General features: G+C 46.1%; 3 protein-coding genes and 1 long non-coding RNA gene across 5 annotated transcripts; 2 read left to right on the top strand and 2 right to left on the bottom strand.

The window, feature by feature from the left end:
* Window positions 1-5,539: 5,539 nt before the first annotated feature.
* On the bottom strand, window positions 5,540-17,306 carry LOC136794922 (uncharacterized). Its single transcript, XR_010842387.1, has 3 exons — window positions 17,209-17,306; window positions 12,681-12,814; window positions 5,540-5,584 (listed from the first exon to the last, which is right to left on the bottom strand). It is a non-coding gene; the product is annotated as an uncharacterized lncRNA (long non-coding RNA).
* A 648-nt stretch (window positions 17,307-17,954) lies between these two features.
* ETV7 (ETS variant transcription factor 7) lies at window positions 17,955-48,232 on the top strand. The gene is given in 8 exon segments (XM_067043208.1): window positions 17,955-18,226; window positions 18,432-18,474; window positions 18,476-18,557; window positions 19,974-20,208; window positions 21,971-22,115; window positions 25,155-25,255; window positions 25,368-25,469; window positions 47,866-48,232. Coding segments are annotated over 8 exon segments (1,347 nt in total).
* Window positions 48,233-52,006: 3,774 nt separating this feature from the next.
* BNIP5 (BCL2 interacting protein 5) lies at window positions 52,007-75,468 on the top strand. Of its 2 annotated transcripts, XM_059076369.2 has the most exons (12): window positions 52,018-52,183; window positions 60,088-60,716; window positions 62,035-62,154; window positions 64,282-64,346; window positions 64,582-64,822; window positions 65,828-65,959; window positions 67,144-67,202; window positions 67,528-67,759; window positions 68,622-68,753; window positions 69,644-69,708; window positions 71,115-71,357; window positions 73,433-75,466. In XM_059076369.2, the coding sequence occupies exons 1-12, from the start codon at window positions 52,113-52,115 to the stop codon at window positions 73,466-73,468; spliced, it is 2,025 nt and encodes a 674-aa protein (XP_058932352.1). In that variant the 5' UTR covers window positions 52,018-52,112; the 3' UTR covers window positions 73,469-75,466. The 2 variants fall into 2 exon arrangements, with proteins under 2 accessions (XP_066899235.1, XP_058932352.1); XM_067043134.1 differs by lacking the exon at window positions 71,115-71,357 and having other exon boundaries at window positions 52,007-52,183; window positions 73,433-75,468.
* A 3,550-nt stretch (window positions 75,469-79,018) lies between these two features.
* On the bottom strand, window positions 79,019-117,774 carry PNPLA1 (patatin like phospholipase domain containing 1). Its single transcript, XM_059077162.2, is given in 10 exon segments — window positions 79,019-79,148; window positions 80,757-80,835; window positions 83,624-84,199; window positions 92,184-92,244; window positions 93,120-93,184; window positions 93,187-93,328; window positions 94,261-94,326; window positions 117,140-117,159; window positions 117,413-117,500; window positions 117,502-117,774. Coding segments are annotated over 10 exon segments (1,344 nt in total). The 5' UTR covers window positions 117,619-117,774.
* Between the last annotated feature and the right edge of the window lie 961 nt (window positions 117,775-118,735).

Genomic DNA, 118,735 nt, shown 5'->3' with positions numbered 1-118,735 from the left:
CCTTCCCCCCACCAGCGTGCGTGTGCACACACTCATACACACACACTTACACTAACACCAGCCCAGGGAGACAGCCCAGGCACTGACTCTGAGGTCACAATGAACAGGATCCAAAAAGCAATCACACTACACAGGCATTGTGCTAATACAATGACTGAAATTGCTAGTTGAAGAGTTAATGCAATAATTAAGACAGACTGACCTAAAAGCTGATTTTAAATTAACCTGGCATGTGCATACCATCCACGTGCATACTCTCTCCTATGATCTAGTCTCTCATTAAAGTCAAATTTCTTTGGGAGAAATTCTACATTTTGCACCATACTTGGAAAGAAGAAGCCACACTCACTCACCTGCTGATGAAAGTGGAGGGTTATCAGCGGAGCTAAAGGGGAAATGAGCGTCCTGCCTTCCCAGGTGCTGAGAGATCCGTCTCGGCAACAAACCACCCTCCTTCCCACTTTTCCCTCAAGAAATGATGGAAGCCTATTAAAATTGTATCAGCTGAGGACCCCAAATCACTAGGTGCCTGAGTGGGAGGGAGGTGCCTGTAGGGCTGGGGGCTCGCAGATATACCACAAACTCAGAGGAAACTCAGTAAGCTGTCATCAAACTCATTTCTCCACAGGTGAGAAAAACCAGGCCAAGCAGGGAAGAGGCTTGTTGGAGGCCAAACACCAAGCCGGTGGCAGGGGTGGAAACAGAAACGATTTTCAGCTGAAAGCTCCCCCCACCCCCCCGGCAAACACCTTTCCTTTCTTTATTTATTTTTGAATTTTTGAATTTTATTTATTTTTTTATACAGCAGGTTCTTATTAGTTATCTATTTTATGCATATTAGTGTATACATGTCAATCCCAATCTCCCAATTCATCACACCACCACCCTCCACCCCCGCTGCTTTCCCCCCTTGGTCTCCATACGTCTGTTCTCTACATCTGTGTCTCTATTTCTGCCCTGAAAACAGGTTCATCTGTGCCATTTTTCTAGATTCCACATATATACGTTAATATATGATATTTTTCTCTTTCTGACTTACTTCACTCTGTATGACAGTCTCTATCTAGATCCATCCACGTCTCTACAAATGACCCAATTTCATTCCTTTTTATGGCTAAGTAATATTCCATTGTATATATGTACCACATCTTCTTTATCCATTCGTCTGTTGATGGGCAATTAGGTTGCTTCCATGACCTGGCTATTGTAAATAGTGCTGCAATGAACATTGGGGTACATGTGTCTTTTTGAATTATGGTTTTCTTTGGGTATATGCCCAGTAGTGGGATTGCTGGGTCATATGGTAATTCTATTTTTAGTTTTTTAAGGACCCTCCATACTGTTCTCCATAGCGGCTGTACCAATTTACATTCCCACAAACAGTGCAAGAGGGTTCCCTTTTCTCCACACCCTCTCCAGCATTTGCTGTTTGTAGATTTTCTGATGATGCCCATTCTAACTGGTGTGAGGTGATACCTCATTATAGTTTTGATTTGCATTTCTCTAATAATTAGTGACGTTGAGCAGCTTTTCCTGTGCTTCTTGCCCATCTGTATGTCTTCTTTGGAGAAATGTCTATTTAGGTCTTCTGCCCATTTTTTGATTGGGTTGTTTGTTTTTTTAATATTGAGCTGTATGAGCTATTTATATATTTTGGAGATTAATCCTTTGTCCATTGATTCCTTTGCAAATATTTCCTCCCATTCTGAGGGTCGTCTTTTCGTCTTGTTTGTAATTTCCTTTGCTTTGCAAAAGATTTTAAATTTCATTAGGTCCCATTTGTTTATTTTTGGTTTTATTTCCATTTCTCTAGGAGGTGGATCAAAAAAGATCTTGCTGTGATTTATGTCAAAGAGTTCTTCCTATGTTTTCCTCTAAGAGTTTTATAGTGTCCGGTCTTACATTTAGGTCTCTAATCCATTTTGAGTTAATTTTTGCGTATGGTGTTAGGGAGTGTTCTAATTTCATTCTTTTACATGTAGCTGTCCAGTTTTCCCAGCACCACTTATTGAAGAGACTGTCTTTTCTCCATTGTATATCCTTGCCTCCTTTGTCATAGATTAGTTGACCATAGGTGCATGGGTTTATCTCTGGGCTTTCTATCCTGTTCCATTGATCTATATTACTGTTTTTGTGCCAGTACCATATTGTCTTGATTACTGTAGTTTTGTAGTATAGTCTGAAGTCAGGGAGTCTGATTCCTCCAGCTCCGTATTTTTCCCTCAAGACTGCTTTGGCTATTAGGGGTCTTTCGTGTCTCCATACAAATTTTAAGATTTTTTGTTCTAGTTCTGTAAAACATGCCACTGGTGGGCCTCCCTGGTGGTGCAGTGGTTAAGAATCTGCCGGCCAATGCAGGAGACATGGGTTCAAGCCCTGCTCTGGAAAGATCCCACATGCCGCGGAGCAACTAAGCCCGTGCACCACAACTACTGAGCCTGCGCTCTAGAGCCGACGAGCCACAACTACTGAGCTGACGCACCACATCTACTGAAGCCCGTGCACTCTAGAGCCTGTGCTCAGCAACAAGAGAAGCCCACACACTGCAACAAAGAGTAGCCCCTGCTCGCTGCAACTAGAGAAAGCCTGTGTGCAGCAACGAAGACCCAACACAGCCAAAAATAATAAATAAAAATAAATAAATTTATAAATAAATTTATAAAAAATACTATACTAATATCAATAAAAATGATAATATGTTAAAAAATGCCACTGGTAATTTGATAGGGATTACATTGAATGTGTAGATTGCTTTGGGTAGTATAGTCATCTTCACAATATTGATTCTTCCAATCCAAGAACATGGTATATCTCTCAATCTGTTGGTATCATCTTTAATTTCTTTCATCAGTGTCTTACAGTTTACTGCATACAGGTCTTTTGTCTCCCTAGGTAGGTTTATTCCTAGGTGTTTCATTCTTTTTGTTGCAATGGTGAATGGAATTGTTTCCTTAATTTCTCTTTCTGATCTTTTGTTGTTAGTATATAGGAATGCAAGATATTTCTGTGCATTAATTTTGTATCCTTCAACTTTACCAAATTCATTGATTAGCTCTAGAAGTTTTCTGGTGGCATCTTTAGGATTCTCTATGTATAGTATCATGTCATCTGCAAACAGTGACAGTTTTACTTCTTCTTTTCCAATTTGTATTCCTTTTATTTCTTTTTTTTCTCTGATTGCCATGGCTAGGACTTCCAACACTATGTTGAATAATAGTAGTGAGAGTGGACATCCTTGTCTTGTTCCTGATCTTGGAGAAAATGCTTTCAGGTTTTCACCATTGAGAATGATGTTTGCTGTGGGTTTGTCGTATATGGCCTTTATTATGTTGAGGTAGGTTCCCTCTATGCCCACTTTCTGGAGAGTTTTTATCATAAATGGGTGTTGAATTTTGTCAAAAGCTTTCTCTGCATCTATTGAGATGATCATATGGTTTTTCTTCTTCAATTTGTTAATATGGTGTATCACTGATTTGCATGTATTGATGAATCCTTGCACCCCTGGGATAAATCCCACTTGATCATGGTGTATGATCCTTTTAATGTGTTGTTGGATTCTGTTTGCTAGTATTTTGTTGAGGATTTTTGCATCTATATTCATCAGTGATATTGGCCTGTAATATTCTTTTTTTGTAGTATCTTTGTCCGGTCTTGGTATCAAGGTGATGGTGGCCTCATAGAATGAGTTTGGGAGTGTTCCTTCCTCTGCAATTTTTTGGAAGAGTTTGAGAAGGATGGGTGTTAGCTCTTCTCTAAATGTTTAATAGAATTCACCTGTGAAGCCATCTGGTCCTGGACTTTTGTTTGGTGGAAGATTGTTAATCACAATTTCAATTTCATTACTTGTGATTGGTCTGTTCATATTTTCTATTTCTTCCTGGTTCAGTCTTGGAAGGTTATACCTTTCTAAGAATTTGTCCATTTCTACCAGGTTGTCCATTTTATTGCCATAGAGTTGCCCGTAGTAGTCTTTTACGATGCTTTGTATTTCTGCGATGACTGTTGTAACCTCTCCTTTTTCATTTCTAATTTTATTGATTTGAGTCCTCTCCCTCTTTTTCTTGATGAGTCTGGCTAAAGGTTTATCAATTTTGTTCATCTTCTCAAAGAACCAGCTTTCAGTTTTATTATCTTTGCTATTATTTTCTTTGTTTCTATTTCATTTATTTCTGCTCTGATCTTTATGACTTCTTTCCTTCTGCTAACTTTGGGTTTTGTTTGTTCTTCTTCCTCTAGTTCCTTTAGGTGTAAGGTTAGATTGTTTATTTGAGATTTTTCTTGTTTTTTGAGGTAGGCTTGTATTGCTATAAACTTCCCTCTTAGAACCGCTTTTGCTGCATCCCATAGGTTTTGAATTGTCGTGTTTTCATTGTAATTTGTCTCTAGTTATTTTTTGATTTCCTCTTTGATTTCTTCAGTGATCTCTTGTTTATTTAGTAACGTATTGTTTAGCCTCCATGTGTTTGTGTTTTTTACGATTTTTCCCCTGTAATTGATTTCTAATCTCATAGCATTGTGGTCAGAAAAGATGCTTGATATGATTTCAATTTTCTTAAATTTACTGAGGCTTGATTTGTGAGCCAAGATGTGATCTATCCTGGAGAACGTTCCATGCACACTTGAGAAGAAAGTGTAATCTGCTGTTTTTGGATGGATTGAAATCTAAACATTTCTTGCATCTTCTCGATCTTTGCCTCCATTCTTTTTCCGAGGTCATGGATCATCTTCACTATTATTATTCTGAATTCTTTTTCTGGAAGGGTGCCTAGCTCCACTTCATTTAGTTATTTTTCTGGGGTTTTATCTTGTTCCTTCATCTGGTACAAAGTCCTCTGCCTTTCATTTTGTCTATCTTTCTGTGAATGTGGTTTTCCTTCCCCAGGCTGCAGAACTGTAGTTCTTCTTGTTTCTGCTATCTTCCCTCTGGTGGATGAGGCTATCTCCTTCTCCTTTCAACTCATGGTTTCCTGCCTTATCGTAGACCAGAAGAGCTCTTGGCCTGGTGTGTGGCTCCGCAGAGGTGCTGTTGGGCTGGACCAGGGTCCTGAGGCCATGCCACAGGGTGGTCCCAGGCTGTTGGGCAGTTTTCTCTTGTCCGCATCTCTAGCCAGCTGCCTGCCACTGGCCAATCCAGGATTCTGTGATGGTGTTGGGCCCGTGTGCAGGATGCACTTGAGGAGGCCCACCTGTGGGAGGAGGGTCGTGGCCGCCCCGCCCTCCGAGGGGCGGAGGCTCCTGCCAGGAAGCTCTCAGCCAGTGTCTGAACAAAGGACGTTGTGTCCTCATTCTTTGTAAATCCTCAGAGTTACCTCAATAATGTTTTTTTAAATGGACTTCCCACTTGGCATATTTATGAGATAAAGAATTTCCCCCATTAAAATTCTGGAACAACATGTTATTAGAACGCAAATGATCTATTAGTTGGAGGACTTTAAAATTCTAACCAGAAAACACTCACTCTTCACGCTCTTGGGCATTTTTATTTGTCCCTTTGATTTCTCCAGAACCTTTCCTTCAAGGAGAAATCTCTGGGATCTGCAGGGACGGTGAGTGCCGACAGTCAGGTAATTCTGAGACTGAAAAGCTGGAGGAAAAGAGACAAGGTATATAAACGTCTGGATAGTTGGGGTAAAGGAGGTTTCTCCATGGAGAGGTGTAAACACAAGTATAAAGGCCTGGGTGTGGGGCTGACATGAAAGGTGGCCTGACGGCACGTGGATCACAGGCCCCGACTGGGGAGATGCCCTGAGTGGGGCTTCTGCCCAAGGTGAAGGGCAGTGGCTACGGTTTGGGCCGGGGAGGAGGGGAATGCGTGGGTCACCAGCTGTTGTTCTGACTGATCCTGGGAAGGAGCGCGTCATTTCCTGGCTGATGAGCCAGGGGAGGGACTGGGTCTGTGTGGCCTGGTCAGGAAAGGGGGGATTCTGAGTCTCAGCAGAGTCTTTGCGGGGAAGGGTGTTTGAGGGAAGCAGTTTCCCAGACACAGAGGGTAAGGGGATTTCTGGACTTTCAGGTCACCTTCAACATTGTCGAAAGGCAATGGGCTGTGACAGGAGGGAGGGGACACTCAGACCCTGGGCTGTGACAGGAGGGAGGGAATACGTATGCACCTCAAGGGTCAGAGAGGCAGGCTTGGCGCCACCTGCTGACCAGCTGGGAAGTGCAGGCCGCAACCTCTCAGTTCTGTGTAGCCCATGCTCCCAGCTGGCAAGCCTGCAGAAACTACTAAACTTGGAAATTCAAACTGAAATGGAGCCACATATCCCATGACTTCTCCAAAAATAGTTATAGAATAGTTAATTGGAAACCATATGCAATCAAAAGACTGTAGGCACAAACTTTACAACTTACACCAACATTCACTCAAAACTGTCCATAAGGCTTCCCTGGTGGCGCAGTGGTTGAGAATCCGCCTGCCGATGCAGGGGACATGGGTTCGTGACCCGGTCCGGGAAGATCCCACATGCCGCGGAGCGGCTGGGCCCGTAAGCCATGGCCACTGAGCCTGTGCGTCTGGAGCCTGTGCTCCGCAACGGGAGGGGCCACAACAGTGAGAGGCCCGCGTACCACACACACACACACAAAAACTGTCCATAGACAAATTTAAGATGCAAAACTATAAAAATTGTAGATGAAAACACAGAAGGAAATGTATATAACCTTGGACTTGGTGAATTTTAACACAAAACCTAAAAAGCCTATCCACAAAAGAAATAAAATTTTGAACACAGACTTTAAAATTTTAAAACTTTAAACTCTCAGAAAACCAAAAGACAAGCCACAAATTGGGAGAAAAAATATTTGCAAAATGCATATCTGATAAGAATTTGTACAACTATAAAGCAAACACCTTCATTACAGATGGATAAAGATCTGAACAGACACCTGACCAAGAAAGATATACAGATAATAAATAAGTGGACAAAAATATGATCAATGTCGTATATCATTAGGGAATTACAAATTAAAACAACAAGACAGGGACTTCCCTGGTGGCACAATAGTTAAGAACTCACCTGCCAATGCAGGGGACATGGGTTCGAGCCCTGGTCCGGGAAGATCCCACATGCCGCGGAGCAACTAAGCCAGTGAGCCACAACTACTGAAGCCCATGTGCCTAGAGCCCGTGCTCTTCAACAAGAGAAGCCACTGCAATGAGAAGCCCGTGCACCGCAACGAAGAGTAGTCCCCGCTCGCCGCAACTAGAGAGAAAGCCCACGCAGCAACAAAGACCCAACACAGCCAAAAATAAATAAATAAATAAATTTTAAAAATAAATAAACAAAACAACAAGGCGGCACCACACACCTATTAGAGCTGCTAACCTCCTCCCAAAATGACAATACCGATTACTGGAGAATGGTGAACAACAGCAACTCTTCTTCATTGCTGATGGAATGCATAGACAGCCTCTTGAGATACAGGTTGGCAGTATTTTCCAAAGCCAAACAGGTCTCACACCTTGAGACCCATCCATCATGCCTCCAGTATTCACACAACTGCTTTGGAAAACTGTATCCAAACAAAAACAAGGATGCTATTATGCACAGAACCTCTACTCATAATGTCTAAACCTTACAGGAATTAGGATGTCTTCAGTAGATGATGCATAAGCAAACTGGGGTACATCCATGTGAAAGGGAGCAGAATATGACACCCCGAAATGTGGAATTTCAAGAGAACCTAAAGAGCTAAAACAATTTTTAGAAAGAAAATCAACACAGCACACAGCAACATTAAATAAAACGCTGTGATACTGGCATGAAGATATACATACAGATGAATGCAACTGAATGGAGATCCTAGAAATAAACCCATTCATCTACGATGAACGGATCTCAGACTACAGTCAACAGCATTGAAATGTGGGGAAATGGTGTTTTCAACAAATGGTGCTATGTGACTGGTTAACCACATGCAGAGGAATGAAATTGGACCCTTACCTCATACCACATACAAAAAGCATCTCAAAATACATAAAAGGCTTAAATGTAAAAAGTAAAATTTTACTCAGCCCCTTGAATCCACGGGTTCCACATCAATGGATTCAACCAATGCCAGATCAAAAACTATTAGAAAAAAAATGCCAAAATGTTTCAAAAGGAAAAACTTGAATTTACCACATTCCAGCAACTATACATAACATTCACATTGTTTTTACAACATTTATATAGCATTTATATTGCATTAGTTCTTATACACAATCTAGGAATGATCTGAAGTATACAGGAAGATGTACCTAGGTTACTTGCAAATATTATATCATTTTATATATGAGATTTGAGCGTCCATGGATTTTGGTATCTGTGGGGTGTCCTGGAACCAATCCCTCATGGATACTGAGGGACGACTGTGTAAAATCTCCAATAAAACATAGGGATAAACCTTCATAACCAGCAACCAAAAGAAAAAAATTAGATTTCCTTAAATTAAAAACCTTTGTGCATCAAAAAAATGCAATTTAGAAAGTGAAATGACAGCCCACAGAATGGAAGAAAATAATTTCACATTATATTTATATCTGATAAGTGTTTATCCAGGTGTATCAAGAACTTTTACAACTCATCAACAAAGACAAATAACCCAATTTTAAATGTGGACAAAGGACTTAAATAGACCCTTCCCCAGACAAGACATGCAGATGGTCAACAAGCAGATGGTCAACAAGCAGCTGAAAAGATATGATGGAAATGCAACTTAAAACCACAATGCAATAATAATGCCTTCACACATGCTAAAATGGGTATAATCAAGAAAATTAAAAATAACAAATGTTGGCAACAATGCAGAGACACTGGAACTTTTAAACCTTATCGTGGAAATGGAAAATGGTGCAACCTCTGTTTACTCTATGAATATACAATTATCTATGGTTCAAAAACTCCACCCCTAGATATAGAACCCAAAGAATTGAAAACAGGTATACACATCTATTGATAGCAGCACTGTTCACGACAGCCAAAAGGTAGAAACAATGCTAATGTCCACTAATGGGTAAATGGATAAGTGACATGGAGGCTGATCCATATTATTCTGCCTTAAAAGGAATCAAGTGAAATGATGTAGTCTCTGTTGAAAACAGTATGGCAGTTCCTCAAAAACTTCAACACAGAATTAACACATGATTCATCAATTCCACATCAGGGTATACCCAAAAGATTGAAAGCAGGGACTGGAACAGATACGGGTACACTCATTTTCACAGCAATATTAATCACAATAGCAAAAGGTGGAAGCGACCCAAGTGTCAATGGATGAATGGATAAAGTAAATGTGGTATATAGAAAAAGCATTGAAAATTCATCCTTAAAAACTAAAGAAATTCTGACATGTGCTACAACATATATTAACCTTGATCCATTATGATAAGTGAAATAGCCCTGTCACAAAAGGACAAAAATGATATGATTCCACTTATGTGAGGTATCCAGAGAAGTCAAATTCAAAGGCTGAAAATAGAATGCAGTTGCTGAGGGGAATTAGTATTTAATGGCTACACAGTTTCACTAGTGAAAATGGAAAAGATCTGAACGTGGATGGTGAGGATATTTGTACAACAATACGAGTGTGGTTAATGCCATAGAACTGTGTACTTAAAATGGTCTAAATGGTAAATGTTATGTACATTTAATCACAATAAAATGAATGAAGTACTGATACATGTTACAATACAGAAAAGGTCACCCAGATCTTACTCATCCTGTGCACTTTCAATCTATCAGGTTGTGATAATGAGGGAAAGTATCACTCATGGTTTCAGAAGAACAAAACAGGATCAGAATGAAAAGAGACATTTCCCTAGAGTTGGGGCAGTTGGTGAAAGTTGAAGTGGGCCTGTGGATTGGATCATAATGTGGAAACCATAATATTTTCCTCATGTGGAGGTTTCATGCTGGTTCCCTGGAAGAGTGTCCCTATTTGGGGACACTGAAGTGTTTTGTGTACAGTGGCAAATGTGAGTACTTTGTACTGCTATTTTAAATTTTCTATACGTTTGAAATTACTGGTAAATAAATTACTTTTCAAAACAATCATGTCAATAAAAGGACAGAAATGTAGAGAAGACAACAACCTTTGCTATAGAGGCCAAGCCCTACCCAGATCCTGCTCACCCAAAATGATGATGCAATTCACGCTTGTAGGGCTTCACATGTTTTTAAGGGACACTGTGGGAAGATTATATTAGTAGCCACTATGTCTTGGGTGTTGTGGATGACCTGGATGTGGTAGAAACAGTGGGATTTCTAATTCCAGTTTTCTGTATTAAATCACCAAAAAACTGTTAGAACCAATAAATGAATTCAGTAAAGCTGCAGGATACAAAATCAATACACAAAAATCATTGTGTTTTTCTACACTAATAATGAACCATCAGAGAGAGAAATCAAGAAAACAATCCCATTTACAATAACATCAAAAGAACCAACTACCTAGGAATAAATTTAACCCAAGACGTGAAAGAGCTGCACACTGAAAACCTTAAGACATTCGATGAAGAAACTGAAGACACAAATAAATGGAAAGATATCCTGTGCTCATTAACGGAAAGAATTAGTAGTGCTAAAATGTCCATTCTACCCAAAACAGTGTGCACATTCAATATAATTCCTATCAAAATTCCAAAGGAATTTTTCACAGAGGCTGAAAAAACAATCCTGACATTTGCATGGAACCACAAAAGACCCCGAACAGCCAAGGGGATCCTGAGAAAGGAGAACAGCAGCTGGAGGAAACTCACTCACTGACTTGAAACCACATTACAAAGCTACAGTAACCAAACAGTGTAGAAATGGTACAAAAAGAAGCACACGGTCCAGAGGAATAGAACAGGGAGCCCAAGAAAAAACTACACATATGCAGTCAGTTAATTTATGACAAAGCTGCCAGGGATATACATCAGGGAAAGGACTGTCCCCTCAATAAATTGTGTGTGTGTGATACACAAAAGAAGAGAATTACTGTGTTGGTGTCTTGGGGACATTTGGAGGAGTTTCTGACAGTGGGGATGCAATCTGTCCATCTCTTCCCTCCTTGGCAGAAATCTCCATGATAGGAGCCTCTCTAAGAATCCTCCCTGAATTGGGGCCTGAAGAAATCAGAGCTGAGATTCCAACTGTCTTTACAGACAATATCGCAAGTATAACTATTACTTCAACAAGATAATTTAAAATGCTATTACTGGGAATTCCCTGGAAGTCCAGTGGTTAGGACTCCACGCTTTCACTGCTGCGGATGCAGGTTCAGTCCCTGGTCAGAGAACTAAGATCCCACAAGCCGCGTGGCATGGCCACACACACACACACATACAAAATGTTATTATTGCCCTTTATTCCAAATGTGTAAGAGGGGAAGTGTCAGCAGGAGCCTAGTGTTTAGAGCTGTCTGATTTGATTGGACCTGTTCATTCATCCCCGACTGGCTTCAAACCCATCTGAGTTACCGGTGATGACCAAGCCGAATCCAGAGACTCGCCAGCAGGGACACTGATGGAAACTTTCCTATTACCTGTCCTGTTGGTTTCTCTGCACCTTCTGGTCACTAGGTTGTGTCACTCCCTATGGTGCTGGGGTATCAAGTTTTTAATACGATTATCACCAATTATGAGACTAGAAAGAAGAGAAATTCAGGCTATCCCATGAAATCTCTCTGAAACTAGAGGACAGAGTCACTTTATTTTCCTGGTTTAACAGGTCAGTTAGTTGCTGCTCATTACTAACTAGCCCTCTTTTACCATCATGCCAGGCAGTCAACTGAGATTTACTCATATTTATATTTACACTAGTTCTCCCTCAAAGAGCCTTCTGGATCAAACGTGTGCACAACATCACCTCAGTCTGGAAATACTGGAAAGGCAGAATAAATCCAGTTTAATGTGACTTATGTAAATCATTTCTTACAGGGAATTCTACTGGTGGGAAAGGTCAATGTTTTTCACCAAGTAAAAATAAATATAACACTGATCTGATCTCAAAATCGTGTTTTCTATATGCACACATACAAACACACACACACTGGTATGGGCACACACACGTGCACGTGGGCAGACACACACCCTCTGCTAAAGTTACCAATAGCTTTTAAGGTCAGTGAAATCCATGATTATGAGCTTATGCTGTGGAATGAGCTGGATCTGGGTTTAAATCCTGCTTCTGGCTGTGCAACAGGGCACTTTACCTCCCTGCATGGTTTTCCTCTGCTGGTAAACAACACCCATGACAGAAGGGTTAATGTAAGGATCAGACAGAACGGTGCCCACTAAACTGGTGCTTCTCCAACTCCAAAGTGCACATGAATCATCTGGGAATCGTGTTACATTGGAGATGCTGATTCCGATTCTCAAGTGGGGCTTGACGTTCTAAGTTCCTAGGTGACCTTACACTGCTGGTCCATGCACCAAACTTTGCATAGCAAAGCACATACTGAAACCTTACAAAAGGGAAACCAAAATCGCTATCCAGTGGTTCTGCCAGCCAAGTAAGAGAAGAAAGCTAAGAGGATTTTTTTGGTGCCCACTGTGAGCTTGGTATAAACACAGTTTCTCTAGGTGTGGTGAAGATGACACGTCTGGGGCAAGGCTTTATTCTGTCCCCTCATGAGCCTCAGCAATGACTTAATTTCCATTCTTCTGCCCAGGGTCAGTCAGGGGCCATGGGAACCCACAGAGATAGGGAGTCTCATACCTGTCATAGTCCTGGCAAATCTCCTCCACAGCCACCAAGGCCTTCAGGTACTCGCTGGGCTGCTAGGGGTAGATGTAGTGCAGGAAACAGCTGTTCCTGGGGTCCCCATTTGAGGCAGTGGACACTATAGCTACCTGGAAGAGAACACAGGCGAATGGGTGGATTTAAAGTGAATGCATCTGTATGACAAAGGAGGCAAGACTATACAATGGTGAAAAGACAGTCTTTTCAACAAACGGTGCTGGGGAAACTGGTCAGCTACATGTAAAAAATGAAATTAGATCATTCTTTAACACCATACACAAAAATACGCTCAAAATGGATTAAAGACCTAAATGTGAGACTGGACACTATAAAACTCCTAGAGAAAAACATAGGCAGAACACTCTCTGACATAAATCACAGGAACATCTTTTTCGGTCCATCTCCGAGAATAATGGAAATAAAAACAAAAATAAACAAATGAGACCTAATTAAACTCAAAAGCTTTTGCACAGCAAAGGAAACCATAAACAAAATGAAAAGACAACACACAGATTGGGAGAAAATATTTGTAAATGATGTGACCAAAAAACAGCCCATGAGGCTTAATAACATCAAAACAAACAACCCAATCAAAAAATGGGCAGAAAACCTAAATAGACATTTCTCCAAAGAAGATATATAGATGGCCAAGAGGCACATGAAAAGATGTTCAACATCGCTAATTATTAGAGAAATGCAAATCAAAACGAAAATGAGATATTACCTCACACCAGTCAAAAGGGCTATCATCAAAAAATCCACAAACAATAAATGCTGGAGAGGGTGTGGAGAAAAGGGAACCCTCTTGCACTGTTGGTAGGAATGTAAATTGGTACAGCCACTATGGAGAACAGTTTGGAGGTGCCTTAAAAAACTGAAAATAGAGCTACCATATGACCCTGCAATCCCACTCCTGGGCATATATCCAGAGAAAAACATGGTCCGAAAGGATACATGCACCCCAATGTTCACTGCAGCACTGTTTACAATAGCCAAGACATGGAAACAACCTAAATGTCCATGCAACAGAGGAATGGTTAAAGGAAGATGTGGTACATGTACATAGTGGAATATTACTCAGCCATTAAAAAGAATGAAATAATGCCATTTGCAGCAACATGGATGGACCTAGAGATTGTCATATTGAGTGAAGTAAGTCAGACAGAGAAAGAAATATCACATGATATCCCTTATATGTGGAATCTAAAGAGAAATGATACAAAGGAACTCATTTACAAAACAGAAACAGACTCAGAAACTTAGAGAATGAATTTATGGTTACCAGGGGGGAAGGGTGGGGGGAAGGGATAGTCAGGGAGTTTGGGGTCGACATGTACACACTGCTATATTTAAGATGGATAACCAAAAAGGACCTAATGTATAGCACACAGAACTCTGCTCAATGTTATGTGGCAACCTGGATGGGAGGGGAGAATGGACACATGTATATGTATGGCTGAGTCGTTTTGCTGTGCATCTGAAATTATTACAACAGTGTTAATTGGCTATACGCCAATATAAAATAAAAAGTTTAAAAAATAAAATAAAATGAACGCATCTTGTAGGAATTGCAATCAGCCCTGAGAGAGACACAGCCTGAGGGGGTGGGGGGAAAGCATCACTGTATACACACTGCTGATAAGTGATAAGCAGGGTTAAAGAAGAATTCATTAGCTTTAAAAACTAGTTACTAGGGAACTCCCTGGTGGTCCAGTGGTTAGTACTAGGCGCTTTCACTGCCGAGGGCCTGGGTTCAATCCCTGGTCGGAGAACTAAGATCCTGTAAGCCAAAGGATCTTTTTAAAAAATAATTAATTAATTAATTAAATTTATTTTTGGCTGCATAGATTCTTTGTTCCTGCGCGCAGGCTTTCTCTAGTCGTGGTGAGCGGGGGCTACTCTTCGTTGCAGTGCATGGGCTTCTCATTGCCGTGGCTTCTCTTGTTGTGGAGCATGGGTTCTAGGTGCACGGGCTTCAGTAGTTGTGGCACACGGGCTCAGGAGCTGTGTCTCGCGGGCTCTAGAGAGCAGGCTCAGTAGTTGTGGTGCACAGGCTTAGTTGCTCTGCGGCATGTGGGATCTTCCCAGGCCAGGGCTTGAACCCATGTCCCCTGCCTTGGCAGGTGGATTCTTAACCACTGTGCCAGCAGGAAAGCCCGGAAGGTCAGTTCTAATGCACTATAGGATGGTCTTTAAAAATGTGACATTTTATTGGAAGTGTATTTTATGTTTTTGTTTTTTTGGCCGAGCCATGCAGCATGTGGGATCTTAGTTTCCCAACTAGGGATGGAACCTGTGCCCCCTGTAGTGGAAGCACAGAGTCTTAACCACTAGACCACCAGGGAAGTCCCTGGAAGTGCATTTAAAATTTTCTGTCTTGATATTTGGAGACTCCAGTGGACTAGCTACTGTTGCCAAGGCAGTATGACTTTGGGCTATTGCAGGGATCCAAATGGGTTTTTGTTGGTTTTTTAAAAAAATATTAACATGAGAAAAGTGGAAAAAGTAAATATAGAAGCCAAATTTAGCCTTTTTCTCTTCAAAATGCATAAGATACAGATTCTCTGGTTATATCTCTGATTAAAAAATACAAAGACTCATGAAGTGACTTTCCCAACTGGCAGAGAGACTTTCTCCCAGTCAGTGGAGCTGGTACCATCAGAGTCCTCTTCTCATTCTTTGTTCTGGATTGAGGCCCCTCTGAAAACGTGGGACATTGATTCTACACAATATTAACTCCTCACCTCCTAACATGTTTACCTCCAAATGGAAAAATCCTTTATGTGAATAAAGGTGGCCATCAAGGTTCAGAGTGTTCTCTTTGAGGGAACTCGTGAAGAGAAGACAGAGAAACGCATGGTGCAAACCATACAAATACATTCAGTTGGGTTCCAAAAGATTCAAATGCAGATGAGAATAAAGATCCCACCACCAACCCATTTTTTTTTTCTCTGTGATTATTCCTTCTAGTCAGTATAATGTAAAAGTGTTTGGTCACGAAGGTGGGCTCAAATCATCTGATGATGGGAAGAATCAAAGCCTGTATTTCCTGGAATACTACATAAAACTTCTGTAGAAACAGATAATATCTTAGTTTCCTACTAACTGGAATGTGGTATTTTAAAATCAGAAGTCCAACTGCAGATAAAGAAACCCTGTAGTACAAGGCACTTTTTAATCCAAACCTCCCAAACCAGGGTCTCCTTAAGACAAACCAAGGGTTCAAACAAAATGGTACGTTGCTACCAGAGACCCGGAGATAAACAGGAAGTCTTTGAAGTGCAAGGAAAATACAACTCAACAAACCTCAGAGTAACGATTTTTAAAGAACTATTTGGAAGCTCTAGGAAAGTTCTTGTCTCATGCTGGGAAGCTCGCTGGACCCCAACGGCTCCTGCTCCCAATAAATGATGCTGGGAGTGTGTCTGGAAGAATAAACATGAGACTGAGCATTCATAGGAACGGTATAGGTTTGATGTCCATGTGTGTCTTCACACGGGAACACGTGAGCAGATCTTTGGTTCCATTCTAGGCAAGTTCCTCTCATGACCATTCAAAACTGCCCAGCCACTCCTACCATGGACAGGTAACTTCCTTTCACTGAATGCTCAGGCGAAATCACCTGGTTTGGATGCGGTTTGAGTTTGATCCTGTGACACCATCAGAACTTCCCACCAGAGATAAATGAGGAGATTCTGGCCTTTATTAGTATGCTATGAACACAGGTGTCCTGGCTGTACTTGCCAATCCTCCTTCTATTTTTATTCACCTCCCTATCTGTTGAGTGCCTTTGACCTACTCTGAGCTCAGACCCCTGATCTATTAGAGTAACTCTGTCAGTCTTTCTTTAAAAATGAACAGGCAATAAAATGAATTTAACCCAGAAGCAGCTGCTCAGCAAGGGAAATGAAAACATCAGAAGCACCTTTTCGGCCGAGGCCAGAGCTTCAGGGGTCCCTCCAGTCCCCTCCCCCGCCCCCTCCTCCCTGGTACTTTAACTAATAGAGGAAGGAGCGTGGAGGGAACTTGGCTGAATCAAGGGACCTGAGAGACTATGAATGAGTTTTAAGCCCAAAACGCAATTAAATATTATTGGAACCTACTGTAAGGGGGGCGAGGAGGGGAGGTTAGGAGGCTGAGAGACTGAGTCCCAACGCAGCGGGTCCAGCCCCGGGTCCCAGCACAGACGACCACCCCCTGCGCCGCGCCCCCTCGATTCCCAGCAGTCAGGAGGAGGAGCGCTGCGACTCCAGCCCGGACTCTGCGCCTCCTCCTCCCCGAGTCCCCTCAGGACGCGCAAGTAGGGCCCCTTGCTCACCCCAGCCGGCCCGAGCAAGCCGGGCGGTGGGCAGGGGCGAGATGAGGGACCGAAGTTCCCCTGGACGAAGATGCTGCGCGCAGCTCTTCCTAAAGAGCAGGGGCGGCTCGAAGCGAACCCCTGTGTTTCAAAAGTTGTTCTCGTCGGGAGGCCCGCGGACGCGGCGCCGAGGCCGGGCCAACTTACCTGGCGCGCGGTCCGGAGGGCGGACGGGGCTTAGCCGGCAGGGTCAGTGCAGCCCGCGGTGGCAGTTTGGCCATGGGCGCGGCCGGGCCTCGTGCCGCCCTCCCCTCGGGCTCTGGGCACTCTGCCACGGTGGAGGGAAGAGATGCCGAGCCGGGAGTACAAGCTCCGCGAGACCCGGGCTCCATTCTGGACGGCGGGGGCGGGGCCGCTTGGCCCTCTGTCACGTGCCCGGCCCTATTTCAGGCGCCCTAGCTTTAGGGCAGGTGCCCAGCCTTCAAATCATGTAAACCGGCTCCTCGTCTCTGAAAGGGCTCCAGGTCACTGTTTGCCCCTCCAGCCTGCAACTTCAAAAGTTGTAACTTCCCCGCTGATCCCAGCACCTAACATAGCTTTTGGCAGAAAGGCTGAGATCAGTGATTGTTCAACAGTCGGATAAGTGAGACCCTTCTCTTGGGGGAGGGGTGTGGGGACAGGAGGAAGAGGCTCAGCTGGAAAGGGAAGAAGGAAGTTTGGGGAGAACTCAAGAGAAAGGGCAGGGATGAACACAGCCCGCCCACCCAAATACTGCCGCTTTTACACGCTCCACTGTTCTCGACCACCAGACCCGTTTTCCAGATGCCAACACCCACGCAGGCCTGCGGCTTGCAAACTGCAAGCCCAAGAGTCAAGCCAGGTAGTTCTGCCTCTGGAGAAACAAAGGGCAGTCAGACTGCAGACAGCCTGTGAGGCTGGAAGTGCCTCGTCGGATGCTGAAGGCTGAACTCTGTCTCCTCTGTGAGGTGAGGCGATTTGAGCCAGAGAGTCACAGGCACCCCGTAGCCAAGCCCTCCTCTCTGGGCACCTCCTTGGGGTTCCGTCAACCCCATCCAGCCCATGCTCTCGCAAGAAGGACGAGCTGCGCTGGCTGCGCCTGGCTTAGCAGGAGTATTCTCTGCAGCACACCAGGGAGCAGGACTTTGGGCCGAGCCCTTTGCATCCTCACCAAGGATGACTTCCCACTCCACTCCCTGGGTTCAGGTCAGGGTCACTCACTGGCTTCTCTGATGCAAACCCCCCGGGGAGCGGGGGGGTGTGTGGGGGAGAGCTGTCCTGCTCCCTCCCTCTCCCCTCCCCATTTCCATCCTACAGCCTCTGCCTAGCATCTCCATCAGCAGCAATCTTGTGACGGGACATGCCAGCTGTCACCTGGTCAGCAGCCTGCCCTCCCGCCCCACTGTCCAGGCTGATGTTCTGTATGAGTTGCTCCAGTACATCAAGACCCAGCGGCTTGGCCGTGGCATGTGGGCCCTTTTTCGGAAGGGCTTTCAGGCAGAGGGTGCCCACTCAGCCCTTCCCCTGCTGCCTGGAAGGTGAGGAGGCTCTCTTTGGACCTCTGAGACCCTCCCCCAGATTGCCCTCATCAGAGGGCAGAGCTTCTCCCAGGCAAAATGATGAAAGAGGCAGCAGTGCGGGCCAAGCTCCCCATCTCCCCCTGCCCTGCCTCCCCAACTCTCACCCCTGTCCTCTGGGACTGTCCTCTAGCTGAGGGGCCTTGCCTCTCATCTCCCCCTTTCTCTGCTCTCCTCTCCAGCAGAGGGTTGTTTATGTGGCATCCCTCTCTTCTCCTCCTGATCTCTCCATGGAAATTGCTCTCCTCAGGGTCTCCAGGGACCTGCACACAGGGCTGTTCATGTCACTCCCAGTCCTTACTCACTGCTGCAACCTTCCAATTGCTCAGGCCAAAACGCTGGATGTCGTTTTTGATTACTTTCTTTCTCTCTCATCCTCATCCCAACTGTCAACAACTCCTGCTGGCTCTACCTTCAAGATCTACCCAGAATCCAACCACTTCACACACCTGTAGTGCTGCCCAGGGTCCAGCCCCTGCCTCCTCTGGAGAACCTCCTCACTGGTCTCCTTACTTCTGCCCTTGATCTCCTATGATCTATTCTCAACAGAGCAGCCAGAGATTCATAAGTCAGGTCACGTCACTTCTTTGCTCAAAATCTTCCAGTGGCTCTCATCTCACTCGTCAAAGCCCCAGTCCATACAACGACCTCCCTGCCCTCTGATGTCCTCTCCCACTCCTCTCCCTCTTGCTCATGCTTCTGCAGCCACACCAGCCTCCCTGCTCATTGAACAAGCCAGAGACACCCCTGCCTCAGGGCCTTTGCACTTACGGTTCCCTCTGCCGTGCAGTCTCTTCTCTATATGCCCACATAGTTCACTCGTCTACCTCCTCAGGTGTCTGTTCAAACTTTATCATGTCTGTGAGGCATTTCCCAAATTCCCTATTTGCCTTGTACAATAGTGCTTTATCCCTTCCCCCCATATTGTATACTACTTCTATTTCCTTTTTTATTTTAATCATCTCTCTTCCTCCCCCCCACTACCCCACTAGAATATAAAGCTCCATGAGGGCAGAAGTTCTTTTCAGTTTAGTGATGTGTCCCCAACATTCTTAGAACAATGCCTGTCTCATTGAAGGTTCTCCATCAATAGTTATTGGGTGGATGAATAGGGCACCTGGGTTCTGGACCTGGCTCTGTCACCTCTTGGCATTGTGAACAATTTTACAGATGAGGGAGCAGGTTTGAGAAACTAAGTTACTTGTCTGGGAGCCAGGGTTAGCACCTGGGCTGTCTGGCCCTCACCCACACCCTCCAGTGCTTCCCTGACCTTCTAACCAGGGGCTGGGTGTGGGGAGAGCACTAGGAGTGCAGCCCCACGGGCTCCCGGGCATGTCACTGAGGGGGTCTGGGTTGGGGGAGGCTCTGGGCCCAAAGAATTGATGGTGCTCCTCTGCTTGCAGAGGGGATTGGGGCCTCCGCAGCAGCCACCAGCCCTGGGACTTGCCAGCTCCTTGAGCCATGTGGATGTCCCTGGCCTGGCCAGCTGGCCCCTCAGCCGGCAGGAGTCCCTCAGTTTATCTCACTGTGTGGAGCTCAGCTGCAGGGTTGAGGGAGTCTCCTCCTTACCCACGATGCCACAGGCCCCCATTGATGGCAGGATCACTGGTGAGTAGGAGGCTGTGCTCCCCTGGCACACAGGAGGGAGGTGTGCTCAGGCTGAGTCCCAGAGGGGGGTGGGTGACAAGGAGGAGGGTTATTTTGATCTGGGGAATGAGAGGGTCTGTGCTTGGCAGTGGTGTGTGGAGTGACTCTCCTGTGTGCTGGTCACAGCAGGCAGAAAGTGCTGCCCGGGATAGCCAAGCCCACCCTATGTCCAGGCCAGGGACGATTTACCAGTCATAGTTCAGACAGTCAGACTGGTCTAGAGTATGCCCCCTCCCCCTTTAAAACTTTATTTATTTTTATAATTAATTTTTTAAAATTAGTTTATTTTTGGCTGCTTTGCGTCTTTGTTGCTGCGTGTGGGCTTTCTCTAGTTGTGGTGAGCGGGAGCTACTCTTTGTTGCAGTGCGTAGGCTTCTCACTGCGGTGGCTTCTGTTGTTGTGGAGCATGGGCTCTAGGCATGTGAGCTTCAGTAGTTGTGGCTCGTGGGCTTAGTTGCTCTGTGGCATGTGGGATCTTCCTGGACCAGGGATCGAACTTGTGCCCCTTGCATTGGCAGGTGGATTCTTAACCACTGCATCACCAGGGAAGCCCCAAAACTTTATCTATTTTTAAATAGTTGAGTGTTTACTATGTGCCAGGCATGGTTCTAAGGCTTTTATTTAACTCCACAACAGCCCTCTGAGGTTGGTATTATTATTAGCCCCATTTTACAGATAAGGAAAATGAGGCACAGAGAGGTTAAGCAACCTTCCCATGGTCACACAGCAGTAAGTGGCAAAATTGAAGTGTGAATCCAGCCAGTCTGACTCTAGGGCCTGAGCTCTAATCAGGTGATATACTTCTCCACATTCATTGTTAAAGGACTAACAGACAGGTAACCAGATGGACTGACAGATAAGCTGACTGCCTTCCCAAAGTGTGTTTTCTAGTCATGGCGGGGCCACTACCTTTATCCTAAGACACCACAGAGGGGAGCAGAAGCTTAGCTCCTGGGTTGAAAGTGACTGGGACTCACTGAAACACAGTTATTTAATTTTAATATAATGCTTAACATTCTTTGAGCACTTACTCTGTACCAGGCACTGTGCTAAGGGTCTTTTGGTCGATTATGTTACTTAATCCTCACATCACCCAACAGGAGGAAACTGTGGCTCAGAAGAAGTCCGGTAACCTGCCCCCCATGCCCGAGCCAGGTGGCCCAGGTGGGACTTAAGAGCTTGTGCCCAGTTTCCCTCTGCCACTTGCCCTTCACGATAGCACATTTGATTTTCCAGAAACTCCTGCTAGGGTGCTGGCTGGATAGGATGGATGTTACAATCCTGATTTAATAGAGATCCAGGAGGTTGAGTGACTGGGCCAGGGGCAGAGAGGGACCTGGAGACAGGGTTCCAGCCGCCAGCCACTGGCCAGTGCCCCCGCCACCTGCCCCTGGGCGAAGGGCGTTGGCTTTGGTGTCTGAAGATCTGGGTTAGGCTCCTCATTCTGCCTGCTCCTTAGGAGCCTGGTGACTGGGATATGTCCATACCTCTCTGAGCCCATTTCCTCATCCCTTCCTGGGGGTAAAGGTCCCACCTGTTAGAGTCAGGATGATTAAATGAGCCGAGTAAGGAGGCCCCACGTGTGGCTGTTTCTGTTAGTACCATCGTCTTCACCATCCCACTGCACACCTGGGCCCCGGCTTCAAGACCCCCGAAGGACCTTTCTCATGCTTGTCCTCACAGCTCCATGAAGACGCCCCGTCTGCACGCTCTGTGCTCAACTGCAGACTCTGCCAGCTGCTGTGGGATTACAAGTATCAGCTGCTCTCTGACACCTGGTACGAGCCCTACATCAAGTGGGAAGACAATAATGCCAAGATCTTCTGAGTTGTGGATCCAAATGGGCTTGCCAGATTCTGGGGAAACCACAAGGTGAACCTCAGCCAGCGGGCAGGATGGTCTCAACACACATGACAGGGCAGGGGTCACAGTGGACCCGTCAGCACTAGGGGACAGGCCTCAACTGATGGGAGCTTCACCAGCAGCCCCAGACGTGTTGGGATCATTTATAAAAATTTTTTTTTTGAATTTTATTTATTTAGCTTTTATACAGAAGGTTCTTATTAGTTATCTGTTTTATACATATTAGTGTATATATGTCAATCCCAATCTCCCAATCCATCCCCCCACTCCCCACCCTTGCTTTCCCCCCTCGGTATGCATGCGTTTGTTCTCTACATCTATGTTTCAGAAGCCTTGCAAACTGGTTCATCTGTACCATTTTTCTAGGTTCCACATATATGCGTTAATATACAATATTTGTTTTTCCCTTCCTGACTTACTTCACTCTGTATGACAGTCTCTAGGTTCATCCACGTCTCTATAAATGACCCAATTTCGTTCCTTTTTATGGCTGACTAATATTCCATTGTATATATGTACCACATCTTCTTTATCCATTCATCTGTTGATGGGCATTTAAGTTGCTTCCATGACCTGGATATTGTAAATAGAGCTGCAATGAATATCGGGGTGCATGTGTCTTTTTGAATTATGGTTTTCTCTGGGTATATGCCCAGTAGTGGGATTGCTGGGTCATATGGTAATTCTATTTTTAGTTTTTTAAGGAACCTCCATATATTCTCCATAGTGGCTGTTGTTGGGATCATTTTATTTTGGGAGATTCTGAGGGACAGGCAGTTACTTCTTGAGGATGGGGACTGTCCCTGGAACTCAGAAATCTTGCCTTCTAATTGCTTAATTCCACCTTTGCTTAGCATTTGAGGCTTTCAAAGCACGCTTACATGAATTGTGCATCATTTGCTGCTAAGCCAGATGAGGAAGCTGGTACCCTGGAGGAAGCTGGGACAGAAACCCAGGTCTCAGGCCCCACAGGATCATCAGCTGTCAGGGCTGGAAAAGCCTGGGGATGACCAAGGCCAGCATTCCTAAGGTGAGGAGCGCCCATACCTAAATGGGTGTCTGCCAGGGGATTTTAGGTGGTTTACTCCAAATTCTACTAATTATTTATTTTAGTAAGCATTAGGATTACAAAATTTAAATACTTTGTTTTTTTCTTTTTATGTGGTACGCGGGACTCTCACTGTTGTGGCCTCTCCCGTTGTGGAGCACAGGCTCCGGTCGCACAGGCTCAGCGGCCACGGCTCACGGGCCCAGCCGCTCCGCGGCATGTGGGATCTTCCCAGACCGGGGCATGAACCCATGTCCCCTGCATCGGCAGGCGGACTCTCAACCACTGTGCCACCAGGGAAGCCTTAACTACTTTGTCAATCTCATGATTGACAGTGGTGATATAAAACCAGTGTGCTAGTCTATAAATTCATTTAGGTTAAAAAGAGTCTTTAGGGCTTCCCTGGTGGCGCAGTGGTTGAGAATCCGCCTGCCGACGCAGGGGACGCGGGTTCATGCCCCGGTCCGGGAAGATCCCACATGCCGCGGAGCGGCTGGGCCCGTGAGCCATGGCCGCTGAGCCTGCGCGTCCGGAGCCTGTGCTCTGCAACGGGAGAGGCCACAACAGTGAGAGGCCCGCGTACCACAAAAAACAACAACAACAACAACAACAACAACAACAACAAAAAGAGTCTTTAAAGAAAACTATTAACAATAATGATCAGACTTCCCTGGTGGCACAGTGGTTGAGAATCTACCTGCCAACGCAGGGGACACGGGTTCGAGCCCTGGTCCTGGAAGATCCCACCTGCTGTGGAGCAACTAAGCCCATGCGCCACAACTACTGAGCCTGTGCTCTAGAGCCCGCAAGACACAACTACTAAGTCCGCATGCTGCAACTACTGAAGCCCTCGTGCCTGGAGCCCGTGCTCTGCAACAAGAGAAGCCACCACAATGAGAAGCCCCGCGCACCACAGCGAAGAGTAGCCCCCGTTCGCCACCATTAGAGAAAGCCCGTGCGCAGCAACAAAGACCCAACACGGCCAAAAATAAATAAATAGGTTAAATAAATTAAAACAAACAAACAAAAAACCAATAATGATCACCTGCAATATATAGCATCTCCTAAAATGGCACAGCATTTGATTGCCAAGCGCTGCTCAGAGCGCTTTGCCTGTATTAACTCATTTAATCCTCACAACAACCTCATGGGGTGGATATTATCAGATGGGGAAACTGAGGCACAGAGAGGTGTATCAACTTGTCCCAGTGTTTGCAGCCAGTAGGTGGCAGAGCAGAGACCTGAATCCAGACCATGTAGCTCTGGGCCCCACCCTGTTTTGTGGCCTCTGGGTAGTGCTGGTGGCTGGAAGGATGCAAATGACTAAAGTTTGGGTGTGCTTATCTGGAGGGAGGGAAACTGAGGCTCCGAGAGCAGCAATTCCATTTAGTGAGCACAGACCACATGTTAAGCACTGTGCTAAGTGCTCTCATGGATTAGCTAATTTAATGCTCACAACAAATCTGTGAGATTGATGTTTTTATCTTCATTTTATAGCTGAGGCAACAGATGCAGAGAGGTAAAGAAACTTATCCAAGGTCACACAGCTGCCAAATGGTGGAGCTGGGGCTTAAACTGACACCAAAGCCCAGCCTCTTTGTCCCTACTCTGCACAGTCCACTCCCCAGAGGGAGGAAAAACTGACTTGGTCAAAGTCACACAGCTAGGTGGCAAGACCCTCATGCTACCCCACCATGCTGTCTCTCCTACTAACTATATATTTATTCGTTACTACTCGTGACATTTGCCATTTAAAAGCAACATGCAATTCACTCCTGCCCCATGGGTCTCAGTCAAGTAGGTGACAGAACCATCCCATTGTCTCTCGCCCTGGCCTTCCCCTGTCTTTCTCCTTCCCAACGCATGAGAACTTTCATATTCCCTAACAGACCCCTGGGCTGAGGGGATTAAGAAACTGTCCAGTCCAACTTGCTCCCTCCCAGGCCTGGAAGGAGCAGGGTGGGGAGTGGGGGGTGATGTAGGGCTGCTTTTCCTTCCAGAAGCAGGTGAACGTGACCTATGAGAAGATGTCACATGCCTTGTGCCCCTACCATAATCTGAACATCATTAAGAAGGAACCCGGGCAGAAACTCCTGTTCAGGTGAGTGGCGTAGGGGCCGAGATGCCAGGGGGAGTGGAGCTGGGGTGGGGTGGCCTGGAAGCCCTCTGAAGCTGGGGTAGGGGCTGATTTGCAGCTGGGGCCTGAATTCCAGATTTCTGAAGACACCCAGGAAGATCAATCAGGACAAGGGCAGCAGCAGGGAGCTTCTGGAGAGCCAGGAGCAGGACAGGGTGACTTCAAGGAGGAGATGCTGGTAGTCTCTCTGTGAAGGACATGTGGACTCCCGATACCGGGCACCAACGGGGCAGAGACTGAGTCTCCCACGAAGGCAGCTAGCTGTTCCTCCCTCCTCCCAGGGCAGCAGGGAACCCCAGCTGGGTTTTGCACTCTCGGATCAGAGCTGGTGTCTCAGACCTCAAAGCTGCCTGGGGACGTGGAACAGCTGAGAACCGGCAGGCCTCACCTCCAGGACACTGTGGGGGCATTCTTTGGGTAGGGCAGCCCTGGTTGCTAAGTGGGAGCACAGGGAGTGAACTTTCTCCCTACCCTGCCCCTTAGTACCTGCCCACCTCAGGAGAGGAAGCCAGTCACTGAGAGAACATCCAGCCCAATTCCTTCAATTTATGGAAGAAGGAAGCAGAAGTCCCTCACTGAGCCTCAGTTTTCCTCATCTGCAAAATGGGCACGCTCATGAAAACCATCCTCAGGGGGCTGGTGCATGAAATGGAAAAAAGAATTACTGCTTTGTCAACCTTAGTAATGATAACAATGATGATGCCTGACAGTTAAGTGCTTACCATGTGCCAGGCCTTGTGCCAAGGGTTCTACCTATATTTTATCTCATTCAATTCACATACCAACCACCATAGGTTTAAAGTTGGGGAAATGGAGGCAGAGGCTTGCAGAGCTGGGATGCTTCCCTTGAACCCAGTGCTGTGATCTGTTTTCTTTTAGTGCCTCTGAATGTAATGGGCACTTCTCAAGCAGAGGCCATAGCCCTACCTCTCTGCCCTCAGTATCTTCATAAAGTTTATTTCACCTGGCCCAACCCCCTTGTCCTCAGTTTTCAGTCCTTGGTGACTCTGCTCATGACCCAGTAAAGATCGCCCACTCTGCCCACATCCTGGCTCCCTATGCTCCTAAACCCGTATCTGCCAATTAACCTTGGGCAAGTTATTCTATCTCTTTGGAGCCTCATGTTTCTCATCTGCAAAATGGGGATGCTATTCCTAACCCGACCTCACAGGATTCCCAGAAAACTTGAATAACACCGTAGTTGTGAAGTATGTGACTGCCATATAAGGAGTTAAGAAAACTCTGCAAACCCAAAGCTGCTCTAAAGCATGAAAATGCCTTTGCTATTGGTTCAGCTTCTCCTCGCTGTTCCCCAGCCCCCCAGGTACCTCCCGATGAGATCAGAGCCTCTGCTCCCCCGGGGAAGCTGGGGGAGAAGGGGAAGGGAGTGTTTTCAGTTCATTGAAAACAGAACTTCCTGGATTCGCATCTTCTTTTCTGGAAGGAGGAAACCACCTCTGCCTCTTGCCTCCAGCAGGTCAGGAAAACACCCCACCGGCCACCCCCATCTGGCTGGGCCTGATCTGGCCTTGGGTCACTGTAGCCGAGAAGCTGATTTGGGACTCAAAGCTGTGACTGCTCATAAGCAGGGAAAATCCTGGCTTAGTCCCATCTTGGGCCCTGGACAGTTCCACACTAGAAGGGGCCAGGCAGGGGCCTCGGCCAAAAGGTTTAGCAGGAAAATCCTAGGCCCCTTTAATCTTCCTGAGACTGTTCCATCTCCTTGACTTTGCTCCAGGATGAACCCATGCCCCATAGCTTTTCTCATCATCCCCGGCCCAGAACTACGTAAGTGGACTGGGAGGGACCATTGAAATCAACTTGTCCAGCCTCTCCTCTTACAGACAAGGCAGCTGAGGCCGGAGAGCGGGAGTGACATGCCCAAGGACATACAGCCCAGCTCAGCATGCTGCCTCCTCACGGTGCTTCATTTCTAACTGTCTCTCATCTCATGGGTCCAAGACGTAGAGGTTTAAATGAGAGGATGGAGTCATAAGTCACTTCTTCCAGTTATGATGTTGGCATCTGCCTGCTGTTGTGTTAATGGTTGTCAACAGCTGCATATCCCAAAGACTACGTCTTCACAGTGGGGGCGGGGGGAGTGTTAAATCTCACCCAACACTGGGACTGTTGGGGCCAGGAGTGATCAGTGGGCTTGAGCAGAGTCCACCACCCCAGACCCCAGATCCCTGGACTCTCCACTCACCTCTGGGCTGAGCTGCACCCCGTTTCTCCAGGAACTTTAGGCCCTGGTCTGGGATGGATGCCTGTGTGCCAGGAATAAAGGGATTCATTCAGCCCTTCCTTCCATGAACATAATTGAGCACCTCCTGTGTACCTGGCACGAGAGGAAGCTCTGGGTTTATATCCATTTTTTACACAATTAAATTCCTGAAAAGTGGTGGGTCACTGAAAACAACATATACCAAGATGGACTTCCTCACAAATCATCTTAACAAGCAGGAAATAGAGTCCCATGGTTTGAAAAAGTAGCCAGCCACGTCCTTTTCTGCCAGATTACATTAATGTCAACAGTAAATAGAGTTTGAGAAAAAAGTGAGTATATTAAGAAGTTCATGATACAAGTCACTGCCTCCATCCAGTCAAGCCATTTACAGCACTAACCCAGGAGCATGGGCTCCATCATGTCCACCTTCTCCTTATGTGGATTCTTTTTTTTTTTTTTAAGATATTTTTTGATGTGGACCATTTTTAAAGTCTTTATTGAATTTGTTACAATACTGCTTCTGTTTTATGTTTTGGTTATTTGGCCACGAGGCACATGGGATCTTAGCTCCCCAACCAGGGATCGAACCTGCACCCCGTGCATTGGAAGGCAAAGTCTTAACCACTGGACCACCAGAGAAGTCCCTCCTTATGTGGATTCTTGCCAACAAAGTCTTTTTCTCTTGAAAGGAAGCTCCAGATCTAGCACTTCCCCCCAGCTTTACTGAGACATGATTGACGTATAATCTGTGAGTTTAAGGTGTACAACATCCAGCACTTTCTCCCATCCTAGTGGCCCTGTCACGTCTCAAGCTCTTACTGCAGGGAGCTTGGGCGGATGCTGGTGACCCAACGTCTTTCTCATGCAGGATCCTAGTTGTGACAGCCTTTCTTGGCTTCTTTCTCTGGTTCCTCCCTATGGTGTTAATCTACATTTTCTAGTCAAGTGTTCTCTTAAGTTTTATAGGGACACAGAAAACACACACACTTACAGAGCAAGGTCCTGATGCCTCCAAGCCATCCAGGGTCTGGTCATGAACGTGAAGGTGGTCCAGGCTCAGGAGGAGCCCTGTGCAATGCTGGTGTCAGGTCCCCTCGGTCCCCTCCTCCACACTGGCTTGACCACTCAGTTTGATGACCTCTGAACTAAGCCACTCCTGGGACAGCCCCAAAATTTGGGTGGGGAGTTTTGTTTTGTTTTTTTTTCCGGTACGTGGGCCTCTCACTGCTGTGGCCTCTCCCGTTGCGGAGCACAGGCTCCGGATGCGCAGGCTCAGCGGCCATGGCTCACGGGCCCAGCTGCTCCTCGGCATGTGGGGTCTTCCCGGACCGGGGCACGAACCCGTGTCCCCTGCATCGGCAGGCGGACTCTCAACCATTGTGTGGGTGGGGAGTTTTAAAGTGGGTTGTCCTGAAATCAGAATGTGCGTGTTTAAAAAATATTTTTATTTTTAAAAATTTATTTATTTAGGCTGCACCACTCAGCATGCAGGATCTTATTTCCCTGACCAGGGATCGAACCTCTGGCCCCTGCAGTGGAAGCTTGGAGTCCTAATCACCTGACTACTGGGGAAGTCCTCAAAATATTTTAATCATGATCTTAATTTTTAAAATTCCCTAATCCTTGTAAATTAACTGCTCCTATGGGGAGGGCTGGGGGTGATATACAAAGGAGAGTTGGGCCCTGGCCCTTGGGAAATTCACATATCATTGGGGGAAGCAGAAGTAGCTGATGAGAGGACTTTGTTGCAGTCCCCAGGGGGAGGTCACTGAGAGGTGAATGTGGAGAACATAGTGGCTCTGGTGAATTCTGCCTGGGGGGCAGGGAGAGTGTCCTAAGGAGATCACACAGGCTTCTGCTCTGTTTTTCTCCTTCCCTTTTGGAGGGGTAAAGTCTGGAGGTGCAGTGTGGAGGAGGGCCTTCTGATCATGAGGGGTCAGGGAGAATGTGGGGTGCAGGGCAAATGGGAGCAGGGAAGATCGCAGAGGCCCATCCCTGCGGGTGGGCAGAGGGGGTCCCTGAAGTTCATGCTGGGGTCAGCCTGGCTCACTCAGACAGGGAAGCAGACCAGGATTGGGGCTGAGACCCTGAGAGGGTGAGGAGAGAGCCTTTAGGAAGAGGGAGGGGGCTGTCCCGTGTCTGACCCATGAGGAATGCAGGGGGAAACTCCCAACAGCACCACCTGCGCATAATCTATTTCATGCGGCAGCTGATGCTTTGAGGATATAAAACATTGCTTGAAGCCCGTCCACAGGGAGACTTCAGTTGTTCACCCAACAGACTACTGGGAAGCACGGTCCCAGGTCCTGTGCTGGCCCTGTGCACCATGCCACGGGAGCCTGACTGGCCTCTGACACCCAGATCTAGGCTTGGGATGGACAGTTGATTAAAACTGTGCTCTTTTCTCAGGAATGAAGTGAAACTGGAAGGAGAAATGGTGAGAGGAGCAAATGGCCCGGGATGGGGGCACGTTCCCCACAGGGGCAGCTGAGCCCTGTGGTTCACCACCCAGAGCAGAGTCTGAGGTGGGAGCTGGGGCCCATTTCAGGGTTTTAGGAGGGATGAGCAGAATCCAACACTCACCTCCGATGGAGCTGCACTGGCCCACTGACACTCAGATGTTTTCACGTCTGTTCACATTAAATGAACTCCGTGTGGTAAGGCTAATGCATGGAGCTCATCATGGCTTCTACGGGCAGTTACAGAGCCCTTTGATGATAATAAATGATACAGTAAGATGATAAACAAATAATAGCGTAACAAACATAATGAAAATATGAACTTTGGCAGACAAAATCTTTCAGAATGTGATACACATGTAGCAAAAACATGGACTTTTTTTGTTTTGTTTTTTTTACTTCTAGGCAAAGACAATTCAGGGTCACTCCCAAATACAAAGATAAGTGGAATGAACAAATGAGCCTCCTCCTGCACCCTTCCCCTGCCCTCAGGTAGCCTCCCAGTTTGTCATCCCAGGAATCCGGAATAAAGTGTGGGAAAGACGCATTCCCTCCAAATCCAGGGATATGTCTCAGCAACTCCTGAGTCCTGTTAATAAGTTCTCCCTGTACTAGTGACCTCTCTGATGCCTGCTGGTGCCTGGCCCAGTGCAGGGCGCCCCCCTGAGTTCTCACAAACCCTGTGGTCCTCACGAAACCTTTAGAAATTCTATTCTGGTTTCACTGCTTAGGATTCTAGGGACACTCAGGCTGCAGGCTTCTCTCCATGGAAGGGCCTGCAGTTTAAAACCATGTTCACCAGGTGGCGCAAAGCCTCTTGCGTTGGTGTTCGGGTCACTTTCTGATGAGTGTTCTGTGACAGAGCATGCCTGCCCTCTCCCACTAAGATGTGAGTACAACTCTGCAGCTCAGGCATGCTCTGTAAGGAGAGATCCAGCCCCTGCTTGAATACAGGGATGGGGAGCTCACCACCTCTCTGGGCAGAGTTAGTTGCAGGAGTGAGGGTAGAATTGAAGGTACCAAAAAGCTACCTGTTCAGTGATGTCACCCACCCTTTCCCAACCAGCAGGGCAATGGTTTCTGAAATTCCTAGATTCCCAGTCTCTTTGTTGGGAATAACTTATCTGCTTTTCTTATCAACTTTTCCCTGAGTAGTTTACCAACTTTCTGAGCAGAGGCCAAGGGTGTGTCAAAAGTCTATCTACCCTCACCCCACACACTCACCCACTGATTAGGAATCAAAAGGACTGAGGCTCCCTCAGTTCCCTGGTGGCTTTAGTGAAGTCAGCCTCCTGGGCCTAAGTTTCTACATCTGTAAAATGAGTAACAGCATCTTCTGCCCTGCTTGCCACATTTTCTTGAGAAACTTCAAATGAAATAATGTATTCATTTACTTCACAAATACTTATTAAGCACGTACGATACACTAGGCACTTTTCTAGAAACTGGGGAATACAGTGGTAACCAAGACAGATGAGTAAGTGATAAACCCAGCATATGATGTCAGGTGGTGATAAGCACCATGAAGAAAAATAAGACAGAGTTAAGTGAAGGGGCCAGTTTTAAATTGAGCTGCCAGAGATGTGAAACGCTTGTGAAAGTAGAAGCAAGTCATCGTCACGTACATCAACTTTCCCCCTGCAGTCTGCTATTTATTTATTTTTGGTCTTCATTGCTGTGCATGGGCTTTCTCTAGTTGTGGTGAGTGGGGGCTACTCTTCGTAGTGGTGCGCGGGCTTCTCGTTGCGGTGGCTTCTTGCCGAGCACTGGCCCTAGGTGCGCATGCTAAGTAGTTGTGGCGCACGGGCTTAGTTGCTCTGCGGCATGTGGGATCCTCCCGGACCAGGGCAAGAACCCTTGTCCCCTGCAATGGCAGGCAGATTCTTAACCACTGCACCACCAGGGAAGTCCCTACCTGACCCCTTTTCTTTGGCCTATGGTTCCCACCATAAAAGTCACACCCGATATAGACAATGTTGTTAGTTTCTGTTATGTGCAACCAAACTCAATCCTAATGGGTATGAATAATGCAGATGGGAAGGCCGGGAGGAGAAGACCAACATGGCCCAGAGCTATCCCTCTCTATCCCACTCCTTTGCCCATGGGGGAGCCACAAGATAAGACCAATGAGATCATAAAGTCTCCTGAACAGACCTTAATGTTCCAGGTTACTCTAAACACTCCAACTCAAGGAAGCCCTGTGTATTATTCACAGTGCTCTGGCTGGAAAGCCCCAGGGTTCTAAATATGGCCCTTGAAATCCCAGTAATTCTGATCAGGAAGTGATTTCCCCTCAGTAATATGATTGCCCACTCCAGCCAGTGACATGCTTAGGTTCTCAACCTGTGGCATGGGATGGGGGTGGTGCATATCAGGTTCTCAGGGAGCATATGGTCACAGTATGCAAATCTCCAAGAGATTCTGAAGCACCTGAAGGGCACTTTTCTTCTCACCAGCCCTCCCAAGCATCAGGATCTGGCCCAGTTTTAGGGATGGGGAAACTGAAGATCGAAGATGTCGAGGGGAGCTTGAGGGTCCGGGAACTGGCTTTCACTCAGAGCCCCCTCCAAGCTTTGGAATAGACCACTCCAACTCTATCCCTCCACAAACACTAAAGTGATTTGCAAGTTTTAAAAAGTTTTGTTTCCCCAGCTGAACAGTGGATAAGTCACCAACACGGGTCTTGATCGGCATCAAAAAGAAAAAAGGGACTTTGACAAAGCAGGAGATCTGAACCAGAGCTGACAGCAGAAGGTCCTCAAAGAAATAACAGAAACAAAATTTGGTGGCTCAACCACATCTTATTTTGAGCAAGATGAAGTTCTTTTCTGATAATACAAATTAATTCATCTGACTCTAGAGCGAGGAAGACATGCCCAGATCAAAATCCAGCTCCCGTTCAAAGGGAGCCAGTCCTGATGATTCTGCACCTACTGTATTAGTTAAGGTATCTACTGTATCAGTTATAGCCTAGCATACAAACAGAAATCTCAGCAGCTTATTAGCATGACAGACATTTTGTTTTGTTTTGTTTTGTTTTTCTTCCAGTTTTATTGAGATATAGTTGACATACAGCACTGTATAAGTTTAAGGTGTACAGCATAATGATTTGACTTACATACACCATGAAATGATTAGCACAAGTTTAGTGAACATCCATAATCTCATATAGATATAAAATTAAAGAAATAGAGAAAAACTTTTTCCTTGTGATGAGACTCAGGATTTACTCTCAACAAGTTTCACATGTAACATACAGCAGTGTTAATTATATTTATCATGTACATTACATCCCTAATACTTATTTATCTTTTAACTGGAAGTTGGTACCTTTTTACTACCTTCCCCCACCTGACACACACTCCGCCTCTGGTAACCACAAGTCTGATCTCTTTTTCTATGGCTTTGTTTGTTTTTGAAGTATAATTGACCTACAACACTATGTTAGCTCCTAATACACAACATAGTGATTTGATATTTCTATACCTTTCAAAATGATCATAAAGATAAGTCTAGTTACCTTCCCATCACCAAAGATATTATGTAATTATTGACTATATTCCCCACACTGTACATTTCATACCCATGACTCATTTATTTTGTAACTTAAAGTTTGTACCTCTTAATCTCCCTCAACTATTTCTCTCCTCCTCCCATCCCCTTCCCCTCTGGCAACCACCTGTTTGTTCTCTGTATCTATGACTCTGTTTCTGCTTAGTTATATTTGTTCATTTGTTTTGTTTTTTAGATTCCACATATAAGTGAAATAATACAGTATTTGTCTTTTTCTGTCTGACTTAATTCACTTAGCGTAATACCCTCTAGGTCCATCCATGCTGTCACGAATGGCAAGATTTCATTCTTTTTTATAGCTGAGTAATATTCTGGTGTGTGTGTGTGTGTGTGTGTGTGTGTATCACGTCTTCTTTATCCATTCATCTATTGATGGGCACTTAGGCTGCATCCATATCTTGGCTACTATAAACAATGAATATCTTTTTCCATCCCCTTTCAGTCTGTGTGTCTTTAGATCTGAAGTGAGTCTGTTATAGGAAGCATATATATGGGTCTTGTTTTGTTTCCATTCACCCACTCTATGTCTTTTGAATGGAACATTTAGTCCATTTACATAAAGTAATTATTGATAGGCACCTACTTATTGCCATTTTAAAAATTGCATTTGGGTTGTTTTTGTAGTTCTTTTTCGTTCCTTTCTTCTTCTTTTGCTCTCTTCCCTTGTGATTTGATGACTATCTTTAGTGTTATGTTTGGATTCCTTTCTCTTTTTTTGTGTGTGTATCTATTATAGATTTTTGGTTTGTGGTTACCATGAAGTTTATATATAACTGTACAACACACACACACACACACACACACACACACACACACACACACACACACACACCCCTGCATAATCCGTGGCCTGCCATGTATCTTCTAACTTCCTCTTATAGATTGAACTGTATTCCCCCAAATACCTGTGTTGAAGCCCTAACCTTTAATACTTCAGAAATGACTATGTTTGGAGATAGGGTCTCTAAAGAGGTACTAAGTTAAAACAAGGCCATTACAGTGGGCCCTAATTCAATCAGACTGGTGTCTTATAAAAAATGGAGATTAGGAACTCAGAGGGATTCCAGGGATACGTATGCACACAGAGTAAAAAACATTTAAGGAAACAGAAGGTAGCTGTCTGCAAGCCAAGGAGAGAGGCCTCAGAAAAAAATAAACCCTGCTGGCACTTGCATCTTAGACTTCCAACCTCCAGAACTGTGATAAAGTAAATATCTATTATTTAAGCCACCCAGTCTGTGGTACTCTGTTCTGGCAGCCCTAGCAAACTAGTACCCGTTCTTCCTTTTGAGGATTCTGTGTGTTATGGTGCAGTACTTTGATAAATTAACCTGTGATGATGTTTTAATGGAGGTGATGGAGTCCCTCAAATTTCCCTCAGTAACATATCTAAACTTGAAACATGGATCTTCAATGCCTAACCGCTAAAAGAGATTGGCAGTGAGGTAATACAGGTATCAGCTCAGCACCCCTCTTGCCATCCTCCTTCTAATAATTGATTTTGCCTATGGAAGTGGCTCCTCTCCTACTCCATCACAGTCTCCTGGTCCTGGCAGTTGGGGAGGGCTCTGTAACCTAGGCAGGGCCACTGAGAGAAGCTCATTCCCCTGACCACAGTGATTGGTTCAGAGATGGCACATGACCCAGGACAGGCCAATCAGAGCTCTTCCCTGGGATTTTTCTAATTGGAGCTGGCAAGGAAGTTATCCCCATGCTGGTGGTGGCCATGTCCTCTGCCACGAGGGGACGCCAAGGAAGCAGATAGGTGATGTGGGGTCCCAACAAGGGTTGGTCTCTCACGTCCAGTTGGTGGGGTTTCTGAGCTGTCCGAATCCCTGTGGATCTCCCTTCAATTCTTTGAAAAACTCAATAGCTTTTTAATAAATCTCTCATTTAAAATGGTTTGAGCTGGGGTTCTGTCTTAGGCAAATAAGAAGAATCTGACTATATTTTGAGGAGAAGGTATAATTTTCAGTCAAACAATTGCCTGGAACCTTTCAAGTTCACTCCCAAGCCTGATACTTTTCTCTTTCCTAGGAGGTAAGTTCCCCATCATTACAGGTTTTCAAGCAGAAAAGGGATGCCCTTTGGGATGAAACAGAGGGAATTACTGCATTGGAGCTCAAGAGATTTAACTGGGTGGCAAGAACATTCTCAGTAATAATCACTGATCCCATTGTGTACAGTGTCCTCCTGCTAGGGATTAGAGGCCTAGTATTTGAATATGGTCCTAGTATTCTCTCAAACCATGGACCTAGAGTTTATGATCATCAGTGTAATACACCATATTAGTAAAATGAAAAACAAAACCCACATGATCATCTCAAGGGACAAAAGAAGCAGTTGACAAAGTCCAAATGCTTTTATGATAAAAATACTCAACAAACTAATACTATAAGAAAACGTCTTCAACCTGATAAAGGCCATTTACGAAAACCCCACTGCTACCATCATAGATGCTTTCCCCCAATATCAGGAGGTTCTAGCCAGGGGAATTAGGCAAGAAAAAAAAGGCATCCAGATTGAAAAGGAAGAAGTAAAACTACATCTGTTCACAGATGACATGATATTGTATATAAAAACCTTAAGGGAAAAAAATTTATTAGAACTATTAAATGAGTTCAGCAAGGTTGCAGGATACAAGATCAATCTACAAAAGTTAACTGTATTTTTATAAACTAACAATGAACATCTGAAAATGAAATTTTAAAGCAATTCTATTTACAGTAGTATCAAGCAGAATAAAATATTTAGGAATAAACTTAAACAAAGTGCTAGAGATATACTCTGAAAACCACAAAGCATTGTTGAAAGAAATTAAGGAAAACCAAAATAAATGGGCAGGGACTTCCCTGGTGTCCAATAGTTAAGACTCTGCACTCCCAATGCAAGGGACCGGGGTTGGATCCCTGGTCGGGGAACTAGATCCTGCATACATGCCGCAACTAAGAAGTCCACATACTGCAACAAAGAAGTCCGCATGCTACAACTAAAAAAGATCCTACATGCCGCAACTAAGATCTGTTGCAGCCAAAATAAATAAATAAATAAAATGAATTTTTTAAAATGGGCAAACATCCCATGTTCATGGATGGGAAGATTTAATATTGTTAAGATGGCAGAACTCCTCAAATTGACCTATAGATCCAGTACAATCCCTATCAAAATTCCAACCTTTTTTTTTTAGAGAAATGGAGACGTTGATACTAATAGTCATATGGAATTGCAAGTGATCCCCCAATAGCCAAAACAATCTTGAAAAGAAAAACAAAGTTGGAGGACCCACATTTCCTGATTTCAAAACTTACTGCAAAGCTACAGTAATCACAACAGTGTGGTACTGGCATACTGATAGACATATAGGTCAATGGAATAGAATTGAGAGTCCTGAAAAAAAAAATAAAAGAATTGAGAGTCCTGAAATAAACCCATACATCTATGGCAACTGACTTTCAATAAGGGTGCCAAAAGCATTCAGTGGGGAAAGAATAGTCTCTTCAACAAATGGTGTTGAGAGAACTGGATATCCATATGCAAAAGAATGAAGTTGTACCCTTACTTCACACTATATACAAAAATTAACTCAGAATGTATCAAAGACATAAATATAAGAGCTCAAACCATAATATTCAGAAGAAAATTAGGAGTAAATCTTCATTACCTTGGATTAAGTAAGAGTTCCTTAAATATGACAGTAAAAGCACAAGCAACAAAAGAAAAAAACTGACAAATTAGACTTCATTAAAATTTAAAACTTTTGTGCTTCAAAGGATACCACCAAGAAACTAAAAAGGCAACACAAAAATTGGAGAAAACATCTCCAAATCATGAATCTGACAAGGGACTTGTATCCAGGATAAAGGAAGAATTCTTACAACCTAATAAAAAAAAAAGACAAATAGCTCAATTAAAAATTGGGCAAAAGACTTAAATAGATGTTTCTCCAAAGAAGATATAAAAATGGCCAATAAGCACATGAAAAGATCCTCAACATCATTAATCATAAGGAAAATGTAATCAAACCACAATGAGATACTACTTCACATATACTAGGATGGCTGTAATAAAAAAAATGGACAATAACAAGTGTTGGAGAGGATGTGAAGTTGGAACCCTCATATATTGCAGATATGCAGCTGCTATGAAAAAACAGTTTAGCATTTTCTCAAAAAGCTAAAGTAGATTTACCATACGGTCCAGGAATCTCATTCCTAAGCATATAGCCAAGAGAATTGAAAATTTATGAATATATATATACACACACAAATGTTCATAGCAGCATTATTCATAAAGCCCCTCCCCCCCCAAACCCAACCCAAAGAAACAAACAACTGAAGAATGGATAAACAAACATGGCATATCCACACAATGGAATATTATTTGGCCATGAAAAGGAATAAAGTTCTGATACATGCTATAACATGGATGACCTTGAAAACATTATGCTAAGTGAAAGAAGGCAAATACAAAAGGCTACCTATTGTATGATTCCATTTATATGAAATGTCCAGAAGAGGCAAATTCATAGAAATAGACAGTAGATTGGTGCCTGCCAGGGGCAGGAGGGAGGAGGAAACAGCAAGTGACAGCTAATGGGTATGGGATTTCTTTTCAGAGTGATGAAAACGTTCTGGAATTAGACAGTGGCAATTGACACACAACTGTATGAATATACTAAAAACCACTGAATTGTACACTTTAAAATGGTGAACTTTATGGCATCTGAATTAGAGCTCAATAAAGGTGTTACTAAAGAGAAAAAGAGTTTATGAGCAAATAGAGCCCCTGTGCAGAGTGTCAGTTTCCTCTAAGAGAGCAGCAGGTCAGGGGCACTTTCCTAGGGATACGGGAATGGGACACAGCATAAAGGTTAAAACCCAGACTTTGAATCCTGATTGTTGTGAGTTTGAATCCTGCTTCCACCTCTTCTGAACTGTGAAATGTTAGGAAATTGACTGTGAGCCTCTCATCTGTAAAATGAAAATAATCTCTACTTTGTAGGGTTCTTATAAGGATTAACTTCATGGTAGCTTAGAGTATTCAATAAATGATAGCTATTTTTATTATTATTTTCTCTTGGACACAGAGGAAGGAGGTCTCTGGAAGGAAACTCTGGCCTTGGATGAAAAATGGGAAGAGGCCCAGTTTCAATAAGTAGACAAACAGACTTCAGGTTAGCTTGGGCTAAAGGCATATGAAGGGCCCTCTCCAGGCATGGGGAGTGGTCACTGTGGGTCCAGGGAGGATGATTGAAGAGGGAAAGAGTACAGATACTCAGCCTCCCACTACTGCTGCCAGGTCTATGGGTTAGAACTAGGAGACAAATTGGATAAGTTATTATCCATTCTGCTGCTACAACTTTTCTTCCTTATTATTGGGAAGTGGCTGGGAGCTGCTCTGCATTCTCAAATTAGATGTGAGCAACAAAATCAGCCCAAGTTCCCCTTGGCTGAACTGGTCATTCTGCATTCAAATAAACAGCAGCAGCTGATTAGGACCAGCATTTTAGAGGGGCTGAATGTTTTCTTCTCATCAATATTCGATTCTTGTGTAATAACAGATGGTTTTTATTTCATTCTTTGCATGCTTTATGTACTTCTCAAATTTCCTACAGGGACGAGGTATCTGATTAAAGTGCTATTAGGAAAATCATAATAAGCATGATTCATGCCCGCACTGCCATTTGTCTAGACTTTTCTTTCTCGTATCTCACATGGCTCCATCAAGATAAGTATTTGTGAGCTGTATCAGTCAGGGTTCAACTGGAGGAAAACAGAAACTATGTCAGCTAATTTTAGCAGAAAATGAATCAGAGGTTTACAAAGTCATTGGAAGGGCTGGAGGGGTGGGTTCCGGGTAGGACCTCCATCAATGTTCCAGAACACCACCACCAGACAGCAACATACTGGAATCCTGCTGCTAAAAAGTACACAGCTTCTCTTAATCTTGCTTGTTCCAGCAGCAGCTAAATCCACAGAAAGATCTGGGAAATGTACTTTTCAGTTTTCCAGCCTATGAGGTAGAGGAAGAGACCCTTGGAGGAGCTTGAGATGAATGTGAATGGGGTCAATCCATCAGGACAATCAAGATTTTAATATTTAATAAAATTTAAATAAAATTAACATTTAATACATTAAAGTACATTTAACTTTGCTCAATACTTACTTGAGGTAAACAACTGATGGTCCTTTTTTTGTGTGTCTGTGTAAAATTTGTATCTGCAGTGAGAAATGACTTTTTCCCATCTGTGAAGTCTATAAATTTACCCCTGAAGCCCTATCTGTGACACAAGCCCTTGAAATGTGAAGTGGTTTCCTTTGAGAAGTGCTCATATCTGACTCTGCGTGCTTTGCATTTGGCTGACACTGAAGTGAATAATTGCTTTCTTTACAGGAAGTGAGAAACTCCTGCACATTATGGGAAGCAAGAGCTTCCTTATATTCTCTTGAGAATAATGAGCACTTCCTGGAGGAAACAATATAACTTGATAAGTTGAATATTTTTTTTCAATTAAAGAACCAGCTGCTCAAGAATAAACTCAGAGTCCAAGAAGCATCTGAGAAGATGCTTAGCTTCACTAATAATGGAATAATTCAAACGAGAGTGAGTGACTCATGGATTGACAGCAATGAACAGGCTCAGTGGTGTCGTAAGTGGGAAGAAGCAGCCACACTCACAAACCACAGCTGGAGGTGTGAAGATGTGCAGTTTTGCAAGGGGATTCGGTAGAGTCCCCTAAAGATTTAAACGTGTCTCCCTTTTAACCCAGCCATTCTATTTCTAAGAATACCTTTCAGAAATGTTCTCACATAACACAAAAATATATTTAAAGAGAGATTCTCCGAAGCACTGGGTTACAATCACAAAAGCTTGGGAAAAATCCAAATGACTAGCAATGGGGTTTGGATAAATACAATGAAATACTATGCAGCTAATGTAAAGAAAAGCAGATTTGTAAGTAGTGACGTGGAATGGACATGTGGACCCCAGGTGCAGGTTTGGGGGTCTCTTGGTCATTTGCCAAATGTTGATGCTATCCTTGTCCACGAATGTTTGGAATTGGTAAAACCGTGATTCAGAGAACATGGCACAGTGGGGCTTAGGTTTTGTTATATAAGATAATTTATATAAACTGTATCAAGGAATTAAACTAAAAGCATGGGATATTCTCTAGTCTTCATGTCTTCCACTAAGTCATGAGAATTTTACTTACCTCTCAGTGCTTCAAGTGAAAAAGGAAAAGTTGAACTTGGATGTCCTAATTGTCAACCACCTTGGGTTTAAAAGAGGGAGGCGTGTTACCTTGGGGAGGGAGGTAGTGACCTAGCTGTGGACAAGCTGATTTGGGCCCACCTTCTTGTCCCCTCCCCTCCCCCCTGCTTGCCTAAGTTTGAGTTGGGAGTGGGGGCTGGAAGTTCCGCTCTGCTCTCAGCAAAGTTCGCCCAACAGGCTTGCCTGCCTGTCAATAAGGCTCTTGCTTTGATAAGATATGACTTTCAAAGTCTGTCCTGAATAGCTCATTTTCTGGTTCCCCGGTGGAAGTAGAGTGATCTTACTTATCAATTGAGAGCACAGTCACCTGCTACTGCGAAGGTTCACGTATTCCTTGAAACACAGCTCCTTCTGGGTTGGATCCTAGTGCCTGAAATTCCACCATCTGATAAGGTTCCCCAGGGAATTTCAGGACAGTCAGAAGAGACTGGCCCTCAAGTCTCACCTTGTGGGCAACCTCTGCAGATGGAAACCTGGTCCTACCCCGTACTTCAGTGGAAGGTCAGTGCTGACTAAGAATGAAAGTCACTAAGGGCAGAAAAAAGCTGTAACACTCTAGGGATCAAATTTGGCTTTAGTTTCCTCAATACTGGTTTCACATGTTTTATTTCAAGATGAATTATTTTCTCTTTTATTTCATTTTATTTGCTTTTTTTTTTTTTTGCTGTATGCGGGCCTCTCACTGTTGTGGCCTCTCCCGTTGCGGAGCACAGGCTCCGGATGCGCAGGCTCAGCAGCCATGGCTCATGGGCCCAGCCACTCCGCGGCATGTGGGATCTTCCCAGACCGGGGCACGGACCCGTGTCCCCTGCATCAGCAGGCTGACTCAACCACTGCGCCACCAGGGAAGCCCTATTGGCTTATTTTTTAGAACCCATAAAGGGAACACTTTGAAAGTAGCAGGATGGCACTGTCATCCGTCTGTCATGCACCCCTTCTGCTGGACAGGCAATTAAAGTGAATGCCCCTAAGTGCTTTCTCCAGCAGGAAGAGGACTATCCCAGTGGGTTCCTGACTCAAAGGAGATGGGCAGCTGAATCGTGAACCTGGATCAGAGTTAGCTGTGTAGGAGTGCTGGCACCTGGAGACCCTGGAGACTGCTGAATGGCCATCTGTGAAAGAGTGTATATTAGTTTGCTGTAGCTACCGTAACAAATTGCACAAATTTGGGGGCTTAAAATAACCAACTTATTCTTTCACAGGAGACCAGAGGTCCAAAATCAAGGTTTCAACAGGGTTGGTTCCCTCTGGAGGCTCTGAGAGAAAATCTATTCCATGCCTTTCTCCTAGATTCTAACGGTAATCCTTGGCATCCGTTGGTTTGTAGATGCTTCATGCCAATCTCTGCCTCCATCTTTACGTGGCCATCTTCCCTCTGTGTATCTAAAATAGCCTTCTGCTTTCCTCTTGTAAGAACACCTGTCATTGGATTTAGGGCCCACTCTAAATCCGGGATCTCTCATCTTGAGGTCCTTAACTTAATTACATCCACAAACATTTTTTCCCATAAGGTCACATTCACAGATTCCAGGGGTTAGGACTTGGACATATCCTTTTGGGGGTCATTGCTCAACCCACTAAAGAGAGGGATCCACTGGGACTGAGGACAGTTGCTGCTCTCATTGCCCTTCGAGCTACTGCAATTTCCTGGCATGTTGCAAATCTCTCTTTGCCTAATAGTTTGCATAACTTCCTATCTGTAAAAGAGGTCCCAGCTCCTGGAGACTAAACTGCATCATTTCAGTCTAGACCTGGCAGGAAGATGGGTGTAATGAAGCCCATTTGCAAAGGAAACTGGGATGCTGAACGGAAGGAGAAATAGACAGGCATCTGGGGTCAGGCGGCCAGCTCCTGAGGAACAGGGCCTTCTTGAAACTCCTCTCTTCCCCTCTGCTTATTGTCACTCCCAGGCCTTGTCCTTCCCACGAACCCTCCCAGATGGGAAGATTTGATTTGGGTTTGTTCAGTGGCCAGAAAGTCAGAGCCACTGCTTGGCATTCTCTTTGGGAGGGAGGTCGTGACAGACAGGGCCCAGCTCACAGCCAGAGTTTCTCCAGGGTGACATGTTTGAGACCCCATGTGGACAGGAAGGAAGCTTCCTGCGAGACATAGCAAACTGGAACCTGTCACTGTGGGAGATACTCCAGGAATCCTCCCTTCAAACCCGCTTTGCTAAAGGGGCAAGCCATATCTATAATTTTCCCGGTGGGGACCAGCCAGGGAAATACTGTTAACTAATTTTCAGTAACAGGGGACTTCCCTGGTGGTGCAGTGGTTAGGAATTCACCTGCCAATGCAGGGGACACTCGTTCGATCCCTGGTCCTGGAAGATACCACGTGGCGCGGAGCACCTACGCCCATGCACCACAACTACTGAACCTGTGCTCTAGAACCTGTGAGCCACAACTACTGAGCCCGCGTGCCACAACTACTGAAGCCTGCGCACCTAGGGCCCGTGCTCCGCAACAAGAGAAGCCACAGCAATGAGAAACCCACACATCGAAACAAAGAGTAGCCCCCGCTCGCTGCAACTAGAGAAAGCCCATGCACAGTGACAAAGACCCAATGTGGCCAAAAATAAATTAATTAATTTTAAAATTTCAATAACAGGATACGTAAAGAATACACATTTACTATAGAAAAGTGGCAAAGAATTAAAAAAAAAAATCTATAATTCCAAAGGAAAGTTATCTAAAATATTTAGATGGTTGTATTTCCATTTAAAAAATACACACGTGTAGGGAGTTCCCTGATGGTCCAGCGGTTAGGACTCGGCGCTTTCACTGCCACGGCCCTGGGTTCAATCCCTCCCTGGTCAGGGAATTAAGATCCCACAAGTCAAAACAAAAAAAAAAATTAAGAGGCCCCCTGTCATGGGGCTTAAAAAACAAACAAAAACTAAAAAACACATGTGGGGCTTCCCTGGTGGCGCGGTGGTTGAGAATCCGCCTGCCGATGCAGGAGACACGGGTTCGTGCCCTGGTCCGGGAAGATCCCACGTGCCGCGGAGCAACTAAGCCCGTGAGCCATGGCCGCTAGGCCTGTGCGTCCGGAGCCTGGGCTCCGCAACGGGAGAGGCCACAACAGTGAGAGGCCCGCATACCGCAAAAAAATAAAAATAAAATAAAAAACACATGTGTATGTTTTACATCATTTGGATTACTCTGCATATGCAGTTTTATATCCCGATTTTTCTACTTAATGTTGTGTCATAACATATATAAATAAAAGTAAACTGTTTACGAGGTGGAGTTAAACACTGACAATGAAGTTAAACGTTTATTATGTGCTTATTGATTACTTTTAAATTTGTATTTATTTTTGCATCTTTTATAAAATAAGGAGAGTATTGCCTGTATTATTCATTGCAAATAATTTTTTCTAGTTTGGTTATTTTTCTTTTAACCTTTTATGGTGTTTTTGACGGGCAAAAGTTTATAACTTGACTTGTAAAGTCTACCATTCTTTTCTTATGTGATTCCTCTCATTATTGTTGGTTTTTGTTTTTATTTCAACATTCCTTTATTGAACCATGTATACTAGCGAAATATAAAGACACCATAAGAGTTTACAGGAAGATTACCAAGACTGAGGTCATTAATTCAATATGAGGCTTCATATACTGAAAACAATTCATCTTCATTATAGAGCATAGAACCTTAAATTTTTGAGAAGCTAAATAAAGCAGTCTGCCTAACTTCAAATCTGTTCCATGAACACGTCTCGCATAATCATCTGACATACTTTTAGGTGCTATACTAACAGCAAATAATTTAACAATAACTTTAACAAAACAACTTTAACTAAAAAAAAATGTATAAAATTCTGGTCAGTCGTATTTTTTTTTTAGTGATGTGGTAAAGGCTATAAATTATTGAGTTCCCTACTCCCTGAGGATCTGGAGTATCCCTGTATACAATCAAATAATGTAAGTCTAAAATGTTATTGTTGAACTATTAATTGCATAAGGAAAAAACATAGACTTCACTATAGCAAAGATGACTACTAGCTTTGGTTACTATTAGATTCAACCATCATTCATTCACCAAATTTTCTGAGTACCCACTACAAGCCTGGCACTATTCTAGGCACTGGGGATACAATGAACAAAAACAATAATAGTTTTTAATCATCATGGGACTTGCATTTTGCTGTGGGAAATAGACAAAAACAAACACACAAAAAATAAGAATTATAAGTGTGGTAAATGCTATTAAGGAGACAAACAAGGCTTTGCTATAGATTAGTCTTTGAAAGCTGAACTGTGGAATCCTAAAACCTAAAAATAAAAAATTCATGAAGAGTTACATCAAGATGACATAGATTCTGGAACTTCCCTGGTGATGCAGTGGTTAAGAATCCGTCTGCCAATGCAGGGGACATGGGTTCAAGCCCTAGTCTGGTAAGATCCCACATGCCGTTGAGCAAACAAGCCCGTGTGCCACAACTACTGAGCCCGCGTGCCACAACTACTGAAGCCTGTGCGCCTAGAGCTCCTCAACCAAGAGAAGCCACTGCAATGAGAAGCCCGAGCACCACAACGAAGAGTAGCCCCCGCTCACCGCAACTAGAGAAAGCCGGCATGCAGCAACAAAGACCCAACGCCAATGCAGCCAAAAATAAAAAAAATAAAAAATAAAGATGACCTAGATTCTACAGAGCTTTGCTAATGTATAAGAAAACTACAGACACTGCCAGTGAAAACAGAGATCAATCTTTCATTGTCAAAGCTATTGGATGGCATTACTTGGCAATATAGTAGCCTCAAAAGATAATTAACCTCACAGTTCCACAGAGTTAAAAAGCATGTAAACATGACACTAAAAAAAAAAAAAAAATTTAAGAGGCGCTTAAGGAGACAGGACAACCAAATGTAATGTGGTATCCTGAATGGAATGCTGAAGCAGAAAAAAACAAAAACTAAGGAAGTCTGAATAAACTACAGATTTTAGTTAATAATGTATCATTATTGTTTCATTAATTATAACAAATGTACCATACTAATGTAAGATGTTAATAATGGGAAACTGGGTGGGGCTATCTGCATAATCTTCATTTTTCTGTAAATCTTAAACTGTTCTAAAAAAATCAAGTATACTTTAAAAATATATATATAAGATGGCTTCAGGAATTACAGTGGAAGGGAGGGGAGTTAGTAAAGACTTAAAGAAATTAAGAAATGAGAAGCCATAAAACTCTGCAATGTGAATTAAAATATAACTCAATAAATTCAAAGAAAACCTGCAGACACTTGTTATGATCTCTATTCATACTAAAATCTTCCTAGGACAGAGATCAATGGGTTTTTTCATGCAAACTAAATAACTCTGCATCACAACATAAGCAGGCAGTAACATCCCTGGAGTGCACAATAAGCACTTTAGATCCTATTTAACAATAATGACCAACAGGCCATTATGTACGTACTGCCAGTATGTACTGCATCAAATGTACATTATGTATGTACATTTATGTATGGCACTGTCCTGAAATTGTCATAAAATGCCTGGACAAGCATCAACCTCATAGGTCTTAACTAAGTTTTGCTTACTTCAAGAAACAAGTTTATACTTACTTCAAGAAAAATAAGCAAAGAGGAGACTTGGTAAGGGGGACAGGGAGAAAGGATTATGTATGAAAGGAGAAAAATGATTTCCAGGCCTAACTGGAAGCAATTTTGCCACTATTATTAACCTACTTTAATGCCATACAAATTAGTATAAATAGTTCAAGGCAGTAATAAAAGCTCTGAATTTATATCAGTTATCTTCTTTCCAATCAAAAGAAATAAATGTTTTCTATAGCCTAACTTAAAACACCTAGCAGGTAACTCAATGTCTGATGACTTGGGAAGAACTAATCTCTCAATGTCTCAGTTTGAAAGATAGTCAGGAAAAGTGTGAGGAAAACAAAAGAGGATGATAATCTCTAAATTGTAGAGTGTGAAGTTTGCATAACACAGCATAAAATTGGAATTTCCATAAGAAGTAATTTTAGAGACAGCCATCGCGAAATTAGAACCTTATATCTAATACAAAGTACAGCCACAGCAGAAGCCTGATCAGGTAAATGAGATAACAATTTCACTCATCAGATACTATGGAATATTAACCACAGAAGAATCATTTAGCCAAGATGGTATTATATACTTAAATCTAATTGAGATAACTAGATGATGAAGTCTATTCCTTCTCTATTACTCCCCAACCCCAAAGGAAATCCTACAAAATAAAGATGTTTGTTATTCTAAAGCCTTCTCACAGGAATCTAAAATGTATAATTGGAAAATATTCAAGAAGAAATGCAATAATTAGCATTTCCCCAGCAACTCCTGTTTGCCCCACTGTGAGGAGGATCACACACTGCTTCCTGCTGAAACGAGAAAAAGGAGAGGGGAAGTGTGAAAACTTCCAAGTAAATCGATCAATGACGTTGCATCTGGCAGAGATTGGAAAAGCATCAACATTGCCAAAAGAACTGTCAGTGATGGAAGTCAAGAGAAGAAAACGAGGTTTTCCCATAAACCACAGCCCAACCCAAGGGACAAAAATCGCCCCTGCCCCCGCCACTCCCTCACTCCCCAACCACTCCATCCTCAAGCCGCCTCGGAGCCAAATAGACATCCTCTATAACCCACACCAATTCCCCATCCAGGTGAAAACAATCCAAGAATCTTCTAGAACCTCCACTTCCCACTTTCCATAAGATCTGCACTTCTGGGGGCCAGGCCTCTGGGGAAAACAGCGGCCAGATCCCACCCTCCTTTCAAGGTGGAAGAGGCTGGGTCCCTCGAGTGGGACTTCCCGGGGGCGGGAGGGGGGGCTCACTAGCTGACCTACTGGGACGAGAGCAGGGAACAGGGTGGGGTTCAAGAAGGGAGCTGGGGCTGGTGAGACCACGCGACGGCGGGAAGAAAGGGATGCACCGGAGTCTGGGGCTGGGCGGGGTGAGGACCGGGGAGGCAGGTGGACGGGAGAGGGCCGGGCTGCGGTAAAGGAGCCGGCGGAGTAGGGGACGGGAGGTCAAAACCTGACCCTCGACAGCGGCGAAGAGGAACCGGTGGCCAAGAAGGGTCGGCGATCGCGGGCAAGGGCTGGGGGGTGGAGCTGGGCGCGGACTGCGGGGCGGCGCTGGGGAGCCGCGTACTCACTGCTCTGCGACCCCAAAAACGCGGACCGGAATTCCCTCAGCGGAGTCCGGAGGTCTCCGCCCGCTGACGTGAGGGAGCCGGACGAGCTACCGCCGCCTCAGCCCAGGGGCCTCTCGCGCCGAAGCCGCTCCCACCCGCTGACAGGAGATTTTCGAGGAACAGAGAGCGCCGAGCTCCTGCGGTTCCTACCGGGCCCGGCGGCGAGCGAGGCTGACGGCAGGGATTCTCTACACAGAGCAGCAGCCCTCGGAGTCGTCTAGCGCAATAACTGCATCCCTTCAGAGTAATGTTGACCTTTTCTGGAATGTCGACAGTCTGATTGCTGAGAATGGTCTTCATTCTCACAGTAGATACAGAAAAAAGCTATTTTATCATTTTGATCATCACTTTCCAGATCTGTAAAACAACACTACTTTATAAACGCTATTATGGGGTAAAAATAAATAATGCATGTAAAGGGTCTGACATATGATAAACATTTCACAAATGGTTGTTGTTGTTCCTACTATTTCTTAGTATGCCCACTGGCGCTAAGGAGCTGGGGCTGCAGTGCAAATGTCAAAGCCAGGCCATCATCACGGCCGCCTGAGTCACCCATTTGCAGTGGGGACCCAGAAACAACTGAGGGAGGGAAGATTCTGGGAGCCACTGGGGAGACAGAAAAAGTCATTGAGATAGAGGAGTGTGAATGGAGACTGAGATTCATTGAGTATTTTAGGCACAAGACCTAAATACAGTTATTTTGCATAGGAACCAAAAGACTTTTTTGGCCACACCACACGGCTTATGGGATTTTTAATTCCCTGACCAGGGATTGAACCCTGGGGCCCTTGGCAGTGAAAGCACTGAGTTCTAACCACTGGACTGCCAGGGAGTTCCCCCAGAAGACTATTCTGAGACTACCTTCTGGCCGGGAGACTTTGGTCCTTGGTCCTTACCTGGCTTGGGAAAGAGTGAGGTCACAGTCTTTCAGGTACCTCTCACCGAGGAGAAGGAAGAAGACATCCCTCCAGGAAACTTGGGGGGTTGGAGTCCAAACACAGATGGGGGCGTGGACCTTGCATTGGTTGATTCCCAGTAGAGAGTGTGGCCCTGGGAAGGAGGGTGCCTTCACACTCTTGCTTTTTGTTCCTGGGAGTCACCAAAGGCACTGTGCTCCATTTCCATGATGCAAATTCTCTTGCCAGGTGGTGGGCAGATTTCTGGGAATTGAGGCTCCAAACATAGACTGTGAGTGTCTCTTGTGAAAATTCTTCTTCTCTTAAATATGTCACTTAGAACTACTCTACCGATGGCTCCTGAGACTGGGGCCCTCTCTTCTACTCACTCCTCTGCATTTTCACTCAAGAGTAAGTTTATTTTCTGTGTTGCACACCCAGGCCACACAAGAGGGTAAATAGTCTTTCTAAACAAACAAATATACAGACTCTCAGGGGGAAATAATATCCATTTTGTGACTATACCACCATTTATTTATTTACTCACCTTATTGTTCTGGGGCATTTGAGTAGTTTCAAGTTTTTGAGGTTTTGGCTATTACAAATAGTGCTGATGTAAGCAGTCTTATAAGTGTTGTTTTGGGGGAGCACATGCCTGCATTTCTGTTATGCACGTATCTAAGAGTAGAGGTGCTGGGTCAGCTTTACTAGATGTTACTACTCAGCTTTCCAAAGTAGCTGTACCATTTTCCACTCCCACCACCAGCAGTACATGAGAGATCAGGTTGCCCCCACATCCTCTCTGACATTTGGTATCACCAGTCTGAGAATTTACAGCTACAGCTGCACACAGGAGCATGGCTGCATCTCGCAAACATGAAACAGAGTGAAAAAGGCCAGACATAAAAGTAAACATGCCATCTAATTCCCACTTACATAAAGCCCCCAAACAGGCAAAAATAATCTAAGGTGTTAGAAGTCAGGATAGTGGGACCTATGAGAAGCAGGAGGGGGGGGCTTCTAGGGTGCTGGTGATGTTCTGCTTCTTAATTTGGGTGCTGGTTACATTTTACTCCCTTTGTGAAAATTCATCAAGCCATGTAGTCAGGATTCACTCACTTTTCTGTTTGTTATACTTAAATAAAAATTTCACAAAAAATATTCTCTCACTCTCCCTCTCTCCCTTCCTCTGTCACCTTTCCTCATGGTACTTGGTTGGGAACTGTCCCCATCAGAGTCCACTTCATGGCCCTGCGACCTGTACAGTTGCACAGGTTCTACACTCAGAAGAACCTTTGATGGGTTTCATGCTCTGCCATCTTTGTCTTGAAATTCTTAATACTTTTTGAACAAGGGGTCTTTTGCTTGCTTGCTGAGCCTCACACATCACGTAGCCACCCTGGCCATGGGCAGCTGCCAGTGACTCTGCACAGATCCCCACCTAAGGCTTGGTCTCTGCTGGGCACTGAGGACGGGGCCAGGTTGCCGCTCTGCCTGATCAGGGAAGGTGCCAAATGCCCATTTTGGCACCAGGATGGTTCTCCCTCCTGTGAGAACCTGGGATTGTATTTACCTGTGGATGGAATTACTGGGTCATAAGGTAGGTTCATGCATAATGCCCCTCATGGCTCTCTGCCCCTGTGCTTCCAACTGCCTTAAAAAAAAATGTAAAATATACATAACGTAAAATTGACCATCTTAACCATTTTCAAGTCTGTAGCCGAGCGGCATTAAGTACATTCACATTGTTGTACAACCATCTCCACCATCTGCCTCTTGAACTTTTTCATCTTCTCAAACAGATACTTTGTACTCATGAAACAAGAACTCCCATTCCCTTCCAGCTGCTTTTACGATTTTTTTCCTGTTTGTCTCTCTTCCCAGTTACACTGTGAACTCCGTGAGGGTCGAGTGGGGCTTACTCCTCTTCAAATAAGGAGGAGCATATATGATGTACACAGGGCCTGGAGGACATGGGGAAGAAAATAGTTTTGTTAAATAAATTAAAAATATGGGACATAATTTAACCCTTGTTTGAAATCTGGGCTGATTCTTGGGCTAATAAATTCTCTAAATTCCGTGTTGAGCCAGCACCCAGCACAAAGCTGGATCCAAAACCTCTTTGCTGACAGAATGAATAAGGCATTAACTCGGTTACCAATAATAAAATATTGACTCTTTATTAAGCACTTACTAGGGGCTCAATATACAGAAAGATCTTAGTATTTGATACTCAATATCTTTTCTTCTTTTCTTTACGAGCATTATCACATTTGACCCTACGGTCACCCTCTAAGGTGGCCACTCAGTTTTCGAGGGAGAAACAAATTCAGAGACATTGTGTCCCCTGCCAGAGGTCACGCAGCTGGCAGATGGTTCCAGTCTGGGCGACTCCAAAGCTCAGTGCTTTCAGTATTTACTTTACAATGCCTCCCTCGCTCAATTAACCAAAACAGAATTTCTGACATTTTTTTACTTTTGTTTGAATAAAACTAGTTTTTCTTTTCTGATTACAAACATGGATAAATTCTCTTTTAAAAAAAAATTGAGGCACTACAGAAAGTGAAAATGTGAACTTTTAAGACTTCTTAGAATGTTCTGTCAAGACTCATGGTAACCCTACCAGGGGTAGCAGAATCTGGAAAACATGCTCCTCATCAACTCCTTCTTCTGAGTTTTATCTCCAGGTCAAGGAATATATATTACATACAATGACCTGTCTTTTTAGATCATTCCCTCTTCAGAGTTCTTTGGAGAAAACCGGGGAAGGTACGCAGGTGCTAAACCTACCTCCTCCTCCTTTCCCCTGCCTCGTGTTTCCCATAAGAGTTTTTCTTTTTTACTGGCTTTCCTCCAGCCAGGCCTAAGTTTGTTTTCTGAACACTGGTTTCTCTTTGGGTGTAATAAGGAAGTTGTCAAGCAAAATTGTTTTTTCCAGGTTAGCTGAGGTAAGCCTCCTATCTGTGGAAGAGCGGAGAGCAGCCCTGGGATAGGATGATGGGGCTGTAGCGAGTGGCCCCTGGATTGGCTGCCCATGAGCTCACCTCCTGGGGCATATGATATATATGGCTCTGACCAAAGCATCTTCTGAGACGGTCTGGAAACTGGCAGCACATTCTCCCTGGGAGAGCTGGGACTACTACCCCTCATTGGAACTTGCAGCAGACAGGGAGTGGTGCCTACACGTTGCTGGGAGTACCCAATGCAGAGGCCCCCGGTTGGGAAGTCCGGACCAAAAGTGCCCTGGGACAGGAGCGACTTTCATGGTCTGAGGTTGGTTGAATGATTGTCTCCCCTTTGAAGGCTGGAGTAGTGAGTAGCTATCTTGGGGTCCTGAAAGGAGGGTAGACCCTGAATCTAGTCCCAGTGCAGCTTCTAGCTTGCTAGGCTTCAGTCTCTTCATCTCTAGAAAGATAGAAAATTCAATGATGTGATCTCAACCAGGTGTCATGCAAAGAGCTCTGAACTATCTTGGACACAGAAGTGCTGGACTCAAGTCCTAACTTAGCAATCCTGAGCAGGGAACTTCATTTCTCTGGGCCTCAGTTTCCTCATCTGTAGAACAGGGACAGCATTACATAACTCTCCTGCTCATTTCCCTAATGGAGTCTGTAGAGGTCAAGTTATATAGGCTTTATGTGAAGGTACATAGTAAAGGGAAACTTCACATAAATGGGGTCGTTGTCATTACCTATGGCTGGATTAAGATTTTATCATTTTAAGTTTCTTGGAAGCTAGCCCAAGGACAGGGGGATCTTATGAAAAGAGTTCTGGGGGCCTGCCGCTCTGACAGGGATTTGAGGGGGGATTATAACATTGCATGGTCTGTGGTCTTGCATAGAGGACAAGACGGGGTGAGAGCACAGACTCTAGTGCTGGGTGGAGGGGAGCTGTGGTCGTTTTTGGAGCTCTCCAGCTTTGTGTGTGATGACCCCACTGTCCCCACAAGTCTGCCCCACTGCTGTATCATGGGGCCTGAAGTTCCACCATTAGGGAGTTCAATCTTTTGGGTTTCGAAAGATCCTCAAAAGATGCAAATCCCCAACATTTTGGAAAACAGGTATCAGGTGACGTGTGTTTGATGGTGACAATTGGATTGGGCAGATGGTACAAGTCCAGCCCTTTACATTGAGGTGTGGGTCGGCTCAGGTAGAGCCGACCCCCACAGGGGCACCACGTGGCTGCTCAGATATCTCTGTGATCTGAAGCTTTGTGCAAAATCCCACTGGGTCCTGCTGTGGTCAGCCCGTGGCTGGAGCCCTCTGTCCCAGCCTGGCCTCACATTTTGAAGTGGACAAGGACCAGCTGGGGAGTTCCCAGAAACGGGTGCCCAGGCAGGGGATGGGCGCAGAAGCAATGTGATTTGAGGAACCACCTGGAGGAACCACCCAGGTCATCGGGTGATGGCCTGGAACAGAGAGGACTCAGTGAGGGAGGTGACCTCTCCTCAGGGTGTGAGGGCCTGCTGCCAGCCGAGTCAGCTCAGTCTAAGGAGGACTGTCCTTAATTCCTGCTGGCTGACAGTAGAATGATTTGCCTTGAAGGGTGGTGAGTTCCCATTGCAGGAAGGGTTCCAACAGGGGATGCGAATCTGCAAAGCAGTCCTACCCTACAGGAGGTGGGCTGGATACGTCTTAGGTCCCTTCCAACTCTAGGAACCTGCTAGGGACCCCATAAAGGAGAAGGAAAACCTGAATTGTTCCCATCTAACACCTGGGAGCTGGGCGTGGGAGCAGGATGGGTCCCGTGTTGAGGGAAGAGTTGACCACCTTGTCCCCCACTCGAGTCCTGCCAGTGGAGGTTGGAGGTGTCCTCCCAGGAGCATGTGGCCTGTGGATGGGAGGCACACCATCTTGGGATCCCAGGTGGAAGGCTTTGAGCTTGAACAGGCACTCACCCTTGGGGTTCTAAGTGTCCATGGGCTCACCTGTGTCGATGAAAAGTAAACGTGAGCTCAGGATCAGCCCTTGACCCTCTGGCCCATTGACTAGCTTCCAGCCAAGAATCTGTGAGCCCCGGCCTGTGTTTACAATCTTTGCCTCTGGGACACAGATTTCAATACCTGGGCACATGTGAATGTCCGACTCCATGCATACAGGTCACGGCAGGCACGTGTGTGGACGTGGGTTATCTCTGTCAGTGTGAAATAGCAGATTTGCTCACTTCTAAGTGTGTTTTTGTGTGTGTGTGTGTGTGTGTGTGTGTGTGCGCTTATGGGAGGTCTCTCAGTGTGGGAGAAAGAATTTAGAATCCAGAGAAGTAGATTCAAGCCCCGACTGTCTCCCCTTCCAGGCTGTGGGACCCTGGTCAAGTCTCTTAATCAGCAGAGTCTTAATGCCCCACTGCCATCCTGGCCCGTTGCCAGGGCTGTGGCCAAGTTGAATTGAGATCATGAAGATGAAGGAGGTGCTGGGTGTCATGTGCCTGGTGAGCACATATCTGTGTATTGTATATTTTTTCCGCAAACACTGTGAGCCTCCTAGGCAGTGTGGACACAGCAGAAACCAGGCAGGCTTGGGCCCTTTCTGTGGAACGTGGATCTAGACAGGAAGCGCATTCAGCAAGTAAATACTCAGATAATTATTTCCTTTACACTTGGAGTAAGGGGAATTCCAGGGTGTTTTGAGTCCCTGTAAGTTTATGGTATACATGAGCGTGTTGCTGGGTCACATGAGTGTCTTAGCCTGTTTGGGCTGCGATCACAAACTATCATAGACTGGGTGGCTTATAAGCAACAGAAATTTATTTCTCACGGTTCTGGAGGCTGGAAGTCCAAGACTCAGGCACCGACAGATTCGGTGTCTGGTGAGCGCTTCCTTGTTCAAAGACCAGGTCTCTCGGTGTCCTCACGTGGTAGAAGTGGCAAGACAGTACTTTGGGGCCTCTTTTATAAGGGCACTAATCCCTTTCATGAGGGCTCTGCTCAGATGACTTGATTATCCCAATGGCCTCACCTCCTACTACCATGACACTGGTGATTAGGTTTCAACATATGAATTTGAGAGGGACACAAACATTCAGTCTACAGCAATTAGCGTCTGTGGGTGTGACTCTGGGTCCACACGCACTCTCCCTCCGGGTAACCAGCTGTTTATTGAGTATCTATTGTGTGAAGTCCAGTGGGGGGAGAAGGGGAGCGGCTAAATTCCTCTAGGAAATGGTGCAGAGCAGTTACAAAGTAACATGACAGGTGCATGAATTAGAGAATGGTGTACAGATGAGGTCAGGGTATAATTTAGAAAATAAACCCAAAATAGCAGCATGCTTGGAAAAAATTGGCAAACTCTCCGCTCCACAGTAACTTAAGGTCAGCTCTGTGAACTTTCTCTGGTGTTTTTCTGTTGTTACTTTTAAATACGTCACCGGTATACGTCATGTCTTATCAGAAGTCCTGTGATCTGCAGATCACTTGGGTATTTCTGAGCAGACTCGGACTTTGCCCTGAAATCCACTTTCTGCCAAGGCAATCAGCAAGTTTACAAGAGCAGCTGGGTTTCTGTGCAGCTATGGTCTGCTGCTGTCTCAGGGTTACTGCCTGGAAGCATGGACCAGACAGGGTGGGATTTCCTGACAGGCAGGCAGAACTTGGGTGAAGTCCCAGGCAAAGCAGGGGCACAAAACAAGAAAACAGAGGAAGGAAAAAGAAAGACTTGCTTTGATGAATTCTAGATAGGCAGAGTTTTACAATCAGAAAGTCTGGAAAGACTTAATTTCAGCACACATAGAATTTGTGTGCATATGTATGTATGGCGTGTGTGTGTGGGGGGTAATATTAAAACACAATCTTCTCAGGCTTAGAGACTTTAAAAGTCTGAGGACACGTTTGCCCCACAGAAGATCTTCCAGGGTGTCTCCCTGGGGGAGGGTAGGTTTGCCCTCCTAGGTCAGCCACACTCTCTCTATCTTGTGCTTAGTGTTGGAAGATAGAATCTTTGGAACATTACAGAGGAGGAATGGCCAGGGGGGTAGGAGGAGAGTGGGTCTGAGCTCTGTCACATCTTCCCAGAGAGGAAAGAGTTGCAGGAAGAAGTAAGAGGATGAGGTATCAAACACTGCAGCACCTTGAGGGAGGACGAGGAATGGGAAGAGGTCACTGGATTAGGGTAGGAGACCTTGGGAGATTCTGAAGTTTCTCTTCACTGGGGAAACACTCTAGCATGGCCAAGGTCACACATCACCCACACCCGCCTCTCCCTGCCTCTGGGCTGGGAGCTGTTCCTCCTTCACCTTCCCCTGGGCTCAGGGCACTTTTGTTCCAGGGAGGGCGTGGCCAAAACAAGGCAGTTTTCTTGAAAAAACATCACAAAAGAAAACCATTGCCAGGTGGAATTGTACTGATGCTCTGATTAGAAGTAGCAATGTGTCCTTTGAATGCAGTAGGAGGATGCTGCAACCATCAGCAATAGTGAAAACCGTTTCCATAGCAATGACAGTTTTTTAAGAAATTACTGCACCTCTTTTCTCATTATCTGGGGAAGGATGCTGTTCCCTCATTGCGATGGGCCCCCTCGAGCCAAGTTAGCACAGGAAGGAAAGGGGCTGGTTTGGTGGTTCTCTTACTGAACAGCTTCTCTGCCAACCTCATCCAATTTGCCCTGATCACAGGAACATACGGAGTAAGCAAAGAGAACCCTGACACCATCCAGTGAATATTTCTTTCTTTTTCCTTTCTTCGTTTCTTTCTCTCTCTTTCTTTCTTTCTCTCTTCCTTCCTTCCTTCCTTCCTTCCTTCCTTCCTTCCTTCCTTCCTTCCTTCCTTCCTTTCTTTCTTTCTTTCTTTCTTTCTTTCTTTCTTTCTTTCTTTCTTTCTTTCTTTCTTTCTTTCTTTCTTTCTTTCTTTCTCTTTCTTTCTTTTCTTTTTTCAGCTGTGGAGCTTGCAGGATCTTACTTCCCCCACCAGGGATCAAACCTGTGCCCTTGGCTGTGAAATGTGGAGCCCTAACCACTGGACCACCAGGGAATTCCCTTAGTGAATATTTCTGGATCAGCTTACTTGGATCTTAAAATCAAATAGACCTTTGACCTAAACTTATCTTCTCTTAAGACCACATGCTACTAAAGAGAGAGAGTAGGGACTTCCCTGGTGGTCCAGTGGTTAAGACTTCACCCTTCCACTGCAGGGGGCGTGAGTTCGATCCCGGTCGGGGAACTAAGATCCTGCATGCCTCACAGAGCACGACCAAAAATAATAATAATAATAAAATAAAAAATAATAAAGAGAGAGAGTAGCTATCAGGGAAATAGAGCATTACTGTCATCACCACCTACTAACACCTCCACTCCCACCCATGTGAAGAACTGAACATTCTCTTTGAGGGCACAACCTGCATCTTGTTCCCTAGCACCCAGCAAACTTGCTGGTACATAGTGGGTGCCTATTAAAGGTTTGTTGAAAGAAATTAATGAGAAGAAAGCAAAATAGTTTCTTCTATGATTTCTTTTCTTATCCCACTTAACGCCACATTTTGGAAGCACAACCATAAAGCAGCCTCTGAGGCTTTCAAGAACATTAGTCAATTTCCAGATAAATTAGAGATGTGTGTTGCTAAAAGTTTTCATGTAACTCAAATGTTCCTTTAAGGAACATTAAACAACAAATAAAGCCTTCCAAATTGCCTGCTTCTTTGTTTTCTCATTTCCTCCAAGACTGTCCATGTGTGGACACTCAGCAGTGCTGGTGGTACCCACTGGCCTCTAGCCATCCTCCCTACCCTTCCTCCCAAGACCCATGTTAGAAGGAAGAAAGGCATCCTTGACTGTTACTGTCACCTTCAAATCTCTCTGTTATGTCCCTGTGCCTTTTTTCCCCTCTATTTATGTATCTTCCTCACATTCACATGGATCTCTGCACATCTGAAATCATAATTATAGGTTTTTATTTTTGCCTCTAAGCTGGACATAGTAATAGAGTACATTTTAAAGTAATGAATCAGTTGGTAAACACAGAAGATACGATATGAATACATAATACATAAATACTTAATACACTAAATAATAGTAAATGTGTGATGAGGCTATAATTACAGATTAGAGTAGGCAATCCATAAATCTAAACTCCATAGGAATCTCTGGGAGCTCAGGACTGAGATTCAAAACATTTACTTTTCTTTTAACTTACACCAAAGGGCAAAGGGTTTCTGAACAACTCTGGAAAAATTGGAAAGCCCCAGGTGTTTCAGATTAAAGACACAAATCAAGTGAGCTGCCCACACCCCAGCCTACTTAAAAAAGCTGCCCAGGAGGAGTTGGTTCTTTTGTCTTTTCCATGGGCAGCTGTTTCATTCTAGTTGGAAAACGGAAGGGCCCCGGCAGCTTTAAGATGGAACTGGTGCAAATTCATTTATTGTATGTTAACTACACATTCTTAGGTATTGTTCAGTTTACTAAATGTTTATTATACATTTATTCCTTTGTTTAATAAGTACATCGTTCTAGGTACTCAGGATACAAGACCTAGCAAAACAGACAAAGGGGAGGGAGAGAGGCTCAGACAATAAACCACTAAACACGGAAAGATATGATATTGCCTAACATCCGGGGTGAAGTAAAGGGGGAGATGGTGTGCTAATGAGGGTGCAATGGGAGGGCCCCTATGGGAAGGTGACATCTGAGCAGAGCCCTGAAGGAAGTGAGGGAACAAACTGTAAGGTGGTCTAGAAAGAGGGAACAGCCAGGGTGAAGACCCAAGGTGGAGCAGGCCTGAGGGACACACAAGCAGGGCTGCATGAGGGGAGTGGAGTAAGTGAGTGAGTGAGAGGGGACGGGAGAGGTGATGGGGCCAGGTCACTGGGGCCTTGCTGGCCATTGTAAGGACTTAGACTTTGAGCCATTGGAGACAGGAGAGTGACAGGCTCTAACTTAATTTGTAAAAGCTGCCATGGCTGCTGAGGGGAGAAGTTACTGTAAGGAGGGCAAGGGTAGAGCAGGGAGATCAGTTAGGAGGTGACTGCAATAGTCCAGGTGAGCAGAGATGGGGCCTAGACCGGATGGTGGTGGAGGAGGAGGGGAGATGTGGCTCGGGGCCGGGTGTGCTTTTTTAAAAATTTAAATTAATTAATTAATTAATTTTTGGCTGCGATGGGTCTTTGTCGCTGCTCATGGGCTTTCTCCAGTTGTGACGAGCGGGGGCTGCTCTTCCTTGTGGTGTGCGGGCTTCTCATTGCAGTGGCTTCTCTTGTTGCGGAGCAAGGGCTCTAGGTGTGTGGGCCTCAGTAGTTGTGGCTCACTGGCTCTAGAGCGCAGGCTTAGTAGTTGTGGTGCACGGGCTTAGTTGCTCCGCAGCATGTGGGATCTTCCCGGACCAGGGCTCAAACCTGTGTCCCCCTGCATTGGCAGGCAGATTCTCAACCACTGCGCCACCAGGGAAGCCCCGGGTGTGCTTTGAAAGTGGAGCCAACAGCCTCTGCTGATGGATCAGACGTGGGGAGCCAGAGAGAGAAAGGAGTTAGGGATGACTTCAAATGTTGGACCTGAGCAATTGGAAGAACAGAATTGCTGTTTACTAAGCTGTCTTGTGAAATATTCTTACAGCCTGTGAGATAGGCAGGTAGGTCTCAGGCACATTCAGATGAAGACACTGGGCCAGAAAAGCTGCAGCAGCTGCTCGCAGTCCCAAGGGGTAGGACGTGGCCTCTGGCTCCAGCTGTATTCATTTCCTATTGTTGCTGTCACAAAATACCACAAACTCTGTGGCTTTGGAATAACATGAATCAATTATCTTACGGTTTTGGAGGTCAGAAGTCCAAACTCAGGGAATTCCCTAGCCATCCAGTAGTTAGGACTCCGCACTTCCACTGCAGGGGGCTGGGGTTCCATCCCTGGTCAGGGTACTAAGATCCTGCAAGCTGTGCGGTGCAGCCAAAAAAAAAGAAGTCCAAAATCAGTCTCAATGGACTAGAATCAAGGTGTTGGCAGGACTGTGTTCCTCCTGGAGGCTCTGGGGGACTAGCTGTGAGACCTGGGGCCTGACTCCCTGTGGATCAGCTTCCTCCTCTGGGAAATGGGACAAGGGTAGCCCTTCCTCCCAGGGATGCTGAGGAATTTAAATGAGATAACAGCTTCGAGAGCTGATAGTACTCACATTAAGGGTAGGTTGGTTGGGCACGTGGGTCAGCACTGCTAGCCCACCCGGCAGACTCTGAGGCCTCTTCTAAGGGAGTTGTCTGTTTTGGTTGCAGTGCAGTGGAGCCGCCACGGGGCCCATGGAAGCCTCTGTCAGGGAGGAGAGCCAGGTCTCTGGACAGGCTGCAGAACCCCCAGAAGGATTCAGAGTCGTGGGACTGCCCGTGCATTTCCCGGCCCACCAGCCCCTCCAGGAGGATGCTGCACCGGACGGCCAGCGATGGGGCTGGATGTCCCAAGAGCCCAGCTCAGTCTGTGGAGGCTCGGGGCACCACGGCTGCAGCCCTCAGCCCAGAGGAGACCAGGGAGTTTCTCCCCAGTGAGCAGAGGCCTCCACAGGACACCAAGAAGGACAAGGCCCAGTGTTGGGCCCAGCAGGGATGGCTGAGGACCATGATGAACTTCTTATTTGGGATGGGCCCTGAGGAGCCCAAGGAAAAGACCAACAAGAGGGCCAAGGGGAAGGAGGGCCTCCCCGAGCTCGCAGAAACCCCCGAGACACTGGGCGAGCCAGCTCCCAGGAAGAAAGCCCACAGCAAGAAGGCCAGCCGCAAGAAACACGGTCACAAGAAACATGGTGCTGAGGAAACCAAGGGGACCGGAGATCAGGAGGCCAAAGGGCAGGAGGCCAAGATGGTTGGTGCCTCAGGCTGCGAGGAGGCTGATCTGGGCCCAGCAGCTGGGGGTGAGCAGACCATGCCCGTTTCTATGGTAACCCCACAGCCACCATCCCCCACCCCAAGGGCTAGGGCACTCTGAGCTGGCTGCTCAAACCTCTCCACAGAGGGGGACTTGGAAGGTAGGGCCACTATCAGGAACAACACCACTTTTTTTTAAAATAAGATTTTTAAAATATTTATTTTATTTATTATCATTTATTTTTGGCTGCACTGAGTCTTCGTTGCTGCATGAGAGCTTTCTCTAGTTGTGGCAAGCGGGGGCTACTCTTCATTGGGGTGCAAGGGCTTCTCATTGCGGTGGCTTCTCTTGTTGCGGAGCACAGGCTCTAGGCACGCGGGCTTCAGCAGTTGTGGCACACGGGCTTAGTTGCTCTGCGGCACGTGGGATCTTCCCGGACCAGGGCACAAACCTGTGTCCCCCTGCATTGGCAGGCAGATTCTTAACCATTGCACCACCAGGGAAGCCCAGCACCACTTCTCTGAGGCAGAGCAGCACCGTGGCTGAGAACTTGAGGTCAAACCCCAGTTCCACCAATCGCTGGCTTTGTGACCTGGGACTGGCGACTTTCCTCTCTGAGCCTCCATTTTTTTTTTTCCCCTTGATACAAGGGAGATTATAACAGTTGCCATCTCGGGCGGGTGGGCATGGCCCAGAGCTGACACATGGGAAGTTCTTCATAAGTGACAAATGTTATTGTTAAGTACTCTGGTTTGAGGAGCACGGACCAGGGAGAAATAGGAAGACAGAGGGGAATCAAGGAGGGAAGCCCTACCCTCCAACACTAGTTTACATGTGAGGACTGGAGGTGAGTGACAGGGAAATAGAAACAGCTGGCTGCTGGGGTGCAGGTTCTAGACTTGGCTCCATCAGGAATAAACTTGCTGTGTGACCTTGAGCAAGTTGCTGTCCCTCTCTGGAACCTTTGATGCTCGTTTGTAAAATGAAGGAGCTGTTCCCCAAGGTGCCTTCCTTTTCTGACGCTTAGCGTCCTGGAGTTGAATGTCCCACAGGCTGCTGGAGGAAGATGAAGCTTTGCCCTATAGGACTCAAAACTCACCATGTTTTTAATGGGGGAGAAGGGACGCAAGGAAGATCCAAGATATTTTGGGGGTCGGGGGAAGGATGTCTGGGCAGAGGCAGCCTCTTTTCAAATGGAAACCTTGGTGGCTTTCTGATTTTTTTTGGTTAAGCCTAGAGCTGCTCCAGCAGTCCCTGTCCTGCTGTGAATTCTATGCTGTTTTATTGTGTTGATTAACAAAGTTGGAAGAATGTCACTGACACCCACACACTGCCCCACTCACTTGGTTTCATCTTTGTTACAGGAAAGGAAGTTTCTGACCTCCGCCAGTTCTTGCTCCTTGAAGGTGGAGGTGCTGGAGTCCGGAAGGTTTCTTCCCAAGCCACAGGTCACCAGTGGGAAGAGGAGCGCAGAAAGTCTGACAGTGAGTCAGAATCTTCTTAGTGCCCTCTTTGCCTGCAGCTGGGGCAGCTGTTAGCAAACGAGATGGAATGCTCCTGATGCCTGCTTAGACCCTGGATGCTTAGACCTCTCACAATATGTGCGCTGATCTTGCCCCTTCTGGTGCTTCTGGTCACATTTACATTAGAGTTTCACAGAAGGGAGTCTCAGGAATTAGACTGGCTGCTGGCAAATACTCCTGCCTTGTGTGTAGAGCAAGGGACTTTTTTTTTTTTTAGTCATTTTAAACTTATAGAAGGAATATATACATATATATACATACACATATATATACATATATATTTAAATATAGAGAAGAGTGGAAAGAGTAGTTCTATGCACACTCATATACTCACAATTGTTAACAGTTGGCCATATTTGCTTCGTGTGTGTATAATTTTGTTGCTGAACCATTTTAAATAAAATGATGCTTCAACCTTAAATCTTAAGCACATATTTGCAAGAAATAAGAACAGTCTTGTTATTGCCCCTAATAAAAGAAATAATGCTGTATTAATCTAATTCCCTACAAAGAATGGGCATATTTTATTTTTATTTATTTATTTTTAAATGAATTAGTTTATTCACTTATTTTTGGCTGTGTTGGGTCTTCGTTGCTGTGTGTGAGCTTCCTCTAGTTGCGGCGAGCGGGGGCTACTCCTTGTTGCAGTTTGCGGGCTTCTCATTGCGGTGGCTTCTCTTGTTGCAGAGCATGGGCTCTAGGTGCACGGGCTTCAGTAGTTGTGGCACGCAGGCTCAGTACTTGTGGCTCGCAGGTTCTAGAACACAGGCTCAGTAGTTGTGGCTCATGGGCTTAGTTGCTCTGCGGCATGTGGGATCTTCCCGGACCAGGGCTCAAACCTGTGTCCCCTGCATTGGCAGGTGGATTCTTAACCACTGCGCCACCAGCGAAGTCCCAAGAATGGGCATTTTTTTTTTTTTTTTTTTTTTTTTTTTTCGGTATGCGGGCCTCTCACTGTTGTGGCCTCTCCCGTTGCGGAGCACAGGCTCCGGACGCACAGGCTCAGCGGCCATGGCTCACGGGCTTAGTTGCTCCGCGGCATGTGGGATCTTCCCGGACCAGGGCACGAACCCGTGTCTCCTGCATCGGCAGGCGGACTCTCAACCACTGCGCCACCAGGGAAGCCCTGGGCATATTTTAAACGATATGAAATGGAGAAGCTATGCATCTGTCAAAGAATAGCGAAAAGGCATTTAATTGGTTATTTTGCAGGATAATTGTTTTCTCACATGAGAGGGAGTTGTCTGGTAGACTGAGTCAAAGTACAAAAGCCTAACAGGATTTAGAAATGAGAGAGAAGAGAGGGGTGAAAAAACCTCCAGATAGCCTGGGAAGAGGGAATCTTGTTTGCACCTTCTTTTGTGTAAACTGATCAGCTGGCAACTAAGCAGAGGCTCCTTTGGGCACATTGTCTTTGGGTAGGTCGACTGGAATATCAAAGAAAACCATTTATATTGTTTGGGCTTCTCTGTAAAGCCTTGGCAGTGTAGTTGGGGCACCAACGGGGCAGGCTACCTGTGTCATGCCTGCTGGAGTGCCTCTGTCCAATTTAGTTAGGCCTGGTCTCCATCATTTCCCCTGCTGGAATTTTGTAGGTTGGATCAACATTAGCCTTGCAGAGTATTTCCAAGCACAGTCTCTCATTTGATGGCCTGACAGCCTTCTGAGGGAACCAGGATGGGGATTATGATCCACACTTCACAGAGGAAGAGATGAAGGCCCAGAGAGGTTAAGAGACTTACCCAAGGTCACACAGCTTGTCAAACCCCAAGTAGATATGCACAGATCTGCAATGTTCAAAGGAAATCATGGGGCACAAGTTGAATGCTTGAAGGACTGACTTGAAACTTCCTGCATAAAATTTCATGCTTTGGCCTAGTACCCTTCGCCTGTGGATCTTCCAAGCCTCTCTCAGAAGGACCAGCCCCTGGAATGTGGTGCTTCTCTCACACCCCACCTTCCGTGCTAAAGGAGTTGTTTTAAGAGGACCCTGAAGGCCCAAGTTGGTCTCAGAACTCCAAGACAGTCATTAGAAAGAATTCTCTGTGTATCTAGAAAGATTAACTGGGTGCATTTGTTTTCTTCCAGAGGATACCATCATCCAGAAGATAGCGGAATTGCTCCAAAAAGTGGGAGACCAGTGGGAAGAAGAGGTGAGGGGTGAAGTGTCTGCACAGATGCACAGGGGCCTGCTGCCTTCCCCTCCTCCTCCTTGCTCAAGCCCCACCTGTGCTTCTGGGCCTCAGTGCTCCCCTGCTCCAGGCTCTGTCACCTCCCTTGCCTGGGGCCACCCTAAAGCCCTTGGTTGCTCCTCAGTTGCTTGTTGGGGAGCTTTCCCCTCTCCTCAAGGTCAGGGGCCTGACTCAGTTTCTCTCATCTCCCCCACAGCAGCGTCAAGCCCCTCAGCCAGAGGTGGCTCCTCAAAACCCAGCATCAGTCTTCAGGAAGAAAACCCAAGAGAGAAAGTCTAGCCTCAAGAAATCCTTTTCTCATAAAAAATATGGTTCTGAGGAACCCAAGAGAGCACGGACTGCAGATGTTTCCAGCCCAGAGTCCCGGCTGCCCAAGAGGCCCAGCTTTCTGCCCCTGTGTGTTGGTGGCCATCGGCCCTCCAGCTCCAGCAGCCCAGGTGAGCAGGCTCACAGTTACCACAGCAACACTGCAGCTGCCTACTGCACTGGAACCTTCCCCAAGGCTTGCACTGGCCATTTTCAGAGCTGCCGTCCCAGTTCTGACATTTGCTCTGCCCTGAGCAGCATGGGGAGGGCAAAAGGGATACTGCCACGCACGAAGCCTCACTGTCTAGGCAACCCAGCTAAGCCCCTGGTGGAAATTGTGTTCAGGGATTTCCCCCAACTATCCTCATCTCTCCGTAGCCTAAGCTTCCACACCTTGGCAGGGGGTAGCATGTGCAGGAAGGAACTGGAGCCTGAGAGGCAGGAGACCTGGGTTCTGGGGCTCCATCTCTGTAACTCAATCTCCTTGCCTGTAAAATGAGACACTTCCCTGCTGTGTAACTATATGCAATCAGTCCTCATTTTATGAATCACATCTTATTATCCTCATTTCACAGACCAGGGAACTGAGGCTTAGGGAGGTAAAACAATGTGTTTGTGGTCACATAGCCCATCAGTGATGGAGCCAGAGCTACAGGGAGAAAGGGTCAGCCTGGGTGTCAGGGAGGAACAGCCCAGCAGGTCATCTTGGCCAGGAGAATGTATACTTTAAAAAGGAGAAGGCAATGTTTAACACCAAAGAGTGGATCCCCAGTGGTGGGATTTCAGGCCACAAGGGGAGGTATTTTCATGCAGGGGGATCCTGGCTGTGATGAGTTTAATACATGCCAGGGCATCAGGCATTTACTCTCCAATTCACGGATCAAGTCAAGATGGTGGAGGAATGAGGTCTCCAGGGGAGGGAGGAGAGGGGAGCAAAGCCCAGGAAAGGCAGCTGTATGAAAGTGCAAAGGGATGAGGGAGGAGCCACGGCCCTGCTCAGCAGCTCCCCACCACCCCAGCAAGGCCTTTGCATGCACTAGCCACAGAGTGCACTTTGGAGTCTCTGCTGACTTCTGTGCATTAGCTAACACCCTCAGACTGATTAAACTCACTCACCATTTCCTCTTGCTTCTCAGGTGTGGAAGAACCTGAAGTCCAAGAGGCTCTGTCTACAGACGGTGGGGATCCAAGTCCCTTTGAGCTTTCCAACTCAGCGGGAAGCCGGGGACCCGAAGAGGACCTGCAGCTGGACAGAGCCTCAGAATTCAGTCAGTACCCCCTCTCCTTTTCTCAGAGGCCCCTTGGAAGATGTCTGGTCTGACCCCTCTACTTGCAGAAGAGAAACTGAACCAGAGAGAGGCAGTGACCTGTCCTTACCTGCCTCTGAGTGAAGCAGGCTGGGGAGGCAGCTCAGGGTCCAGAGCGCAGGCCCCGAGCCGGGCTGCTGTTACTCTGTCTGAGCCTGAGCTGTAAAACCACAACAGTGATAACATCCTCCTTGGTGAGGCCAACATAAGGCGATACAAGGAAAGCATCGGCCCTTGGCAAGGGCTCGATAGATGGTATGATCTTTGGGCCTGGATTCAAATTTGGGCTCTGACCTCTCCAGCTGTGTGATCTTGGACAAGCTACTTCATCTCTGGTCTCAGTTTCCTCATCTGTAAAATGGGGATAATAATAGTACCTACTCTCTAGAGTTGTTGGAGGCTCTAAATGAATTAATGATGATAATGCATTTAGAGCAGTACCCATGAGCAGCTAATAAATGTCAGCTGCCATTTATTGTGACTATTAGTGTTGTTGTCATATAGCCCAGCTTGAGAACATAGCCTCAGGAGAAGTAAAGAGGATAGGAAAGGAGGTAGGGGCCTTAGGAGAGAAGCTGAACCAGTGGTAGCTGCCATCACTATTATTATTATTTTATCATTGGCAGAGCCGAGCCTAAGATCATATAATCACTGTCAGTTCTGTGTGTCTGAAGATCCGCTTCCCCTACCTCCCCCATTCTGCCTTGTTTGCTTTTCATAGAAAATGTGGCTCGAAGGGGAATTGAGAAAGGCCCTTGTTCTACCTAGAAGAGGAGGAAAGAGCGGGGTGAGGGGACTTGTGGGGACCAGGCCTTTCCTTATGGTCTTGAGACACCTCCTCCTGGAGGCAGGGGCCTCAGCTCTTTCCTGCACCTAACAAGGCACATCTAGGCCCTTCCTCAGTGGTGAATGAATAAGTGAATATGTTCCCGTGAAGCCAGCTCTGCCCGCAGGTTACCTCTGAGGAATCTGTGGTGCCCATGGGTTGGGCCTGAGACAACCTTAAAGGCAGGCTCATTAGCACCCCACCCTGGAGACCTGTGAGAATCATCCAGGGGGCCATTGGGCCTTAGGAAATGAAGACTGACCATAGAAAAGCTTTTCTCAACACTCAAGTGTGAGCAACCGCTTTGTTCTTTTTTTAGAATTTATACAGAAGATCATTGACCTACTCCAAGATGCAGAGGAGCAGCGGGGAGACAAGGTGAGGAAGACATTCCCCATGTAGATCCTGACCCTCACTATGGACACCCCTACCCCTACCTGGCACAATAACTTCCCTGCCCCTCCCCCAATTCTACATCTTGCCAGAGCCTGGCTCCAGTCTCTCCTTCCCAGAACCTCCTCTGACCGCTGCAGGCTGTACTTGTTTCCCCAGCTCTGAACACCAATCACCCTTCTCCCCCGGTCACACCCTCTGGTCCATAGTGCGTCTCTGTTTGTTTCAGGCAATGGTCTCTTTCCTCCGCTCACTTGTAACCTCCTCAAAGTAAGGGACCCTGACTCAGTTTCTCTTATCTCTCCCACAGCAACTTCAAGTCCAGGAGCCAGAAGTGGCTGTAGGAAACCTGGCCCCAACCTCCAGGAAGAAATCACAAGAGAAAAAGTCCAGTTTCAGAAAAGCCTTTTCTCATAAGAAACATGGCTTCAAGGAGCCCAAGAGAGGGGGTGCTGCCAGCCCAGACTCCCGGCCGCCAAAGAAACCCAGCTTTCTGCCTCTCTGTGTTGGTGGCCATCGGCCCTCTATCTCCAGCAACACTGGTGAGCAGGCCTGTGGTTGCCATGGTAACAGAGGCTGCCTCTGGCCCCTAGGCTTCTCCAGGGCAGGGTCGGCCAGCTGCTTGGTGTCCTGTGCAGTCTTGACTTTCACTCTCTGCTCTGAGCAGAGCAGGGAGGTGTGGGAGGGCTGTGGAGAGGAGAAAGGGGCCTGTTGCTGCCAGGACCCACCCCTGACACACATCTTCCCTCTCCCCCACCATAAACACCTAAAAACAAATGTGGTATGAGAGCAGTGTATCTGTTCCTCAGATACATGCATCAGAATTACCTGGAAAGCTCATAGAAAAACAGAAACCCAGGTTAGATGAAGTAGGATATGGCCTGGGTCTCATTTTTCACGACACCGAACTGTGAGGACCACTGGTGTACAACAATTCTCCTGACAATTACGGAGTGCCTGCTGCCTGCCATGTTCACACATATTATCTCATTTAACACCCCCACTCACAACCCTGTGAGGTCAGTCCTGTTACTCCCATTTGACAGATGGAGAAAGTGAGGCTCAGACAGGCTAAGTGACTTGGCAAAGGCTCACAGAGTTAAAGGGGAAGTGGGCTCACTTGGTGGGACCTGTTGGTAGGCCTGCTTGTTTTCCTCCCAGACTATAAGGAGGCAAAGGGGGTGGCTGGAAGAAAGAATGAGATTTCTGGAGGTGCAAAAAGCACTGTGAACTCCTCTGAGGCAGATCCAGTGGGGCTGGGGGTTCCCAAGGAGCCTGGGAAATCAGGACCCTTCTCGAGCCAGAGCCTTTGGACAGCTTCTTGTCAGAACCTGGGTTCAGTGATATGCTGCTGGATTTGAGACAGGTGCAAACACACTCACACCAACTCCTCTTTGCCCTCAGATCCAGAGGATCTGGAGTTCCAGGAGTCCTCACCTGCAGAAGGGGGGCCAGTTGGATCCTCAGAAGCACCCTCCCAGGCCAGAAGCCACAAGCCAGAAGCAGGACCTCAGTCGGATGGAGCAAATGAATCTAGTTAGTGCCACCCTGCTCTCTCCTGGGACAGCTGACCAGGGGCTTCCCTTTTGCATGGATTTCACAGCCTGAATCCTAGTAGCGAATGGGAAGACAGCTGACAAGTACCCCAGGAGACTCTAGAAGGGCAGAGAGGAGACAGTGTTGGCCTTTGAACAGGCGCTGGTGGGGCAGAGTTGCAGGTGGACAACCTTCAGGTAGAGAATACCTGTCCATTCTGTGGGATGTAATTTCACCCCCACCACATGCCATTGCTTTGCCTGAATGTTTCATATAAAATTCCTATCTTGCTCTGGGTCTCATAACCAGTGGTGCACTGGCAAACAAACTCTGGGTAAGGGCGGGGGGATGGGGGAAGCCCTGGTTTGTAGCATTTGTAGATTTCTGTGGCATAAAATTCCCACCACGGCCAATTTCAAGCTGCTGACAGTTTATAACAACAGGTCCACAAAGGTCCTGAGTATTTACAATTAACTCTTGGTGCAAGCAGCCACCTGCACGTTGCTGTTTATAGCCCAGGCTGATGGTACATTCCTGTTGCATCAGTAGCCATGGCATTTGCCCTCCCTGCATTCTGATGAGTTGCTCCTGGTCCCAACTCCCATTCCTGACTACTCTGTAGCCTGGATAAAGTCTCAGTTTCTGCATCTGTCAGAATGGAGCTGAATGTGGTGACAGGTGAGGCTCGGCAGGCCGAATTGCCTTCTATTTCTATACAGCTAAACAAAACAAAGCTCGCATGCTCTAGCCCTAGTTTAGGGGAAGATTTTTCTTTGCCTTTCATATCTAATCTGTGTACTGTGTTTTAGAGACAAAATACTTCTGCGATCGATGGATGGGTTATTACAGAACATGTCAATAATCCCTCAATCCTTCTTCATTTTCCTTAGAGGAGCTGATCATCCAGAAGCTGGTGGCCCTTCTCCAAGAAGTGGATGGCCAGTTGGGGGAGCAGGTGAGGATTGCTCAGTCTCCACAAGGACTGAACCCAAGTTCAGTCCCCATCTTTGCATCCGGGTGACCGTGGTAGGCCCCTCAACCTCGATGAGCCTCTGTTTTCTCTTTTGTAAAATGGGGGATAAACACCTACTTGCCAAGGTTAGTGCATATGTAGAAAATGCCAGACACATAGCAGACGAGATCAATGTTAACTTAAGAATAATATAAACCTATGTGGCTTCCCCTGCCAGCCGGGACCTCCCGCACTCCAAATGCTCCTTGAAGTTCAGTTCATGAGCCACCTCCCAGGAAGCCTCCTTCCCTGAGTCCCTCTCATCTCGCCCTCTGCTATCTGCCTGTCACTGTCTTGGCACGCACTTCAGGAATTATAAGGTCTCCAATTCTTTCAAACTTTTATTAGAGTTTCTTCCCTTGCTAGGTAGAGTGTAACATAAGGTTCCCTGCCTTTGAAAACCTCCCAGACTGCTAGGAGAGACAGACGCAGATCATATACGAAGAGGAGTTAGGTGTGGGCACAAGTCAGAGATGAGTGATCAGCGTAGCTGACCTGGTTAGTCCCTCTCCTTACCACCACAGAGCACCTGGCCCAGCTCCCAACTGCCAGTACCTGCATCCCTTTGCCTGAGGACTGGCCCCCAGAGCCATTTACCACCCACAGGTTAGGCCAGAATGAGCACTCTCCATCTCCCCAGGAGCAGCCCTCAACCACTGGCTGATGCGAGCTGGTGTACACATACCCCAGCTCCCTTACCCCTTGGAGGGATAACTTTGTGGTGTGTGTTCTTCGAGGGTTCCCAAAGTGCCCCGAGGGGATCAGGCTCAGCTGCCAGCCTGAGTGAGATGCCTTCCCATTCTTGCCCCAGGTCTCCATTCCCCCATCTGTGTTTGCCAGGATCACTTACCATGTAAGTGAGCTGCATCCGAGAGTCCTGGTCTCTGGGTCTGTCTCTGGGGGGAACGCAACCTAGGACATTTAGGGATTAAGAGGAGGAGGCTTAGGGTGGGAACTAAAATTCATCCAACATCCACTTTGCACAAAACATTAAACTATCTCACTTAATCTCCTCCCCCCAACGACAGTGTTGGGGAGGCACATATTATTACCCCCATTTTACACATGAGAGGTCACACAGCTAGTAAATGCTCTTTAAGCATCTGTTATCTGCATCCAAAGACCTTCTTTCCCCACCCCCCACCCCCATTTTGTTCTGCTGGTGGAGCTGTACCTTGCAGAACAGATTCTGAGAGGCTGGGGACGGTGGATGAGTTTAACAAGGGATGCTTGTCCCAGGGACAATGAGATACCCAGCCTGGCTGCGTGGAGTTGGGGGAGGGAGATGCTGGTGGGGAGGGGGCTCCCTGCTGGCAACACTGATGGCCTGCCTTCATTTCTGCTTCCAGATCAGGCAACACCCCAGCTTTAAGAAGTTTTTTTACAAGCTCTCAGACTCTTCCCTCAGAGAGCTCGTAGCCACCCTTCGCACCCAGGAGGCCCACTCCACGGAGCCCAAGAGACCCTACCCGTTTGTCTTTGGTTTGGCTAACAAATGTGCTGGCAGCAATTACCAAGCCGTCCTCAGCCTCACGGGCCTACACTACAGGAGACCCAGTTTTAGCCAGTTCCCATACAGGGAGGACCAGCAGGTGAGAAAGGACAATATGGCATGAGGGCCACAGACTCACAATCACAGGGATCTGCTTACTGTCCTCTGCCCTCCCCTGCTTACTTCAGGACTTCTGGGGTCCAGCTCAAATGCCACCACCTTGCCAAGGCCTTCTGAGACAATTCTACACCACAGCAGCCTCTTTCTTTTCCAACCCCCGCCCTCTTTACCTGCTAATGAGCTAATCAGCATCTTCTTTATTTGGCTCTGGTCTCCAGCTGGATGTGCATTTTCACACTTCTTGACATCAGTATGGGATATTGGATCAGCTACTATCTTAGCTCGCCCTCTTATTATTTCATGGGTTGTGCTGCTTGGCTTTCCAATTGATATCCTTGTAAAATTTAGAGAACAATTAAAGTAAGATTACATATCAAATAAGGTAGGTGAGAAGGATCCCTGGGGCTGTTTTGTTCTGGAAGGCTTCCTGGAGGCCATTCTTCACTGACCTTGCCTTGACTGATTAATTAAGAATAGCCTCGTTTTGAATTATGGTTTTCTCAGGGTATATGCCCAGTAGTGCAGGACAGGTGTAAAGATGCAAATGTAGAGAATGGACTTGAGGACACGGGGAGGGGGGAGGGTAAGCTGGGACAAGTGAGAGAGTGGTATGGACATATATACACTACCAAATGTAAAATAGATAGCTAGTGGGAAGCAGCTGCATAGCACAGGGAGAAGAGCTTGGTGCTTTGTGACCACCTAGAGGGGTGGGAGGGAGGGGTTATGGAGATATATGTATACATATAGCTGATTCACTTTGTTATATAGCAGAAATTAACACAACATTGTAAAGCAATTATACTGTACTAAAGATGTTAAAAAAAAAAAAAAGGAATAGCCTCTCCCCTTCCCCTATCATCACTCAAATTTTTTTTTTTTTTTTTTTTTTGGCATAGGGGCATCTTAGTTCCCCAACCAGGGATCGAACCTATGCCCCCTGCAGTGGAAGCTTGGAGTCCTAACCACTGGACCGCCAGGGAATTCCCCATCACTCACTCTTTTGACTGGTTTCATGCTTTTCCTAATTAATAATGCCCCCTTCCCTGAGGCTGTAGGATGGTTCCTGTAGAGATAAAACTTAACACTGATTTTTTTTTTAATCTGAATTTTCTGTTGGACTCTGATAGAGATCTCCCCACTCTTTTCAAATTCTCTTAAGATGACCTGCTTGCAAACATTTGACCAGATCTATAGTGCAGAAACTACTGAGTGAAGTTGTGATTTTAAAGGAATGAAATGTCCTATTGGTGTTGGACACATAGGACCAGAACTTCTATATCCAAATTGTCCCCTGGGAAACCAGATCTTTATTGTAATGATGTCACCACCACTCAAACCCTTTGTCTTCTCCTGGAATTGCCTTTAGAAGCCATGTGATAAGGCTCTCAAGAAAGCTGGTCTTATTTCATGATACTTGTACCTCATCATTAGAATGGTTTTCCTAGTGGAAACTCCTCATGACCTTAGAACTCTCTTTTCTCAGACTCACTGTCTTCTCCCGGAGAATAGGGATAATTTGCCCTCTAAGGTGGGTTAGGTAATAGCTGATGGAGTAATCTGAGTTCTTTGTGAAAGATATTATAGAAACATCAATTCTGACATCCTCAGTAGCCCTAACTCCATCTTCTGGTTTTACTAGCCATTCATTCATTTATTTATTCAACCAATAGACATTCAGAGCTTCCTATGAGCCTAACTGTACAAGATACTATGAGAGCCTGTGGAAGGTTCTGCTAGTGGAAAAGGATAGAATGTTTACTGATGACAAAATTAAATATCAATTAAATGCCAAATAAGCACTAACTGAGGTCAATAAAGCAAGTTGGTTCCGGGAGCCTTCCAGGAAGTAGCAGGCATTGATTTTGACCTTTGAGGATGGAGAATCTATAGATGGGGAGAAAGGACCAGGAGGACACTGCAGGCAGGAGGTACTGTGTGAGCAAAGACCCAGAGGTGGGAGCTAGTGGGTTAATGAGAAGTCTGTTGTTATCAGGGTGGGACCCATACATAATTGGGCTATGGCTAAGACCTGTGTTCTTTTTCTCCTCCCAGAACGACACAAATCCTCAGAGCCAGAGTCCAGATTGAAAGCTGTGCTTTGCACTCAAGTTCCCTGAATTATCCAAACATCAGTGGCTTTAGCCAGGAAACCCTGAAGATGTCCCAATCCAGTGCTTCACAGACATGACTGAAGGCAAGAGCGGGCAGCCATTCTGCATCCTTGCACCGTTGTGAGCTTATCTCAGCGTAGAATGTGGAAATGTTCTTCCACTAAGCTGGAGGCAGAGGCCAAGGGGGGAAATAACACTGGACTGGGAGTTAGGAGACCAGGACTCTACCTGCCCACCTGCCCCAAACTTGCTGCAAGACCCTGTCCATGTCCCATGTTCCCTCTCCTCTCCAGACCTTGGATTCTGGGCTGGATTAGTGACCCATCAGATCTCTTCTAGCTCTATTATGCTGAAGTCTCTCTAAAGAGAGGTAGTAAGTGCTTTCACTCTGTGGCTAAATATACCCACCCCACAGAGCTGGAGGTAATCTTTAAGTACTGACCAAATGAATGAATGGGGGGAACTCCTGAGATCTAGGCAATTTTGCCAGATGTTCTCTGGGAGGCCTTGGTCCTCAACTGGAATTGTGCAACCAGTGGTTCTATCTCTAAACTGGGAGCTAGGGAGGAAAGGGGGGAGCTACCTCAGCAGGCATTGGTCCAGAGCACTGGACCGGGAATCAAGGCCTTTGCATTCAGGGGCCAACCCCAGTGTGTAGTGCCAACTTATGTGCCCTTATTTTTTTTTTATCATGTGTTTTCTTGATCCACCAGGGCTGGAAATATGCCTATATCATGTAGAAGGCCTGTTGATACTTTTTTCAGATGTTGGTTTTAAATGTCTTAGTTTTAAAAATAAATTTTTGTTTAATCTCTCACCAGAATGTCCACATGCACTTAACAGATGGGCATCTATGTTTAACACATAATTTATTCAGTTGGCTGCACTGTAGGTGTCATTCAGATATGCTTGTTTGGAAGAACAGGAAGTGTTCTGGCCTCAGGGACACCTCCTGATTTCAAAGCACAGTGACTGGCACATCAAAAAACAACTGATTAGTGTTGTTGTTGTTGTTTTTAAGGCATAAAAAAGGAGAAAGGAACTATTAGGGTTGCCAAATTTAGCAAAGAAAAATATGGGTGGCCCAGTTAAATTTGAATTTCAGATATACAACAAATAATTGCAATGCTGGGGGCACACTTACACTAGGTAATTATTCGCTGTTTATCTAAAATTCAGATTTAACAGGGTATCCTGTATTTTTTCTGGCAACCCTGGAACTAATGCAAGAACAATTCTCTAATTACCTCAGAGCATCTGGGCCCTAAATACAGGCTTTGAGTTAAAACAATAGTTAACATTATATTCAATCCTCCCTTGCACACCAGGGAATAAGTGTTCCTGAGTTGTACAAGGAGGAAATCCTCCCTCCCCTGGCTCACATGTCTCAGGGCCTCTGGTCACATAGTCACCTGCAAACAGCAAGACCTTCCTGGGGAAAAGGACTGCAGCCAGCAGGGCTGCTCCACGTAACTCCCGGGTGCTTCCCTTGACTGGTCTGGGCCGCAGAATTGGAGAAGGCAGAGGGTACAAGAACACCTGAGATCTGATCCTTCTCAGGCTTTTCAAAGGTACACTTAGGTTCCTCCAGGTAGAACCATCTGAAGGGGGCTTGTGTGGGCTCTTGTTCCCTGACATGGTCCTGTTAAATGTAGCTTCCACCCAGGCCTCTGTGCCATAGCCTCCCACCCACCATGGGTTAAGTTTGCATGTGTCCTTCTCAAGGGCCACAGTTCAGGGCTGTCTTCCACACAGTCCACTGGGGCTTGCATTCTAGGATTTGTTAAGCAAATGCATCTGAGGCCTGTGGGCAGCCCAGGCTTCCTTACTGGGTCCGTCTGGAGCTAGAGGTTATCCACACTCTGGGAAGCAGTGAGTTATATATATATATATTTTTTCTCTTCTGGACAGGCTGGAAAAATTGAAGTTAAAGACATCTTTCTTTTTTTAAAAAAATAAATTTATTTATTTATATTATATTTGGCTGCATTGGGTCTTCATTGCTTCATGCAGGCTTTCTCTAGTTGCGGCGAGCAGGGGCTACTCTTCGTTGCGGCACACAGGCTTCTCGTTGCAGTGGCTTCTCTTGTTGCAGAGCACAGGCTCTAGGCGCATGGGCTTCAGTAGTTGTAGCACATGGGCTCAGTAGTTGTGGCTCACGGGCTTAGTTGCTCCGTGGCATGTGGGATCTTCCCAGACTAGGGCTTGAACCCATGTCCCCTGCATTGGCAGGCAGATTCTTAATCACTGCGCCACCAGGGAAGTCCCATAGATGATGTCTTTCTTTTTTTTTTTTTTTTTTGCGGTACATGGGCTTCTCACTGCTGTGGCCTCTCCTGTTGCGGAGCACAGGCTCCCGACGTGCAGGCTCAGCGGCCATGGCTCATGGGCCCAGATGCTCCGCGGCATGTGGGATCCTCCCGGACCGGGGCACGAACCCACGTCCCCTGCATCGGCAGGCGGACTCTCAACCACTGCGCCACCAGGGAAGCCCAGTTTTAGCCATTATTAAATTCACCTTTGAATAAGGGGGAGATTCCATAGTAACTCAAAGGAGGGGCTATTTAATGGTGGAAATTTGGGGAGTCTGACAGACTTGGCAGCAATTAGAAGGATGTGGGTAGTGATCAGCAAGGTGGACCTCCTCCTTTTCCACTTGTAGCCTGTAGGCGGTCTCTCAACTTCTCAATCTGTCTCTCTACTTTGAGGTCAGTTACACAACCTGAGTCCAATGACCACTGAGAAGAGATAAGACTAGCAGAGGAAAGCTAGGCTGATATATATATCAAGCCATGCTCCAGGAGAAGGGCATATCTGGCATTACTGCCGGTCCTGGAATAAAAGGGACAGGGAACAGACTTGACCCCAACCTGTAGCCTAAGCAGAGCTATCCCAGCCAACTCATAGCCCTATGAAAGAGAAAAAATAAATAAATGTTTTTTTGGAATCCACTGAGATCTTGGGGGAAGAGGGTCATCTGTTATACAACATTATCATAGCAGCAATAACTAACTAATACAACCCACACCAGAGTATGGATTTGAACTTCTAATTTAAAACATACACACACACACGCATGCACGCACACTAATGTATGGAAGATTTACCCTGAGCTTTTATTCTAGACTCTTTCTTCTGCTGGGAGAGATATCAGCTGGGGACCAGGAATTTACACAGGACTAGCTTGTGAGTGTGACAATGTCTCTTGTGATTGTAGTTTGGGAACAGACCTTTCCTCTTCCTGGACCACTCCTACTTCTCTATGCCTAATATTTTTAAGCTTTTTTTCCCTGCCCACTAACCTTGTATTTGAACTCAAAGCATGGAATTGCTTAAAATCAATTGGTAAATTGCCCCCAAGCAGTTTCATAACCTGTTCTATAAAGGAGCACCGCACACAGGATGTGTGACCCACTGACAACAGTGTTTTCCACAGCTTACGAATATTGTTTTGTTTGTTTTTTATCACAGCCTGCTTCTTTATAAAGCACCTTGATTCCTAGAAGTTTATCAACCAGGGTAGCTCTGGCTGAACTGCACAGTTCCCACTTCTCTGATGTATGGGAAGAGGCCTCTGGACCTGGCTTCTAGAGGGCACTCCTAGCTGCAGGGAAGCTTCCCCACACCCATGGCAGACCTGCCTACATCCTCATGACCAAACCTGACCCTGAGCTTCTAGAGACAGACTCAAAGGTCAGGGAAGTTTTGGGGATGGAGACCAAGGAACAGAGTGAGGCTAATCCCAGGCAGCAGTGATCCTACAAACCCCAGAAACCACCAACTGCCCTCTGTGTCCTACACCCTTGCTGACCATCCTTTAATCCAGAAAGTGACATGTAGGTCTGCCCTACTTCCTGCAGCAGCTCTGAATCTCCTCCCCACCACCCACCAAGTACCTACCTGCCCAGATTTTGCAGTGGGCCTATGGCTGCCAGGGTGAGCCCCTGACCCTCATCTACCTGATACATTCCTATGCCTACCCAGGGACTCTCACCCAGGACTGGATGTCTCATAGAAAGAGTTAGGAATTTTTCCAACCAATTAAGGCTTGAAGCAAATTAAATAGCAAGGTCTGTTCCATTCAGAGAATACTTCAATAATCCTGTGAAATAACTGTAGATGATACCTGGCTTGATTTGGGTTTGAGGCTGGCATTTTGAATTTGTGAGTGTGTATGTATATATGCATGTGCCTTTAAAAACAATTGTATGGTTCAGTAAAAAAATTAAGACTTGTTTTATATGGGGCTCACAGTTTGGCAAATTAGTTGGTTTTACTCTTGTCTTTGGTCTAAAGTTCAACTTTGGGGTAAAGTCTTGAAAGTTTGGGATCAAGTTGAATTCATCTTTGATATCCCCAGAACCCAGAAGAGTGCTTGGCATTTAGTAGGTACTCAGTAAAGCTTGACTGATTAAATCAACAACAGTCTAATATAAGAAGCAGGCCTACATTGGTCAGGACCGTTAGCTGTAGGTTGGCAACAGTTAGAAACGCTACCTGTTGAATCACATGAGCACCCACCTGTTTGTTTGTTTGTTTAATATTTATTTATTTATTTGGCTGCATCGGGTTTTAGTTGCAGCATATGGGATCTTTGTTGAGGCATGCGGGATCTTTCATTACTGTGTGTGGGCTCCTCTCTAGTTGTGGCGTGGGCTCTAGAGCACGCAGGCTCAGTAGTTGCACGCACGGGCTTAGTTGCCCCACGGCATGTGGGATCTTAGTCCCCTGACCAGGGATCGAACCCATCTCCTCTGAATTGGAAGGTGAGTTCTTAACCACTGGACCACCAGGGAAGTCCCCTGTTTTTTTTTTTTGTTTTTTTTTTTTGCAATACGCGGGACTCTCCCTTGTGGAGCACAAGCTCTGGACGCGCAGGCCCAGCAACCATAGCTCATGGGCCCAGCCGCTCCGCGGCATGTGGGATCTTCCCGGACCGGGACACGAACCCGTGACCCCCTGCATTGGCAAGCGGACTCTCAACCACTGTGCCACCAGGGAAGTCTGTCCCTGTTTGGTTTTTAAGTACAGTTTTTTTCTTTTTTTTAATCTAGGACAAGGAATAACAACTTTATTCTGGAAACTAGCAGATGCAGAAGATGGTAGACTAGTGTCCCAAAGAATCATCTTCTTTAAGTGCAGTTCTATTCAGAAGCTGAGAGGTGGCTAGTTAACTTCTGGGAGTTATATAACCATAATATCTACTAATTATTGAGTGCTATTACACATCTTACACTCTGTGAAGCAGTTTACACAGTTGACCTTGTTAAGCCCTCACAACAACCTTATGAGCTGGCATTAGCCCTATTTTACAGATCAGGAGATAGAGGCTCAGAAAGACCAAGAGTCCTAAGCACACTCACCGGGTAAGACTGTGGCAGAGAAGGGATTTTTGTTGGGTGTGTCCAACCCCAAAGCCCAGCTCCTCATCCGCATCCTTATTCACTCCCTCACTACCCCTGTAATCTTCCTGCAGATCATTCCCAAACCTGCTCCTCCCTGTGGAATTAGAAAACATGAGTCATGCTCACTGCATTTTGCTGCCTGGTTTTTTGGATTGTGGATGTCTTGGGAAGCCTTTTCTGGTGCCACTTGTCTTTTGTTTGTTCTTCTTGAATACCTTTCTCACCCAATTGGAGTCTTCAGCAGTTCTCTCCCTGGGAAAATAGATGAAATAATGGTTGGTTAATGACAGAGCCCTGCTCCAGCTCAGAAGGTAGACAGAAACACCAATACCATGGTTCTCAACCCTGGCTGAACATTAGAGTTCCCTGGCGAACTTTTATTTTGTAATCAATGAATGTTTATCTAAGTAACATCATGCCAACTAGTCAAATGAAACTCAGCTAAACTTTTATACAGTTATATGTCAATGCAATAAAGTTTAAGTCATGTGAACAAAATGTATAATTTATGCCCAAGCACAAAATTATTTATGTAAACTCTTTCCAAAAGTTTTATAATTAAAACTGTACTTAATGTGAGAAGCAAGTATGTTTTAATATACTTGATATGATATCTAGTGGGAATATCAAAAATAAAAGTGCCTCAGGCCCTGTTCTCTGCAACTGTGGCCATAGAAAAACTCAGCCACTGCCAGAGCTACCCCAAGGCAGGAAGGGATGAGGTTGGGGGGCAGAAATACCCTTGATTCACCCTCTGATCTCCTGCTGTTGCATTCCACTGGCTAACCCCACTGGCATTCAGTCAGCAAAGGAGTCTGGGTATTGCAGTTCCCAGGGAGGAAAAAAACAAACAAAACAAACAAACAATAAACACCTCCCACATATATATGGAATCTAAGAAAAAAAAATGTCATGAAGAGCCTAGGGGTAGGACGGGAATAAAACACAGACCTACTAGAGCATGGACTTGAGGATATGGGGAGGGGGAAGGGTAAGCTGTGACGAAGTGAGAGAGTGGCATGGACATGTATACACTACCAAGCGTAGGGTGGATAGCTAGTGGGAAGCAGCCGCATAGCACAGGGAGATCAGCTAGGTGGTTTGTGACCACCTAGAGGGGTGGGATAGGGAGGGTGGGAGGGAGGGAGATGCAAGAGGGAAGAGATATGGGAACATATGTATATGTATAACTGATTCACTTTGTTGTAAAGCAGAAACTAACACACCATTGTAAAGCAATTATACTCCAATAAAGATGTTAAACAAACAAACAAAACCAGCTCCCCAGGCCCTCTCCCAATCACTGCAAAGACAATAATGGAGTACATGTTAAACAACCCAGCAACCCAGACAGTTGGTGCGCATTATGAAAAAAGATTTTCTGGGGACAATCTACAACATAGGAATATTAGCCCTCTTTTTATGCTGATAGAAAATAATTTGGATTAAGGGAAGTTTTTGGTAGAGTCTCTTAACTGATACTGTGCAGGATCTACCAAAGGCTAGAATGTAGCATGCCTGCCAGCTCTTTTGAACTGAGACATCAACAGAGAGTCAGATACGAGGAGGGGTACACACTCTCCCACTGCATTTAGAGAAGGTACATTCACCAGTGTGCACAGCAGGGACTCGGGGGAATGACACTGTCAGCACGAATAGGCTCATGTCCCACACGTTGCCTTCACTGAGGAAGAGGGAAGGAGTGGTGGTCTGCAAACCGTAAGGGGATGGACTGAAATCACATCCAGAAAAGGAACCCAGTGCTCCTTGGGCAGCTAAAGAGATGGAAAATATCACTTAGCTGGGCCCTCTCCCCTGACCAAAGGAAAGAACATATTCCCAATTGAGGAGACACTTAACATTGCATAAGGCTTGCGCATGGTTTCCTTCACGTTAGCCAGAGGCACGGTGCTTTTGGAATTTGAAGAAGCAAAGGGAGCTACAGCCAAAAATGAAAATACAGAAGACATGAGTGAGATGGGGTTGGGGAGGAGTACTTAGTCATTTTTGAAATAACAATAGGAAGTAAGTGAAATGTTCAGAAACAGTCAAGAACTTTTACTCTCAAATTCTCGTATTTGGGACCAGAATCATGTTGTTGGATTTGACTGAGATCCAGGGCAGTGGCATCTGTAGAAGGTCTGAAGCTAACCCTTGATATAAGACTATCAGCAATTCCCTCATAAAAAGCAGCCAGTTGTGTCAGGGAAAGTTTTCAAGAAAATCCCCCACAGGGGTCTAAACTTTCTAGCATCTGCTTTATGTAATGCTTTTGTCTTTTTTGCTGGAATAGGAAATACAAATAGTTTCATGACCATTGTTCTTAAGTAAGCTCCCTTTTCTTTTTTGGCTTGCGGGATCTTATTTCCCCAGCCAGGGATTGAACCTGGGCCCACGGCAGTGAAAACCTGCATGCTAACCACCGGACCACCAGGGAATTCCCTTAAGTAAGCTCTTTGCATGTTTCTGATGAGTAGGGGGATATATATATAACACATGAATATTAATATGTAATTATGCAATACATGTAAATAAAAATAATATGGAATAAATTCCTCTCTCTGAACTTCTTTCATTTGGGGACCTGCTGGATATCCCTCACTCTCCCAAATCTATTTGTGGCTTCTTTGTTTATGGATTTTCCTGGGACTTTTTGCAGCACCTCCCGCCCCCAACAACAACATGGCCACTGCCAAACGACTGCTAACATGAACCCCTGGGGCTCCACTCTGCCCAATTCCTACAGATGGCCTAGGACGTCACTGCTGAGACCAGCTGGAGGCTCCAACAGGATTCCTCAGCCTCAGCACTACCGACGCTAAGGGCCAGGCAATTCTTTGTTATATAGGGGTTGAGCATTGCAGGATGTTTAGCAGCATCCCTGGCCTCTCCCAACTAGACGTTACCCACTTGGTGACAACCAAAAATGTCTCCAGATGTCGCCAAATGTCTCCTGGGGGGAAATATGGCCTGCAGTCATGAACCACTGGGCTATCCATACGCTCTGTCCACCCCCAATATGAGTGAGGAACGCCAGCTCTGGGTCCAGGAGTTCTCAGGCCCCTGAAGATGGCTGCCTTTAAGCACAGGTGCAATAACATAAAATAAATGCGTTTCATGTAACAGGGAAGAAGACAGCAGGTGAAAGACTTTGAACAATTTTCTGACTCTTAATGTTCTGATATTTTTGTCTCATTGTTAAAAGAATCAAAGTGAACCTATTCAAAAAAAAAAAAAAAAAGAAAGAAAAGAAAAGAAAAACAAACAAACAAAAAGACAAAGTGAACCTATTCCAGAGAAAGGGGGGTCACTCCTGACTCAGGGCAGATCTGCAAAGAAGGAAACCTTGCTAATCTGTGCTACTGTTTATCATAATAACTATGGAAGCTTGGCTGGTGGACCATGAGGACCCTACAACCTGCCTTCGGTCCATCATTTGGGCCCCTCTCCCTTGGTCCCCACCCAGACCACCCACAGTGGCCAAACAGGTATCCTCTTCATCCTGAATGTACCTTGCACTTTCCTTCTCTGCACCTGAGCCTCTGGAATAAACAAAATCTGAAATGTCCTTTCTACTCTGTCAGATCCCACAAACCACAGTTGTCAAAATCTTGCCCATTTCAGGGCTTCCCTGGTGGCGCAGTGGTTGAGAGTCCACCTGCCGATGCAGGGGACACGGGTTCGTGCCCCGGTCTGGGAAGATCCCACATGCCGCGGAGCGGGTGGGCCCGTGAGCCATGGCCGCTGATCCTGCGCGTCTGGAGCCTGTGCTCCGCAACGGGAGCGGCCAGAAGAGTGAGAGGCCCGCGTACAGAGGAAAAAAAAAAGATCTTGCCCATTTCAAATCACCTGTCACCTCCAAGAAGCCTTTATTTTCTCCCCAGAGAGATGTGATCTTATTCTCTATGAATACCCTCAACACTGTTTTTGTTAATTATATAGTACTTAAGAATTCCTTTTGCGTTCTTGAGGTTGGTATCCATGCCATTCCCTCTGTTGGAGGGGAGATTTTCTGAGAGTGAGGAATTAAGAGCTGTTCATCTTTGCAGCCCCCAGAGGGGTGCTTCATCTGTAGTAAAGAACCAGTTTTTTTAAAATACTATTTACGATCCATAATGGACTAGTGCTTTTGTGAAATACAATCTAAATGAATTAGTAGGAAAATGACCAAGCTCTTGGATGTCATGGCTCTACTGCATTGCTGTAAACATTTCTAAATGCTTGCTCTCACTTTCTCTACTCACTTCATTGTGAACTAGTAACAAATAATTCAGGGACTGGCACTGGCCCACAGACCCCTTCTTGAGTAGCATTGCCCTGGCACAGCAGCTTTCACAATAAAAATTCTACTAGAACAGATGCTCTCAAATGTGGAGGGCTTATAAAAAATGCAGACAGCTGGGACCCACCCCTAGAATTTGTGATTTAGTAGGTACGTGGTAGGGCCCGAGAATTTTCATTTCTAACAAGTTCTCAGGTGGTGCTATTGCTGCTAGTTGGGGAGCACACTTTGAGAATCACTGGACGAAAGAAGAAAAAAACCAAATGTCAAGTACACTGCCCCCTCGTGGTGGTCTGTCCTCATAGCAAGTAGAGCCGCTAAAGTTAACGGGCTGACTTCACCAATGCACCCCTCTAAAGCAACTGTTATCAGCAACCATGTCGTTACACACTTGCCAACGGGCTCCAGACATGAGGAAGCTGTGAGAAGCCAGAAGCGTCCATACCTTGGGGCTGTTCTGGGCCAAGTTCCTCCACAGGTGGCTGTGCAGTTGTTGCTGAAGAAGAACATTGGGGCAATGTTGGAGATGTCCCCACAGCGGAAGGCCCCAGGGACGTGTCCTGGATGACACAGATGACTGGGGGTGGGGGTGGGGATCTGGGTGGTGATCCAGTCAGTTGTACCTGCTGTGATGGTGATACAGGTGACAGCCCAGGTATTGAGCTGGGGAGGAAGTGCACAGCTGGGAGTGATACAGGTGGCAAGTCAGTTGGAGAATGTGATGGTGATGAGGCCAGTGGCGATGCAGGTGGTGAAACAGGTGACTCCACAGGCCACTCACATGTGGATTCAGGTGTCTACACAGGTGGGGACAGAGGAGGACCACGGCCACCTTTTCTTTCCCCTTTGGGAGCCCATTGTGTGTGAAGTTGTCTGGATTCTTCTGGACTGGCCCGCTCTGTTTGGAGGCTTGGTTGACAGTGTTCAGGGCACTCATTGACAAGGGCGAGTTCAATTTGGCAGTACACTTCTACCCGGGGGAAAATCACTCTCTTGGAAGGATAATTAAGGTAAGCAGCATCTAGGAAAAACAACAGCATGGGGTCACAGGTGGCATTACTAACCCCTGGCATCAGCATAGTATTTGCAAAAAATGGTTTCCCAAATTATTCTCATAAACAAGATTAGTGCTTTTTCATTGTTTTTGCTGCACTGCACAACTTGCAGGATCTCAGTTCCCCGATTAGGGATTGAACCCCAGAAGTGAAAGCCTAGAATTCTAACCACTAGGCCAGCAGGGAACTCCTGGATTAGTGCTTTTCAATGGTTTTTCTTTACTTACTTGAATTTATATTGAATATCTGATTGTGTTTTGATCCACTTATTCAATGGATACTTATTGAGCATCTAATATGTGCCAGGCATTATACCAGGCACTGAGGAGTTGAAGGAGACAAAAATAGGCCTCTTGGAGCTTACGGTCTAGCATGGGGGCAGGTACTAACCATGCCAATAACCTCAAGTTTTAACCAAGACAAGTGGTAGGAAGTGAAGAATGTGGTACTAGGAGAGACGGGAGCAGGGAGGGCTTCCCAGTGGGAGTGACATTTGAGCTGAGACGTGACAGGGGAGAGGTCCAGGGGGTGGTCAGGGTGATGAGGAGGAACATTCCAGGCAGAGCCAACAGCACACACAAACACACAAAGGTCACAGGTTCGAGGGAGCAGGAGGAAGCCAAGGCCCTGCGAGGTCAGTGTAGGTGGAAGAGGGGTGGGGATACTTGTGATGGGAGATGGGGCTTAGGAGACCACAGAGGCCAGACCATGCAAGGGCTTACAGGCGGCATCAAAGACCCTTGGTTTTCACAGAGACCATGAAGACTTATGAGCAGAGAGGTGAAGACCTGTCTCTGGTTTTGACAAGATCAGTCTGGCTGCTGTGCAGACACTCACTGAGAAAAGCAAGAGGGGACCCAGGGCACGCTGTCAGGGTTCTGGGAGAGGTGTGTGGGTCTTCCCCTTGGAAGGAGCTAGAAAGAGATAGAGGACCCTGCTTAGGAGGTAAAATAAATGGGAACTGATGATGGATCGATTGGGGGGTGAGGGGAAGAATGTGGCTTACACCAGCAGTCCCCAACCTTTTTGGCACCAGGGACCAGTTTTGAGGAAGACAATTTTTCCACAGATGGGGAGGGGGGACTTACACAATTGGATGAATGTCAGTGCCATTGGCTCAGAATACAACCATGGAGGGGTGGGCCTGGGGAGAAGTGGGGAGAGTGGAGTTTGCATTTTTGGAGACATGTTGAGTGTAGGGGGCCTTTGAGATGTCCAAGGAGAGATGACAAGTGGGTAGCTGGATACATGTATTTGGATCTCAGAGAAGAGATGACGGTTAGAGATATATATTTGGGAGCCCCACCTCTGGATGGTAACTGAAGCCATAACGGTGGCAGTGGAGGAGTTGGCCCAGAGAGGAAAAGCAAGGTGAGATGAGGAAGGAGCCAGAATTGATCAGGAGAGGTGGAGAGGGGAACTCAGGGAAAATTTTCTAAAACAGACAAGACTGGGGTAGATTTAAACGTTGCTGGTAGACATTGAGGGGTCCCAAAGATGTGTGAGTGATTATGAAAAATCTTGTTTAAGCAACTGGTTTGTTATATATTAAAACACACTGATATAGCACCCTAAAAAAAAAAAAACTTTGCTGGTAGGGATCCAGTTGAGAGATGGAGGTTGGAGAGAGAGGGAATAATGGAAAACTAGAGAATCCTGAGATTGGAATGGTGTCTGAGCCCAGGTGATGGGGTGAGCTTTAGACAGGCAAGAGAAGGATGCTTCCTTTCACATGCTAAGAAGGAGGGGGTCAGGGAAAGGCGAGTCTGTATATGTGGTGGTACAAAGTTGAGAGAACTCCCCTCTGATGGCTTTGGTTTTTCCTGTGAAGTAGGAAGTCAGGTGGGGTAGGAGGCTGGAAATTGGGAGCAGAAGGTTTGAGGTGGTAATTGCAGAGGATGAGAGAATAGGTTGACAAGAAAAACATAGTGCGATTGTTTTCTGTGTGGAAATTCACAAACCATTTCTAAAATTCATATAAAATGACAAAAGACCTAGAATAACCAAATCAACTTTGAAAATATGACAAAGGAGAAAGGCTTTTTGTGATCTTGAGTAAGGCAAAGATTTCTTAGATAAAGACACCAAAAGCATGATCCACAAAGGAAAAAATTTACTATGGACCCTATCGAAATTAAAAATTTCTCCTTTTCAGAAGACACTGTTAAGGAGTTGGAAAGAGAAATCACAGACTGGGAGAAAATATTTGCAAATCATATTTCTGATAAAGGGCATTTATCTAGAATACATAAAAGCTCTTAATAAGAAAACAAACAATTCCATTTTTTAAATGGCCAAAAGATAGGGATTCCCTGGCAGTCCAGTGGTTAGCACTCTATGTTTTCATTGCTGAGGGCCCAGGTTCTATCCCTGGTTGGGGAACTAAGATCCCACAAGCTCCCATAAGCTGTGTGAGGTGCAGCCAAAAAAATAAAAATTAAAAATAAAAATAAATGGGCAAAAGAGTCAATTGAAAGGGCTCCCAATGGCCAAAGGTGGAACAATTTGAGTAACAAAATAAATAAAGTAGGACTGAGTAATAACCCACAGTATAAAATAAGTATCAATGAGTCCATACTAATATAAATAAATGATTGAATAGGTAAACAAATGATTGAATAGGTGGAGAAAGAGACACATCTCTCATGATGAAGAATTCCCAATAATTTCTGTAGATACTCAGCCCTTAACGAAGTGGAGAATAACTCCCTACTTCTTAGTGACTTCCTTCCAAAGAGCACAGTATGGAAAGGAAGAGTAGATTTACAGTGGAAAAACCTGACACACACCACCTCACAGCATGTACCCTTGATACAAAGTGATGAGAATGGCACTTTGCCTCTGTGGTCTTTCCCCCGCAAACCCACAACCCCAGTCTAATCATGAGAAACACAGCAAGCAAATCCCAACTGAGGGACATGCTACAAACTATCTGGCAAGTAGGTCATTAAAAACAAGGAGAGTCTGAGCAACTGTGACAGACAAGAGGAGCCTAAGGAGACAGCACAACTAAATGTGATGAGGGATCCTGAATGGGATCCTGGGTCAGAAAAAGGACATTAGGTAAAAACTAAGGCAGTCTGAATAAAGTACGGACTTTAGTTCATAATGATTTATCAACATTGGTTCACTAATTGTAAACAATATACCATACTATGCACCAAATGATTTGTGTACCATGCTATAACATTTAACAAGTGTGAGACCTAAAACAATAGGGAAACCTAGATGTGGAGTATATGGAAACTCTCTGTACTATTTTCACTGTTTTTCTGTAAATCTAAAATGATTCTAAAAAATAAAGCCTATGAAAGGTCTAGGGGAAAATGGGCAAAAGAGTTGAACAGACACTTCACCAAAGAATATATTAGAACAACTAATAAGCCAAGGAAAAGATGCTCAGCATCATTAGTCATTAGGGAAATGCAAATTAAAACCACAATAAGATACTACCACATGCCTATTAGAATGGCTAATATTAAAAAGACTGACCATACCAAGTGTTGGTGAGAATGTGTGGAAACTGGAATTCTCATTCACTGTTGGGAATGTAAAATGGTACAACCACTCTAGAAAACAATTTGGTAACTTCTTAAAAAGTTAGACATACATTCTGGGTATGTTTCTCAGTCTGTACATATCCAAAAGTATTGAAAATAGGATCTTGAAGAGATATCTGCACACCCATGTTCATTGCAGTATTATTCACAATAGCCAAGAGGTGGAAGCAACCCAAATGTCCACTGACGAATGAATAGATAAAGAAAATCTTCTCTGTATGCACGATGGAATATTATTTAGCCTTAAGGAAGGAAATCCTGTCACATGCCACAACATGCATGAATCTTGAGGACGTTATACGTGAAATAAACCAGTCACAAAAAGACAAATAGGGCTTCCCTGGTGGCGCAGTGGTTGAGAGTCCACCTGCCAATGCAGGGGACACGGGTTCGAGCCCCAGTCTGGGAGGATCCGACGTGCTGTGGAGCGGCTGGGCCCGTGAGCCATGGCCACTGAGCCTGCGTGTCCGGAGCCTGTGCTCCGCTGATTCCACTTACATGAGGTACCTAAAGTATTCAAACTCATAGAAATAGAATGGTGGTTGCCAGGGTCTAGCGGGTGGGGGAAAAGGAGAGTTGGTTAATGGGTGTAGAGTTTCAGTTTGGCAAGATGGAAAAGTTCAGGAGATTGGTTGCACACCAGTGTATGTTTAACACTACTGAATTGTACACTTAAAATGGCTAAGACAGAAGACGGGAATAAAGACACAAACCTACTAGAGAATGGACTTGAGGATATGGGGAGGGGGAAGGGTAAGGTGTGATGAAGTGAGAGAGTGGCATGGACATATATACACTACCAAACGTAAAATAGATAGCTAGTGGGAAGCAGCAGCATTGCACAGGGAGATCAGGTAGGTGGTTTGTGAACACCTAGAGGGGTGGGATAGGGAGGGTGGGAGGGAGGGAGACACAAGAGGGAAGAGATATGGGAACATATGTATATGTATAACTGATTCACTCTGTTGTAAAGCAGAAATTAACACACCATTGTAAAGCAATTCTACTCCAATAAAAATGTTAAAAATAATAAAATAAAATAAAATAAAATGGCTAAGACGGTAAATTTTATGTTATGTGTGTTTTACTACAATTAAATACATTACATTTTATATTAAAATACTATAGTTACACATATATTTGTAGACATATATATATTACATAGTAAACATGCATCTACCATATGATCGGGTCATTCCATTCCTGGGTATTTACCCAAGAGACATGCAAGCATTTGTTTATACAGAAATTCATGCATGAATGTACATAGAAGCTTTATTCATAACAGCCCCAAACTGGATACAACTTAAATGCCCATTAACAGGTGAATGGATAAATGAATTGTGGTATTGTGGATTGGAATGCAAAAAGGAATGAACTATTTATACCATGCAATGACATGGGTGAATCTCAGAAGCATTATGCTGAGTGAAAGAATGCAGACAAAAAAGAAGTCATACTATAAGAGTTCATCTATCAAAAACTCTAAAATGCAAATTAATCTATAATGACAGAAAGACATCAGGGTTTTCTTGGTGATAGTGGGGTGAGGGAAGGTGGGAGAGATCCCAAAGGGGCTAAGGAAACTTCAGGCATGATGGATTGTTCCCTATCTTGATTGTGGTGCTGGTTTCACAGGTGTGTGTGTCTGTGTCTGTGTCAGTGTGTCTGTGTCAAAACTTACCCAGTTGTGAGTGGGAGGAAGGGAGGGAGGAAGGTCAGTGTGGCCGGGCATGGCTGGATATGGGATGGATATTTCAGACATGGCATCCTCTGAGCTCCAACCTCACCATGTACATGTGTCTGTGTGGGGAATGTGGATTTTCAAGGATGCCAGCAAGCAGTGTCCTTCCCTTTGGGGTAGAAGGCTGCTGTCAGGGGAGGCCAAGGGTGGAGAGGGAGGCTCACCTGGGGGCAGGAATAATTAGGTAGATGTGAACCCTTAGGAGGGAGGAGGAAGAGGATGCCAGGATGTGAGCTGAGGAGTTGAGGGTGACACCTTGCAGGTGTGGCTTCCTACCTGAGCTTGACCCCCTTTCAGAAAGCAGGCAGGAGGCTGGAGCAGAATTCCGTTTTCTGTTCCCAGATGGTAGGTGGGGTTTTCTCAGGCTATGTCAGTATTTCCTGCTTGCATCTGGTGCCGGGAGAAAACTCCAGGCCCACCAAACCCAAGAGGATTTAGGTGCTGGAGCTGAAACTTGCACTGAGAAAGCCATGCGCACATTTGCAAATTGGAAGAGGAAGCGAAAACAGCTGGCAGCCAGCACAAGTTTTTTTCTCCCTTATGAGTTGTGTCTGTTCCTACTTGGAGTGATTCCAGGGCCATCGGGGAAAACCTGCCATCCTCCATATACTGCTCCAATTCAGGAGTGGATGCCTGCAATGCTACTATTAGAGTTCCATCCTTGGGTTTAAGACTGCCGTACATACCTGTGAAAATGTCCACACCAGCTAAGGGTGGAAGCAGGGAGGGTGAGAGGGTAAGGGGCTACTGAGAAATGGGGGAGACTAGAGATGCTTAACAACCCACTTTGTAAGTCTTCCCAGGGCTTGCCCTGAGAGGAAGAGAAAGGAAAAGTTCTAGAGGAGAGACAGGTATGGAAGCAGCCAGGTAGCCAGGATGCAATCTGAGGTGTAGCGGGATTTCCTGGGGCAGGGAATTGGTGTCTACTCTGAGATCCAAGAACCAAATCAGGGGGTCCCCAAACCTCAAGCCCTCAATATACACCATCACTGAGGAAAGAATGGAGGGGCTCCCCACCTGGGGCAGAAAGGACTACAGGCCATAGCCAGACCCTCCTATTCCCTAAGCTCTGTAGGTGAGACCTCATCTCCACCACCACCACACCCCTCAGGTCGTCCTCCTTTTGGACACTGGGGGCTCGGCTTCACAGCTGTCACCTGTGAAAACGTGGAAGATGGGGCAGTTGTCAGAGGACAGTCAGGGTTAGGAGGAGTCTGTCTGCAGAGAGGTCAGAGGGGGCAGTGGACTGGATTGGCCATGGCTAGGAATAAAACTCAGAGGTAGGTTCCCACCATCAGCCACCTTGTACAGATGAGAAAACAGGCCCCAGGAGATGAATTACTTGCTCAAGGTTACACAGCTGGTGTGTCAAAAACCAGGATCTAAACCCTTTTTACAGATTTGGAACTAAGACTCAGAGAAGGAGAGTGATTTCCTGGAGCTCACGCAGCTTGGGGGATGGGGATCCTGGTCCAGGGCTACTTGCCTCCAGAGCCCACATTCTCTCCATCCTGTGCTCCCGCTCCCTACACCCCTAGTCGGGAGAATGAACCCAGGAGAAAGTAAAGAGTTAGGACAGGGGACCTTAGGAAAGCAGGAAGCAATTTTTTGGCTGCACCACGCAGAATGCAGGATCTTAGTTCCTCAACCAGAGATTGAACCTGCACCCCCTTCGGTGGAAGCATGGAGTCTTCATCCCTGGACTGCCAGGGAAGTCCCAGCAGGAAGCAATTTTGAAGAAAAGAAGTGCACATATCCTACAAGAAAAACTTCATTCAGCCCCTTAATCTCACTCCTTAAATATATTTTTTAAAACTACATACACAAAAAGTTCACCACAGCATTGTTTATAATAGTGAACATTTGGAAACTCAAAGGATGATCAAAGTATTCTGTACAACTGTGATGGAATATTATACAGGTGCCAAAAAGACAGTTACAAAGACCATAAGGCAACATGGAAAAAAATTTATGATATAACATTAGGTATATACTCTTTGATCCAGAAATCCCTTTTTTCTGGAAATATGCTCTATGGAATTAATTCTAAATATAGAAAAGCATTTTTTCTTTCCTTTTAACAAACATGTTTGCATGGCCTTCATGGAGTTAGTGTGTGTAGTGCATGCCATTGGAATCTTCCTTCCACCCAGATAATGCACAGAGGATACACAGGGGTGGGACCATGCTTTCCAAACCAACTTAGGGCAAGGGCTCTTCTCTCTCATTTGTTGATCAATATGTCACTCAAAAGTCTCACACAAACCTAGACTAGTCACATCTAGTTCTACATTAACAATACTGTTTCATTGGAAAGAGAATAAAATGCAAGAAAATGTAATGATATGAGAATGGAATGCTCTAGGGAGATATGAGCTATGTGTTTCCTAAGCATAGTTTTTAAATTCAGAAATACATTTGTACAAAAGCCCTAGACACCATCCCATCAGTTAACCTAAAGCCCCTTTTCCACAGTGGTCCTAATTTCTGGCCACAGTAACATCTGGACAAGGAAGGCTGCCCATTTCCAGATCTCCTGGGTGAAGAGCACCTCCAGTTCACAAACTGGGGGGAAATGCTCCTCTATCCAGCCCTTCTACTTCCTGTCTTTGCCCCATCTTCCTCGGGGCGCCACACGGTACTTACTCAGCCACCTCAAGTACGAAACAGCATCTTCGTACACTTGGTAGTAATAATTGTGCAGGATCTGCAAGGTGGGGCACCAGGAAAATAACTAAGGCTGTAGCAATGGAGAGACCCATGGTCCCTCTACCAAAGAAGCTGCTTTCATTGCTCTTAAGCTTTATATGATAAGCTTTTCAAAATGGGCCCATCCTTCACTACCTGCTAAGAACAGCTGATCATCAGCTTCCCCTGGGCCGGAGAGGGTGCGATGTTTATAGTAGAACCAGAGAAGGTGCATTTGGACAGTATAAAGAGCAGCATTTGGAGATTGGGTTCAAATCCCAGTGCTGCCACTTATTGGCTGGGTGGCTGGGTGAATGTAACCTCTCACAGCCTCAGTTTCTTCACTTGTAAAATGGGAATAATAACAGTATCTATCACAGAGGATGCTGGAGGATTACACCAGATATTGCCCACAATGCCTTTTCTGTAAAAGGCCAAACAGTAAATATTTGGGGCTTTGTAGGCCGCATATAGTCCTCTGTCACTTCTTCTTCTTCTTCTTATTTTTTTAAACAATGCTTTAAAAATAGAAAGTCCATTCTTAGCTCACAGGCTGTATAAAAACAAGTCATATGCTGGATTTGGCCCCTGGGCCATAGTTTGCTGAACCCACATTGCATGTCAAAATGGGAGAGTTCAGCCAACATTGCTATCAGTGGTTCTGAGATCATCTCATTTTATAGGGGAGAAAATTGAGGCTGGGAGCACATAGGGCCCTTGTTCAAGGTCACATACCCAGCTGGCAGCAAGGCCGGGATACAGCTTTAGGAGGAAGTTTAAGGGATCATATGAGATGGACTGAGTGGGCCTCATTGGCTCCCCCATCCCACTCCAGCCCCCATCACCCTTTCCCGGCTCTCCTTGCCCACCCCCCAGGTCCCTCCTGTCTCTTACCACCAGGTCTGGGGGGAACAGGGCACGGGTCATCCTGGCGATGTTCTCCAGGGAGAACTGAAAGAGCAGTTGAACATGCGGAAGTCACAGAAGATGGTGGGGCAGTCCCGCGGGCAGCTGTCCTGCTGACCACTGAAGGTAGAGATGGTGATGGAGTCCGTCCAGAAGGAGCAGGGCTGCATGCCCGGGAATCCCCCGTTGATGTACTGCTGCAGGGCGGAGGGGGAGGCAGAGTGAGAAATGCTCCTCTGGGGTCATAGGTCCTCTCTCCCACTCAGGGAGAGCAAAGAAATGGGTCCCTTGGGAGAAGCTTTGACACCGAGGTCCGGGGGCATCCGTCCTCTGAATGAAGCAGGAATGAACGCTTCCCTGTCACGTGACCCCTTGTGGAGTCCCTCAGCGGCTGAGGGCAGGGCCGGGGAAAGGAGCTCAGCCATAGGGCCTTTTGAGAAGGTGCACATGTGGTGGGTCAGAGCAGGTTGTGAAATATCCCTCCTCCAGACTGCCCTGGATCCAAGCTGCCTCCCTCTGGTGAGGTCAGACACCCTCAACACCCTCCAGAGCACCCCTGACTTGAGGCTGTGTCCACCCTCAAGTCCCTTCCCCTCTTGGGGCTTCTGTTTCCTCAGCTGTGAACAAAGGATCACAGATACTGAGGCTCTAACTCTCTGGGTGCCTGAGAATTAAATGAATGACATGCAATATGGGGGTACATCTACTAGCTGATTCCTAATCTCTGGATCTCATTTTCTCTATACATAAAATGAGGAGAGGGCACGGGTTAAATCTTTCTACTCAGTGTCGTCCATGGACCCGCAGCACTGGCATCAGCTGAAGTTGATTAGAGGTACAGAGTCTCAGACCTACTGGGGAAATCTGGCAAACCTGTGGAGCCTTGACTTGCTGGGTTCGGTAATGTGTTGGTGGGTCCAGAGACAAGCCCAACTTAGGGGGAGAAGTTCTTCTTAAAGCCCCAGAAATCTATCTACGCTGGGAATTCTGAGTAGGAAACCACAAGGACCTTTTCAATTCTTGGTCTTCCCACTGAATTCTGAGACCACTCCTCCCAAATGTGGGTCACAGGGGCCCTGAGGCACCCCTGGATCCCAGCTCACCCCGCCTCCCACACTGAGGTACTTACCATGCCACGGTAAGTTGGAGGAATGAGGCCACAGTACACAGGGACAAAGCAGCTGCAGTACAGGGCCTGTGGGGGAGAGGACAGGGTTGAGACGCCCAAGGTCTGGGGGCTGGGTGGAGAGGGATCACCTGCGGGCACCTGGGCCACCATCAGCCTGGCCCTCCTTAAACCCAAGGTGGAGTCACTGCCCTGGGAAGTGGAGCCCCAAGTTCAGCTCCTGGCTGGATCCTTGGTAAACTACTTGGTCAGGCTGGGCCGGATGTCTCAGTTTTAAAGTGAGAGAGTAGCCTCAATGATCTGCAGGGTTCCTTCTAGCACCAAATTTCCATGAATCCGACGGGATTCAAAAACCATTTATGTGTGCCAAGTATGGTTCCCCGGAACCCATACTCCTTTACAGTAAGCTAAAAGCTTTCAGAGCTGGGCCTGTACCTGCCTCTGGCCAATTGCTGCTAATTTCTACCTTGTGCAAACCCACTGGGAAAATCAGGAGCAGAAATAGCTCTGAAAAGAACTGCTAATTTTTTAAACAAATATTTAGTTGTAAAACATCATATACAGAAGAACTTTCTTACAATTAGTGTCATGCAGCAAGAGCTACCTGGGAAGTTGTGCAGTCATGAACTCTTTGCCACTGGAGGTAACCAAGCAGAGGCAGGACAAGTACCTCTTGGTCAAAGAACTTATCAAAGGGATTCCTGCATGGGTGGTAAGGGGTAAGATTCCTTCCAACCCTGAGATTCTGGGATTCTCATGGGCACCTGACAATAAATCTGAGAAGCCATCACAGTGCATGTTACTTTCCTGTTTACAAATAGAGCATCTGAAGCACAGAACGTTTAAATGATTTGCCCAAGGTCACACACAGCAATCTGGGGACAAACCAAAGCTAGGGATGCTCTACTCCTCTTGCATTTTACCATTCACAGATTATTCCTCATTAATCCGGGGAGCGGGTAGGATAAGGAACTTTAGTATCATTTTATACATGTAGAAGCTGAGGCAGAGAAAAGCTAAGTGTCCTACCCGAGGTCAGACAGCCAGGCGGTATTTGTTCTGACTTCAGACTCCACCTTCTTTCCCTGAGTGTTGGACTGATCCCAGAGGCTGAGGGAGCCTGGGTTGCCATGGTGATGCCTTTTTCTCTCCAACATTCGGAATCACAACTGCCTCTGTGTGGTAGGGGCTGACCTGATCAACACAGCATCTTAGCCATCACTCCCTTACAGGGGAGGGTGCTCCTGGCTAGCTGGGAAGGCCCTGCAGTTTTAGCAAGGTTAGCTTTACCAAGTACCAACTTGTACAAACTGTTTTGCCTCAAGGGAGGGCGGCAGCCAACCCCCGCAGTAGGTTATGAAGCAACTGAGCATTTTGATACCAAGGTGTTGGGTCACTGAGTTCTTGCCCACAAGACCAGTCAGGGTGGGGAGTGGAAACAGGGTGGGGACTCGCTGTTTTGGAAATTCTTTTTTTTTTTTTTTTTTTTTTTTTTGGCTGTACGCGGGCCTCTCGCTGTTGTGGCCTCTCCCGTTGCGGAGCACAGGCTCCGGACCTGCAGGCTCAGCGGCCATGGCTCAGGGGCCCAGCCTCTCCACAGCATGTGGGATCTTCCCGGACTGGGGCACGAACCCGTGTCCCCTGCATCAGCAGGCAGACTCTCAACCACTGCGCCACCAGGGAAGCCCCCTGTTTTGGAAATTCTTAACGAGCAGCTTGAAGTGGCCTGACAAGGGTTGGTGGCCTTTCCAACAGTGCCTCAGAGCCAGGAGCACCTGATTCAGCTTGCCTGTACACTCCTGGACTCCCAGCAGGAGGCGCTTGCTGGGACCACTGGAAGGAAATTTGTTCTCATTGCACAAGAAATACATGTTCATTGTGGAAAAAAAAATATTTTTTAATGCAGATAAGCAAAAAGAAAAAAATTTTAATGTCTTAGAATCCCTCCACCCAGAGATTAACATTCGGTATATGTCTTCCTAGACTATATATTTTATATTTATTACTTTTAAGAATACTTATATGGAGTCATACTGTATATACTATTTTGTAACTTGCTTTTTACACCTAATAAATCATGTCTTTCCACATCATAAATAAGTAACCACTTATAACCCAATTTACGAGCAGTATGGACAGCTATTGTAAGGTTACACCATTATTTATTGAGCAGGTCCCCAACAGGGGTTGGCTATTTAGTTAGTTTCCTTGCTTTTCTAAACAAAGCTGCAATGAATAATCTCTTGCTAAATTCTTTGCCTGTGTCCTTAATTACTTTCTGTAGGATAAATTCCTGGAGGTGGGAATGTTAGGTCAAAGGCATGCATATTTAGTCTTATAACACTTACTTAAATCATTGCTTTTGTATATTATCCACTTACAGTCAACTCTCAGCTATATAGGGATGTTAGCGGGTGACAGGAACAAAGCAGTGGCCAAGATAACACAGACATCTCCTATATACTTACATCTGAAAAATGGTGCTCTCTGGAAATCAGCAAGGTAGGCAGGGAGGAAGGGGGGGGGAGATTGCCCGATTTCTCCCACTCACGTGCCCAATTTAGTATTCTTCCCTGCTGCTCACAGGGGCTGGGTACCAAAGGATGCCTTTACCTCTATCTCTCCTTGCTCCTCCTCAGGTGTCTCTCTGTGCATCTCTGTCTTCAGAGTCTCTATCTGTTTCTCTCTCTCTTCCCCTCTCTCTCTGTCTCTTTCTCAGAGAAAAACAACTAACCTGCTGGTTAAACAAGTCTCTGTTGATAGAAAGTCAGGTGTTAAGCATAGCAATTGCTGGGGGTCTACGAGGAGGGATAAATTTGGCTTGTTTCTTTTTTTTTTTTTTTTTGTGGTACACGGGCCTCTCACTGTTGTGGCCTCTCCCGTTGTGGAGCACAGGCTCCAGACGCACAGGCTCAGCGGCCATGGCTCACGGGCCCAGCCGCTCCGCGGCACGTGGGATTCCCCCGGACCGGGGCACGAACCCGTATCCCCTGCACCGGCAGGCGGACTCTCAACCACTGCGCCACCAGGGAAGCCCCTTGGCTTGTTTCTTTATGCAACTCTGTTCTTTCCAGCACCTTCTTCCGTTTAAAGGCCTCCTTCCAAGCTGCAGGCTGCTGGGCTCTGAGACACAGTGTCCCACAGTGGCCAGAGCAAATTGGGATTTAAAAGCAGCACTGTGGGAACTCAAGGCGGGCTGCCCCCACCCCCAGCCCACACTTACCACATCAACTTCTGCTCCCTCCCACCTCTTTTCACACTTTTCTATTATCTAATTGTGGTCTCCCAAACCCAGGAGATTCTCTGAGGGCAAGTGTTTGTGGTCCTCCTCTCTGCATGGCCTATCACGCACTTTGCCCATGGAAAACCCTTCAGAAACTTTGCTCTAAGCTAGGAACTCTTCAAGGGGAGGGGTGGGCCCCACTCACCTACACCCACTAAGCCTCCCACAACACTTGGTGGGTGCTTGGTGTTTGTTCAGTATGTGAACAAAGGAAAATAAAAACCCAACAAAGCAAGCGATGGAGATGCTTACAGGGAAGAGTTACTTGACTTAATTACCCAATAAAAACTTGAAGGCAAGATCATCACAGATAGATGGATAGATAACAGAGTTAACTATATTGATAAATGCGGCCAATTCACCAAGTTTTACAAGCCTGTTGGGCCAAGAACTTCAACAGGAAATTAAATAAGATCCTGGGACTGGGAGGTTTTGAAGGGCATGTGGAAGCCACTCCAGTGTCAGCCACTCAGAGACTCTTTTCTGTGACCAGACCCATTTTTTGGAAAAAGCTCAGGCTTTGGAGCCAGGGAGATTTGGTTCAAATCCCAACTTTGCCAAATACTATCTGGGTCACCACTGGCAAGTCAAATAACTTCTTCCAGCCTCAATTTTGCCACCTATAAAATGGGAATAATAATAATACTTACCTTACTGGGTTGTTATGAAGAAGATAGTTTGGTGTTTTTTTGTTTGTTTGTTTTTTGCGTTACACGGGCCTCTCACTGTTGTTGCCTCTCCCGTTGTGGAGCACTCAGCGGCCATGGCTCACGGGCCCAGCCTCTCCGCGGCATATGGGATCTTCCCAGACCGGGGCACGACCCTGTGTCCCCTGCATCGGCAGGCGGACTCGCAACCACTGCGCCACCAGGGAAGCCCAAGAAGATAGTTTTTTAAGAGCCGGCACATTGTAAGTGCTCAATACTGGTTATGCCAGTAATTCTCCGTGTGACCATTGATAGGGTTTCTTGATGTTTCTGGCTTTCAGCTTTCTCATCTGAACAGGGGACAATGATCTCCACCCCATATCTTTATCAAGGTGCACTCAGGGCTTCCCTGGTGATGCAGTCATTGAGAATCTGCTTGCCAATGCAGGCGACATGGGTTCGAGCCCTGGTCCCGAGCCCTGGTCCCGGAAGATCCCACACGCCACAGAGTAACTAAGCCCATGTGCCACAACTGCTGAGCCTACTCTCTAGAGCCTGCGAGTCACAACTACTGAGCCCACGTGCCACAACTACTGAAGCCCACGTGCCTAGAGCCTGTGCTCCACAACAAGAGAAGCCACCGCAATGAGAAGCCTGTGCACTGCAACGAAGAGTAGTCCCCGCTCGCTGCAACTAGAGAAGCCCATGCACAGTAACAAAGACCCAATGCAGTCAAAAATAAAAATAAATAAATAAATTTATTTTTTTAAAAAAAGGTTCACTCAGGCTCAATGGTGGGTTCAAGAGAACAAAGCGAAAGCACTGTAGAGATGAGAGGATGTACCCCGGTTTCAGGGAGTGGTAAGGGTATGGGTGAGGGGTAATGTAGTTTAGGCATGGTTGGCAGCAGCACTCCTTACCCTGCCAACTTGGGGGACCCTACAGATTTAGCAGGGGAAAAGGGGGGCTTAGTAAAATCATTGACGAGGAAGGAAAGAAATAGATATGTGTTTATCTCACTTATACGCTTAAGTGTGTGATGTTTCCCCCTTCATGAGGGCAAGGATGGTCTCCATCTCATTCATCCCTTTGTCCCTAGCACTTGATACAGTGCATGGAGCATGGCAGGCACTTAATAAACATAGATGCATGCATGAATAATGAATAAATGAATGAAACCAGAAATCAAGGGAGGACACTGCAGCCCAGAGAGAGAAGAAGCTACTCAAGGTGACCCAGAGTGTAAAAACAGGGCTTCTCTTTCCCTCCCTCACATAGCCTCTTGCTAAGTGTTAAATCCTAGAAAGATGGGCACTTGGCAGCTGACAATTTAAACTGCTGGGGATCTCGTTCACAGGGTGCCCGAATCAAATTGGCTGTGCAGCTACCCAATGTAAATTAGATAGCTGGTGGGAAGCTGCCGCATAGCACAGGGAGATCACCTCTGTGATTTGTGACCACCTAGAGGGGTGGGATAGGGAGGTTGGGAGGGAGGGTGATGCAAGAGGGAAGAGATATGGGAACATATGTATATGTATAACTGATTCACTTTGTTGTAAAGGAGAAGCTAACACACTATTGTAAAACAGTTATACTCCAATAAAGATGTTAAAATAAATAAATAAATAAATAAATAAATTGGCTGTGCAGGATGAATCTGCAGTGGAGGATGGGACTAGAGGCCCCAGTCTGCCTCGGACTGGTAGCCTAGCAACAACTTCCAGTTCAGCCAATCACCGTGAAGCCCCTCTCACTGCGGCCCTGCTCCCCCACCTGCGGGAGTGGTGGGCACCGGGGAATCGGGGGGCTCGGCAGCCTCTGTGGAGGCGTTGGCAAACGGAGTAGCGTTCCCAGGAAAGCCATGCAATTCTCCGAGTCCCTGTGTGGAGACCCTGGGAGTCAACTGCTTTTACCTGATCCCTACTTGTAGGCTGAATTATAGGCTGTATTTCACTGTGGGTATATCTTGACTGCTCGACTCCACTATGATCATTATTATTAGTATTATCTTAACAACAGTCGTTTACCCAAGCAGGTTTTCACACTTGTAATCTCAGTTTATCCTCACAGAGACAGCGAGCCCCTGCGCGGGAGTGGGGTAGGGAACTGGTTTATTCACCATTTTATTTCTAAATCCTATACTGCAAGGGCACTGATTGAAAAAAAAATTGGCTTGAAGCTGCAGTGTCACCACTGCACCACTGGAAGGTCCATAGATACCCTCTGGGGCAGCGATTTTTCAGCCAAGGAGCCTCTGTTCAAAAGAAATCTCAAATGAAAACCTAATGTGTATTACAAAACAACTAAAAACAGGGCTGTTCCGGGTTGAAGGCAAGTGGGGTCTCAGGCCCAATCGCCCCAGCCAACCCTAGGAAAGAAGACCCTGGAAGCTCAGTCCTGAAACTCCTAAGGATCTAGGAGCCTAGGTCAAAAATACTAAACCAGACTAATTCTCTCATTTTACAGGTAAGAAACCCAGCTCAGGATAAAGGTTGAGCTTAATAAATATGGCTGAATGGGTGGCTGGATGGCTGGCTAGCTGGCTAAATGGAGAAATGAATAAAGGCCGGATATACCCTAGGTCATGCTCTCTATGGTAGCAGAAACTGGAACTAGAATATATGACAAAACTCACATTTTCCTTCTCTGTTCTGAATGCATTATTGGCTTTAGCCAAAAGCAAAACAACTCTGACTTAGTAAGCATTTAAAAAACCAAAAAATAAAAACAATACTTCTTATGGATAATAACAATATTCCACAGAGACCTTTTTCTAACCATAAGAGTTTACTAAAAAATTGGTGTAAAAAGTTCAAATCATCTTACATCAGGTTGCCATGGAAACAACAGTGTCTGCCCCTGGTTCCTCACCTGGATTCCTGTCAAGGTGCCCTTGGAACTTTTTCTCAGGGCCTGGGGCCTCACTCAGCCCCTGTGTGCCTCTCCCCCAGGATCTAAACACAACCTCCACAACTTTCCACTGAAGGATCTACTGATTACCTTGAGATGACACAGGCAGAGAATGTATCTAGAAGGTTCTCTGGAACCTCACAAAGTTCTCAGGGCCATTGCCCCTGCTCTTCTCTCTCTGTTTTCTTTGGTGGACCCAGAAGTCCATTCGGGATTCTGCTCCAAGGTAGAAACCAATACTGCACCCCTCCAGGCTGTAGCCTGTCCTACCCTACAGACTCTCCCTGAACTACTGAGGGGACAGTGGGATAATGCAAATATTGTGAACTAGTCACCCTACAGCCTTAGTGTATATGTGTATGTGTGCTTGTGTGTATGTGGTCAGGGGACCTCCAAGTGAGCCTTTGCTATAAAGAGAAAATACCATCTCAGAGCATCTTTTCATTTGAGATTTGCCCAAATTAGGGCACCACTGCAGAGGAATGCCCATGCCTCCCTCTTTCAGAACCACTGATAGTTGAAGTTCATTTCTGCTGACTGGCAGTATTCACTGCCCCAGCTGTCCAAGACTTCAGTTGGTGGGGTCTGTTACTTACCTACCTACCTACATAGACCTCCGTCTATGTTACATGAGTCTTGAAGTTCTCATGGAACCACAGGTTTTGATCCCACCAGCTGTTTACTGCTCTTACTGGCTACCACTCTTTGGTACCTCCTTGGTGCCAGGTGCTGTGCCAGGTTCTGAGGCCTCATAGTTTCATGTAATCTTCATGACACCCCTTTGAGGTAGGTACTGTGGCTATCTCCTCTTTACAGATGAGGAAACAGAAGCTCAGCCAGTAGTTTGACTACGGTCACACACTGGAAAACAGCAGAGCTAGGCCTCCAACTCCTGAGGGCCACAAAGCCAGTGTTCTTTCCACCACAGCTCACTGCCTCCACCAGGGACACGCCCTTCAACTCCAGAGCCTCCAGTTCCCACGGTGAGGTAGGGAGAGCAGGGTGGCTCTGCAAAGGCTCTTGGGATCTGCCTTTCTAGGATTTAGTTTAGGCACATCTACTAAGGGCTCAGATGTCCCTGGGAGACAGGAAGACTCTCTTTAGAGCAACAGAACTCAAATCACATCTTCAAACATATGCTCCTCTGTTCGCACACCCAGACACCCTTCTCAAGCCAGGCCAATCTCTTCTCTCATCTATAAACACAAAGTGCACGATCCTGCTTTTCTTCCTGCTACACAACTTCTATTTACTTATTTATTTTTTACTATCTATGCAGATTTCACCATAAAGCCCAGCTTAAGATCTGGGCTTTCTCCTTAAAGCCTTCCCTGATCACCCTCACTGTTAGCTCTCTCTTTCCCCGTACCATCTGCACCGTTTATCTCAGGCTGCCTTCAGTGGTCTGTCCTGTCTCTCTGACTAGCGCATTCCTTGAGGACAGGACCTGTATCAAGAACACCCTTCTCCTGGGACTTTCCTGGCAGTCCAGTGGTTAACACTCCGTGTTTCCACTGCAGGGGGAACGGGCTCGATCCCTGGTCAGGGAACTAAGATGCCTCGAGGGGTGGCCAAACCTAGCTCTGTGTTGAATACTTAGTAGGTATTCAAGAATAAATTAAAGAACTATTTAATGTTCCATATTTCTGTTTTGCTCCTGTTATACCCCCAGCACTTAATTCAGTACCTGGCACACTGTAGGGACTTAATAAATGTTTGCTAAATAAATTAATAATGAATGGTAAAGAATGAATGAACTGAAGGAGGAGATCAAAGAGTATCTTCTCTATTGGACTGCTGGGACTCTTCCCAACTGGTGGTCAGGAAGGTGTAATTCTTCAGTGACTCAGCCGGTCTTGGGGCTTGACTGAGCAGTTTGCTATGTCAAGCCTGGTCCTAACTCTTGCCCCCCATTAATGGACACGAGACCCTGAGCTGGGGCTGAAGAGGAGCTTTTTCTTTACATGTTGCTCTCAGGAGGACAGAGGTGAGTTACCCTCAGGACTGTTGAGTCAACTCCTAATTCAAATGAGAGTCAAACCAGCCTGGAGATTTATTTATCATTTGTCTGCTTCTTTTCCCTGTAGAATTAGAAATGGAATTAGAATTTGATCCCAAAGAGAAGCAAAGAAAACATCGCTATTTTAATATTCTCTAAGTGAGCTGGACTAAAAATGGATCCACCAAATGTAGTGTGGGATGCTGGATTGGATCCTGGGACAGAAAAAGGACATCAGTAGAAAAACTGGTGAAACCTATAGTTAATACTAATGTACCAATATTAATGTCTGAGGGTTGGCAAATGTACTATGGTTATATAAGATGGTAACATTAGGGGAAACTGGGTGAAGGATGTATGGAGCTATCTGTATTATCTCAGCAACTTTTCTGTAAATCTATCATTATTCCAGAATAAGAAGTTAATTATTATTAAAGTAAGAAGAAAAAAAAAAAAGAAAGAAAGAAAAAACAGGGAATTCCCTGGCAGTCCAGTGGTTAGGACTCCATGCTTCCACTGCATGGGGCACAGGTTCGATCCCTTGTCGGGGAACTAGGATCCCACATGCCATGTGGCCAAAAAAAAAAAAAAAAAAGTGAAAAAAAACCATAGATCGACCAAGGCTGTTAGACACTCGGCAGGGGCTCAGTTAACACCTGCTGATTTAAGAGGAATGAATCAACATAGGTCACCTGCATGACTTGCTTTCCAAATAGTTAGATGTTTCTAATGTGTAACCAACACATTCAGAGTATCACCCGATTTTCCATTCAGTTGTCTTCTACTTGAGTCCAAAGAATCGTTTGGGTAAAATAAATTTTTATCCATTTGGTTTGAGAGGTTAAACATGTAAAACACAAGTTACTTTAAGTGAACTGAAAGGTACTGATTCCATCACAGTAGTCGGAGGTACAGCCACCACCACCCAGCAATGTCATTTCTGTACATTTTTTTAAAAGTTTTTTTTTTTTTTTGCATACATCATGTCATCTGATCTCACTTTCTTAACCAATGTGCAAATGATTGCTTGGCCCATGGAGTCTGGTAGGAAAGCTGGGGTGTTGCTTGCAAAGCAATTCTGAAATCGTGATAAGAGAGGATATAGAAATGTAGAAATTAAGAAAGATTCCAGTCTTGGCTGATTATGTTAGCTAATCTCTCTGAATGCCTGTTTCCCACTTTGTAAAATAGGTATAAATATAATATCTAATTGATAGGATTGTGAGAAGATAAAAGTAAATGGTTTATGCAAAGCTTTGGGCATAGTACCTGGCACATTCCAAGTGCCTGATAAATAGTATTATTAGTGTGACACTAAGATGTGAATCAGAGCAGAGTTCATTCTACAGAAAACGCTGTCATCTCAGGCAGATAAAGAACTCCGGGAATGATTTTTGATGAGGACATTTTGATTCTAAAAGTGCACCTAGCAGCCTGGGCTGAACTTCAGGTTATGTCTGGGCAACACACACACACACACACACACACACACACACACACACACACACCTGCAACAGGAAAAACTGGTGGTTCTACTCATGTCTTTTTTTTGTGTGTGATACGCGGGCCTCTCACTGTCATGGCCTCTCCCGTTGACGAGCACAGGCTCCAGACACGCAGGCTCAGCGGCCATGGCTCACGGGCCCAGCCGCTCCGCGGCATGTTGGATCTTCTCGGATCGGGGCACGAACTCATGTCCCCTGCATCGGCAGGCGGATTCTCAACCACTGTGCCACCAGGGAAGCCCCTCTACTCATGTCTTAAAGAACTTTGGAGAGACTTCTAGCTCCAGTAATAGAGTGCTAAGCTAAAAAGGAACCTCTCCAGCTTTAGGAACAACATCATCATCATCAACAACAACAACCAGAACAAAGAGCATGATATAAAATAAAATCATGACACATGGTTGACTTCACAAGAAAGAAAGAGCAGAAATGAAGAAGGAACTGAAAGCCAGGGCCATGAGAGAGAAAGCTGATGCTGTGATTATTAGATCAGAAACTGGCAGCTACAGGGCCTGTCATTCTGGGCTGTGTGAGGGGCAGTTGAACTGAGACGCTGCTTAAAGCCGGGACCCTCCAACAGCTGCTGGGCCAATGAAACGTGCCAATGGTTTGTCTCTGAGCAGGGCTCTGGGTGAAACAACACAAAGTCTCCCATAAAAACGCAAAGCCCCAAGCCTGTATCACCTGTGGTTTAGAGCTTGAACTGACACAACCTACGGGGTGATTACCATGAAAATTGGTCCCAAGTTGCTGATAATTCTGGGTGCCTGGCCAGGGCCAAAGCAAACCAGCTCAGATGGTCCTTCCACCGCCCAAGCCACACAGAATTCCCATAGAAAAACCAAGTCCTTGTGCAGATGAGCTCACAATTAAACTATTAACAAATATTAACCAGACCAGGTTGGAGTCCAGTAATCTGTTTTAATAAGTTTAATGACTTCTCTAGGATGTTCTTCAGGTAAGTTTGAAAACTGCTGCATTACCTATGCTTTTCTACTTCAAGATCATTTTCTTTTCACTTGTTGATCCATTTATTCAACATTCACTCATCAAAGATGTTTTGTGATGAATATTTGCTAGGCACTTTGCCAGGCACATCCATGACTTTTTTTTGTCCCTCACCGTAACGTCCAAGGGATGTGTCCCCGCTCCCAAGTTACAGATGGGAAAACTGAGGGGGAGGTAGGTCACCAGTGGGCGGAGGATCCACAGTGATTAGTGGCAGAGCTGGAACACCAGCCCAGTCCCCCTCATTCCTGGGATATGAGTTCTCCATCAACCCTGGGGTGTCTTGTCCCTCAACTGAGTGACAAAGACAGGCACATGGGTGACTGAGGAAAGAAGTCACCAAAGTCAAGGTTCTCACAGAGGCAGTGTTGTCCTCCCAGCATCCACCCCTGAGGCCCCAGTGGGTCCACTACCCAGAACACACCTGAGCCACCTGCCAATGACAAGAACTTCAGCCACACTTGGCTCCGGGGCCTCAGGAGGGGTGGAAGGAGCTGCCCAAGGCAGCACTGGACCAGGCATGGGAGGCAGACCAAAACACCAGTAGCATCCCCTGCCTCCATGGGGGGAGTTGTGCCGGGTCCTGCTGTGCCCACATTTGTGGGGTGGGCACCCCCACTAGTCGTCTGGCCCACTCAGGTGCTTTGCAAGGTCCTTTTGGAACTCACTTCCTGCCCGGAAAGACAGCTTGTCTTCCTTATGAAAATGCAAGCACATCTGTGTGCAGGGCTGTTGCACCTGCTGATCTTACAGCCTGGAACACTCTCCTCTCAGAGTGTGTGGCTCTCCCACCCTTCTTTCCGCCTCAGAGTGGGCCTCACCCCACAGCCCACCTGAAACTTTACCCTTTGATCATTCATCACACCCTTCGCCTGCTTTATTTTCTTCTTTGAACATGCATGCTGATATTTTTCTGTATGTTTAGTTATTTATGGCTTGATTTCACGAAGAGAGTGTCAGCTTCAAGAGGGCAGACTGTTTTGTTCGCTGCTAGATCCCTAGGACCTAGAATGAGTGACTGGACAAATGGTCTATTTTATCATTGTAAATTCAGCCAGAATCTGGTCCTCAACTTTTCTGTCTTCACACTAAGAGGATTAGACTCAAACAGTGGCTTTCAAACTTAAAAAGAAAAAAAAAATCATTGGAGATCAGGAGAGGCACAGAAAAAAAAAATCATTGGAACACTTTCTTTAAGAGAAATTTTATAAAGAGTGGACAATAACAGGGTTGTACTCGTTGAAGCTGGGGTAAGGGCCCAGGGCTTCAATGTGTATCCTCTCCCTGCTCCCCTGCTCCATCCTTCCTAACCCCACCTTGGCCCCCGTGGAACCCTGTGGTTCCTCAGAACACAGTTTGGAAACCACTGGCCTAAGTGAGGTCCACTTCCAACCAGTCATTTCCTCTTCCAAAGTCTAAATACAGTCATCCATAAAGTGGAGGAGTTGGACTCGCTGACCTTCCTTCTATGACATGCTAGTATTATACGTCATATCAGGTAAACCCCAAAGTAAAAACTGCAAAGACACATTCAGTGTCACACTTGCCAACGGCCAGCAATTGTCAGGAGTCTATCAGGCAGTTCTTGTTGGACCAGCAGTTTGTGGGAGCCATGGAACCCGTAAGATGTCAGATTGCTCAATCAATCTAGTTGATGGAATGAGACACAGTGTCTGAAACAATTAAGACAGGATACTGTCAAGTGCTAGAGTAGGTGGACAGATTCTATAGGTAAACTCGAGATCATGGAAAGAGATCCAGTGGGGTAAAATGGGAGGATATGTCGGGAAGAGGGGTTATCTCTGGAGAGAAAAACAGAAGGTCATTCTAGGTAGGGGTCACAGCGGGTGCCGTGAGGCACTGCCCAGGACCCCTAGCAAGACTGGAGCACTCACATGCCAGCCGCCAGGAAGGCAGTCTGCTGATGGTTTAGAGCTGAGCCCCTTCACAGCCAACACACTGGACTTGACCTGGTGGTTATGGAGTCAAAGTCTGGGTCCCCGGCAGGGACAGAGTTTTTCCATCATCATCATATATCCAATTACAGCTATTGTGACAACGACTGCTAATTGTCCCCAGTATCTATTCTCCCCTTCTTCCTTAGCAGTTGAACCTCCGATTTTTAGCTGGACACATGGCCTCCCACAAGAAAGTCTACATTTTCCAGCCTCCCTTGCAGTCAGGTGTGGTCATGTAACTAAGTTCTGATCCATAGTATGTGAGGTGACATGATGTGTGTCACCTTCAAGGTCTGCCCTTAGAGGGAAGAAGTGTCCTCCCCCTTTTCCTTCCCCAACTAGCTGGAAGGCAGACATGGTGGGGAGCCCTCTTGGATTGTGAGCAACATGATGGAAGGAACCTGGGTCCTAATTCTGTGGAGCCACCACACCAGGCTTGGAGGGCTGGAGTGCAAAGGCCACATGAGCGAGCAATGCTCTTGGGCCTTGTTGAGTCACTGCTATCCCAACCAGTGCAACTGCAATGTCATTCCGAGGGACCACTGCCGACCCCACTGCTGGTCCCAGAGCCAGCTGTTGGGAGGGCTCAGCAGGCATTATTCCCTCCCACTGTCCAGTAGCTGAGCTGAGGCTCAGGGTGGCCTTTCCAAGGCCACTCACTGCTGAACGGATTCCTGGGGCAAGAGGAAAGGGAAGGTGGACAGAGTTTGGACGTTGGGGTCAGACCAACTTTGGTTTGAAGGGAAGACCACCTCCCTGCTTACTAAACCCTACTCTGAAAGACCATGTGAAAATCATGTGTGTGGCAAGCTAGGCTCACAATCTGACTGTAGACGTTTTTGCTCTCAGAATCCAGAGAGCCTGCTTCCTAGACCAGTGCTCTTTCCCATGGGGATTCTGGTCTCTGAGTCAAGTGCTCTCCGAGAGCAAGCTGTCGGGACACCAAGGACTTAGTGCCTGACGGGAATGACGAGAGACTCTCAGAGGAGGTGACCTCTGCGGTGGGCCTTGGAGGATGGGGAGATGCAACACAGGGAGAGAAGAAAGGGGATGGCATCCTAGGGAGAGGGAACAACGGAGCAAAGGCACAGAGATATGACGCACCCTGAGACTATCGTGGACGTGAAGAGCTCTCAATTCCAGCCCTCATCATCAGGCCCACCCTTTTAATACTTTATTTAGCAGTTTGGGTGTTTGGTGGGTTGGCTTTTTTGAGCAGGCAGCATAAGAGCTATTGGAAAACAATTAATTTTAGAGGCCAGAACAAAGTCACCTGATGAGCTCAGCTAAGTCAGCTCAGTCCCCTTGTCCTACCCGCACCCAGCAGGGGAACAGCCACTGAGGCTGGTACTTCCCAGCACCATTCTGTGCCGTGAGACCAACCAGCCTCACCCCCCTGGGCTTCTCCTCCGTCTCACAGCCCTTATCTGCAGAGATACATGTAGCGAAATGTTCCCGCAAGAAAACAAAGCCTGGTGAGGTTACATGCAACTTCTATGCAGATTTAAAATTATTTCAAAATAATATTAAAAAACAAAACAAAGCAGGGTTGGGAGTACACAGATGAAACCCAGTTGGTAAGTGTTGATAATAGTTGAAGTTAGATGATGGGTTCTTGAGGATTCATAATATTATTCTCTCCAAGATGTTTGAAATTTTTCCGTTTTCAAAAGTTATTTAAGGACTTCCCTGGAGGTCCAGTGGTTAGGACTCTGCGCTTCCACTGCAGGAGGCGTGGATTCAATCCCTGGTTGGGGAACTAATATCTCGCAGGCCGCGTGGTGTGGCCAAAAAAAAAAAAAAAGTTATTTAAAAGTTTTTAAAATGTACATGAATGTTCATAATGACATTATAATAGCCCAAAGTAAAAACAACCCAAATGTACATTCCCTGATGGATGGATTTTAGAAATGTATTATATCCACACAAGGGAATATTATTTGACAATAAAAAGGAGTGAAGTACTGACCCATGCTACAACGGATGAGTTTAGAAAATATTATGCTCGGTGAAAGAAGCCAGACACAAAAGGACAAATATTGTATGATTCCATGTATATTAAATGTCCAGAATAGCCAAATCTATAGAGACAGAAAGTAGATTAATGGCTGTCAGGCACTTGAATGGCTGTATTGAAAGTTAACAGCTAAGGGGTATGGTGTTTCTTCGGGGGGATAATTAAAGTGTTGTATAACTGATTGTGATGTTGGGTGCACAACTTTGTGAATATACTAAAAGCCATAGAAAAAGAGAAACAGCCAGTAGAAGCTCTGAGCCATGGGTCTCCACAGGCTTCTCAGAAAAGCAGACTGGATGTGGGCTTGAGCTAAGGGCAAGAGATGGACCAGCCCCTGAACCAAGGTCCGTCTTCCTCATTTGTGACCCAGCCAGAGGAATTCACAGAATCTAGTCCAGTCTAAAGCCACTGTAGGAAAACTGTTTCTCTTTATCCTGGAAAAATACATATCCCACTAATAATCAGATACGGAATTTTCATTAGTCCAGGACTGTGGCAGGCATTTTACAGGTTTCCATAAGCAATGCCTGACCCGTTTCCACTGCCTGGTCATACAGTCCTGGCGTCTCAGGGAGGTAGTACATCTTAGTTTTGCAAAGTGCACTGGGGCTTAACTGTGGCTGCACACCAGGATCACCTGGGAGTTGAATAAACACTGGTGCCGAGTTCCATCCCCAGAGATCCTGATTTAATTAGTTTGGGGGAGAAGCTTGGGCAGTGGACGTTTTAAAAGCTCCCAGGTGATTCAAATGTGCAAGATTGAGAACCATTGACTAAGTGAAGAATTCTTTAATGACTAGAAGAAAATATCAAAATTGTATCATAGAGTATGGTAAAGTTTCTATCATGAAACTTCTCTTTTAGATTTATGTTCACCCTGGGTCTCAATACAAAAAATACTTCTCACTGTAGGTTTCAGTCTCGGAGGCTGGAGACCTCAGGTTGACAGGTCCTGTCGGTCACCGAGCTAAATGAAGGGGACTTGCCAGTAGCAATCAGGTGCTTCCCAGCCTCTCCGTGGGCCTCTCGGAGGGCAGGTGCTCCCCTGCTTCCAAAATAGCCCTTTCCCACCTTGGACAACCCTTGCCGAGTCAAAAGCTGCCTTTCTGAAACTTTCGCATCAATCCCTGACACCAGGGGACCAGCACTCTTCACCACTCCCTGGAGGCATCACATTTCTCCACCACGTGACTTTGTCCTGACATTATGTAGTGTCCTGGCTAGAAGCTGAGGCTCCTGTCCAAACTGTCTCTACCCGTCAAATTTCTACCCACCTTTCAAGCACTAGCTCAAATGTCACTTCCATGAGGCCTTCCACGATGGGACCTGTCTGCTCCCTCCCCCTGCACTCCACTGCCTTTTAATTTTCTAACATTCAGTTGGAACTCTTTGTATTGTAACGACTTGGTTACTACCTTGGGGTTTGAGTCGACTGTAAGCTCCCTGAGGGCATGGGTGGAGTTTCATCTTGTATTATATCTCTGTATCCTCTGCAGGACCCAGTATATGCTCAAAAAACACTCGTTGAATGAATGAATGAATGAATAATTGGCTTGCCATGAAGTCTTTATAGGGGGGAAGGTGCCAAGTAGTAGCTTAAGTGGGGATGGGTTTTAAGTCCACCGAATGCCCATTCTCTGGTAAGACAAAATTATCTTTCAAAGTTATGCAAATGCAGTTTTGAGGCAAGTTCCTAGACCCAAATTGGAAATCATGAATCTCCGCGCTGGTTGTCAGGGAGACCATCTCTCCTCAGTTGAATAAATGAGTGAACAAACATTCATTCTCTAATGCATCTTTAATGAAAACCAGGCACTGGGTTAAGTGTTTTATAAACATTTTCACATGCCCCCAAATTGGCCCTATCACAGAACTAGGCACACATGACCAGAAGATGGACCCACTGCTGCCTAAGCTTCCACAGAACAAAACGCAATCTCAGGACAGAAAAGCCCAGACTGGGAACAAGAGGAGGGGGCATGGCCTGGAGGAGAGAGGCCTGGGGGCCACATGTTGAAGGATTTTTTTTTAAATTTATTAATTTTATTTATTTATTTTTGTCTGCGTTGGGTCTTCATTGCTGCGCTTGGGCTTTCTCTAGTTGCGGCGAGCAGGGGCTATTCTTCATTGCAGTGAGCAGGCTTCTCATTGCAGTGGCTTCTCTTGTTGTGGAGTGGAGCATGGGCTCTAGGCGTGCAGGCTTCAGTAGCTGTGGCACGAGGGCTCAGTAGTTGTGGTGCACGGGCTTATTTGCTCCGCAGCATGTGGGATCTTCCCGGACCAGGGCTCGAACCCATGTCCCCGGCATTGGCAGGCGGATTCTTAACCACAGCACCACCAGGGAAGCCCAAGAATTTTTTTTTTTAAGAGACAAACCTCTAGTTATATGTAGACAGTATGATTGTTTACACATAAAGTATGAGATAATCTACCAAGAAACTTTTAGAACTATTAAGAATGTTCATGAGGTTGCTCAAAACAATACCATTTAGCAAAAACCATCAACATCCCTTTATATCAGCAATAGTCAATTAGATTAGAACATGCCATAGAAAAAAAGATCCCGGCACTGCCCTGGTGGCACAATGGTTAAGAAACCTCCTGCCAATGCAGGGGACAAGGGTTCGATCCCTGGTCTGGGAAGATCCCACATGCCACGGAGCAACTAAGGCTGTGCGCCACAACTACCGAGCCCACGTGCCACAACTACTGAAGCCCGCATGCCTAGAGCCCATGCTCCACAACAAGAGGAGCCACCGCAATGAAGAGAAGCCCCCGCTCGCTGCTACTAGAGGAAGCACGCATGCAGCAACGAAGACCCAATGTAACCAAAAAAAAAAAAAAAAAAATCCCATTCCCCATAGCAACAAAAACTAATAAATCTAAGAAAAGACACACAAAATCTTTATTGAAGGGCAAAAAAAAAAGGCCAGGGCTTCCCTGGTGGCGCAGTGGTTGAGAGTCCGCCTGCCGATGCAGGGGACGTGTGTTCGTGCCCCGGTCCGGGGGGATCCCACATGCCGCGGAGCGGCTGGGCCCGTGAGCCATGGCCGCTGAGCCTGCGCGTCCGGAGCCTGTGCTCTGCAACGGGAGAGGCCACGATGGTGAGAGGCCCGCGTACCACACACAAAAAAAAAGGCCAGAAGAACCAGAGCGATAGATAGACTATATTATAAATGGGACGATATAATTTTAATCAAAGTTCTAATAGAGCTTTTCACATGGGGGAAAAAGAGGGTTAAGAATAATAGTCAATATTTGAAGAGGAAACTGAAAAAGGAGGAGATGACTGCCATATATGATGTATCCCTTATTATAAGCCTATAGTGATAAAAACCGTGTGATTTGGTGCAGAAATAGACAAATGCACCAAAAGAAGAGAAGAGAGACTCCAGAGACAGACTCTTGGGATTCTAGGAACTTGAATAAGCCAGAGGCAACATTTCAAACAAGTGTGGAAAGGGCTGCCTATAAATAGTGAGGGGTAATTTGTTATTACAATTAAAAACTTCTATTTCTACTTCAAATTAGCCACAAAATAAATTTCAGATGGATGAACTTAAATATGAAAGAGCAAAACTTTAAAACCTTTGAAAGAAAATATAGAAGAAGTCATTGTAACAAAGAAAGATTTTTAAAAAACACAAATTATAAGTGGAAAAGATTTATTGATACATCTGACTGCATCAAAATTGAAATTTTCTGAATAACAGACATGGTCAAATAAAAAGGCAAGTCATGGAATAGGATAAGATAGCTGCAATGTCCATAACTGACAAATGACTCATGTACAGACTATATAAAGAACATCTACAAGTTGAAGAGAAAAGGATAATGCTAGAAAAAACAGGAAAAGGTCAAGAACAGGTAAGTTACAGAAGAGAAAACACAAGTGGTCGATAAATACATAGAGATGCTTAACATCACTAGTTATCAGGAGGTACAGATTAAATAACAAAATAAAATTAGATATAATTTCACATTGATCAGATTGACTTAAAACTCTGTGCTCTTGGGAGTTTCCCAGTGGCCTAGTGGTTAGGATTCTGGGCTTTCACTGCCATGGCCTACGCTCAGTCCCTTGTTGGGGTACTGAGATCCTGTAAGCTGCGCAGCACAGCCAAAAAAACAAAAACAAAAAAACTCTGCAGTCTGATAGTACCAAGGGTTGATGACATTGTGGGGAAATTAGAACTCATATATGCTGCTAGTGGTTAACTTGGTACAACCACTTTGGAGAGTAATTTAGCCAAGTCTGGTTAATTTCATGTGACTTGTACCCTAGGGAAACATTCCATGTGGGCCTGGGAGACACAAACAAGGATGCTCATTGCAGTGTTGTTTATAACAACAAAAACTTGGCCGTGTCCATCACCAGAATGACTAAATGAACCGTGATACAGTCCTAATGAAATAAACACTAAAAGAGGTAAAAGAGGTAAAAAAGAGGATTGAAGACAGTCAGGAGACCGAGTCCTGGTTCTTGTTCTGCTTCTAACTGATGACAGGATGTTACATAAGTGATGTATCCCTCTTCATTGAATGCTCTCCCCAGATATTCTTGTGGCTCTCTCCCTCCCCTCCTTCAGGCCTGTGTGCAAATTCCACCTGCTCAGAGAAGCTTCCCTGACCCTGGTATCCATACAACTAGTGTCCACTCCCCCTGACACTGCTTTGTCAAGAAGCAGAGTGGCTTAAAGGCCGGGCTAGGTTCAAACACCAGCTTTACCAAGTATTGTTTGTATCACCTTAGGCAAGTTATTTAAGCTTTCTGTGACTCAGTTTCCTCCTCTGTAAATGGAGATAATAATAGTTTTCACCTCAGAGGGTTGTTGTGAGGACTGAATGAATTAATACACCAAAGAGTTAGAACAGTGCCTGATACAGAGAGAGGGCTGGTTAATGGTTAATTGCATGGCAGTTAAAAGGAATGGAGGGCTTCCCTGGTGGCGCAGTGGTTGAGAATCCGCCTGCCGATGCAGGAGACACGGGTTCGTGCCCTGGTCCGGGAAGATCCCACATGCCGCGGAGCAACTAAGCCCGTGAGCCATGGCCGCTAGGCCTGTGCGTCCGGAGCCTGTGCCCCGCAACGGGAGAGGCCACAACAGTGAGAGGCCCGCATACCGCCAAAAAAAAAAAAAAAAAAAGAAATGGAGTACACTGGAGTGACTTGGATCAATCTCATAAACATGCTGCTGAGTGAAAAGAGCAAGTCCCACACACATGTCACCCTTCCCTCCCCACTGCACGCATGCGGCCCAGCACACAGACCAGCCCTTGGTTACACAGCCATCAGGTGTCCTTCTCATGGGTCTGAGTTCCTCTCTCCTGCTGTCCACATCGGCCACAGCCTGGCCACGTCAGTTTTTGGCAGTATTTATTGAATCGATTGATTTGAATTAATTATGAAAGTCCTCGAATGCCTGAGGCTTAAGATGATGGTGTATTTTAAGAAGTTGAACTAAAGACATGAGGAGGGTGGCAGCGATGGAGCAGGTAAACAACACAGGTACCCAGAAAGAGAGAGACTCCCAGAGGCAGGGTGTCTCCAAGGGTAGGATTGTGTGACTCCAGGACCCGGGAGTGGGGTCCATGGTGTGACTGAAACATTAACTGCTACATTCACAGATGTCTTGGCAAAAAAAAAAAAGATCTAGAAGGATCCAAGCAGAGCCCTTCCACTGGCTACAAGAGGGAAAGTGGGATTGGGGACAAGGGGGAGGTGAGTAGTGGCTTCTTAAAAAACTCTAGATACTTTTGCATTGTTTGAGAATTCTGTACAGTAGGAAAGAATTTGTTACTTGTGAATTATTAGAAAAAAATATCTTGCACAAAAGAGGTACTCAGGGAATGGGCATTACAATTATTCTTTAAAACAGGGACAAAGACTTCCCACCCAGCGCAGATCCGCAAGCAGGAAGGGGCCCTGCTCGCACCCTTCTTCACACACTGCAGCTGGCCCTTCAGCAAGTCTCATTGGTTCTACCTTCAAAGTGTATCCTAAATCCAACCGCTTCTCACCACCCTCACTGCCCAGGCACTTGCCCTGCCCATCCCTCGTCTCAACGTACAACCTTCCCCTACTGCTCTCCTTGTTTCTCCCTTGTCCCCTCCATCTCACTCCCCCCAGCGGGCCGGGGTTCCTTAAAAACCCAAACCAGGCATTTGACATGCACCAAGTGCTTGCCATGTGCAAGGCACTGTGATAAGCAGTTCACTCACTTGTTCCATTAACCCTTTAACAACCTGAGAATGAGATACTAGTAGGATCTCAGCTGGAGAAATGCAGAAGCTGAGGCACAGAGCATCCAGTAATTTGCAACAGGTCCACATCATGAAGTGCCAGCACTGGGATCCAATCCCTGTGGATCGCGTGCTCTTAGCTGCCTCCCCACTTTGCCTCCCTCCCAGCAGCCTGTGCTCCCCACTCTCCCAGAGTGAAATCAGAGCTCATACTCCGGCTACAAGGCCCCACGTGATCTAGCCCCTGCCTGCCCCTCCAGCCTTATCCACCACCTCCCTCTTCCTCATCCACCACTCCCCAACCCCACAGGCTCTCCAGCTGGTCCTCCACCTAGAACAGTCTTTCCTTACTGATCTTCTTCTTTTTTTTTTTTTTTTGTGGTACGCAGGCCTCTCACTTTTGTGGCCTCTCCCGTCGCGGAGCACAGGCTCCGGACGCGCAGGCTCAGCGGCCATGGCTCACGGGCCCAGCCGCTCTGCGGCATGTGGGATTCTCCCGGACCGGGGCACGAACCTGTGTCCCCTGCATCGGCAGGCAGACTCTCAACCACTGCACCACCAGGGAAGCCCCTTACTGATCTTCTAATGGCTCGTTGTCTCGTTTCACTCAGGTCTCTGCTTGAATGTCACCTCCTCCCAAATGGCCTCCCTGACACCCTTTCTAAAATAGTCCTCACTTTATTCTCTGACCCTTTTCTGCTGTAATCTTATTCATAGATCTTACCACTTCCTGATATGACGTTATGAGACTATACTTTTTGGATGGTTATTATGTGTTTCCTCTCTCTAGAATTTCTGTTCCATGAGGGCAGGGACTTTGTCCCCTGTGCCTGCAACAGAGGCTAGCACAGAATGGTAGTGCAGCCAATGAATAAATGTTCACTCCCTCCCCAGGCCAAGGCAGCCCAGGGCTGCTCTGGGACCAGGTCTGGGCCTGCTGTGTGTGGCTGCTCGGAATGTGCCCACTCCCCTTACATGGGATGGTGATTCTGCCTCTGGGTGTGTGGTCCCATCCTTCCCTCTGGGCCCCCTGGACTAGTGGGGAAGGAGGCAAAGTGAGATCTCCCATATATCTTCCCAGTTTTCCTCCTCTGCCGGCCCCTCTGGCCATATCTCCAACCCAGGGTTCGCACCTCCAGCCACCTGGAAGCTCGTCTGACGAATCCATCCCCACCAAGATGATGAACATGCCAATTTGTCCTTCGCAAGGATATTTGCATTTTAAACGAGGCCACGCAGGAGCAGCTCTTCACCCCAATGTATGACTGTGTCATGGTGTAATTTCCAAACCCAGGATGTTTGAAAGAGATACCGCTTTTCCCTCTCCCAGACCTTGGGGGGAAAGGGCATGGCAGGTAAGGGTGTTGAGGGAGAGGGAGAAAGGGTTCTAAGCTCACCCAGTGGGTCAGAGACTGGGACCCAGCAGACCCCAACCTCAAATGCTGTCCCACTCGATCCACCTCTTCCTTTCCTGCCACCCAGAAGGCCTGGATTTGTTCTCCAAAGCAGCCCCAAGCCATCCTCAGGCTCTGCTTTGTGGAATCCCTCCAGAGGCTCCCAAGGGAACCTAGAACAAAGGTCTTACCCATTTCAATCCCACAGATGGCCAAGGCTTCAATCACCGCACCTGCCGACGTCCCAGCAAAGCGATGGGCCGTTTCCAGCATCCGGGGGGGTCAGGTCCCGAAAGGCATCCACCACCCTGGCCTGGTAGAAGGAGAGGAATCAACTGCCCAAGAAGGAGATGGAATGAGGGGTATCTGGGTCCCCCTTGAACACCTGTTCTTCCATCTCCCCAGCCTGGGGCCTCCCGGGGTGGAGAGGAACCCCTCAGTGCTGGCCTGCCCAAGAGCGGGCCGCCCTCCTGTCGGAACTCGCCGCCAAGCCTCCCGGCCAGCCCGGAACCTGGAATGTGGCTGTCTCTCCCCAGGCGGCTGGGACACCCATGGGTGGCTCAGGCAGCAGCTGCCTGGGCTTGTTGAGCTCCATCAATAGGCAGCTCCAAAGCTTGGTGAAGGGCTCAGGCCCAGGACAAGGTGCAGGAAGCCCTGATGGGTGAGCAGCGCCCTGGCCCTGCATGCGCACTGCTCAGCCTTCAGCCCCGAAGGCTTTACTCATCTGGTTGCAAAACCTCCAACGATGGTTATGGGATGGTGCCTCCCTCCCCAACACACTGCAGTAAAGGAACTGACCTCCCGCCAGGAGGACGGTATCCCCTTCCCGCGGGGGCAGGGCTGCCAATTTGGCTCTGGTTTTAGAGGGAAACACAGCTCACAGCACCCATGCCTCCACAGCGATGCCCTTCCCTGGGTTCCTTCTCCAGGCTTTGTGTGTTGTGTTACACAATTATTTTTATTTATTCTTCTTACATAAGTGCCCCTTTGCTTATCCACTTTTTTATTCACACGTTAGGACTGGCCACCAGCAAAGTTGTAAAGGAAAAGAATTTTGGCTTCAGGGGCGCCACCCACTGCCGCCTCTCCATCTCCCATCTTCTTTTCTCCTTGGCCCTTTACTGACACACTAACTCTCAGTCAGTGCCCTCTCTCCAAGCCCTGAATCTTTATGCTGTATCCTAAATGTCCCAGAAGAAATCAGTCTGGAATCTCGATCATTCTGTTTGGGCTTCATACTGTGCACTGTTCTCACTTTGAAATGAGAAGCCCGAGATGCCAGTATTTAACCCCAAGGATGAACAGCTTGGGACGCCAGGTATGGGGGCATCTGGGTCAGGGCAGAGAGATGATTTGGAGCCCAAAGGGCGGGGACGGGGGGACCAGGGTTAGCTCCAGGGAGCACTGGTCGTGCCCCTCCGGAGCTGTGCAACGTGGCCCTGGCAAGGAGGGCCTTCCTTACAACCGGCAGATTTCACTGCCTGAGGAGGTCGCAAAGCAGCAAAGCGGCAAGA

Source organism: Kogia breviceps, chromosome 10 (assembly GCF_026419965.1).
Source record: "Kogia breviceps isolate mKogBre1 chromosome 10, mKogBre1 haplotype 1, whole genome shotgun sequence".
NCBI lineage: Eukaryota > Metazoa > Chordata > Mammalia > Artiodactyla > Physeteridae > Kogia > Kogia breviceps.
The sequence above is the reverse complement of the archived record's forward strand: the minus strand, read 5'-3'. Positions and strand labels throughout refer to the sequence as shown.

Coding starts and splice junctions, on each gene's coding strand:
- BNIP5 (XM_059076369.2), top strand. CDS start 52,113: ATGCAGAGGCCCCCGGTTGGGAAGTCCGGACCAAAAGTGCCCTGGGAC. Junction 64,347..64,581: donor GAGACCAGTGGGAAGAAGAG/GTGAGGGGTGAA, acceptor TCTCCCCCACAG/CAGCGTCAAGCCCCTCAGCC. Junction 67,760..68,621: donor CTCTATCTCCAGCAACACTG/GTGAGCAGGCCT, acceptor CTTTGCCCTCAG/ATCCAGAGGATCTGGAGTTC.